The sequence below is a fragment of the Triturus cristatus genome, chromosome 8 (assembly GCF_964204655.1).
Source record: "Triturus cristatus chromosome 8, aTriCri1.1, whole genome shotgun sequence".
In the NCBI taxonomy this organism is placed as follows: domain Eukaryota; kingdom Metazoa; phylum Chordata; class Amphibia; order Caudata; family Salamandridae; genus Triturus; species Triturus cristatus.
Window position 1 is genome coordinate 661,052,523 of NC_140591.1, and position 144,179 is coordinate 661,196,701.

Here is a 144,179-nt window from a genome sequence, read left to right on the forward strand (position 1 = left end):
GTTTACATATCCCAATGCATTTCAGGAAGACCCTTCATCAGGGGAACACTTGAAGTACAAATAATTTCCTTAATCAAAAATACAATATGTGACATATCACATTATTTCACTCTGCAGGCTTGATAGAGATAGCCCCCTGTCCCACAGGTAAATAAAGTATTTACATTTTTAATGAATATGTTTCGCTATATTCAAGCTTATCACATGTAAAATTCAATGAAGGGATCATGAGTGATGTGTGACATGCAATGTAGGACTGTGCAGTGCACCGAAGACCCTGTATCAAACTGACATGTGGTGTGTAGAAATAAAACTGCACCATATAACCCAAAGTCTTCTACAAATGCCAAAAGTCACTTAATTCATCACCTATCCAGGTATGAAAATGACAAATGTTCAAAAGTGCTGAAAATGAGATCAAGAACACCTGAAAATCTGACACTGCCATAGACAAAATACCACCCAACATCCATCACAAACCAATGCTGCTCAATACTCTAGAAGAGTGTTACTTACATTAAAGAATGCCTGCAATTGCCAAGTATCCTAGTTGTATTCCCGCACATGAAAAACATTCGGATAGGTTGAAATGATGTGCATGTACATTCTTTCTTTTCATGAAGAAAACCATGGTTGATCTGTTCTTTCACTTGCTAGTATATTTCTTTCTGTTCAACATTTAGTTGTTCTTCCAAGATTCCCAAGTCCATCATATCTTCTTGAGCTTGATGTATTGCTTTTTCCACTTCACTCATGGTGATGGCTGCTTCATTTTCAAGAATTGGTTGTCCTAGAGGATCCTGACTCAGTGGAGCAGAACTTTGACTATCTTGAGAACTGTCTCTAGCAATCTCAGCTGCAATAGTAGCTTCTTGATCAATGTCTTCATTCAACATTTTGAGATAATTTGCAAAAACTGTGCATTCAATGTTATCTTTACATGCATTGAAAGAATCTTCATAGCACTCAAAATCTCCAAGTAATTCTAGCTCCGTTCGCCAAGGTTTGAAGAGTTGTAAAAGTGTCAAATAGTAAAATTCTCTTTTATCAGGAGTATCACCGGTCATTTTCCTATGATTAATCAAATTTCCTTTAGTATTTTTCACCAAACATCCTTCTGAACCAATCACTGCATATTTTTCTTCATTTATATTCTCTGTAGTATTTCTCTTAAAACTGTAATATTGCAGTACTTCATAGAGACATATGTTCTCAAGATGGGGACTTCTATTTGGATAGTATGTATCCAACATGTTTATTTTGACTATATCTGTGTTTTCCGGTTAATTTAATGCTAAATATTCAATTTCCTGGATAGTTTTAAGTACTCGATTTCACGTTGCAGCAAGACCTAGACTAACCCAAATAATTCCTCTTGACTTTGAATATAAACTTGCAGACGTCAACCGATCCGAACATTCGTACGATCCAATTTCTCGATGTGACAGCATTTTCAAACTAAAGCTGTACAATTTCTTACTGAGACTCTTCTCGTGGGAAATTTCTTCCCACATTTCTTTCAACTCCGTCTTTTCTGATTATGTTACGTATGATGTTACATACCGGGCCACAGCAATGGAATTATCCGCAACATACTGAATATCTATATTAGCATTCCACATTGACAGAATAATAGGATTATAATCATTTATATACTTCGATTCTTCACTTCTTCTCAAATTGTACGTATTTTTGGGAGATTTTCTAGTGATGGTATATCTCACAGCTGACATGAAACTATTCACTCTTCCTTTGGATATTACTGGACGTGGAAATCCAAAACGACATTTGGTATAAAACTTTTCCTTTGACTTGTATTTCCGTCGAGAGTATTTCCCACATCGATGACTTTGGAATCGTAACACTTGTTGCCTTAAGGTGTTTTCTTCTGTTCTTTTAGGTATAGCACATGTAACATAATCTTCAATCAAAGATAAAACAGTGTCATCCGAATCAGTTCCAAATTTGGGTGCATCCTTGATCCATAGAAGCATATGTATATGAGGAGCACCTCTAGCTTGATACTCCTTTCTCCCAAAATAATCAATAACTTCTCCAAGAGGAGGATTCTTTTTGTTGCAGATAAAATACATCATAGCTTCAAACCTATGATTGAAATATCTGCATACATTAACAGGATCCAAAGAACACAAGTCTCCAGGAGTCTTGAATTCAATGTTTTGAATGTTTGAATTTGCTTCTTGAAGAAATTGAAGTAAATCCTCCCATGTGTATTCAGCACAGCTTAGGGTAAGAAACCACGTTGGAGTTCCTAAATTTCTTAGCATGCATTTAAGTTCTCCATGACGACGATACCAATACTCGTTAGTACCACGCTGACATGCCATCAAATTAATCAGTTGAGATTCCAAATGATCATCTCTCTGATGTATTTATTCCATAAATTCCTTTGCAGAAACATTTCAAAGATGTACTCCTGTTTTTAATATATGGTTGACTGCATATGAAAGTCCAGACAAGTCACTCTCAAACAAAAGATTAAATATATATGGGATACATTGTAGAAATCTAGGATCCTCTGCATACAATCTTGATATCCGATATTCTTATGCAGGAATCTGTGTTGATCGTTCGTCATATCGTCCACCTTTTCCAGTTGGGAACAGCTGGGGAAAACAACGAGCTTCCAAAGTCTTTTCCCAAACACTTAAGAGATTCCCCTTCACTTTCTTAATTTGGAATAATTCAATGGTATTCCCCAACACTTCTTTAGAATGTAAAGGATGTACACTATAATGTTCATAAATTTCTTCCGTTTTTGACATGTCCACTTTCTCAATCTGACCACTTGACGTTTCGCTATCATCTCCTAAAAGAATTTCTTCTTCTTCAACATACACATTCTTCTACAAATCATTGTTTTTATAAGATACAATGTTGCCTTTTGCACTTTCCTCACATCCACTAATTCCTGCCAGATTTTCTTACTCTTAGTAGGAACACCATTCACTAGAATAATTAATGGTTCACTTTCTTCTTTCTCTACATCAATAGTTTCAATATTTTTCTTTAAATCTAGAGGTAAATATACAACTCTTCCTTTTAATACTCTCAGTAAATCTGTGGGAGTCAATTTACCTGTTTTAGGCTCCATACGAACAATAGCCTGAAACGGGTGCACAGATTGAATCAGAATACACTCATATGTGTTTAAATCCATCAGTTCTTGAGGAATATCTACCAACTCCAGATCATTATGCACAGCTCTTCCTGGCATTTTATTGTCCTCTAATTAGTTATAACAATATTTACAAATACGTTGATTAGAACCCAAATCAAAGCAATCCTCTACCAAAAAATAAGTTGCAAATTCCTTCCACTTATCATTATTTCCTTTTTCACTTTTTAAATACAGATCAACAGTCCTAGTCTGATTCTTATAGTGAGTTCGTCAACCAAAAATACATGTATAATTTGGCCTTTCACACGAAATTACCTTAAACTTTGAAATTTCTTCTTCAAATTTCTCTGTAGTAATCTTTTCCATGTTTTCTTCAATGCATACTTCTATCAATGTCTCACTTTGTCTACTCTCTTCTTCAGGACCAAAGTAACGAAACTCTATTTCATCACAAACTTTTTTTACATCTGATACTGACCCATGCACAAGTGCACTGTTTAATTAATTTAAAAATATTGCTGGACTTTTTGTGTAATACAATCTTCTGACTAACTTCCGCATTTGAGAATGATGCACTGCTAACATTCTAAAATGATGAAAAACACTTTGACATACTTTTCTAGAAAGACAAGCCAGAGAATGACCTTGCAAACCATTATTTTTTCTCACTCTGCAAGGATCTAGACCTTGCAACATCTTAATCTTTTGTTTAAGACTTTTTTTTACTATAAACTCTTAAGAAATTCCGAAAAATATCAATAGATTCCTGACGTATACTGCATATGCTACTACAATCCCAAGTATACACTGGGGCTTTAGTACGTCTCCCTAGAACTTCATCAGCTACCAGTTCCTCTAAATTACTAGGAACCATTTTTTCTTTATCAATTGGACAACCGTTTTTAACCTCATAAGCACGACCACTGGCATCGAGTGCATGCAACAATGTATTGGTTTGAAAATAACTCTCTTCATTAAAAAAAGGCTCGGAACTTGAACTGTGTTTCTAATCAACCAAAAAAAATCACAAAAGCTACTTCTGTTAATTAATCTCTTCCTTTTACTTTTGGCCTTAATAAAAGATATTGGCTTATCTAATGATCGAATTCTATTTAATACTAAAATGAATAATTTCCTTTTCATTTCAAAAGCCTTTTCAACAATAGTTTCAATCTGTTTTTTCTTTTTATAAAATGCTGATTTTTTTTTATATTTCCTCACATCTTTCAACAAATTAAACATTACTCTAATATAAAACATTATTTTTCTTATTTCAGTAAATTGATTCTTTCTCCTTGTACCATATATGTTTTCTTGAAAACTTAATTTCCCAATAATTTCTCCTTTTTTCTTGTTATTGTTCTTTCTTCTTGAGGCATTGTTTCTACTTTCCACATTGTGCACACTGTTTCTAGGCTGTGAAAGTCTTTTAATAAATTCTTTGAATCACTTGCCTCAAGATTTCTTTTTTTTCCCACATGTTGTTTTTCATCTAAATGTTGCTGTTGTGTTTTCTTCAAATAATACTCCTTTTTTTGTTGTTTCCTTCTTTCAGTTTTTTTAGTCAAGGTGACTTTTTTTGTAATGATGATGAACACTATGGGGCTGATTCACAGAACTAACTTAAGACAAAATCCTAAACTTACTACTTTTGGTATTCACAGAAGTTAGGATTTTGTCTTAACCCCTTCCATGCTGCGCAGATTCCGCCGCTGTGCTGACGGAATCTTGCGCGGGCGTGGTCATGACGGAACGGTTCCGTCATGAGCACAGCTCAACCGTGGCTCATGACGGAACCGTTCCGTCATGAGCACCGAAGGGGTTAAGTTTGTCTTAAGACAAACTGAAGACAGTCTTAAGACAGACTTAAGACAGTCTTAATACAGACTTAAGACAAACTTAAGACAGACTTAAGACAGACTTAAGACAGACTTAAGACAGACTTAAGACAAACTTAAGACAAAATCCAAACTTAAGTCTGTCTTAAGTCTGTCTTAAGTCTGTCTTAAGTCTGTCTTAAGTTTGTCTTAAGTCTGTCTTAAGTCCGTCTTAAATTTGTCTTAAGTCTGTCTTAAGACTGTCTTAAGTCTGTCTTTAGTTTGTCTTAAGACAAACTTAAGACAAAATCCTAACTTCTGTGAATACCAAAAGTAGTAAGTTTAGGATTCTGTTTTAAGTTAGTTCTGTGAATCGGGCTCTCAGTATCTAGTCATTGTGCATACACCAGTAGAATGCCTCAGGCATTAAGACTCATGGTGCTACAGTGAAATGTGCGCAATGTATGCAGGCCTGTAATAACTAGCAGACTACTGATTCACCCTTGCAATAAGCCCAGTAGTATTTATGCAGTGTCCCAATCAGCCTTTGTCCACAATTATCCTGATAGAAGTATGTCCTTATATAATCGCTGTGACAACACAGAAGCACCTATAAACTCTCCCTGCTGTCAACTACCACCATTTAAACTATCCACTCAGTATCCATGCACTTATAGAATGTCACAGGCATTAAGACACATAGTGGTACAGTGAAATGTGCTCAATGTATGCAGGCCTGTAACCCCCAGCAGAGTATTGATTTACCCTCGCAATAACCATGTAGTATTCATGCAGTGTCCCAATCAGCCTATCAGTCTCTGTCAATTCATGCAATCATCCTGACAGAACCATGTCCTTATCTAATCTCTGTGCCAACACAAAAGCACTTAAAAACTCACTCTTCTGTCAACTACCAGCACTCTCACTATCTAGTCATTGTCCATACACCTGTAGAATGCCTCAGGCATTAAGACACATAGTGCTACAGTTAAATGTGCGCAATGTATGCAGGCCTGTAATCCCCAGCACACTACTGGTTCATCCTTGCAATAAGCCAGGTAGTATTCATGCAGTGCCCTAATCAGCCTATCACTCTCTGTCTACTCCTGCAATCATCCTGACAGAAGCATGTCCTTGTTAAATTTATGTGCCAACACACAAGCACTTAAAAACTCACACTCCTGTCAACTACCACCACTTTCACTATCTAGTCACTGTCCATACACCGGTAGAATGTCTCAGGCATTAAGACACATAGTGGTACAGTGAAATGTGTACAATGTATACAGATCCGTAACCCCCAGCAGAGTACTGATTCACCCTTGCTATAAGCCAGGTAGTATTCTTGTAGTGCTTCAATCAGCCTATCAGTCTCTGTCCACTCCTGCAATTATCCTCATAGAAGCATGTGCTTATCTAATCGCGGTTTGAACACACAAGCACTTAAAAAGTCACCTTCCTGTCAACTTCCAGCACTCTCACTATCTAGTCAGTGTCTATACACCTGTAGAAAGACTGACTTATTATTTCTCTATCTTGGTTTTCTAATCCTCAGAATACTACTTCTAGGCAGCGCCGAGATACCCAGGGTGATTTGAGCGCTTTATAAAACACTTAACATAACATAACAATGCCTCAGGCATTAAGACACATAGTGGTACAGTGAAATGTGTGCAATGTATGCAGGCCTGTAACCCCCAGCATAATATTGATTCACCCTTGCAATAAGCTCAGTAGTATTTATGCAGTGCCCCAATCTGCCTATCAGTCTCTATCCACTCCTGAAATTATCCTCACAGAAGCATGTCATTATCTAATCGCTGTGCCAACACACAATCACTTAAAGACTCACTCTTCTGTCAACTACCAGAACTCTCACTATCTAGTCAGTGTCTATACACCTGTAGAATGCCTCAGGCATTAAGACACATAGTGGTACAGTGAAATGTGTGCAATGTATGCAGGCCCCTAACCCCCAGCAGAGTACTGATTCACCCTTGCAATAAGCCAGGTAGTAGTCATGCAGTGGCCCAATCAGACTGTCACTCTCTGTGCACTCCTGGAGTCATCCTGACAGAAGCATGTCCTTATCGATTCTCCGTGCCAACACACAAGCACTTATAAACTCTCCCTGCAGTCAATTACCAGCAGTGTAAATATCCAGTCACTATCCATGCACTTGTAGAGTGACTCAGGCATTAAGATAAGCAGTGCTACAGTGAAATGTACACAATCTATATAGGATTCTAACCACTAGCAGACTACTAAATCACCCTTGGAATAAGACAGGTAGTATTCATGTAGTGCCCCAATCAGCCTGTCATTCTCTGTCCACTCCTGCAATCATCTTAACAGAACCATGTCTTTATGTAATCACTGCACCAAAACCTAGGTATTTATAAATTCAGCATTCTCTTTTGTTGCAGTACTCTAATCATTCAGTCAGTATGTATGTACTTATGCAATGACCCTGGTAGTAATACATCAATATTATAAACACCTATCCAGTATTCATGCAGTCCTCTAAACACATAAACACTACTTATTTTGTCCTTCATTTTTCAAACTACTACCTCTGTATTGCAGAAAATGGGTTGTGATTTCTAAACAAAGCATATAAAGATGTTTTATGTTGAAGATATTTGTTTAATAATACAATACATTATTATATAGATTTATTTTAATAATATTATATATTTTTTTCAAAACAGATAGGGCCCGATTCACAGAACTAACTTAAGACAAAATCCTAAACTTACAACTTTTGGTATTCACAGAAGTTAGGATTTTGTCTTAAGTTTGTCTTAAGACAAACTTAAGACAGACTTAAGACAGACTTAAGGCAAACTTAAGACAGACTTAAGTTAGGATTTTGTCTTAAGTTTGTCTTAAGTCTGTCTTAAGTCTGTCTTAAGTTTGTCTTAAGACAAACTTAAGACAAAATCCTAACTTCTGTGAATACCAAAAGTAGTAAGTTTAGGATTTTGTCTTAAGTTAGTTCTGTGAATCGGCCCCTGCATGAATACTACGTGGCTTATTGCAAGGGTGAATCAGTAGTCTGCTAGTTATTACAGGTCTGCATACAATGCGCACATTTCACTGTAGCACCATGTGTCTTAATGCCTGAGGCATTCAAAAAGGTGTATGGACACTGACTAGATAGTGAGAGTGCTATGAGTTGACAGAATAGTGAGTTTTTAAGTGCTTGTGTGTTGGCACAGACAGTAAATAAAGACATGGTTCTGTAAGGATGATTGCAGTACTGGACAGAGACTGATAGGCTGATTGGGGCACTGCAAGAATACTACCTAGTTATTGCAAGGGTGAATCAGAAGTTTGCTGGAGGGTACAGGCCTGCATACATTACACACATTTCACTGTAGCACTATGTGTCTTAATGCCTGAGGCCTTCTACTGGTGTATGGACACTGACTACATAGTGAGAGTGCTGTGAGTTGACAGAAGGGTGAGTTTTTAAGTGCTTGTGTGTTGGCACAGACAGTAAATAAGGACATGGTTCTGTCAGAAAGATGGCAGGACTGGATAGAGAGTGACCGTCTAATTGGGGCACTACTTGAATACTACCTGGCTTATAGCAAAGGTGAATCAGTACTCTGCTGGGAGTTAGGGGCCTGCATACATTGCACACATTTAACTGTAGCACTATGTGTCTTAATGCCTGAGGCATTCTACAGGTGTATGGACAATGACTAGATAGTGAGAGTGCTGGTAGTTGACAGAAGAGTGAGTTTTTAAGTGCTTCTGTGTTGGCACAGCAATTAGATAAGGACATGCTTCTGTCAGGATAATTGCAGGACTGGACAGAGACTGATAGGCTGATTGGGGCACTGCAAGAATACTACCTAGTTATTGCAAGGGTGAATCAGAAGTCTACTGGGGATTACAGGCCTGCATACATTGCACACATTTCACTGTACCACCATGTTTGCTATGTGTGCACTGAAATCGTTTTAGCAGCAAACTTTAAAATATTTTAGGAAAACCAGCATTTCGCAAGTAAAGTAGCTCAGCCCTTCGCTTGTCACCGCTCCAGCCCTTCCGGTTTGCTCCCCAGTCCACCACGGGTCCCAATCCCGATTGAGTGGAGGGAGTCTACTTCCGGTTTTAAGGGTTGGCAGTCTAGTTCCCTCCTCTCCTCACCTCATAAAAGCTAATGCAGAGCGGAGCGCGCAGCGGACGCACGCAGCGGGCGTGCTGGCAGCGTGCCAAAGGCAAGCCCGTCTGCGCCCGTCCGCGCCAGACCAGGCACAGGGCTCAGGATCTCTGGGTCGCACCCTCCGGCCCCCTTACTATACTCCAGAAAAAAACTGCTTCACATTAGGGAATCCTCCAACGTAATCTTCATCCACCCCATCTCCCTGGAGACACTTAAAGAGGCACTTAAAGAGAACTGCCCACACTGTTTATACAAACTTCCCCCTATGCCAAGCTGCCCACCATCCACAGGGAAACAACTCAACATGGCTCTGTTGAATTGCAGATCTCTGCCGAAACATGCTGTAGAAATCTACATATTATTACATGACACAGGAATAGATGTTCTGTTCCTTACAGAGACCTGGTTGTCACCGAACTCAGACCCTGATGTGGTTCAAGCACCTCCCCCGGGCAACCTGATCCAACGCTTAGACAGAGCAGGCAGCAAGGGTGGAGGGATTGCTATTGTCTGCAAAGACCATCTAGTCTGCCGCATTCTAGATAGCCCCCTGTCAGATTGTGAAAACGCCAGTTTTTCTATTCAATTCACCCCCTCAATCACTTTTTCTGGCATCCTCCTATATCGTCCACCAGGAGCACATGGACAATTCTGCTGCTCAATACGCGAATCTGTTCTAAACTTAGCAAGCACATCGCCCAACTTTAATCTTCTTGGGGATTTTAATCTGCACTTTGGCAAGCCATCGGACAAAGTGTCAGCTGACCTTACCCAGGATCTTGCAGCCTACCAGATGCATCTTAAGAACCACCTCGCCACTCATATGAAGGGCCATCTTCTCGACCCTATCTTCTCAAACATAGCAGAATTAGAAGGAATGGAGCCCACACCCCTCCCTTGGTCAGACTAATTCCTAGTCCCTTTTTTATGGCATCCCCCCTCCACGCGCACTCATCTACTGTCATCCCACACCCTAGCTCGCCACTGGCCCAAGCTTAGCGTTGAGGATTGGACCCGTGAACTGGGACGGACCTTACCCACCCATGACCCCGATCCCGCAACTGCCAATAGAAAGCTCTGCAAATGGATTGAAAACTCACTAGATGTAGTACTCCCTCATAAAAACAGCCTACAAAAAGTCGGACCCAATAAACCCCCCTGGTTCACCCCTGACCTCCGCAAACTGAAACAGCAATGTAAAAAATTAGAACGAGCCTGGAGGAAAGACTTCTCAAGTGAAAAAAAACTAGCCTATAGAGCATCCATTATGTCCTACAAAGCAGCACTTAGAGCAACACAGGCCGCCTACTACGAGGAAAAAATTAAATCGTCCTCCAACTCCCCCAAAGAAATATTCCGGATCGCAAAAAAACTCTTACGAACTCCCGACCCCCCCCTGTCCCCGACCCGACCGGACGTCATTGTGAGGATCTGGCAGGATTCTTTTACACCAAAATTAAAAATAACCTTAACCTCCTTCCACCTTTTAAAACTGATCAAATCCCTGAGCTCCCCAAATTGGAACCTCAGAATAATACCATTCGCCTAGAAGCATATGCCCCTCTCTCTGAAGAACTCCTCCCCGACATCGTAGACTCAATAAAAAGTGGTTCCCCGAGCGGCCCTGTCCCTTTCAATATTTTGAAACTAGCAATGCCCACAATTACCACTCCTATTGCCAATTTAATCAATGCTTCAATAGCCTCAGGTATAGTCCCTCGGGACTGGAAAAATGCCATGGTGAGGGCACTTCTTAAAAAACCCACCTAGATCCCACGGAATTGGGCAACTATCGTCCCATTTCCCTACTCCCTGGTATCAGCAAGGTTGCAGAAAAATACGTCAACCACACACTTTCCGTGCACCTTGAAACCTTTAAACTGCTCCACTCCTCCCAGACCGGCTTTAGCCCCGGCCAGGGCGCTGAAACTGCACTAATAGCGGTGGTGGCGGAGTCACAAAAGATTCTCGATGCCTTTGACACGGTGAACCACCGTATTCTGATACACCGTCTCAAAAATGTGGGAGTGACAGGCAAAGCCCTGTCTTGGGTGGAATCATTCCTGGAAGAAAGATTCTTCCAGGTATTTGAAGGTAACACCCGGTCCCAACCAGTACCACTCCAATGCGGGGTACCTCATGGCTCCTCCTTGAGCCCCACTCTTTTTAATGTGTACATGTCCCCACTAGCACAGATAGTTGCCCCTTTTTGAATCCAACTGGTCACCTACACAGATGATACCCAGCTCATTGTGACCTTGAACCAGGAAGAGCAGTCTCCCACAAACCTCTGCTCATGTCTTAAAGAAGTCACTAGCTGGATGAGCTCCTCCCACCTTAAGCTTAACAGTGACAAGACCGAGCTCATGCTGCTGGGCAATCAAGCAACCTTTAACCCCAACAACTTGTGGCCACCGTGCATGGGGCCCGCACCATTACACAAACAGGAAATAAAGAGCCTGGGCATGTGGCTCGACCATGACCTCACCTTTAGAACTCAAGCAAGAAAAACGGCCGCCACCTGCTATGGTATGCTCCGTACTGTACAGAAAGTACTCCCTCTTCTGCCTTCCCACTCCAGAAAGCTTTTGGTTCAAGCGCTCATCCTCTCTAGGTTGGACTATGGCAATGCTCTTTATCTGGGCACGCCCAGCTCAGTTATCTCCAAACTACAGGTTGTCCAAAACTCGGCAGCCAGGCTCATCACATGCACTAATAACCGCTGCTCAGCTAAGCCTGCCTTGAAGACACTTCACTGCTCCTGATACAAGAAAGAATACACTTTAAGGCCCTCTGCATCGCACATAAAAACCTTCATAGCAAAGGCCCCCCTATCATCAAAAACCTAATCAAACCCTACAAAGCCACCAGAAGTCTCCGCTCAGACCAACTTCATCTAGCGGAAGTTCCCAGAGTCAGGAGGGCCCGGTCAGGGGGTCGCCTTCTTTCCTACAAAGCCTCTAGACTATGGAACGCCCTCCCTCTCTCCATCCGCAAGGAAGCCAATCATCTGTCATTTCGCAAACAACTGAAGACCTGGCTATTTCCATAACTCCGCCTTCTCCTCACGCCCATCCGCAGCGCTGGGATGCCTCCGGGTAGCCATGTGCTATATAAGAATATCTTCATTCATTCATTCATTCATTTATTCATTCATTCATGTGCCTTAATGCTTGTGACATTCTATCAGTGCATGGTTACTGAGTGGATAGTTTAAATGGTGGTAGTTGACAGCAGGGAGAGTTTATAAGTGCTTCTGTGTTGTCACAGCGATTACATAAGGACATGCTTCTATCAGGATAATTGCAGGAGTGAACAGAGACTGATAGGCTAATTGGGGCACTGCATAAATACTACTGAGCTTATTTCAAGGGTCAATCATTAGTATGTTGGGTGTTACAGGCCTCCATACATTGTGCACATGTCACTGTACCACTATGTGTCTTAATGCCTGAGACATTCTACCAGTGTATGCACAGTGACTAGATACTGAGAGTGCTGGCAGTTGACAGGAGGGTGAGTTTTTAACTGCTTCTGTGTTGACACAGAACTTAGATAAGGACATGCTTCTGTTAGGATGATTGCAGGAGTGGACAGAGACTGATACTCTGATTGGACACTGCATGAATAGTACGTGGCTTATTGCAAGGGTGAATCAGTAGTCTGCTGGGGATTACAGGCCTGCATACATTGCACACATTTCACTGTAGCACTATGTGTCTTAATGCCTGAGGCATTCAAAAAGGTGTATGGGCACTGACTAGATACTGAGAGTGCTATGAGTTGACAGGAGAGTGAGTTTTTATGTGCTTATGTGTTGGCACAGACAGTAAATAAGGACATGGTTCTGTCAGGATAATTGCAGGACTGGCTAGAGAGTGACTGTGTAATTGGAGCACTACTTGAATACTACCTGGCTTATAACAAGGGTGAATCAGTACTCTGTTGGGGGTTAGGGGCCTGCATACATTGCGCACATTTAACTGTAGCACTATGTGTCTTAATGCCTGAGGCATTCTACAGGTGTATGGACAGTGACTAGATAGTGAGAGTGCTGGTAGTTGACAGAAGAGTGAGTTTTTAAGTGCTTCTGTGTTGGCACAGCGATTAGATAAGGACATGCTTGTCAAACACTTATAAAATCACATTTTCACCACGTGCGCAATACTCTAATGTATCAGATACCTCTCATAAATTCATACAAATATAAATATAATGTAAACAAATACCTGACTCATGACATACCAACTACTACATACCAGAAAGAATAACATTTACTGACTTTCTTTGCAGCTACATATTGTCCTTTAAATCTACAAATATGCAACTTCATCAAACTGTACCTCTCAACAGACTTAATGAAGAAGCGTGATAAAGAACACTTTTTTATAAGGATTTTTTGAACTGCACAAACTGTACCAACTAATAACAGATTCATAATTATTAACAGCTTATATGATCATTTTACAAACAGCACAATTGTATCTCATTTTACCACACTATCTATAATAATGCAATATTTTTAAACTATACCTTTTTACACAGAAGAAATAATCATCCCTAATAAACTACACCTTATATGAATATTTTAGAATGTACACCTTCTTACTACATATTTATCAAATTAATAGTAAATAAGAGCCTTCCTTTAACTATATCTCCCAACACACTTAAATATATATTTTACTGTACATATTGATTTTAAGCAAATCTTAAGTACAATAAAAATAATCCCAATATACATCTCTGCATTTTATAATATATTTCAAACAACACCGTTTCATAAAAATGTCAAATCTTTTTTAAATTAACCTCAAAAATATGTAACTCATCTTAAAATAAATCTGTTTAATGAAAAATCTCACACACTCACTCAGGAATTTCTTTTTCACACAGAGAATGCAGATCAACGCACTCTGCAAGGGTGAACCAGTATTGAGAAACTCACCCTCTATTTTTTCATACATATAGACATAAACAACAAATGGCATTGCTTCCCAGTGTTTTTCAAATTGAAAAACTAATTTCCATTGGTCATAGAGAATAACGCTTTTCAACTGACATCTTCACCCCTTGTCCTTAATGTCAGTTTCCATAGCAACAGGTCATGCAACATTCAACTTAGCTGCCAGGTCACAAGTTCACCGCACAATGTTGCAAATGACAATAGCAGGTATGGTTGCCTTTGCAATGCTTGACCTTATCCTTTCTGCTGTAGCTTTCCAACATTTGTTAATAACCAATAAGAAACATGCTTTCTAAACAAAGTAAAATGCACCCTATATTTGAATGTAGAGTGTTGTTAAACAGCCAATCAAATCTCTACTTTCTTCAAAACAGCATCTTGTCAACCATTTTAGATAGATGTTATTCTTCCACCTGCCTTCCTCAGCTGCAGACATATTCTGATTACCTACAGAAATCCCTTCAATATGCTTTCTGTGTGGATTTTTGGACACAGCTATATTTTCTGGTGCAAAAGGTATGCTGAAAGAAGAAGTAGCTTTGCAAAATGTAGACATTAAATGGACTGGACAGAGAGGATTAAAGTGGCACCAATTGATGCCATTGGTTAAATCCTTTTTGCATCTCCAACCACCTGACCTCATGATTGTGCACTGTGGTGGCAATGACCAAGGCACATTGACTGGGTTAGCTCTGGAAATGCTAATGAAGGAAACCTTTGCAGATTTGATGTTGCTTTTCCCCAAACTGCCTTTGTGTACTCTAACATATGCCAAAGACAGAAATGGAACAGGTCCAATCAATTTTGTCCATAGATTGAGAAAGCTAGAAAAAATTTCAATAAAGCTGTTTCTGCTTATCTCAGAGACCATAGTATGGGGTCCATATACAACAACAATCTGCGTTTTAATATGGATGGCATATACAGAAGAGATGGTGTACATTTCACAGATGAGGGAAACAGAGTCTTTGTCAACAACTTAAGACTCTGCATTGGCATTTACATGTAGCTACAAAAATCTCCCAATAAACACTAGGGCTCTTTTTAGAGCCACCCAATATCCTAACATATTCCCTAGATTTTTATTACATTTAAAAAAAATATTTTTGCTTGGAGTTGCGCACCCAGCACGAATTGGAGTCACATACCCCTCGCGTGCACACTAGGGGCCGCGCTGAGCGCAGCGCTAGGTACGCGACTCCGTATTTTCCCGTAACAAAATAACGGCTTTTACCATTAATTTGTATTCGCCCTGGGGACCCCATCCCACGGAGCCCATATGACACGTTGAGGACCGTGGGGGGAGCCCCAATGCCCCCACGGTCCCGCCGGCTCCCCGTGTCCTAAGGGAGCTGGCATTGCTTTTCCACATGGGGAGCTGCTAACATGCAGCTCCCCATGACGAAAAGCAATCTGCTTTACTTCATTGAAGCGAGAGCAGGTTTCCCTGCTCTCGCTTCAATGAAGCAAAGCAGTTTGCAATTACAGGTAGGGAGCCGGGAGGCTCCCGACCTGTCATTGCAAACAAGTGTCCCGGGGGTTGGCAACCCGGGACACTGCAGGAGCCGGCCCTGGGGGGTGGCGGCCCCCAGGGCCATCAGAGGTTCCAGGAGGGGGGCCCCGCGGCCCCCCTCCAAATCTGTACAAAGCTCTGGGGAGGTGGTGGTCCCCTGGGCTCGGGGGTCCTTAAAGGACCCCCATATTTACATCTTAGTGCCCGGGGAGGTGGCGGTCCCCGGGGCATGTGGGGGTGCTAGATCCCCCCCACACATATTATTTTTTTTAACAAAAAAGAAGCCCCGGGGGTGGCGGTCCCCGGGCCTGCGGGGGTCCCCCTGGGCCCCCGCAAATACTATTTACACATGCCCCCGGGTCTTGTCCACCCAGGGGCTAATTAACAACGAAGCGCGGGAGTCCGCACTTCGTTTTTTTCATTTTTGCAGCTGGATCCATGCACCCAGCGTGTATTCGGCCAATTTATTTTAAAAAAAAGCTTTTTTTTGCCCTGGGCGTCCTTGTGGGACCTCCTAAGAACACTTAGGGGGTCAGGGTGTTTCTACTCTTCCCCTTTTTCCTGATTTCCACATTTGTTTTTCGGTTTTCTTCTGCCTCTGTTCTACCGAGGCACAAAATGGCTGCCAACACTTCCTTGTTTGGAGTGTTGACAGCCAATTAACAGGTAGCTTGTGATCGGGAGGGTGCGCGCAGGTGGCGCGCAGGGTGCGCGGATCCACCATGCCTCTAGATATCATTATCTTTATTTCTTAATTTCTCAAAAACTAGTGAACGGATTCACACCATTTTTCAAAAGTTCTCTTTCTGAGCCAAGCATTTCCTTTTTGCCAAATTTGGTGTAATTCCGTTCAGCAGTTTTTGCTATAACAGTGTCTAAAGTTTCCTGTGGGAAAATGATATTTTCACCACTATTTTTTGAATTTCTCAGGAACTACTGAACAGAGTTACACCATTTAAAACAAAGGGCACTTTCTGAACCAAGGGCTACCTTTTTGCAAAATTTTGTGTAATTCCATTCAGCAGTTTGGGCTCTAGCCATGTCTAAAATTTCCTATGGGAAATAACATGGGGAAAAAGCATTTTGAGACCCCTTTTTTTCTCGGCCCCCGATTGACAAATCACCCCCAAACTTTCAGGATCGGAGCTAACCGGAACAGGCCATTAGTTTCGAAAGATTTGCGAAGATTCGTCAACCGGCGCCAAAGTTATTGGGAATAGAATGTTACGGTTTTCCTATGGATAATAGGTCCTAACTATAACTACTTACTGGCGACTGCCAGTAGGTAATATATACACACACATATATATATATATATATATATATATATATATATATATATATATATATATATATATATTAATTGAAAAAAACATAGGTTTCAGGAACATTATAGTTAGTTGGACATTTCACTCGTGCAAAACCATTGAAATTCTGGCGTTATAGTTAGTTCAGCTAACTATAACTCGTGCCCCCGCAATGCACTGCTGATGACGTCACATATTACGTTACAACAAACAAATGATGGACGGAATGCTGACAATGCAGACATTCTCCCCCAGTCAAGAGATCTGGGTTAAATCCATCGTTCTTTTGCCCACTACACCACCCCAGTTTAGACTTGGCCATGTGCAAATCAGTCTTGACCCTGTGCCTCATGGGAACAGTCCAGCCCGAACTGCCAAGCCATGTCTTCCCTGGACCGGAATCAAGCATCCTAGGACCGGTTTCTGGCTATCAGCCGTCATCAGCCAGGATAGCTTGACTCCAGTGGCGTAGTGAGCACGGGTCCCACGTCTGGGAATACCCATCCCACTTAGGGCGAAAAGCGTTACAACAAACAAATGATGGACGGAATGCTGACAATGCAGACATTCTCCCCCAGTCAAGAGATCTGGGTTAAATCCATCGTTCTTTTGCCCACTACACCACCCCAGTTTAGACTTGGCCATGTGCAAATCAGTCTTGACCCTGTGCCTCATGGGAACAGTCCAGCCCGAACTGCCAAGCCATGTCTTCCCTGGACCGGAATCAAGCATCCTAGGACCGGTTTCTGGCTATCAGCCGTCATCAGCCAGGATAGCTTGACTCCAGTGGCGTAGTGAGCACGGGTCCCACGTCTGGGAATACCCATCCCACTTAGGGCGAAAAGCGTTACAACAAACAAATGATGGACGGAATGCTGACAATGCAGACATTCTCCCCCAGTCAAGAGATCTGGGTTAAATCCATCGTTCTTTTGCCCACTACACCACCCCAGTTTAGACTTGGCCATGTGCAAATCAGTCTTGACCCTGTGCCTCATGGGAACAGTCCAGCCCGAACTGCCAAGCCATGTCTTCCCTGGACCGGAATCAAGCATCCTAGGACCGGTTTCTGGCTATCAGCCGTCATCAGCCAGGATAGCTTGACTCCAGTGGCGTAGTGAGCACGGGTCCCACGTCTGGGAATACCCATCCCACTTAGGGCGAAAAGCGTTACAACAAACAGATGATGGACGGAATGCTGACAATGCAGACATTCTCCCCCAGTCAAGAGATCTGGGTTAAATCCATCGTTCTTTTGCCCACTACACCACCCCAGTTTAGACTTGGCCATGTGCAAATCAGTCTTGACCCTGTGCCTCATGGGAACAGTCCAGCCCGAACTGCCAAGCCATGTCTTCCCTGGACCGGAATCAAGCATCCTAGGACCGGTTTCTGGCTATCAGCCGTCATCAGCCAGGATAGCTTGACTCCAGTGGCGTAGTGAGCACGGGTCCCACGTCTGGGAATACCCATCCCACTTAGGGCGAAAAGCGTTACAACAAACAAATGATGGACGGAATGCTGACAATGCAGACATTCTCCCCCAGTCAAGAGATCTGGGTTAAATCCATCGTTCTTTTGCCCACTACACCACCCCAGTTTAGACTTGGCCATGTGCAAATCAGTCTTGACCCTGTGCCTCATGGGAACAGTCCAGCCCGAACTGCCAAGCCATGTCTTCCCTGGACCGGAATCAAGCATCCTAGGACCGGTTTCTGGCTATCAGCCGTCATCAGCCAGGATAGCTTGACTCCAGTGGCGTAGTGAGCACGGGTCCCACGTCTGGGAATACCCATCCCACTTAGGGCGAAAAGCGTTACAACAAACAAATGATGGGCGGAATGCTGACAATGCAGACATTCTCCCCCAGTCAAGAGATCTGGGTTAAATCCATCGTTCTTTTGCCCACTACACCACCCCAGTTTAGACTTGGCCATGTGCAAATCAGTCTTGACCCTGTGCCTCATGGGAACAGTCCAGCCCGAACTGCCAAGCCATGTCTTCCCTGGACCGGAATCAAGCATCCTAGGACCGGTTTCTGGCTATCAGCCGTCATCAGCCAGGATAGCTTGACTCCAGTGGCGTAGTGAGCACGGGTCCCACGTCTGGGAATACCCATCCCACTTAGGGCGAAAAGCGTTACAACAAACAAATGATGGACGGAATGCTGACAATGCAGACATTCTCCCCCAGTCAAGAGATCTGGGTTAAATCCATCGTTCTTTTGCCCACTACACCACCCCAGTTTAGACTTGGCCATGTGCAAATCAGTCTTGACCCTGTGCCTCATGGGAACAGTCCAGCCCGAACTGCCAAGCCATGTCTTCCCTGGACCGGAATCAAGCATCCTAGGACCGGTTTCTGGCTATCAGCCGTCATCAGCCAGGATAGCTTGACTCCAGTGGCGTAGTGAGCACGGGTCCCACGTCTGGGAATACCCATCCCACTTAGGGCGAAAAGCGTTACAACAAACAATGGATTTAAACCAGATCTCTTGACTGGGGGAGAATGTCTGCATTGTCAGCATTCCGTCCATCATTTGTTTGTTGTCACATATTACATCATTCATGACATGGTCAGTGACATCATTGATGACATCACTGATGACATGTCAAATTACATCACTGATGACATCACTGATGACATCATCCAGTGACTGTGTGTTTCTGTAAAGTTTAATTTTGTTTTATATAAATGCCAAGCTGTATTGAGGAATGAGTGGGTGTATAAGTGTCTGTATGGAGGATTTAGTAGGTACGTGACTGACTGTATAAGTGAATGATTAAATGTGTCTTACTGAATGCATGGATTAGTGACTAAACTGTGTGAAAGCCTGTATCAGTCTGTCTGTTGTTGTGTAAGCTGCTGCATGGGTTGTGAGTAGCTGCATGAGTGTCTATATAGGTTATTGATTGATTGCCCTGAGTATTTGTATGGCCGCCTGAGTGTGTGTGTGGGTGGGTGGGAGGTGTGTGACTCTGTGCATAGATGTGTGAGTGGTTGATTCACTGGGTGTATGGGTTCAAGAGTGTATGTGGAAACAGCTGTATGGGTGGGTGAGTGTGTGTATGGGTATGTTGGTGAGCGAATGGATGTCTCAGTGGTACGTGTGCAAGTAACTTCATATGTAAAAGGCAGTATATGTGAGTGATGGTGTATATTAATAACTATATGTGAGAGCCAGTAATGGTGAGAGTGGCTGCATAGATAAGTGTGTATTTGTATCAGTGATTCTATAAGAGAGTAATTATGTGTTAGTATCTGTATGAATAAGTGAGGTTGTGTCTGTATAACTGTATAGGTGAGTAAATGGAAATATGATTGATTCTTTGCATGACTGACTGACAGTGTGTGAGTAACTCTGGATATGTGGCAGTGTGTGAGTGTCTGTATAGGGGTATGAGTGCATATGATAGTGTTGTGTTGTATTTATGAGTGACTGCATGTATGAGGTTTGGGTGAATGAGTGAATGTGTGTGTAGGCCTGGGAATCAGTCAGTGCGTATTTAGTAACTGGTATTGATTTGTCTATTTTTTCACCAAAAATGGTAGTCTGTATTTTAGAGTGGGTGTATCAAAGGTTATATTCAGGTGTGAGGAGGAGGTGCATCAGATTTTCACGTGGATGATGTTATCAGTGATGTCATACAGACTTTCACACAGTTTAGTCACTAACCCATGCATTCAGTAAGACACATTTAATCACTCACTTATACAGTCAGGACATCGCAATTTTCTATGGCAGGGCAGCAGCAGTGATCCCGCCCTGTCATAGCAAACTTCTGCTTCGCTTCATGGAAACAAGAGCAATAAAACTGCTCTTGCTTCCATTGAGTGAAGCACATTTGCTTTTGGGCAAAGGGAGCTGCATGTAAGCAGCTCCTTTTGCCCAAAAGCAATGCTGGCTCCCGCAGGAGGCAGGGAGCCAGCAGGGACTGTAGGGGCATTGCGGCTCCCCTGCAGTCCCAAACACAGATGGCCCTGCAGGGAGGCCACTAGGGCCCTTCCTTTTTCAAAAATAAAAAAGGATTGGCAATGCCCCGAGGGATAGGGTCGCCGGCAAAACATTGGCGTCGGGAGGGGAGCAGCATGGTCCCCATCCAATTTCTTTTTTCAAAAAGTGCAGGGCCCCAGGTAATGGTGTCCCCGGGGCTGAAATCAGCCTTTGGAGGGGGGCCTCACACCCCTCTTCCTTTTTCATTTTTTTTCTTCTAAATAACAACTCAGGCCCTGGAGGATAGGGTCCCCTGGGCCCAGAATTTCTCTGGTTTTGTACACGAGAAATGTCAGCCTAACTATAGCGTTCCTGAAACATGTGGTTTTTACAGTGAATATATATATATAAAGAATGAAAATGAAAAGACATTGAACACACAAGAGCTAGTTGATATTATGTACGATTTACAAAATGACAATGATCCATCAAGTCAAACCTCGTCAACAAGTCAATCACAACAAACCGCAAAGGGGGCGGGCAAATGTCTAACCCCCTTCAAGCCACCATCAAAATTCTACCCTATTACAATCAAAGATACTATTGATAGCTTTCAGGAACAGGTTATAGCGGATCTAAAGAACCTCAACAAAATAACCAGCAAGGCTAGGCAAACAAGAAACAAAAACATCAAAGAATTACAATATCACCAGCTAATTACTAAAATAAAAAACAACAAGGAAATAGTAATTCGCAATGCAGACAAGGGTGGTAACGTGGTGTTATTAAAAAGAGAAAACTACCTGAAAGAAGCCATGAACCACCTTAATGACAAATCCTGTTATGCAACAAGCAATAGAGCCACGTGGAGTTCTATTAATTCAACATACCAAGTAAAACTAATGGCCTGGCGAGAAATGGGACTGTTAACATCTGAGGAGTATAAATATTTGTGGACCCAAAAACCAGTTATCCCTATTATATACTTCATTCCCAAAATCCATAAAGACAAAATTAACCCGCCAGGAAGACCGATAATTTCTGCTCGCAATGGTATCTTTGAAAAAACCTCCAGATACGTGGATTTTTTCCTACAGGACTTTGTTCAAAACCTGACATCGTATATTAAAGACACAGGTGACTTTTTAATGAAAATAAATGACTTTGAATGGCAAGACGATTACCTTTTGATTGCGCTAGATGTAACCTCACTATATACATCAATCAGACACAATGATGGATTAAGAGCTCTGAAATATTTTCTGGCAAGAAGAGGAACTTTCTACGCTGAGCACAATCAGATGTTGATGAACATGGTTGAACTGTGTCTGACTAACAACATTTTTATGTTTCAGGATGCACTATTCCAACAACCACGTGGGGTGGCGATGGGTGCAAGCTTCTCCCCCAGCTATGCATGTTTACACATGGGCTGGTGGGAGGAGCTTGTACTCATGACCAAATATCGTGACATTTTTGAATGTAATATTCAATGCTGGTACAGGTTCATTGATGACCTGTTTGTGGTGTGGAAGGGATCAGAACAGGGCGCTAGGGATTTCATTAACAAACTCAACATCAATGACCTAAACCTAGAATTTACCTCAACCATCAGTAAAAATGGTATAATATTTTTGGATGTGGAGGTATACATAGAGCAAGGGAAGATGCAAACGAAACTACACAGAAAACCAACAGCAGGTAATTCTATCCTGCATGCCAACAGCTCCCACCCCAAACACCTTATTCATAGCATTCCCTATGGGGAATTGCTACGGATAAAACGTATCTGTAGTGATGAAGGGTCCCTGAAGGCAGCACATCAGGAATGCATCAACCGTTTCAAAATGAGAGGTTACAGCATTAAATGCCTAAACACAGCCCTAACGAAATGCAACCAGGTCAACAGGGATACTCTGATTTGTCCCACAACCAAACTTGAAACCCCTGACACAGAAACACCTGATAACTTTAGATTCATCTTTCAATTTAACAGACAAGAAGGGGCAGTAAGGAAAATACTTAACAGGAACTGGTACCTCATTAAACAGGACCCAATAATTGGTAATAAAATCCCAAAAAGACCAACTATCACTTACAGACGAGGAGTGTCCATGAAAGATATGTTGGTAGACAATGATCCATGTGGGGTGGAAATCAAGGGCTCTTGGCTTTCCCAACGGCAGGGATTCCTCAAATGCAGGATCTGCAAGGCCTGTGAATTTGGAATCTCCACCACCAATTACACCACACCCTTCGGGGGACCCAACAGGGCAATTACCAAATCATTGAACTGCAAATCCGACCATGTAATTTATGTGTTGGAATGTACATGTAAACTAAGGTACATAGGGAGTACCATTCTCCCAGGTCACAAGAGAATATTACAACATATACGTGCCATTAAGAACCACGATCAGGCATACCCAGTGGCACGTCACTTCCAAGAATTCCATGATGGTAACCCTAAGGATTTAAGTTACATTCTCATTGACTCTGTGCCAAAAAATAAAAGAGGGGGTGACCGTGAAAAATCTCTTAGGTTGTTGGAAATGTATTACATTCTTAATCTTGACAGTAAATATCCACACGGATTGAATAGCTCGGAGGAGCTTCATGCTAGCCTGTAAACTTGTACATCCAGTTATGTTAAAATTCATATACACATATTTATACCTAAATTACGACAGTTCCTTGATGTTCCTTAATATATGATGAATCTATAGTAATTACAAGGTTTGAAAGAAGATCCCTTATAGACCTGTATTTCAATTCAATTTATTTTCTAACCATAATAACTAGTCACTTTATATTTATCTGTCACAAATTTAGTGACCATGATGTTACTTATATCTTTATAAGCTGCTTATTTCCTCTCTCAGGTCTCTGTTTTGTATATAAGATAATTTTATTATTAAATACACATGTTTTTTACATATTTTTACTTATATTCACTTTTCACTAGTCACTTTTTTAGAATTTTGCAAATTAAGCACTTTTTAGCACGTCAACATCAATATCTAAGTAGATACCAAAATAATAAAAAACCAAAAATAATTGTAAAATTAAATAAACAGTAATAAAAATTATTCCTATGTGATCAAACATTTTGGGGATAACTCTACAAGTGGCAATCTCATCGGTCCTTCCTTTTATTTACTTCTTTCAGTCTTTCGAGTTATGGACCATCTAACATAAATTACCGTGGCTCCCACTATGCTAACTCTATTAGTTAACAGGGGCATGTTAGACAAAATGAACTGCAATACTGAATTTTAAATTGAGATGTACATTTGGAATTCTCAATATTCACGTATTTATACTATATATTTATGCATATATTTATTCGTTTTTATGTGTCTGAATGTCTATGTATATTAGGTATTTATTTAAGATTTTATCGTTACATGTTTACATATTTATATATATTTATATATTTATTTAGAAGATTTTATCTTCTTTTTAAACATGATACGATGAACATCAGATTGCGGATTCCGATATTTAAAAAGGTTATTAAAATCGTTTTTTAACTCGAAAGAAATGAAATGTTAAGGACTTGGACATTGATGTATGTAACAGACAGTGAGTAAAGTTTCAATTGTTTTAAAATGAAAAAAATGGTGGAAACTCACGTAGCCCTACCCCCTTTAAAAGTGCAATTCTACTGGTGATACAGCGTCATGTGATCAAGTCCCCGAGCAGGGACGAAACGCGTAATGGCTGCTACCAGGATGTAACTTAAGGACATTAAAAATCTTCGATCTTCAAGAACTGTGGTCCGTGCTCTTTTTCCGTGGCTGGCGGCAGAATCGCGGAGTGTAAGAGTGCTTGTAAATATATATATATATATTCACTAAGCATTCAGCACAACCCCCAGAACTTCCTTTCGGCGAACTGTAAGTAAACGAACCACCAGGGCAATTAAATGGCAATGATGTCTTTATTTCTCACTCCTCATCTCCATGACGCGTTTCGGGCATCCAGTGACCTTGATCACATAAAGAGTGCAGTACTCCATGTTCCTATTGTATATGCTTGGTGAAAAAAAGACAGCCACGTGACTATGAATAGAGAAGAAACACTATCAATTCTTGTATATGCTCATTCACTGAAACAGGTTATTATAAAATATTGCCCTCATTTTGACACATATTACGAGTAAATTATGTTCCCTGCTCTCTCTTCCAAAAACCAAACAAGAGATTGCTATGACAAGGTGGGAGCCGCAAGGCTCCCGCCCTGCCATAGCAAACTGCAGTGTTCCGGGGAAGGAGGACCCCAGGACACTGCACGAGCCGGCCCTGGGGGTGGAGGTCCCCAGGGCCATAACTCGCTCCAAGAGGGGGGCCACGTGGCCCCCTCCCAACATTGCAAAGCCCCGGGGGGTTTGGTCCCCGGGGCTTATGTGTCTGTTGCGGACCCCCGCATTTAAATATTAGTGCCCTGGGGAGGTGGCGGTCCCCGGGGCGTATGTGGGGGTGAGCCCCCACAATGGTATATATATATTTTTTAAAAGAAGCCCAGGGCTGCGGGGGGGCAGTGTGCCCCCCGCGATTATAATTTATGAAAGCCCCGGGTGGTGGTCCCCCGGGGAACTTTAAAAAAAACAAGCCCTGTGGGTGGCGGTTCCTGGGGCTGCGGGGGGGCCGTGTGCCCCCGCAAATATTTATGCAAAGCCCTCGGGGCAGTGTGGGGGGATTGGGGCACCCCCACAAATTTGTTTCCTGGCCCACCCGGGGGCTTCAATTAAACGAAGCGCGGGAGCCCGCGCTTTGTTTTTTTTAATTTTCTCGGCCGGATTCGCACACCCAGCGCGAAATCGGCCGATTTAAAAGAAAAATGCTTTTTTGGGCGCTGGGGGTCCTTGTGGGACCCCCTGAGCAGGCCTAGGGTGTCAAGGTGTTTCTACCCTGTCCCCTTTTCTTCTTCTGCGCATTTGTTTTACTGTTGTCTTGTGCCTCGGTTCTACCAAGGCACAAGATGGCTGACAACACTTCCTGGTTTGAAGTGTTGACAGCCAATTAGAATGCAGCTCGTGATCGTCAGGGTGCGTGGATCCACAGTGGCCATAGATATCGAAACTTTTATTTTTTGATTTTCTCAGCAACTACTGAACAGATTTACACCATTTAAGAAAAAAGTGCTTTCTGAACCCAGCACTACCTTTTTGCCAAATTTGGTGTAATTCCGTTCAGCAGTTCAAGCTATAGCCGCGTCTAAAGTTTCCTATGGGAAATTGTTTTTTTCACCTCTTTTTCTTGAATTTCCAAGGAACTACTGAACGGATTTACACCATTTAACAAAAAGGTCTCTTTCTGATCCAAGGGCTACCGTTTTGCCAAATTTCCGTTCAGCAGTTCGGGCTGTAGTCATGTCTAAAGTTTCCCATGGGAAATAACATGGAGGAGAAAACACGTTTTGGGACCCCCCTTTTTTCTCGGCCCCCGCTTGGCAAATCACCCCGAAACATTCAGGATAGGAGCTGACCGGAACGGGCCAAAGGTTTTGAAAATTTTGCGAAGATTCGTCAACCGGTGCCAAAGTTATTGGGAAAACAAAAAACGAGTTTCCTATTGAAACTAGGTCCTAACTATAACTATCTACTGGCGACCGCCAGTAGATAATATATATATATGAATGAGGTATTGGCATACAGCATCCTTTTTCACTGTTTACCATTGAGTTTTATTTAAGTCCGATGACAACTGACCCTCACAGCTGCATATGATTAAGAACCAATGTGGGTTGAAACGCGTAATGCTATCATTTTCTTGGGCTGCCTGGTGAAAATAAAACCAAGTTCCTCTAGACTGGATTGGCTTGTTAATCATGCTGTTAAGAAAGCGTGATTTTCCTGTTGCTGTTTATGGGCGGTGTCGTCGCCAAACAAGCCCGACCCATCAGGAAGTGCATCCACTTCGTCACAAGCTCATATATATATCTTATTTCTATAGCACAAATTTAGCCAAAAGTAAGTGAATCGCTACACATGGTATATAATAGGAGTGTAAGTTGAGTTGTGGACAGACAGTGCATTGGGATGCAGTGCTGGTTAAAGGGTTGAGTCTCTAAATTGGAGTCGCATTGGGGAGGCCCTGATGGATACAGGATGATGTTCAAGGCTTGTTGTCTGTTTTTTTTTCTTTTTTACCCTTCTTAGTCTGGGTCTGGTGGTGTCCTGTCTGTGGATGTGCAGACAAACACCAGAGGTGTTGAGGTTATCTGCAAAGTAAGGAGATGTTACGCATGATGGGTTTGGTAAATGATGGATCTGATTTCGAAGTTGGTGTGGGCTAGGGGGGCAGCAAATAGAGTTCCATCCTTAATTCCTTTCTGATCAATAGAAGATGTTGGTTTCTTATTAGATGTTCGAGTAGCACAATCCAAAGTCTGGCCTGGTCAAAGAAATCATTATATCCTGCCTTGTCCTTTGCATTTTTACATTCTCCAGAATCACACTCCTGATGTTAGGATGTGCACCTGAGAGTGTATTCTTCAATTTTGCTGGTTCTGTAAGCTGACTTATTTATCAGTGCCATGGCCTTGAAATTCATTCTATTTTGGACTTGGAGCTAGCACAGGTCCTGCAGAATTGGGTTAAAACAACAAAATTGGGTGCATCTGTTACTATCCTTGTTGCTTTGTTTTATAGTATTAGAAGTATTAGCCTTTTGCACTGATAATATTTGTAGCAACTGTGGCAACATATTAGAGGTTGTGTCCTTCATACCAGGAGGGAAGAGATGACTGATGACAGTAGAAGTAACCAGATCTTAAATTGACATTCTCGAATCAAACATAACCCCTAGGGACATGACATTATTTTTTAATTATAAAAGTTCTTCCTTTCCTGTTTCGGGGATCCACCAGAGTTGATCAACAGAAAATCTGATTCATTCCTATTTAGTACTGTTAAAAAACAGTCAAATTAATATTTGATATAATTCAAGAGTGGATGGATTGACAAGCCAGTGTAAAGGTTTAATACAAATGTTGAAAATAGTCAGGTAGAGGCAATTTAGCCCTTCAAACATGATCTGCTCCAGGGTACATATACTCTGCCTTTGAGAGCTCTGGACTGTCTTCCTAATTATAACATGCATTAGTAAAGTACATGGGTGTGGATATTTGGGATGCCTGACATATGTTGCAACACCTGTTTGATAAAGAAGACACTAGAAAACCCCAGAATGAAGCAAAAGCTTCGGCGACAACAATAGGGATGCTGAGAGTAGTACCACTTTATTAAACAGACTTCATTAGCATTAGCTGTATTGCCAAGGAAGAGTGTTACCAAAAAGAGTCAACAGTCGAAGGGTCCGATTCAAAAAGGTCACCTGAGATGAAAGTCTAACTTTCTGACTTTTGGTATTCACAAAGGGCATTTACGAGAAGTAAAGATAGACTTTTGTCTCATTATAGCCTTATAGCCCGCCGTAGCGGGCTATACCGGCTGTTAAAGGCCCGCTGCAGCGTTAAAGGCCCGAGCCGAAGGCGAGGGACTTTAACAACAGCAGCGGGACTTTAAAAGCCGGTATAGCCCTGCTACGAAGGGCTATAAGGCTATTAGAACATTCTGCCACTAGAGGGCAGAATGTTCTAACAAAACGAAGCCTTCAGGGAGCGCGAGGGGATTCAAATCCCCTCCGGCTCCCTGAAGTCTTTGTTCACAGCCAGAGCTGTGAACAAAGACACATTGGAATGTTGGCGCTCCGGGCTTATACCAGCCATTATAAGCCCGGAGCACTCCATTGTTTTCAATGGAGATGCCAACATTCCAATGTTCTAATTAAACTTATGTTTTGGTCTTAAGTTTGACTGAGACTAAAACTGAGACAAAAGCCTAACTTTACTACTTGTAAATGCCTTTTGTGAATACCGAAAATCGTAAAGTTAGACTTTCATCTCAATTTACCTTTGTGAATCGGGCTCGAAGTTTGCATTATAAGTGATGAATTTAAAAGTCGTTCAGAGCAAACATTGCTTAGTAGATACATTTCACAAAGATCCTGCTCTTTCATTGCATCCATTAGAAGACCTATTCCCACAAATATTTACTTTGTGAACAAAAAAGCAGTTTATGAAAATATATCCTCAGGATAGCAAAGAAAAGAAATTAATGGACAAGGCCAATTAGCAAATAGCACTGTTAATTGATGGCATGCTAAGGACCAGGCGCAGCGCTTAGTAGTCAACAAATCCACAGGCCGTCAATTAAAATGCTGTCATATAAGGAGAGCAACAACATAAAAGAACACACTGCAGTTTGTAATTGCAAGCTGTATGTCATATCATATCTGCAGTATAACAAAAGGACCACTAGATGACCCATTACCGAACTCTAATGGGAACACAAACAAAACAAAGTAACTTCATCAAAATACAATGCCCTAGGCCAATCCAAGCAATGGAAAAAGATGAAAACCCCATAAAAGGCAATAGCAGAATGGCTCTCTCTCTATATATTCCTTCTCATCCTTCTTTTTATTCATTTCTTTTTGCTGTTTTACATAGCACAATCTTAGCCCAAAGGCATGAAAGCACTTTATAAGGGGGCATGAGGAAGAATAAGGATAACAAACAAACAAAACACAGGTAAGTAACAAGGAAAAAGCCCAGACGCAATAGTTTGAATCAGGGAGCGAGGTCAATCAGATCATATCTGAATAGATTGGATAAGCCAAAAGAGGGGACAAGGGAAGTGATCATAGCTGCAATCAAAGTTTTTTATCAAATAGGAAGATTTTGAGATCTTTTTTGAACAATGGCAGTATTCGAAGTTGAGCAAAGAGCTGGGAGGAGGGAGTTCCAGATCCTATTTGCACTGCCAGAGAATGCTCATTTCATAAAGCATTCTTGCCTGACTGTCGAAAGAATAGATGAAATAAGGTATTCCAAAGAGCTAAAACTTTCTGTCACCAGATCTAATGCCTTGAGGCATTTCTCAGCGGCCACTGAGACTTCACCAGCTTCCTTAATTTTCAAATCAAAATGTAGTAAAAGAATATTGAAGACAGTTAACAAGTACAGTTGCATCAGCAGTGTGGTGGCTTCACTAAACCTTAATAATGGCAGCTGTCACAAATATATTTAGCAAAAATGAATGTTTGCAAATGACAAATACTTTAGCAACATTTACTTATAGTGCAATTTCACAGTCACAAGTATATCGTGAACAGCCAACAATAATAGAGGAATGGTTGTGTCCTGCAAATCAACCCTACAAAGTCAGAAATGAAAGGAATATAAAAAGAAACAAAAGGCAAAGTTGGTGGGCCAACAAACAGGTAGCCATAAACCATCCAGGAATGGGGTACAGCGGTCGGTCAGGGTGCAGCACAAGGATAGAATAACAGGGTAGAGGGGCATGGGGGAGAGAGAAAGGGGGTGAGAGGGATGGGGAAGGGAGAGGGGAGAGTGTGACAAGGATACAGGCATACATACAGGTAGCAGAACGGGAAAATAGTAACATCTCTTATCCTCAATCGCAGAATGACTTTGCAGAAATGAAACATGAGAATATAACACAACTACAAAGAACCATAGAATCAGTTATAGGAACAACTAGGTAGAACAATTTCTTCATCTCCTAGTACCCTGGTCCATTCCCAGAATGTTGATTGAGTTACAATTGAACCTAGAGGACCTTGATGGGTGAGGGCTGGCATTTGATGAAGCTCAATCCTTACTTGACATATAAAACTACATTTTGACACCTTTTGAAAGAAAACGACAAAAATGCACAATTGATGCTCATTGACGTTGAAGCGTTTTGAGATATATTTTATAAAGAAACGTAGTTACTGCGTAGTAAAAGGATACAGAAAAGAGTAGAGTGATGTAAAATTGCTCTTTTAAATAACATAGGTGTGTGCTTACTAAGATGTAATGGTATTCATTTAACTTGGAATACAAATAGGAAAGTGATGACTGATGTGTGGAAGTATTATTAAATTGTTTTATGTAGATAATGATAAATGTGAAGAATTAACAGAACTAAATGCAAATTAGATGACATCATGAACGATTATTGAAGAGTTGCTTATTACTATATTTGCTCACGTTAAAGTGTGCACCAACCGAGAAGAAAAAAAGGTGTTGCACGTAAATGTAATCTCTGATTTCAATGAAACTTTCACTGAATATTCTTTATATATGTACTAATGTAATGTGCCTAAATGAAATTCATTTTTAAGAATTTGAGATAAACTTACAAGTTGGTACTTTTGAAATGCAGTAGTACGCTATGGTTACACATGTCATTCACAATGGGCAAACTTACTTTTAAGCACATTTTTACACTGCAAAACATTTCTAAATGTCTTAATTCATAATGAAAATGAAAATTTGAATATTTAAATTCTTGCTTTTATTAGCCTAAATTCAAATAGGCCTGTTTGCTTGTTTGTGCATATTTTTCCTTAACTCTTGCTGGACTCTATCTTCCGAGAGAATATCTCAATATTACAAATGTATTGCAATTGTTTCCTGTTTCAGGAGTTTCCATGGGCTTACAAGGACTATTGGATACAATTATTGTTACACCAGGAGCATTTGCCTTTGAAACTGTCGTTTCAAATTGTTCATGTGCCTTGTTAAAGGATCTTTGTTTAAAGGTCAATCTCTACCGGATGATCTGATCATTTATGTAACCTGAAATGTCTATATTCCCGTAAAATGTGTCTTCTTTATGTCTCATGCCAAGCATCCTATATGAACTGACCAATGCACTGAGTGGTCTGATCTGATGAGGTAACGTAGAAGGTGCCACCCCAGAAACTTTGAAAATATAATATCCAATGGATTGATGATTAGATCACTCACTCATTCTTTTTGCCTCCTTTCCCATTCACATTGCTTCGTATTGGACTAAGAGAAAACTATTGGTCTGGTAGACTCTCTTGGCTGGTGCATACGCTGTGTGCTCTTTTCCCGGATTTCTTTACAATTTAGAAATCCTGTTTCTGTCTCTCCATGGCTAGTCTCCAATAATTGATTGTACATTTACATAGTTTGAATGAGGGATGGGAATTCCAACAGAGGGGTCTCTAGTCAACAGGGCCTACTGTTATAATTTTGTATAGATTTAACTGAATTACTTGTTTGTATGATCCTAGCTAGTCTAAATTACTTCATGAGATTTGCTTTAGCAGTAACAATTCTGTACCTGTATAGTTTATTGTTGAGAGTCATATACATGAATATAATTACTAGCTTATAAGTTAGTTATCCAATTTCTGGTCCTCATTGGATGACTGGATTGGATCTCCTATATCCGACCCCTCTCAGCATGGTTCGAGATCCCCAGAGGACCAAGTTAAATGACAAGGCCACAGCACAGCCAATTAGGTCAGGCAAGAGTAGAGTAGTGGACTGTGGGGAGGGGTTGGGTCGGAGGACCATCAACCAGGAAAGGGCCTGGGGCCCTAGAGGGAAAACACCAGAGTGCAGGCATGAGTAATGGGCTGATCCTACATAATTCACTCACTGATGATGGTCAGAGGAAGGAGAGAATGCATGGAAGTGTCTATGGTTATGGGATCCCAGTCGACCAGTGTGTGAGAATCTCTGGGTCAGTAGGTCTGTAAACATGGGGGGAAGGGTAAATTCCAATAGCAGGGGTGAGAAGAAAAGGTTAGGAGGTGTGCAATGGGTCAGTAGCCTCCAACAGATAGGCTTCTCAGACCAACTCATCGGTTTCTAACTTTTCATTGAGTGGGTATGTAATCTGTTCATGAAGGGCCAATCTGTGAATTTATATGATCCATTCAGCTGAGGGGAGGCATGTGGGCTGGCACCAAAGGATACATATTTTATCTATTGCCTGTGCTGCAGCTAGCCAGCAAGGGAGGGTGTGGCCGTTTCAAGCGTGACCATACCACTGCCCAATATGGTTGAAAGGCTTGGGCAGCTCATTAGACATGGGAGATAACGCAGTTCTCCTCCGAGTATCTTCAGCAGTAACTGTGGGGCAGTAACCATGCTCGGTGTAGTTTCGGCTGGGTCCAATAAAGCTCATGGAGAATCTTGAAGAACAGACCTTTAGGACAGATTCCCAAACGATTCTATCATGAGACAGTAGCAGGTTTCTGGGGATGTAGTCTTTATGAGGACGGCTTGCCACTTGGTGAGGGCGAAAGTCGGCCTGAATGAGCTCTTTTAATAGGCACTCCATATAGGCATGAGACCATTACCCTGTATCGATTCCAAAGCTGAAGATACTTCAATATCTGAGAGCCTGAAAGCTTCACCTAGATGGGGCCCATGAAGTATTGAAAGTAGTATGAAGGCTGTCAGTGTTTCCAGTAGTCTGGCTGGGCAAGAGCAAACTCCCTCTTGAGGACTGGAAACAGTTTAATGGTCCCCTCACTGCATAGGTGTTCAATGTGGTGAACCCCCTTCTCATCCCCCCCAGCCCAGTAGAACAGTTTGCAGGTGATGCAAAGGGCCACGGTGTGCCCCACCGGCCCTTTGCTGTGCCCAATAATTTATGGGCTGTTTACCATAACGTTGCTGTGGAAGTAACAATAGGGTTGCCCTGCCAAGGGGTGGGATGTAACATGCTAGAGATTGGCACGAGGGCCTAGTAAGGATCACTCAATCTGCACCCACTTAAGGGCCTTGGAGGTAGGAGGCCAACTGAGAAAGATGAAAAGCCAGGCTGCAGAAGGACATATGTGGTAAACAGAGACTCCCCGTCATCATGTCTGCCCAAATTCAGGAGGCCTACAGTCTGGGACGTTGGCCATTCCAGATATAGGACCGAAAACCAAATCTGCCTCTATCCCCAATAGAAGGACTCAGTGACTCTCAGGGACAGCATGCTAAAGTCATAGTTAGATCTAGGTGTCGCTGTCATTTTTATTGTCTGCACCTTTCCCCATAGTGAGAGATTCAGTTGCTACCACCTAAGAAAGTCTTGCTTGAAACGCTCCAGAAGGGGAAGAAGGCTGTTATCTACCATTTGTATCAGGCTACTGTTCACCCTAATGCCAAGTTATCAGAGCCCTTTGTTCATCAAGCACATGTCAGGATCCCAGAGACATGTCTTTATGGTCCCCTTCGATAGCGGGAAGGCTTCACACTTAGTCCAATTAGGTTTGTAACTCAAAAGGTACAAAAAGTCATCTGTAATGGACATAACTTCTGCTATGGAGGAATCAAGGTGGGAGAGGAGAAGGAGGATGTTGTCCATGTAGAGCAATATTTTCACCTCTGCTCCTCCTACAGATATACCTCTGACTTCCATTGAGAGGCGCGTAGTGGTATACAGGGGCTCAAGAACCAGGAGGAATACAGGAGGGGAGAAGGGCAATATTCGAGAGTGCCTCTGAGGATCCTTAATGTGTTTGAGAGAAACCCCCCACAGTTGACCTCTGCTATAGGAAAGTATAGGAGACAGACTTTGGCAGAGAAGTCCTCCCCTGACACATTTTCATCATTACCCTAAATAGATATGACCAATCAACCTGACCAAATACCTTTTAGATGTCGAGGGAGAGATTAAGCCTTTCCTACAAGTGGCCTCTCAGATGCCGCCGGACATGATCAAAGGTCTGCAGGTGATAACAGGAGGTTCAGTGAGGTACAAATCCAACTTGGAATTTATGAATCAGTTGAAGGATGACCGTCCCCAGTCTACGCGCTAAAATATTAGTGAACGTTTTTAAGCTGATATTGAACAAGGAAATCGTTCAGTAGCTGGCTCACTCTAGCGGGTCTTTATGTTTAGGAATAGTGTAATCATCATCTTGTTGGAGACACTCCAGAGGAATCCATTTCTACTGCTTCTTTATAGGCCTAAGTCCTCTCTGGAAAACTTACATGTAGGCAGGGCTCATATGGTTTCTGCCACCTCCTCCTCTGTATTCTCTCCCTCCAAGAATGCCTGGCCCTTAGCCGTGACAGAGGGATAGCGAAATGGCATTAGAAAGCCATCAACTTGTTCCATGGTTGCAGAAGATTCCAATTTATAGAGCTTGGAATAGAATGCAGAAAACTGCCCTATAATCCCTAGCAGGTGTGTCAAAAGGACACCATCCTCACAATGGATTACAGGAATAGCCAACTGGGAATATTTCTTGCACAACTGTGTAGCAAGTAGTCAACCAGCTTTTTTCCTCTGGTCCTATGTGAGCCATTTAAACTTTATAACTGCCATTTCTGCAATGGCAGTGAGTAAAACAGTTCAGGCACATCTTAGCCAGCTCTAAGTCCCTGCGATTTGCATACATAGGGGAGGCTGTGTACTGGAGTTGAAGATCACTCACTTCCTGCTCTGTTTGCAAGCGGTCAGCACAGGTCTGATGCATCTCTATTGTACAGTTTTGCATTAGAGCCCCCCTTCCCAGCAGCCCACTTGTTATAGCACGAGGAGACAGAGCCTTTTTTCTGACAAATATGAGTAATTATGACTACAGAGGCCCTCCCTGCATTTGGGATGCTTATAAGCAAAAGCCCTCATTCATGGAAAGGGAGAATGGGACGGGACGTGCCAAAGGTCAAATCCAGACAGACCATACCATGATTCATAACAGGTGCCTCCTGGATGTCACAATAGTAAACAAAGGGAATAGCGGGCCCTTGAGCAGGAAATAGTCAATCTGGGATTGAGTGCCATGCAGGCAGAAAATTAAAGTGTATAGGCAGGAAATAAAAGTGTACTACCTGTTGGAGGGCTGGAGTGGACGACCCATGTCCACTATGGTATAGCCCGGCACAAGATTCCCAGGACGCCCTACCTTATTGGCTGGTCGGGTCAGACCTGTAACTTCAGTCTAGGAGAGGATCTGGGGCTGAATTCCAGTCACCACCCAAGAGCAGGGGGTTGTGCCGTAATTCCATGAATGTCTGCGAGAGGCAGGCAGGAAAACAGGTTGTATCAGTGCTAGGGGCATACATGGAGCCAAGTACCAAGATCCTGTAAGTAAAGCTTAATTTGCCAAAGACCCTGTGGTCTTTTACACCTGTAAGGCCTTAATGACCTTGCAAGAGAGATTATATTGGAGAAGGATGGCCAATCAACATTTCTTGGAGCAGCTATGGGAGGCCTCACCAGTTGGCTACTGCTAATTACAGCTCCTACCCAGTCCTGTTTAAGCTTTAAGGATTAGTCTGGAGTAAGGTGGGTTCCTTGAATGAGTGCAACATCAATGTGTTTTGTTTGCAAATAATATAAGAAGCCGAGCCGAAACATGCCTGGCGACATGTTTAATGTAGTGCAACACACCTTTGAAATTCAACATGGCTAGTGAAAGTAATGTAGGCATTGCCCTGCGAGTAGTGGGAGAGGGCTGACGGTGAACAGGGGCTTCCAGTCAAGAGTTAGGGGTATGGAGAGAAAGAGAGAACTTTTTAGCATTGAGGGAGGAAAATGTTAGAATGCACAGGGTGGGAGAGGAAGTAGGGGGCTAGATGAAAGATGGGGGGTTTGAATCCCGAAAAAGGAGGGGGACAGGGAGAAAAAACCCTTTATAATCTTGAGTTAAGACCTGCACCACTAGCTCCGACCGCCCACCAGGACCCATGATATAGGGGATAGGGGTGGCAGTAGAAAAGGGCATTGAGACTGCAATCAGCCCTCATCTAGGTGTAGTGGAACACACAGTAGTGTAGTATAGTGTGGGGGTCAGTACTATGCAGAAATGATCAGGTAGCAAGTGCTAAAACACAATGTGATGAGGGTCTATGGCCACTGGACGATGCAAGGGAAATCGAGGCAGAAGTTCTACTAAGGGGGGTGGTGACTCAATCCCGTTGAGCAGGTACCACATTGAAGCACAGAGAGATCGAAAGGAATCAGGCCTCTACTGCATGGTGTGTATAGGCCCCTTTGTTTTGTGCATGGTGGCCCCAGGGAGCACCAGAAGATAATGGCAGAAAGTTCTCATATATGAGAGAAAACAGGAAATTAATCAGCACAGTCAAGATACAAAGATATGATCAAAGAATGCTTCTGGGATAGTGTAGCAAGGAGGTTTACTGACAGGAGCATAGCAAGGAGGTCCAATGAGATAGCAATCATTACAAATCTCACATCCCATCTGTGCCTTTGTTCTGCGGCTATTTGAGAGGTGACCGTGACTTGTCACTGTCCCTGTCTCTGCTCGGGGCTTCCACAGCTGGATCCAGGCTAATGCAGCCTGGCTCCTGCTGCCATGGGGCAATATATGTTGGTATCACTGCTGTGAACAGGGCAATGACCAGATAGCCCCAGTGGCTGGTGCATTGTTGGATGAGCGTGGACGGGCTCTCGTGTACATAGATGAATCAACAAGGATGTCCAGAAGGAATTTCAAGTCGCTTGGGCCAATGAATTTTTAGGTCTTGTCGTCAGAAATGACAAGCATGTGTGCCACATCTGGTACACCATACTTGAGTTGACATGCCGAAGTTGGCGGTGCAGGGTAAGAATGTTTTTGTGCATGGTGTTGATGGCCAATGAGTAGTCTGCCAAGAGAGTTGTGGTGACCCTCAAAAAGCAGCCGAGCCGAAACATGCCTGGCTACATGTAAATTAGCTATGGTGTGCTAGTGATGGAGGATTTAGACTATGATCGGGCATTGTGTGGAGAAGCAGGACTAAACCTGGAGCACCTGTTGAAATTCCAGATGTTGAGGGAAGTGAAGATCCAGAAGCTTTGGGAGATAACTCCTGAGGAGCTTGAGCATGTCTTCCATTTGTGCACCATCCAGGACTCCAAAAATGCATATGTTATCCCACCGAGACCTGTCACCCAGGTCAGTGACCAAGAAAGTCAATATCCGTGCCCCAGTCTGTATGAGTCATGTAGTTCTCTTTCATTTACAACAAGCGACAATCAAATGTGTCATGGTAGGACTGAAAAAGAGTCACCTCCTGGAATAATGATTTGGCATTGGAAATGAGGTCAGTCATTTTGCCATCCATGGTGAGCAGGGTGACAGCTATGCCTATGACCTCCTTTAAAATGGCATCCTTCTCTGTGGCGGGAGATTGTGGCAATGCAGGAGTGGGGTGGGCTTACTCGCGAATTTGTTGCACACCACCACCTTTGAGGGAAGCAGTTGGCGAGCCGCTGGCTTGTGTGGCTGAATGCAATAAGTGGGGCAGCAACACAGGAGGGGTACAACTCCCAGACCGGTATGCAGAAGCACGATAAGCAGAGTGGTGAGAAGGTGGCTTTGAATACATCAGTGACTGATGAATAGGTAGTCTGTAGGAGCATAGGTAGGCACCCTGTGAGTAAGATGTGGGCAAAGTGATGAATGTCAGGGTGACCTCGCTGTGGCCAGTGTGGGGTCTCTCTAAGCACTATAAGGTTCGACAGCTCAATGGTCCATGTGGGGGGGGGCACAGGTATTATAGCATCTCAGGGCTATATCCATATATAGTCCATGTAGCACATTCTCTTATAGACCCCACCAAGAAGCAATGCCCCCAGTTCCCCCCATTGACACTGTGGCAGCTCAGTCAAAAGTTGAGTGTGGGGTCTCAGCAGAGCCGATGATTAGCTGCCACTCTGTAATTCCCACCTACTAGTTCTATGCCGCAGTTACCTCAAGCATCAGGTAAAATGATCATGAATGGGGCCAAGTAGGAGAAGCAGGCCTCTAAAGAGTGGTTAGAGCAGCCCAAGAATGCTGAGGAGGACAGGCCCGAGAGGTGAACCCATAGCAGAGAGCGCTGCAAGGTGCAATTCATGCCACAGTCTTAGGAAGACATGCAGTAGCAAGGGGAGAGGCTGTGTTCCATTTCTGCCAATTCTAGGTCCATAGGTATAGCGGAGATGTCTGTCAGGAAGGCAAGACCTTTAAATGATCAGCCATGGCTTAGATTGCAGATACATGCTGCACACCTGTCCAGGTCACAGTCACTGGGGAATCTTAGAGGCCGACCTCTGTAGTATGTAGAGCCAGCGGTTGTTGATGCATGAGGTGCCAGGCCAGCCATAGCATCTGATAAGAGCCAGGCGGGCACGTCTGCCAGACTCAGAATGAAGATGGAGGTGTCTCATAATCCATCTGGATTGGTGTCTTCCACCCCTGTAGCTAGGATCACCATGGGTTGAATTATTTTCTGAAGCAGCCCGGAGGGGCAAGGCAATCGAGCACATCACCTCCACGGTCTGCGGTGGTTGCTCAACCCCAATTGGGCTGTTCAGGAGTGGGTGAGTTAGCATCGAGCAGAAGCTCTAGCAGGGTGCAGCCATCATGGTTGGCACATCAGTCCGCCTCCCACATATACTTTTGGATAGCATCCATTACAACACAGTCATTACAATGACCTTCCTTTACAATGCAAATATTACAACGCAACTGCCTTTCCATTGCATGCCATTACAATGCATGTCATTACAATGCATGTCACTACAACGCATGCCATTACAATGCATACCATTAAAACACATGCCATTACAACGCATTATAAGGTAAGTAATGGAGATTGTTTTAGTATTAGGGTGGGTATGGGTTTTGGGGTACATGGGAATAGAAATTTTTACCCCTACACTATCCAACACTTTCCCTACTGTTGCACTAACTGGATTGGGAATAGTACTTTTTACCCTTACACTATCCAACACTTAGTAATTTTTACCCTAACACTATCCAACACTTACCCTACTATTGCCCTAAAAGTATTATGTGTTGCAATGGTATGCGTTGTAATGGAATGTGTAGTAATGGTAGTTTTTAAAAGTGTGTTGTAAAACCATGCAATGTAATGGTAGTTGCGATGTAAAGACTGTGTTTTAAAAGTATGCATTATAATTGCGTGCGTTGTAACGTCATAAATTCTCTTTATCCAGCAGTGTTTTTGATAAGAAGGATATACAGTCCTTTTTCAATCTTCTCAGGTATCAGGCTTGTTTCTTCCTTTTTCAATCCCTTTGGGTCGTCTCCTGACTAATTTATTGCATTTCAATCATTGGGGCTGCCTCTTTATTAAACTCTATGATACATTTGGAAGACCAATGAGTTGCAGGTAGCATTTCAGTATCTTACTGCTGATCTAAAACTAGGGGTGGGCGGAATTTGCGAAATTAACTTTCTCAAATTATCGCGAAAATGCTAAAAATCTCCGCAAACACGCTGGAAATATCGCGAAGATGCGGAAGTTTTTTTACCGCCTGTTCGCGGTATTTTTTGCGTGATCGCGGGTGGCCAACTTACCCATGCGGTTGCTCAAGGGCACGGCCATCTTGTTTTCACTTGTCCCGCCCTCTCGCGATGCTTACTTCCTGTTCCGGGTCGCGCAATGCATGTGCGCGCCCGTTCGCGGTCGAAATTTCCTGTTCGCGACTGCTTCTACTTGATCGCGTTGCTTTTTGCTTGCTCGGGGAGAAAATATCGCGCGAACTTGCGCACGTGGTCGCAATGGGCGCGGCAATCTTGTTTTTCACTCTATTGCATGGTTCTAGGGCCTGATTTTCAATCCTCCCAAAATCCTTTCAATCCTTTGTTTTTTTGGATCTTTATTACTTATTATTTGTCTAACTATTTTCCTGCTTCTATATTTTTGGTTTTTGTCTACTTTTTTTTTGTTTTTTAGCTACTTTTTCTCTTTCTATTGCCTGCTATTTATTTCCTTTACTCCTTTATTTTTTTTACCTTTTCTTTCCCACCCCGTCCCCAGAACCATGTCCAAGGGTAGGGCTGTTCGCCGGCGCAGCCAGAGCCGCGACCGACTTCCTTGCGGAAGGCGGCGGCCACAAGGGGTGCAGGCACGGGCCTTATTTGGGGAGGAGTTGGCTGCACTAATTTTCTTTGTGCAGCGCCACCTCCCCTCATCCCTGGCAGCAGGTGGCAGGCCTGGGTCCGGGTACGGCCTCTGGGAGCGTCGGCAGTGGTGGGGGAAGGTGCGCCGGGCAGTGTCGCGCATCTCTGGGGTCCGGCGCACCCAGGCACAGCTGACGCACCGGTGGTCCGACATCCTGGACCGTGAGCAGGACCTGCTGGACCTGCTAGGAGTGGAGGTCCCGGGGCTTGGTGAGTACATATTTAATTACTACAACTTTGTGTCTGTTCTTCTGCTCTGTGTTATATAGTGCAGATATTTTTTTCCTTCCAACCAGCTAGAATGTTGCTGCTTACAAATCAATACATTCCAGGTTAATAACGTTTAAAAGTCTTCTGTGATTATGGTGCTCTTCTGCGCTACTACTAATCTTACTTGTTTGCAGCTTTGCGTTTGCGCTTGCTTAGCGTGATTCTTTACGAGTTTATTTTAGAGAAATTAAGTTACGTAATGCTACAGTGACTCTAGTCCACCGTGACCGTCACTAATAGATAGGGGTGGATTGATGTTTAGGTTCACTACTTTGTATGAGCTTCTAATTTGTTAGTGCTGCTAGTACGGCAGTCTTTAGAACCTTTTCTAGTTTGTTCAATGAGTGGTGGTAGGCTTAGCAGTTACTTAGCAGTAGCAAATCAGTATCAATCAAACCAATATTTGGTGTATACAAAAAATGTAGTCATGTTCATGTGTCCTCCATGATTTGACGCATTGTTGAGGAATACAGTGGAAATGCATACTTAATGTACAATTGGCATGCCTGGAATAGGTGGGCTAGGTTGGGTGGTACGTTGTACTTAGGCTTAGTTGTAACTTAGTTTTCTGGAATCAGAATGGAAGACTGGATTACTGTTGATAAATAGTAACTTAAGTAGTCGAACTGTGAATCCCCCGATATTACATGTTGACCAGATGAGATCGGTCAATGTAGTTATTGCAATTGTTGTTTACATAAGTGTTTTTTGACCGTTGTTGAAAAATATTGTATTTGTTTGACACCATCCATCAATGTTTGTCTCTTTCTTATATCTTTCCTGTTCATCAGCACCCATGGGGCAGACCGACAGGGACTGGGCAGTCGGCGGGACAGGAACAACACCACCAGGAGGACACCGCTGAGGGCTCCTTTGCTGGCCCCAGTAAGTCTTCTTGTTTTTAATAATGTTTCTTATTCCATAACTTTTACTGCCCCATATTTTTCCTGAACTATTGTTGGTTTCCAAATGCTATTTTTTTACCACCAATTATCCTTCGATCTGTACGGTTTCAAAAATCTTATCCCTGCCTCCGCTATGACGACTCTGAGTACTACTACTACTACATACTATCAGTCTGTCTGTACTGTAGTAGCTAGTCTTGCCCAGTTGGCTAGTGCCACTCTTTGTGAAAGGTTGTAATATAAAACTCATATTCACCAGTAGCTCGAGCCATTGAGTCCAATCCGTTGGGTCGTCGTCTTGTACTACTTTTACTCTTATTGATCTTGAGGCTTTGAAAATTCACAGCAACAACAGCCCTACCAAATTTATTACTATTTTGATATGATACCCTATAGGACATACTACTGTTGTAGGGATCTTGCACATACATTTGCACCAGAAAATAGGATGTTGGTGATGGTAGGTTGGACCTTCCTTGCACACCTCAATCAGAAATTCCGCACCCACCACAATTCCACTGCTTGACTATAGTACTGTCTTGTCATAACTATTAGGTCTCGGAACCCTCTCCCCAAGATACCCAACAAGTAGACAACCCAGAACATAACACACCCAACCTCTCAGTCGTGGAAGCAATTCACATGCACACCCTTACTTTAATTTGCTCACTCGTGTAAGTTAGTCCACACCAAAATACCACCAAGTCTATGTAAGTTCAAAATGTTTATTTCAATTTGAGAAGGTCTGTACACTGTTTTCTTAGCAGCACCAACCGGAAAATTAATAACATTAAAACAATATACATTGTTGTTACACTTATACAGTTGGGAATTAAATCATGATAACTGAACAGTGGTGGAAGGCAGCACCACCATCCCATAGCAATTTAGTTTATATAAATTTATAAAAGAAGATGTGAGTGAAGGGACCCCTCACCTTAGAAGAACCTAGTACTGGTAGTTGTTGCATCATTCAGAAGCTCTGGTTCGTAGAAGGGAATCTTGCGTCTGTAATGCGAAAAAAGAAATGGTGTGCGTTAGTATATTGCAACTTGCAAGCATTTCTCAGCCGTGCCAAAAAGTGTAGCATCTATGGATAAGCAATATGGACTAACAGTAACAGTAGTACACCAGTACTTCCTAAAAAAGTGGCTTGTTAATGTTTGTGGACCGCTTGTACGCAGCGCGTAGACTAGACAGTAGCAGTGTGAGGCAGGTCATGTGGGCTCAAAGGTGTCTTAAGAAGCTGCAAGGTAAAGGTAACGTCACATGTGCAAAAATAAAAGCCACAAAGGTAAAATGGTAGCATGGCTAGGGCTAATTAAGCAAAGGCTACAATGATCAGATATAACTATTAGTGTCTACTCTACTACTACCTGATTTGTACTAGTGATGTATGTTAGTATTAACTCATTTTTCAACCTTGCAACTGATCAATAGGGGGGAGGTGTATATGACGCCTAATAAATGTGTAATGTTTTCTAGGCGCACTACCGACCACCAGTGCCGGGGCCTGTGAACAAGGCGACGCGGAGGGAGAGGATGCGGCAGTTGCTGCCGATACCGACGATGGAGCGGTAGGGGGAGTGGCAGCACCAGTGGCAGGCGGTGGTAAGTTAGATTCATAATCCTTAACTATTGTTGAACTTGACAGCACACTCACTGCAAGGGTGTACTGTATGTATATGTATACTGTACAGTTGTGAATTATGGCCCCATTAGGATGGTGGGTGTATTGCCCCCGCCGGGCCAGCTGGAATTCACTGCCGACACCGCAGGGGCAAACCTCCCGCCATCCCTGTGGAAAATATTCAGACATGTCGACCAGGCGGAAAAGGGTTCAATATGGCGGTGGTGTCTCTCTCACCACACCGCCAGCCATATAATCTGCATTTTGGAATGCCTTTGCGTGGCGGCATTGCCGTCCGCCATGGAAAGGCATGCAGACATTGCAGAGTATGCTTGGGGGCCCCCATGGAGGGTACCTACCTATGCTATGGTACCCCCCAGCCTTTCAAAGCAAAACGTGACAGGCTCCGTGCGGGGCCCGTCATGTTGTGCTTGGAAAAGCAGCACAACATTTTAGCATTGCTTTCAGCAAAGCCAACCAGAATGTAAAAAAAAACAACAGGGTGTGCCCGCCACTGTGCCGGGCGCATCATCCTAATTAATTGTCCCCACGGGACCCCCACCCTTTTTAGCAGTCGGATGGCGGGCGGACAAAGTCCGCCCGCTATCCGATGTCGTAAGTAAGTATGAGTTGTTGGGGACGTTTGAAGAGTGAACTAGAAGAATAGAATTCCCTTTAATCGGTATAGGACTAGGAGCCGGAGTATTGAGTAACCAATGGCCTCATCTATCTGATTTCAACTCTGCTTTGAAAGTTTTATGGAGAAGAGCACCTGGTGCACTGTTCAACTAAAAAGTGTAAGACAGGTGGAAGGAAGAAGGACGGGCGACATTTAAAATGTTATGTACTACTGTGCTTTATTTTATAGTGCTACTCTACCATGCCACTATGTGTATAAATAATTACCTTGTCCTACTGTTTTATTAAGACTATATTTTACAATTGTCTTGTTTTTTCTTTTTGATACACAGCTACTCCGAAACTCAACCGGAAGGAGTTGGCCGCCAAGGCACGGCGCCGGAAGCTGGAGGCAATCCAGCGGGAATACCGGCGGCTGGTGGTCCTAGCCGAGGAGGAGGAGGAGACTGCAGCAGCAATTCAAGCCTCCTCCAGTGCCCCGGGCCCCAGCCACCGCCCTCCAGCGGTACGACACCACCGTCTGGTGGCTGCCCGCCGCCACCGTGCCATCTCCGGTGCCCCCCCCCACTGTGGCTGCAACTGCCGCGGCCTTAGACGCTGCATCACCCGTTTAGAGGACGAGATGCGCCAGATGCGTGTCCTCCTCCAGTCCCGCCCCACCAGTTAGTCCCTGTCACTGCCCCTTTTTTAATTCTTGTTCTTAACTCGTTTGGGCGTTACAGACTTTTTTCTACTATGGACAGTGGTTGGGGTTAGGGAGGGGGGTGGGTCAGCTTTTGTGGGTTTAGTTTATTTTTGTTAGGGTAAATTAAATATATTTTTCTATGTTACATGCAATGTTGTTAATGTTTAGTAGGTGGGGTAACTGTTTTACATCACACTGTTTCCTTGCTGGTGCATGGCCGCCCATAGCCTGGGTTTGATTTCAATAATTTGCTGACTGTATAAGACACAAACAGATAGATGCGACACACCTCACTCATTGACTGGTCCTTCTAGTACTTTCAGTCTGTCCTCTAGTCTATGCATTCTTTGGAGTGGTGTGCGAAAATGAAATCATTGACAACATGTCCATTATTAATTCTGCCTCCCCCAAACTTCTGTCTTACCGGTGCTTGATGTTTATGTCCAACTGTGGCACAGCACTGGCTGCATGGTGAAGATGGTTTCCTTTTTCATACATGCCATGATTGGGGTGGTGGTGGTGGTGGTGGTAGTATAGTAGTAGTAGTAGACACTGGCAGGGCGGCAGCATTTCCAAAAAAAAGAAAAGGAGACAATCAATCGCCGTTGAGAGACTGTTAGAGGAGTAGTTGAATGAAGTACAGTACAGAACTTACCGAGCAACAATAATATGCTCAAATATTTGACAAAAAAACTGAATGGTGGTTAGGAGGATAGCCTACTAGACAGAGTTACAAACTATAGTTGTGTCGAGTCACTTGACTATGCCTAAAGTCTAACAGTTAGTGCTGTATATGAGGAATGACAACAAACAAATCCAATCAATGACGGCAATTCATGCTGAGGTTTATGTTCCTTTGTTAAATAAAATAACCTCTGAAATATCCTACTCATGGGTGGCCAAGCAGAAGAAGATCATCGCTCTGCCTTCAAATTGAAGTAGTGTTGCTTTCACCACATCCGCCCCAGCAAGTGTGTGATTAAGTATTGGTGTACATTTAATTTAGTTACACCTCGACAATAAATCACACAGCCTGGGGGAAGAGGGTTAGGGTTTGTTGAATGGATGGGAAGGGGGTTTTTGGGAAAGGTTTGACATAGAAAAACAGTATGCATACATAGACAAACAAACGACAATCATTGAAGACTACCATATCCATATGTTAAGGGAGAAAAAGGCAATGCATGCATGATGATGAGAGACCCGGATTACATACACTTCTAGTTCTTGTTCTGTTGTTCCGGCCTTAATACTTTAACAGATAGCAAATAGAAATTTTAAATATTGGTAGGGAAGAATCGTAAACACAGAGCAAACATAATGATGATTGATAATAACAACTCTAAGAACACACTGTTGTAAAGATTGTATACAAGATATTAATCAAATTATTTAAAAGAAGTTAAAAGTGGATACTGTTACTGTCTTATCCTGGTCAAAAATGTGGACTGGATTTTTGCTTCTCGGCAGTCCTCTTGCTCCTCTCGTCTCGTCCATCAATCTTGGGTGTGTCGCCTCGCCACTCGCCACTGCCCGGCTGAAAAAAAAAAGGTGATTGATTGGTAAGGTAATTAATATGCATTGTAATGTTTTACAAAGTTTTGGGCAAGGCCCGGCCTGTAATTTTAGATGGAAAAGCAAAGGGTATATTGAGAAAGAAAGTGAAAACAAATGCACAAGTGATGGTGTAGTGCAACAAGAACACTTTCCAAGGTGGCATGTATGCATATGCATCATCTCTACTCTAGTTTTTTTCAAAGCATTGACCTTCAACAGTAACAGGAGAGAGCAGGGCCACAGTGCTTAGCATTAGCACATCCTACGTTAACACTTTAGAGTCCTTTTTTTTCTCTCAAAGAGTTCGACAAACGCAAAGCACATTATCCATTCAAAACATAGCATTTTACAGTTTAAGTTAGTAAAATCAATGCACTGCAGTCATCCCACCGCTACACTCTATTCAACTTCTACACAGACATTTGGGTCTGCTGTGGTTGTTGTTGACGTTTTTACCTTTAGGCTTTTCCGTTTTATGCCACTCCTGAAACATCCTCCTGACTTCATCATCATCTCTGATACTTTTACTGACTGACTGAAGATCGGCCTGCAGTATAAGTATAATTTTTATGACACAACAAGAGTAGAAATATAAATATTACTGACTTGAGTCATTCTTTATTGTGTACAGAAATATAGATTACTACTAGTACACTTTGACATCACTTTGTGCACAACAAACAACGCAAACACAAAGACCAATAGCTCAGAGTCAGGTGTCCAATGCATGCCATTAATTGTCATCATTCATTACCTGTTCCTTCTCATCTTAAGTTAACGGGCCATCTGTTTCGCCATCATCATGATGGACGGTGCTGTTGTGTCACAGTCATTTGCATTGCGCAGATTGAGTGAGTCCCCTTCCTGTATTGAATTAAAAGCAATTTATCACCAAGATGCAGGAGAAGTACACATTTCTTGTTTGCAAGAAGGGGAAAATTAGTGTGTCCTGTAGAAATTTGATTAGTGGCAGTGCACAATTACATAAATTCATGCGCAACAAACACAACAAAATCTAAATCATTCAGTCTGCGACTCTGCGGCCAATGCATGGCATCAATCATTACCTGTTCCATCTCATCTTGTTAACGGGCCGTCTATTTCGCCATCATCATCATGGACGGTGCTGTTGTGTCACAGTCATTTGCATTGCGCAGATTGAGTGAGTCCCCTTCCTGTATTGAATTAAAAGCAATGTATCACCAAGATGCAGGAGAAGTACACATTTCTTATTTGAAAGAAGGGGAAAATTAGTGTGTCCTGTAGAAAGTTGATTAGTGGCAGTGCACAATTACATAAATTCATGCGCAACAAACACAACAAAATCTAAATCATTCAGTCTGCGACTCTGCGGCCAATGCATGGCATCAATCATTATTACCTGTTCCATCTTATTTTCAGTTCATGGCCAGTCTCTCTCGGCTCTGAAAGGAGGATAGCTATAGTAGTCATCTGATTCATGGTCCACTTGTTTTGGAAGGACGAGGAAAGTTTGAATTTGTTGTTACCATCATCCAATCATCATTCATGAGGGAAATGGAATTGAGCAGGAGATTCAGTATGATCGAGCGGAGGAGCTGGATTCGGAGGACTGTACTGTCAAATGGCAGACACCTGAAACTTGTATATTAAATTAGAAGAGTAGAAGACGGTGATAATGGATTTGTGGCGATTCACAAGTTTATAACCGGAACGACAGACACATAAACAAAGGGGGAAAAAAGGGAGAAAGACAGTAAGTACGAGCCTAATTGTCAGGGAAGTATAGCTCGTCCTCAAACTCTGGGGGTTCTTCCAGTAGTAGGTAATCATCTGACAGAATACTTCCGTCACCTGGGCCGCTGTCCTCATCTTCCTCTGTTGATTCATGCATTGTGTAATTCGGTGGTATGAAGTGCTGATTCATTTTGATCATTGTTAACCTCTCCACGTTTTTTGGAGATAGACTGGTCCTTCTCAATGTTACAATGGAACCAGCAGCACTGAAAACACGTTCGGAAGAGACACTTGCGACAGGGCAAGCCAGATAGTTTATCGCCAGCCTGCTGAGCTGTGGCCATTCAGACCTTTTCCTATACCAATACTGCAATGGGTTTTGATCAACGTACACCTCTGTTGGGTCGTCCAGATAGGCCTGGACCATCCGCTCAATGTTCAGGGTTGCTGATGGTAAGCTTTTGTGCTGTTTTTTCTGTGCATCAGCACTGTGCTTACAATAGCCCATCTTTGCATACCAATCCTGTAATGATGATGATTGTACTCGGCCTAATGATCCAGTTTTTGTTTCTGTATAGTCGATAGTGATGGTGAGTGTTGTGATTGTGAGCCAACCGCACTGCCCTCAAATCTCCGCGAAACGGTAAAAAATCTCCGCGAACACGCAGAAATTCCGCGAACACGCGGAATTGCTTGTTTGCGATGCTTTTCCTGTTCGCAATCGCTGTTTGCGTGCTCGGGGGAAATATTTCGCGAACACGCATTTTGAGAACGCGAACAAGCAAAAAATTCGAAGTCGCGGAACGCAGATTTTTGGGCAATTTCGCGTTCTCCGCGGAACGCGAAATTACCCAAATTCCGCAAATTCCGCGAGCGGAACGGAATTTACCGCCCAGGCCTAATCACGATCATCAGAAGCGGGGCTTGAAGAAGAAGATGATGGACTAAGCCTCCTTTTCCTTGCTGGTGGTCTGGAAGACAATAGATCTTCTGAAACAGTGGTTTGACTTTGCTCCACTTTGTCTGCAGGAAGCTCGATTTCCTGAAATGCCCCTACGTCAGGAGCACCAACTACTATGGTGGGCTGTTGCGGCGGCTGCTGCTGCTGTTCTTGTTGCGGCGGCTGCTGCTGCTGTTCTTGTTGCGGCGGCTGCTGCTGCTGTTCTTGTTGCGGCGGCTGCTGCTGTTCTTGTTGCGGCGGCTGCACACTGATCTGCTGAGTTTGCGCCTGCGTTGAACTTGATTGTGTACTACTTTGCGGTAATGACATTTCTTCAACATCGCTGCTCATTAGTAGACTGGCTACCTCTGCGACACTAAAGCCCTTGGGCCTAGGTTGGTGGGGTTGGACCGCTGTGCTGCTCCCAGCTTGGTTCCCGGACAACGCTTTGGTGCCAAAAAAAACATTGGCCGGCACACCACCAGTCGTGGTTAATGACACTTGCTTTTTCTGTTCCTTCTTCTCACCGACAACTTTCTTGGTACTGGACCTGGTACCTTTCTTTGGGGCCATCTTCTTCAGATGTCAGGCAGGATGCAGATGCACAACAAGTTCTGGTCTCACGTGGACGTGATGCACAGCAGGACTTCTGTCTGGCTGGCAGTACAACGGGTAGCCGGGTGATGCTGATGACACCTCCTACTCTGTCTTTTGTGAACCTAAAAGCAAATAAGACAGGAGAAGAACATCAGTGAAATGTTGCATTTGTTGTTGTTGTTCAGTTACTTAGTACTGTACTAGTGCAAACAAAAGATAGTCTAGCCATTTATGACTTTTTTTTTTAACTAGAGCTATGTTATACTACTAGTACTGTGTACAGCCACACACTGCACTCTCAGGAAGGATAGGAAAGTTAATAATAAACAACAAAATAAAAATTTAATGGAAGTGGGGTGGACCATTGCATTATTTGAGCATCTCAGCATCCATGGAGCTGCTGCTGGCAAAGGGGGTGGATGGATGGAAGCAGTAAGCCAAAGAGCCAATAGGAAAACCATGCAGGCCTATGGCAAAAGCAGGACACTAATAACTCACAGTCCAAACACCAAAAAAGGCCACCACCCACATGGACACACACAAATCACAAACAAGCCGGGGGCCTGGGAAACACCAGGAGCTGACAAAAGGCCTATAAAAGCCAGGTAAAGGATGCCTGCTAAAGCACACTGCTCTGCCTTTTTATTGCAACAAAATCTAAATAAGAACATTCACAGGCCCCAAAAATCTCTGCAGGGTGCATGCATTGCAAACCAACACACCAGACACATACAACAAAAGCATGTCTTTAAGACACCAACATCAGAAAGGCCACCCCAAAAAACACACTTCCCCAACTCAATCCAATGCCATCCATGCCCTAAATGATGTCTAAATTCAACAGATCACACAGAAAACACTTGATTAATAAAGCTGTGGCTACCTGCTCTGATCCTAGTGGATGAAAAAGCAGGCCTGTTGGCAGACAAGGCCAGGCAAGCTTGCAGGCCTAGGCCTCAAAATGGCCACCAGCCACATGGCCAGGCCCAACAACATCACAAAGGCCACCCCCAAAAAACACACTTCCCCAACTCAATCCAATGCCATCCATGCCCTAAATGATGTCTAAATTCAACAGATCACATATAAAACACTTGATCAATAAAGCTGTGGCTACCTGCTCTGATCCTAGTGGATGAAAAAGCAGGCCTGTTGGCAGACAAGGCCAGGCAAGCTTGCAGGCCTAGGCCTCAAAATGGCCACCAGCCACATGGCCAGGCCCAACAACATCACAAAGGACACCCCCAAAAAACACACTTCCCCAACTCAATCCAATGCCATCCATGCCCTAAATGATGTCTAAATTCAACAGATCACATAGAAAACACTTGATCAATAAAGCTGTGGCTACCTGCTCTGATCCTAGTGGATGAAAAAGCAGGCCTGTTGGCAGACAAGGCCAGGCAAGCTTACAGGCCTAGGCCTCAAAATGGCCACCAGCCACATGGCCAGGCCCAACAACATCACAAAGGCCACCCCCAAAAAACACACTTCCCCAACTCAATCCAACGCCATCCATGCCCTAAATGATGTCTAAATTCAACAGATCACATAGAAAACACTTGATCAATAAAGCTGTGGCTACCTGTTCTGATCCTAGTGGATGAAAAAGCAGGCCTGTTGGCAGACAAGGCCAGGCAAGCTTGCAGGCCTAGGCCTCAAAATGGCCACCAGCCACATGGCCAGGCCCAACAACATCACAAAGGCCACCCCAAAAAACACACTTCCCCAACTCAATCCAATGCCATCCATGCCCTAAATGATGTCTAAATTCAACAAATCACACAGAAAACACTTGATTAATAAAGCTGTGGCTACCTGGTCTGATCGTAGTGGATGAAAAAGCAGGCCTGTTGGCAGACAAGGCCAGGCAAGCTTGCAGGCCTAGGCCTCAAAATGGCCACCAGCCACATGGCCAGGCCCAACAACATCAGCAAGGCCACCCCAAAAAACACACTTCCCCAACTCAATCCAATGCCATCCATGCCCTAAATGATGTCTAAATTCAGCAGATCACACAGAAAACAGTAGATTAATAAAGCTGTGCCTACCTGCTCTGATCCTAGTGGATGAAAAAGCAGGCCTGTTGGCAGACAAGGCCAGGCAAGCTTGCAGGCCTAGGCCTCAACATGGCCACCAGCCACATGGCCAGGCCCAACAACATCACAAAGGCCAACCCAAAAAACACACTTCCCCAACTCAATCCAATGCCATCCATGCCCTAAATGATGTCTAAATTCAGCAGATCACACAGAAAACACTTGATTAATAAAGCTGTGGCTACCTGCTCTGATCCTAGTGGATGAAAAAGCAGGCCTGTTGACAGACAAGGCCAGGCAAGCTTGCAGGCCTAGGCCTCAAAATGGCCACCAGCCACAAGGCCAGGCCCAACAACATCACAAAGGCCACCCTTAAAAACACACTTCCCCAACTCAATCCAATGCCATCCATGCCCTAAATGATGGCTAAATTCAGCAGATCACACAGAAAACACTTGGATTGTATGTTATATTGTCTATCTTTTATGCAAATACTATCATCTAGATTATTCCAACTGAAATAAATTCTGATTTGTTATATCTTCTTTTCTAGTCTGTCTTGGCCCAGTGTTCTTTCTTATAAATTCGACCCATCTGTGGGCGTATTGTAAATCAATTCAGTGTAGACAGTGGGTTTTGTTTTCTCCGTTTGACTTTGTTGTTCCCTACTTCCCCTGTCTACCCAGCCTGCCTTTAGGGACCCCCCTTCTTTTGAATAGAGTCTTCCAATTACCAGTGCTCTACGGCATAGGCTGGGTCATCTCTAGAACCGTACCACCAGTTGTTAAGCATTTGGATGTGCAAGGTTGCATTACAGGATTAAATATGAGCAGTGGCGATGCTGACCCAGCATAGCATTTATCTGGCAAAACCATGACTGTGGGACCGAATAGGTGTGTTTCTGTAGTTGATAGAGTAATTGTGGGAGAGAAACCATCTTTAATATAGCAGAATTCCTGTGTAGAAACAGTAGCCTTCCTGTCCAAGATCTAATTTCCATCTTTACCCTTTCAGTCGCAATGCTTAGTTTATGGTCTCAGGACATCTTTTGGTTGCTTGTCTGACTGAAAGACCCCTAGGTGTTGCAGACACTTCATGGCCTGCGACAGGTCTGCAGCCCATCAGCCGTTCCTGGGCATCCCCCGCAATGGCTTTATGGTCGATTTATGAATGTTCATATAGAGGCGTGACGCTGTCCAAAGATTCAAATAATCAGCAAGATTCTGGGGCCCTATTTATGCAGGTTTGTGAGAAAGAACAAAATGTAATCTACATATAAAGCAATACGTTCAGAAATTTCCATTGTCTATTCAAAGCCCCGGACCAGGGCATCCCTACAGACCCAGACAGCCAGTGGTTCGATGGCCAGCACAAACAACAGGGGAGCTAGGGGACATCTATATCGAGTGCCACGTCTAACTGGGAAAGGGGGAGAAGCACGTCTCTCCACCTGTACAGATGCAGTTCCATTTCAACTATTTCAGGAGTGCAAAAAGATATGTCCAACTAACTGAGTCAAATTCCTTGTCTATGTCCGCTAGTAACAGGGCAGTTGGACGATCCTAGCAATCAACTGCAGCTATTGTGGGCCCTCCTGATATTATGTCGGGACATGAAACCCACCTGATCTGGGTGGACCAAGACTGACATATGTGGCATTAATCTGTTCACCAGGATTTTGGCCACTAGTTTCACCTCTGTGTTTAGAAGAGATATCGGGTGAAATGAGGCATGATGTTTGGAGGGTCGGCCCAGTTTTAGAAAGACCACAATCTCTGCATGCATCAAGTCTGGGGCATGCAAGCTATCTCTATTGCCTTCTGGATGACAGTCAGGTAGTGTGGGCCTAGTTGGGACACATATGCATTGTAAAATTTGAATGGGTACCCGTTAGGGCCAGGCGCCTTGCCGGAGCCCATCTCCGATAATGCAGCTGTCAGATCTTCCAATGTGAAGGGGTCCTCCATGGATTTCCGCACTTCCATTGACAGGGCCTTCGGGGGGTATATACTCTAAAAATCTCCAATGGAGCAAGGCACTGATTACCTCTTTTGGCGTGTACAGGGCCTCATAGAAATTAGCAAAGCTACTCGCTATTGATGCTGGATCTGTGAGCACCACCCCATTGGTGTCACAGATCCTGAGATGTTGGATCGGTGTCGAGCTTCCCTGACTTGTCCCCTCCGTGGTAGATCCCCCCACTGGTAGATTCTACTTTGAGAAGCCAACCTCATGCAGTGCGCTTCCTCCATCAGTTCTGCCTGACATTGCTGCTGAGCAAAACAGAGTTGTCTACGTTCCGCACATGCACCGATTCCCTGCTCCTGCCGGTCTAGCATTGTAATGCAGGCTTACAATTGTAATGGGATGTGTTTATGGCACTTGCACTCTGCTGCACAATAACTGATATCCACACCTCGGAAGATGTGTTTCCTCTCCTCCCATAGCAGTGCTGAGGAAGAGGCAGACTCAACATTAAGGGTAAAGTACTCCATTAGAGCCATATGAATATGGTTCCGATAAGATTGATCCTTTAGTTGCCGTGGGGAAAGTCTTCACTGAAATGGGGTTCAACTCAGGCCAATTAAGAGACCGACAGCTATCGGGTTGTGGTCTACCAGCCCACGGGGCACTACTGTGGCTTCCGGTACTCTATGTATGTAGCTGCACAGATTTTGTTTATCAATCCTAGAGAAGGATTCATAAACTGGGGAGAAGTAACTATATCCTGTGTCACTTGTATGATGGAACCTCTATGTATCCTCCTAACCCACCAAATCTACTAGGGATTTCAATTGATACCCTCACAGACCCCCATGACCCCAGATATTCGCCATCAGTCTCGGGAAGAGCACAGCACATCATTCCAATCACCTCCCTTGATCACAAGCCCTTCAGGTAGAAGCCCCCAGACATCAACTAAGCAGTCCATGAAGCCTTCACTGAGAGAAGGGGGGCGTACACACTGCTGATCAACACATGTTCCCCGGAAATGGTCCCATGAACCAGGATGTATCTACCCCATGGATTGGACAAATATGAATGGAATTTTGCTGTGTATCATGACATCAACGCTCCTAGAGCCCCTCGTGAATAGAGCATGGAATGTGTGTATATACCCATATCAGGCCAAACAGTGGGGTTTTTGTGCCCATGAGGTGTGTTTCTTGAAGTAGCAAGATGTTTGCCTTAATGCAAGTATTGCACCACGCTTAACTTTATCACGCATGCCTCTAACGTTCCAGCTTACCACCTATAGCTGGCCTGGGGAGGTTTAATCAACCTTTGTCAACATCTGTACTGAGGGACGATAAGTTAAATCTCAAAGAGATTTGGGGACACCACCCTGGACAACATAGATTCTGCAGCAAGGTTTAACAACAAATCAAACCTCCTAACAACGTTCTGCCTACCGCCGCCCCACCCCAATACCTCAAAACAGCTGAAGTATCTGTCACAGATGGTGTCTCATGATGACCCCAACAGGAGGTCAACATAATAACATTCCACAGGATCCCCAAGCACCCCATCATCACTGTGTCCACAGACAGGGTCGAGGTGGACCACCATATCTTACAGCCCACTAGAAACACCAAGATAATACATCAGTTACGATACAGGAAGACCCTGGAGTCTTTGCACAGAGCTTCCATAAACAGTAATTTGTGAGAGTTAATGGCACCCTTTTCCGGAGCCTCTGCCTGCTCCCCATTGCGGGCCCTGGAGCGCCATGTTGATCTGGACCATGGCCTGCATTTGTCTTTCTTGTTATTTTGCAATCTTCGTGGTTCCCCAATGAAGAATCTGAGTCCCGACACAATGGGGTATGCGGTTTCAGGTGTATTTTATTTTGTCAGTCCAGGTAAAAACATCATCTGGTGTGTCAAAGAACAAGGTGCTGGAGTTATATACTACTCACAATCGGGCTGGGAACAGGAGCATGTAGGAGAGTTTCAGATCCCAGAGCAGAGCCCTGGCTGCTTGAAAAGACTGGGGTTGCTGCTGTACCATCCTAGTATAGTTGGGGAAGACCAAGATCTGATGGGATTCAAATAGGAGCTCACCCTGTGCCCTAGCTTGTTTTAGAATGATGACATAGTCATTATAATTTAAGATTCTAGCAATAATGTGCCTTTGTTTAGCCACCAGGGGGGGGAGACATCGATTACAACCAATGCGCTACAACACATTCCATTACAACGCGGTGGTTACAACGACCGCGTTGTTACCATGTGAACCATTACATTGCAAGTTGTTACAACGACTCGCTGTAGGGGGCAGAAGGTGTTGCACTTTGTTAGACCTGGCACCTTGGCGTGAGTTTCCCTTCCACTTTTTGATGGTGTTCCTCGATTGTTTTGCTGGTGTTGTCCGCTCAGGGCACTGCGCCACGGCTAATCCGTGCCGCAGTGCAAGTGCTCCCCAGGTAAAGTGTACCTGTAATTGATGTCCATGATTGGTTTATTGGATTCACTGTCAGTCCCCAGTAAAGTGCACCAGGGGTGCCAATGCTGCTGGTGGGCTTGCAGCGCTGGTTGCGCCACCCACGGAAGCGGCCTTGTAAAATGTGTCTAGGGTCTGCCACCGCAGACCCTGTGCACGGTCTGGGACCGTCGCGCTGACTGCGCAAGTGCCCCCACTTGCCAGTCCCTAAACCTTCCCTTACCTACATATTAGCCACCCCTCTGGTAGGCCCAAGGGCAGGGTGCATTGTAGGCATAAGGTAGGACATTCCCTGGTGTGTGTGGCATGTCTTAGTAGTGAATTACAGCCATTTTCGTTCTTCACTATTGAAGGCTACCTGCTCTCCATAGGCCAGAATGGGCTGCCGGGATCACGCCGACGCTGTGACCCCAGTGGACTCAGAGAGCATGGTAGAAGTGTCAAGTTTAGTATGCCTGAACTCAGGATGATAAAATACGTCTTGTCGTCAAGTCTATTTTAATATCCTGGGTTTGTAAATACTACTTTTAGAAAGTTAGTATTTACTGACCTGACCATTCCAGTCCGCCTCTGCTGTGTGTGTGTTCTGCCTAGCAACAGTAAGGAGCAGGGTTGGGGAATCCCCAGAGACAGGTTGGCTGCCAGGTGGTGGGTAGAGAGGTGACACCAGGATGGGTGGGAGGAGTACACCTTGATTCTTGAATAGACCTGTGCTCTGCCACCACAAAGCCGGCGCCGCCCCCTGTGGAGCGGCTGATGTCTCTGCCCTGCTGCTGAAAGGAAAGAGCAGAGTCACCATAACAAAGTGCTCCAGAACTGGACTGAGCCAGGCCTAGGCCCCCTGGCGCTAAAGAACAAAAGAATCATGGTATAAAAGTAGGAGCCTGGCTCCTAAGAAATCAGAATCCTGTTTACCACAAAGAACCTCTGCCCGACTAGAAGGAGAAGGAGACGCTGGAGGAGCTGGCCTGCTGCCTGCCTTGCTGAGAAAGGAGAGGAAGAGACTTACTGAAAAGACTTTGCTACTTTGTGCTTGAACATTCTCCAAGGGCTTGATCTGAGCTTGCCCCCTGAACTGAACCCCAGGAACAGTGGGTTCTCTGTGCTTCTTGCTCATCCTCCAATTCGAGCCGTGTGGGCATCCCGCTGGAAAAGAGACTGCGCCCCTCATCGCCCCTCCTAGGGCCGTGACACTCAGGAGCTCGCCTGCCGCAATCCCGTGAGAGCCCCGCTCCGTCCGGAGCCGCTCTCTGTCCCCGGGCCAGGCCGCCTGCACCCCTGTCACCGCCTGCCATTGGAGTGCGCTGAACGCGCTATCACCCCTCCTGCCGGAAGCCGTCCGACGACGGTGATCCACGCCGGGTCATCCAGCTGCACTGACCGTGCCCTGTGACCCCGCTTCGCTATCCCCGGACATCTCAGGCCGCGCCGCCCCCGCTGTGGAGACCCTCCTGCACCGCCGTGCTAAAGGGTCGCTGGCCGCGCCTGCCTACGTGCCCACACCTGCTGATTGAGGACCCAAGAACACTTCCCAAGCTGAGAGTCGCCCCGACCTGTGCCGACTCTCCACATCACGAAAGAAGTTCCAGTATCGGGCTCGGGGCCCGCAACGCCTTATTTCCCCGTTCGCAGGAACCGATCTCTGTGAGTACTGGAACTACAAGTAAAGAGACTACGAACTATCCATTTGAAACTACGAACAACGAACATTTGCCCGCTGTACAACCTGGTGGCATAGCGAAAACGTTATTGGTCTAGTGATAAGTCTGCTGAGATATATATACCTTATTTTTACATAAAGAATCGTATTTTTATATATATCCAAGCCTGGTGTCCGTTTCTGGGGGGATTGATGTATTTACTGTGTGTACGATTGTAAGTGCTTAACCAACAACGCCTGAGGAATCGCCTTGGCTGCTCACGCCACGCACCTAGAGGGTGAGCAAGGGTCATTCGCGAGGGGTTATCCTGCGCCCTGACGTGGAGGAGAGGGTTCCTGCTTGACACAAGGGCAACCTTGCGCCAACCAGAGATCCCCGACTCTAACATTGTTGGCAGCGGTTGGGATTTCGGATTTGCACTTGTAATTTGCATACAGTGAATTATTAATCACCAGATAGTGAGAGCAGACCAAATAACGCAGCCACAGGTTTTCATTTTTGAACTTTGTTGAGACATCTGCCATTACTGCAACCATGCCTGGCTCACTCTCTGCTGGAAGAGCGCTCTCTGTGATTTCTGGAATAGATGAGGTGGATTGGGAGAGACTGGAAGGCTACACGATGGAGCAATTGAAAGGCTACAGTGTAAAATTCCGAGTTCCCCATGCTGGATTCAAGAGGAAGAACCAGTACACCAACGCGTTGAGAGCCTGGAAGGAGTCACGAGACCCATGGAATGCGGGGGACATCGTTCCACCCGACAACCTTGAGGAGCCCAGCAGAGTCCGGTCGCCAGAGGAGCTGGCAGACAGGGCAGCCGACAGGGCGCATGCAATGGAGATGGCAAAGTTGGCAGGACAAATGGAAATGGAAAAGCAGAAGTTGGCCCTGGAGGCACAACAACGCCAAATGGATCATGATATCAGATTGAAGGAGTTGGAGCTGAAGGCGAAAAGTTTGGACACCGCTCCTTCTGGTGGCAGCACTCCACCAGTGCAGGTAGAGTCCAAGGTGTACATCCCCAAAGATGTAGTAAAGGAGTATTTCAGAAAGGATGACATAGGGCAGTGGTTTAGGGCCTACGAGGTGGCCATGTCCTCACACCGGGTCCCTGAGAAAGACTGGGGAGCGGGGTTGTGGGGAAGGTTCCTTGCTGAAGGGCGTGACACACTGTTAGATTTACCCTTAGATCTCCAAACCTCATACCCCCATATGAAGGAAGCTTTAATGACCAGGTATGGGTTAACTCCGGAGCTATATAGACAGCGGTTCAGGGAGACGAAGAAGATCCCTGAGAGTACGTATGTGGAGTATGTGACCTTTTTCTGCAGAGCGCTGGATGGTTGGGTGAAGGGTAGCAAAGTGAATGATTATCAAGGGCTACTTGATTTAATTGCATGGGAGCACTTGTCCAGTCAATGTTTTCCTGAGCTACGCCAGCACCTGATAGATAGCAAGCTGTCCAACCCGAGGAAGCTTGCTGAGGAGGCGGACCGCTGGCTCAGCACCAGGGTCCACAAGGGTCAAGTGGGAGACTCCGCCAAAGGTGGGCAGGGTCCCCAGCAGAAGAGTGGGGGGGACAAGGGTAAACAGAAGGGGTTCCAAAAAGGCCCCCAAAGTAATTCCCAAGGGAACCAGCAGAAGGGTTCTCAGCCTCCCCCACCCCCGCAGCAGAACGGGGCCCCGACAGGTAGACCTGTTCCAAAGGGGCCCTTCAATTGTTATAAGTGTGGTGACCCGGGTCACATTGCCTCTGATCCTAAGTGTCGCCTGTTCGGTAAGACCGCACCCACTGGTGCTCCCCCCCGGCAAGTAGCTAGTGTTAACTTTGGGGAGGAAGTAGCAGTCCAGGAGGGTGGGGGTCCCGGGCAGATGACCCTAGTCTCGCTAGGAGACAGTGAGATGGTCCCTGTAACCTACCTGCCCTCTAACACTAAGAAATATGGGCAAGTGGTGACCATCAATGGAAAGACGGTTGAGGCTCTTAGAGATACAGGAGCCAGCGTGACCTCGGTGAGGCAACACCTGGTGTCTCAAGAGCAAATTGTACCCAATGCCTACTGTAGGGTTGTCAATGCTGACAACGTAGAGAGTCGTTGTCCAATGGCTCAAGTTCCCTTTGAGTGGGGGGAGGTCTCTGGTACTCTACAAGTCGCTGTGAGAACTGACATGCCTGTAGACTGTCTGCTAGGGAACGACCTGGAGAGTTCCCCTTGGGAAAAGGTGGAGAAGACCACGCATCTGAGGATGGTGGGTCTACCCGACTGGGCGTGCGTGACCACCCGGTCCATGGCAGCCAGTAGGGGTGTTGAGAGGGTCCTGGAGCCTGAGGGAGAGGTCCAGGAACCGGCCTTAGGGAGAAGGCGCAGGAGGCGCGGGAAACCGGCCCCCGAAGTTCCCACGGCCCAGGAGGAAGTAGACCCTGAGGGGGGTGCTCTGGAGCCTACCGGGGAACAGATTGCCGAACTGGGAGATCTGCCTGAGCTGACCCATTGGCAGCAAGAAGGAGGTCCCTCCAGGGAGGAATTCTGCAGGGAGCAGAAAGAATGCCCTTCTCTCGTGGGTATGCGGCAACAGGCTGCAGACCAGGCCAACGGTGTTCAGGCCAAAACACACTACGTGTACTGGGAGAGTGACCTCCTGTATTCCGAGCCTAAGGCTGCTGAACCTGGGTCAGCCCGTGTGCTGGTGGTACCCCAGAAGTTCAGAACCTTCCTACTGGGGCTGGCTCACGATGTGCCGTTAGCAGGACATTTGGGGATGGACAAGACCTATGACAGGCTTGTCACCCACTTTTACTGGCCCCAAATGCATAAGAATTCAGATTCCTACTGCAGAACCTGTCAGACTTGCCAGGCAAGTGGTAAGAGCGGAGGGAAGCACAAGGCTCCTCTGCAACCTTTTCCTGTGGTCGGTACGCCATTCCAACGAGTGGGTATCGATATTGTGGGGCCTCTGGATCCCAAGACAGCCCTGGGCAACAGGTTCATCCTGGTCTTGGTGGACCATGCCACCCGGTACCCTGAAGCCATCCCTCTGAGGACAGTGACGGCCCCCGTGGTGGGACGGGCACTGATGGGAATTTTCTCCCGAGTGGGATTCCCTCTAGAGGTGGTGAGCGACAGGGGGACCAATTTCATATCCACATATATGAAATCCCTGTGGAAGGAGTGTGGGGTAACTAACAAGTTCACCACTCCTTACCATCCCCAAGGAAATGGGTTGGTTGAGAGATTCAACCGAACCCTCAAAGGCATGATCATGGGCCTGGACGGTCCAATGAGGCGTAAGTGGGACGTCCTCTTGCCATGCCTGCTCTTCGCTTACCGCGAGGTGCCACAGAAGTCTCTAGGGTTCAGCCCCTTTGAGCTTCTGTATGGTCACCCGGTAAGAGGACCTCTGAGTTTGGTAAAGGAAGGCTGGGAGCAATCTCCCAGGAAACCTCCCCAGAATGTATATAGTTACATGCTGGCCTTCCGAAACCAGACTCGGCGTTTCAGGCAACTTGCTGAGGCAAATCTGGAAGCCAGCCAGGAGGAGATGAAGCGGTGGTACGACCGGAATGCCACTCTGGTAGAGCTTCAACCTGGACAAAAGGTGTGGGTCTTGGCCCCAGTGGAGCCGTGTGCACTTCAGGATAAGTGGACAGGTCCATTTGAGGTTGTGGAGCGCAAAAGTCCTATCACCTACTTGGTGGACATGCAGACTCCCAGGAACCCTTTGAGGGTCCTACATGTTAACCGCCTTAAGCCCCACTTAGAGAGGACCGAAGTGGGCATGCTGCTGGCCACTGATGATGGAATGGAAGAGGAGACCGAGCCTCTTCCTGACCTCTTAGTGGCCTCTGAGAAAGATGGGTCAGTGGATGGGGTTAACCTCTCACCCACCCTGACGCTCGAACAACAGGAAGACTGCCGCCACTTGCTGGGACAGTTTTCCGACCGATTCTCCCTGGTTCCTGGTGTCACAGATTGGTGCGTCCATGATGTGGACACAGGAGACAGCTTACCTGTAAAGCACAAGGCTTACAGGGTAACTGACCGGGTCAGAGCTTGCATCAAGGAGGAGGTCTCCAAAATGCTTGCGCTAGGGGTGGTTGAGTCCTCCAGCAGTCCTTGGTCCAGCCCCGTGGTCTTGGTCCCAAAGGCTGCTGCGCCGGGAGCCACACCTGAACTCCGGTTCTGTGTGGACTACAGAGGACTCAATTCAGTCACGAAGACTGACGCGCACCCCATCCCCAGAGCTGATGAGCTCATTGATCGGCTGGGGGCTGCCCGGTTCCTCAGTACGTTTGATTTAACGTCTGGGTACTGGCAGATCGCCTTGACCGATGGGGCCAAAGAGAGGTCCGCATTCTCTACACCAGATGGGCACTTCCAGTTCCGAGTCATGCCATTTGGGATGAAGAATGCCCCTGCCACCTTTCAGAGGTTGGTCAACCAGGTACTGGTTGGGCTGGATGCGTTCAGTGCCGCCTACCTGGATGACATCGCAGTGTTCAGTGCCACCTGGCCTGAACACCTGCGCCACCTCTGGGAAGTGTTGATGGCGCTGCGCCGAGCAGGCCTCACAATCAAGGCAAGCAAGTGCCAGATCGGGCAGGGTTCCGTGGTGTACTTGGGACACCAAGTGGGGAGTGGCAAGGTGGCACCCTTGCAACCCAAAATTGAAACCATCCTGGCTTGGGAACCCCCCAAGATGCAGACCGCAGTGAGGGCCTTCCTGGGGCTCACTGGGTACTACAGGAGGTTTGTCAAGGGCTATGGAACGATCGTTGCCCCCTTGACAGAGCTGACTTCGAAGAAGCAGCCCAGGAACGTGATTTGGACTGACACCTGTCAGAAAGCTTTCGACACCCTGAAGACTGCCATGTGCACGGCGCCCGTGCTCTTGGCCCCTGACTTCTCCAGGGAATTCCTAGTGCAGACAGACGCTTCAGAGCATGGTGTAGGGGCTGTTCTTTCACAGATGACTGAGGAGGGCTGGGACCAACCCGTAGCCTTCATCAGTAGGAGGTTACTTCCACGGGAAAGTAGGGGGAGTGCAATTGAGCGAGAAGCATTTGCTGTGGTCTGGGCGCTGAAGAAGCTAAGACCCTACTTGTTTGGGTCTCACTTCCGGGTTCAGACGGACCACAGGCCCCTCAGATGGTTGATGCAAATGAGGGGTGAAAACCCGAAGCTGTTGAGGTGGTCCATCTCCCTACAGGGTATGGACTTTACGGTGGAACACCGTCCTGGTACAGATCACGCCAACGCTGACGGTCTGTCCAGGTATTTCCGCCTTAGTGACGAGGAACCCCCTGGGCAAGGGTAGTTCTCCCCACATTTCAGCTGGAGGGGACACGTGTTAGACCTGGCACCTTGGCGTGAGTTTCCCTTCCACTTTTTGATGGTGTGCCTCGATTGTTTTGCTGGTGTTGTCCGCTCAGGGCACTGCGCCACGGCTAATCCGTGCCGCAGTGCAAGTGCTCCCCAGGTAAAGTGTACCTGTAATTGATGTCCATGATTGGTTTATTGGATTCACTGTCAGTCCCCAGTAAAGTGCACCAGGGGTGCCAGGGCTGGTGAATGCCAATGCTGCTGGTGGGCTTGCAGCGCTGGTTGCGCCACCCACGGAAGCGGCCTTGTAAAATGTGTCTAGGGTCTGCCACCGCAGACCCTGTGCACGGTCCGGGACCGTCGCGCTGACTGCGCAAGTGCCCCCACTTGCCAGTCCCTAAACCTTCCCTTACCTACATATTAGCCACCCCTCTGGTAGGCCCAAGGGCAGGGTGCATTGTAGGCATAAGGTAGGACATTCCCTGGTGTGTGTGGCATGTCTTAGTAGTGAATTACAGCCATTTTCGTTCTTCACTATTGAAGGCTACCTGCTCTCCATAGGCCAGAATGGGCTGCCGGGATCACGCCGACGCTGTGACCCCAGTGGACTCAGAGAGCATGGTAGAAGTGTCAAGTTTAGTATGCCTGAACTCAGGATGATAAAATACGTCTTGTCGTCAAGTCTATTTTAATATCCTGGGTTTGTAAATACTACTTTTAGAAAGTTAGTATTTACTGACCTGACCATTCCAGTCCGCCTCTGCTGTGTGTGTGTTCTGCCTAGCAACAGTAAGGAGCAGGGTTGGGGAATCCCCAGAGACAGGTTGGCTGCCAGGTGGTGGGTAGAGAGGTGACACCAGGATGGGTGGGAGGAGTACACCTTGACTCTTGAATAGACCTGTGCTCTGCCACCACAAAGCCGGCGCCGCCCCCTGTGGAGCGGCTGATGTCTCTACCCTGCTGCTGAAAGGAAAGAGCAGAGTCATCATAACAAAGTGCTCCAGAACTGGACTGAGCCAGGCCTAGGCCCCCTGGCGCTAAAGAACAAAAGAATCATGGTATAAAAGTAGGAGCCTGGCTCCTAAGAAATCAGAATCCTGTTTACCACAAAGAACCTCTGCCCGACTAGAAGGAGAAGGAGACGCTGGAGGAGCTGGCCTGCTGCCTGCCTTGCTGAGAAAGGAGAGGAAGAGACTTACTGAAAAGACTTTGCTACTTTGTGCTTGAACATTCTCCAAGGGCTTGATCTGAGCTTGCCCCCTGAACTGAACCCCAGGAACAGTGGGTTCTCTGTGCTTCTTGCTCATCCTCCAATTCGAGCCGTGTGGGCATCCCGCTGGAAAAGAGACTGCGCCCCTCATCGCCCCTCCTAGGGCCGTGACACTCAGGAGCTCGCCTGCCGCAATCCCGTGAGAGCCCCGCTCCGTCCGGAGCCGCTCTCTGTCCCCGGGCCAGGCCGCCTGCACCCCTGTCACCGCCTGCCATTGGAGTGCGCTGAACGCGCTATCACCCCTCCTGCCGGAAGCCGTCCGACGACGGTGATCCACGCCGGGTCATCCAGCTGCACTGACCGTGCCCTGTGACCCCGCTTCGCTATCCCCGGACATCTCAGGCCGCGCCGCCCCCGCTGTGGAGACCCTCCTGCACCGCCGTGCTAAAGGGTCGCTGGCCGCGCCTGCCTACGTGCCCACACCTGCTGATTGAGGACCCAAGAACACTTCCCAAGCTGAGAGTCGCCCCGACCTGTGCCGACTCTCCACATCACGAAAGAAGTTCCAGTATCGGGCTCGGGGCCCGCAACGCCTTATTTCCCCGTTCGCAGGAACCGATCTCTGTGAGTACTGGAACTACAAGTAAAGAGACTACGAACTATCCATTTGAAACTACGAACAACGAACATTTGCCCGCTGTACAACCTGGTGGCATAGCGAAAACGTTATTGGTCTTGTGATAAGTCTGCTGAGATATATATACCTTATTTTTACATAAAGAATCGTATTTTTATATATATCCAAGCCTGGTGTCCGTTTCTGGGGGGATTGATGTATTTACTGTGTGTACGATTGTAAGTGCTTAACCAACAACGCCTGAGGAATCGCCTTGGCTGCTCACGCCACGCACCTAGAGGGTGAGCAAGGGTCATTCGCGAGGGGTTATCCTGCGCCCTGACGTGGAGGAGAGGGTTCCTGCTTGACACAAGGGCAACCTTGCGCCAACCAGAGATCCCCGACTCTAACACACTTACAATCCAACACCTTCCCTGCTGTTGCACAAACTGGAGTAGGGAGTCCAGCGCACCCCCTACAGAAAGTTGTTGTAACGACTTGCGATGTAAGGGTTTGTTTTGTAACAATGCGACGTTGTAACGACTGCCTTGTAATGGAATGCATTGTAGTGCATTCGCTGTAAATAGATATATTACCCTAGAGGTGGCCGCTGGAGCAGGGCCCTGTGTGCGTGTTCTATTATGAAGTATGAAGATAGGGAATCTGCCGGGATCCAAAAGGTGAGCCATTCGGTCAGGAATTTATCCTTGTCATTCCCTTTGCAGTTTTCAGGAAAGCCCACGAAGCAGAGATTGTTTCTGAAGGCAAGTCCCTCCGTGTCTTCCACCCGTGTTGCGTGTCCCCTTGGCTATTAATTCAAGGGAGGACACGCTGGAGTGTAGTGACCATATCCTCCACACCAGAGACCCTGGACTCCATCTCAGTAAGGTGCTCAGCCGCCCCTACTAAGGTCCTGGTGCAGTAATGTCACTTCCGAGACCCATGGACTGATTTTAGCTTCCAGCATGTCTCTTGATTGTGTGATTGTGGCCAATAATGCGGCAATATCTGGAGATGCACTGGCACCACCTCCCGCATTTGCCCCAGTGATCCCTGTCCCAGTGAACCAGTCCATCGTACTTTGCGGAGCTACACTGCCAGTGGACCTATTTTTGGTCATGGTTGCAGGCAAAACCCGGTAGGGAGCCCTCCTGCCACAAGCTGCACTGGGACCTAGCCCGGCTGCCTCCGCAGTCGGGAGAGACACCCCCCCTTCCCTAGCAGAAGCCTCACCTCCTGTACCACCACTGTCTTGTCTCAGCCTCACCAGTGGGCAGATGGTAATCTTGGGGCCCAGGGCCTTGATGCATGCCACTGTGGACCAGTGAGCAGAGCGGGACCCACCCACGACCAGGCAGACCTCAGGCAGGTAATGCTGTGGTCCTGGACTCCGTCTTCAGGCCCGGCAATGGTGAGCCAGTGCCCAGCCACGTGCCTCTTCATCCTCCCAGCCGGCCTGGCAAACACCTCAGCCGCCGCCTCAGCCACAGGAGACACATGGTCCGCCTCCAACTCTGGCCGCGAAGCTGACAGGTTACTCTCGCCGCGGGATCTCTGGCTCAGTCTGACACTCAGCAGCAGCCCAGGAACACCAGCACCAGGACTTCCCAGTCAATCACCTTCCACTCAACATTGTCACAGGACAGGCCCCAGGGCCCCAGCATACACGGCTTCAACGGCACAGCAGCTGCAGAGCGCTAGTATACACCGCACGGCAGGCCAGTTGATCAGGCCCCATCTGGGCATCCCCACAACATTCCGACAGTCCAACCGGTGCTAGGATCAGCTTTGGAAGCTAGTATCTATCAGCTAGGGCTGGTGGAGCGTGCCTAGAGCACATCCGCCATGATGAACTGCTAGGCCACGACCCGCTTGCGTTATTATTTGGGTCCTCTAGTAACCAGGCACTCCAATAAGCCGGGCTGAGGTTTGTCCCTCTGTAATGTGGTGGATTGGTTTATCTCATCTCATTTCCTTTCAATTGAACTTTGGTACTTAAAATATTGTTTTACAGATAGTGACCACAACTCCATATGCACCGAAACAGGGCTGGCGGGATTAAACATGTGCAGAGTAATCTCACTAATGTGGAAATTCTGTCAGTATTCTTGTTTCTTCTGTGTTTGCAGATTTACCATTAGGCGTAGGTTTGTAGTTGTCTCATGGTGGATATACTTGCAAAATGAGTTGAACATCTGTACATTATTAAGATGTGGACAATCATGTACCCATTGTGTGAAACACATGCAACTACATTGCAGTTAATTAGAAACACCTCATATTTATGCAGAGTGTAATAGTATGAATTCTTCCACAAGGAAACATATTTCCCCATGTGGAAACAAGATAAAAATTGAGTATGCCAAAGCCTGTACCACATTTTCTCAAGCATGAAAGTCTGACTGGCAGTAATTCAGCATTTATAAGAGCACTCAGAAATATAAGAAATAATTGCTGGTTTCCTCCAAGAAATCTATGAAAGCACTGATTTCCCAGAACACAATATGAATGAAGCCAACCTCGAAATCTGGTTTAAAGTCTGTTTGTCTTTTAATTGTATTCAACCACTACATGTTTATAATTGAGAGAGGGAGCATTGCAGTATTTGAGATGTGAAGATTAAGAGGCTCGACCATTTACTATATTGGAAATATACACACATGTTTTTAAGAGCCCCGTCAGAAACAGTTTATGTTTGCCCACTTCTATCAATCTTGCTGTGTCAAGAGATTTAAGAATCATACAATTCGGAGAGCTTGAATTTTTTACAGAATATGCTTATCTGGGGACAACAGATTGTTGTGTCTGTTCCTTTTCTAATTTCTTTAAAATGTTACTAGTTTTAATAAACAGGGTAAGTAAACAGCATTTGAAGCCAAACCTACTATAAACATCCAGATTTGTCCTGAAGGATTAAGCAATAATGAGAAAATAGAATGTTTTGTTCTCTTGGATCGCCATTAAACAGTTAAATAATAGTCCTTCTAAAGACAGAGAAAAGATAACAAAAAGGACTGAAGGAGAAAAGACGCAATAAGATCAGATGTAACAAGGCATACAAAATCAGAATCATCAACAACCACTTACTTAAAATTATAAGATTAGGAATCATGGGCCTTTGTTTTTTTGGGATAAACATCCATTTTTTTCTACGTAGGTCAAGTGATGCTTTTCCAAGGAGATTGTCGAAGTGAGATATTTACCGCTCCTCGTGTAAATATAAATTGATTTCTAGCTTGAAAGGGTATTTTGATCGAGTTTTCCAAGTGCTTAAAATTATCTTACAATCATTGGTAAGTATGAGGTCCAAGAGTTGTCTTTCATTCACATTCTGCATATACATATCATGTGGAACAGATATCTGATAGGAGAAACAAAAGGTTGTTTTAATTTGTAAAAATGAAAATGTGATAAGTCACCACTCACAATGTTATAATTCCAGAAGAAAGGGCTAACCTTTGGGTTCATTTCATACATGCAATGCAGAGTTTGTTGTGTTCTGTGTAAAAGGTGAAGTTTAGTTTGGGATCGGAATGGTGTGAATTTGTACTTGAAACTATACAATCATAGCTATATGAGATTTATATCTGATTTGATTCATATTCCCATTTTGATAGAGTATGTAACAACAATTTCAGAAAAAAAAGGGAGAAGACTTTAGAGATGAAGTGTCTACAGTTATATAATGTTATAAGATCCGGAATAGTAAGGTGTGAATATGTTGGTTTAGATTTGGCTATAGCAGATTTTAGCTAGAGGAAACAGTGAAATATCCAAATTATGAAGAAGATAGGAGTGTTGTAAGTTAGCAAATTTCAATCGAGAATGTGGGGAGCCCAGCTAGTCAAAGTGTATATACCTGCATCCATCCAAGAGGTCCGGTTAAGAGGAGATCCATCTAGTTTAATTGAACTACTATTCCAAATCAATACTAATTAGAATTTTTTGAGTTTTGTGGTAGAGTATGAATCTCTTTCAAAGATTAATGTTTTTGATTGGTTGAAAATATCTGCAGATGGGGTAGGTTTTTAATAGACAATGTGAAGCAGATTAAGTTGGAGTGTAATAGAATATGTTTCTAAACCTGCAACCATATGTGTTGGTATTGTTGCAACTAAGAGAGCCAATGAGAACATTGTGTAAAGCGGAAAGCCTTGTGGTAAAGAGAAAAATCAGCCAATCTAACTCCTACCATGTTTTTAGGAGGCGTTTCTAGTCTACAAAAGAAATAAAAGGACAATGAAATCAATACCATAGAAATTACGTAGTTTATCATGTATTTATTTATTTATTTTTTTTAGAGGTTTTATATAGCGCTGGCTGGACCCGGCGGTATCAGAGCGCTTTACATGAAAGAGCTAGTTACGGTCAGACACAAAATTATAGCATCATGGAATAACAAAATATCAGAGCACTTATACGACCGAGCTAGTAACAGTAACACAAAATAACAACACCATGTAATAACTGCAGGTAAAAAAACTGAAGAAAGAGCAACTTGAGATTATACAAATCATGTAACTAGCTAGATAAAGTAAAGAGTTAAGTACCTCGAGTTTAAGGTGCAGGTGAGCATCCCCAATATTTGTTGAGGAGGTGCATTTTGAGGTCTTTTTTAAAGCTGGAGTAGAAGGGGTTACATCGTAGTTCTTTGGGGAGGGCGTTCCAGATGTAGGGGACATTTCCGGAGAAGGAGCGGGATTGTGTAGACTTCTTTTTTAGTAGGGGTGGGACAAGGAGGAGAACGTTAGTGCTTCTCAGAGGTTGTGTGCTGCCCGCTTTGCAGAGTTTATTGGCAAGGTATGAGGGAGCATTTTGGTGGAGGACTTTGTGTATGATGCATGCTTTTTTGTAGGCGGATCTGCCTTCGATGGGGAGCCATTGGAGAGTTTTGAGGGCTGGGGAAATGTGGTTGAACCGTTTACAGTCGGTGATGGGCCTGGCAGCATGATTAAGTACAGATTGGAGTGGAGCTAGGTGGACCTTGGGGATTCCGGTGAGGATGGCATTGCCCTAATCAATTCGCGAAAGTACCAGGGATTGAACTAATCATTTAAAGTCTTCAGTAGGGAGAAAAGGTTTGATTTTCTTGAGATGACAGAGAGTGAGGAGGGCTTCTTTTGCAGAATTTTTGATGTGGACATTGAGGTTGAGACTGTTGGCGATGGAGATACGAAGAGATTTTACTGAGTTGGACAAGGAGAGAGAGCAGTTGAGGGCATTGAGATCAGAGATCCAGGTTTGAATGTGGAGAGGGTTGTTTTTAGGGGAGAAGAGAATGATTTCAGTTTTTGGGGGGTTTAGTTTGAGATGATTAAGGTGGAATCAGGATTGGATTTTAGTGAGGGTGTTATTAAGGTGAATGATGTCAGCATGGGTTTTGATCATATAGTAGAGTTGGGTGTCATCGGCACAAAGGGGGTAGTTGATACGAGCTTGTTTAAGAATGAGGTTGAGGAGTTCCATAAAGAGGTTAAAGAGAGAGGGAGAGAGAACAGAACCCTGGGGCACTCCTAGGGAGACCGGAGTGGGGTTAGGTAGACAGTCTTGAATTTTAATTTGCTGGGTTCGATGTTGAAGATAGGAGACAAACCATTTGTGGGTAGTACCATTGAGGTCGAAACGATCTTTGAGAACATTAAGTAGGACAAAGTGGTTAACAGTGTCAAAAGCAGCGGAGAGATCAAGGAGGATAAGTAGGCAGGTCTAACCATTATTAAGGGAGTGGTGGATATCGTCAACAATGTTAAGCATGGCAGTTTCAGTGCTGCAGCCTTTTCTGATGCCTGATTGTAAGGGGTCCAGAAGATTGAATTTTTCGATGTGTTTGTCTAATTGAAGCAAGACACATTTTTCGAGGACTTTAGAAAGAAGGGGGAGGTTAGTGATGGGGCAGAGATTGTTTAAGTTATTAGGATCAGCATTAGTGTTTTTGATAATGGGGGAGATTTGACCCAGTTGAAGGGATCTAGGGACATTTTCAGTAGCTAGGGAGGTGTTGATGATTGTGGTCCAGGATGGGACAATGATGTGCTTTAGGTCTTGGACAAGGTTAGAAGGGAGGGGGTCTTTGGTATGGGAGGATGGTTTTAGTTCAGCAATGATGCTGTGGACTTCACGCTCAGTCACAGGGAGGAAATTTTGCTAGGAGGCATTGTTTTTTGGTCGGGATTTTTGGTGCATGGGTACGAGAGGAGTAGTGGTGGAAGGGTGTGAGGGGTGGTTTAGGGTGGTAATAGGAGAAGGAATGTGAGAGGAGGGGTTAGGTTGAGGTGAGGAAGCGGGAGAGTGAGAGGGGGTATCAGGGGGTCAGGAGTGTGGGGTGTGATTTAAAAGAGATGTCAGGAGTGAGTAGGGGGTTGGCTGGGATCAGCGTTGCGCAGAAAGATTGATCTATTTTGGCGATTTTTTCAGAGAAGAAGAGGGCAATATCCTCACATCTAGCGGTAGAGGCCGTCTGGTTAGGCGGAGCTGAGGATTTTTGGTGACAGATAATGTTGAACAGTTCTCTAGGTCTGTTTTTGGCCCGATCGAGTTGCCTGCGGAAGAAGGATGACTTTTTATATTAAAAATGTGTTTTTTATATGTAGATCTAGCTGATCTGAGGAGTGTCAGGTTAGAGTGGGAGGGATGCTGTCCCCGGGTTCTTTCCATCAGTCTTAATGAGCGTCTTTCGTTGTTAAGTTCTAGGTTAAACCATGATTTTCAAGGGACGTTTCTTAGAGTTTTAAGTTTAGGAGGGGCCAATTGGTCTAGAACATCCGTGACAGCTTGATTAAAGTACTCAGTAAGCTCATTTGCGTTTTGTGAGGGAGGAATGAGAAGCAGTTGCGCTTGAAGTTTGGACTCAAGCTCATCAGGAGGGATAGATTTTTGATTTCTGGTCCATTTCATGGTTTTAGTTTTTTTGGTGGGGAGGGGAGGGGGCATGATAGCAATGGTGAACAATATGAGGTGGTGGTCGGACCAGTCAATGGGGGTGATGTTGGTCAGGAAGGCCAAGTCATTGTTGGATATGATGGCATCCAGGATGGCTCCTTTGGTGTGGGTGGTTGACTGACATATTTGTTTGAGGTCTTTGATCTCGAGAAGGTTGGTGAAGAGGGTGTTCGTGGGATCATTGGAGTCATTCAAGTGGAGGTTAAGGTCTCCAAGGAAGAGATTTTTTGATTTGGATGTTGAAGCTTGTGTCATCAAGTCAGAAAGTTCATCCATAAAGTGGTGAGGATCACCAGGAGGGTGATAGATAGTATGTAAGCGAATAGGGTGGGTATCTTGTACTTTAAGTTCAACTGCAAGGTATTCGAAGGTGGAGTGGCAAGAGTGGTTAACAAGGGAGAGCTGAAGTTCACTTTTGAAGATTATGGCCAGGCCCCCCCCCTATTCTATCAGGTCTGTCGTTTCTGAGGATAGTGTATCCGGGGGGGAAAGTAGATCAAGCATGCTCATTGAATGATCATTGAGCCAGGTTTCCGTGAGGAACACAATGTCAATTGATTCTCTAAGGATAGATTTGGAGAATTCAGTGGCGTGAGGAATGGCAGAACTACAGTTAACAAGCATGCAAGTGAGTGGTTTGGGGTTGTTTTGGGGGGAGGGCAGGAGTGGATGGAGGTGAGTTGTGAAGGGGGTCTAGGGGAGCCGGGCGAGGAGGGAATTCTGTTAGTACCTAGAATGATGGGGATGTTGGAGTAGGAAGGAGGTGGGTTGTTGACTAGGGGAGTAGGATGGTAAGAAGTGCATAGGCCGCAGAGGTCTGATGGGGAGCGGTGGTTCGGGGTGCGGCGATGTATAGACATCCGGTCGTGGAGTTGGGAAGTATTCCAATGATGACGATTGATGTTGGCGGGGATTTTGCAGTTGGGGTGGGGTGAGTTTGCACGTGTGAGTCGTGTTCCAGAGCTAAGGGATTTAACATCATCTTTAAGTCGAGAGAGTTCATTCGTCAGTGAAGAGAGCTTGCGTTCAATGTTGTGTAGGGTCAGGGTTATAGGGGAGAGGGGGATCTTAGAAGGGGAGGATGAGGGTGAGAAGGAAGGGGCAGTGTTTGTTGCAGATGGGGGGGCAATTGTGTGTGGGGTCAATGGAGGCGGAATGACTAGAGATAGGGCTATTAGGCATAGGTGATGGCATGATGGAGGACAAGAGATTAGAAAATTCAGGTGATGTGGGTAGTGATAATATGAGGGCACAAAGAGTATGAAGAAGGACTGCATCAGGGATTAATGGTGGTGAGAAATTCGGTGGTAGAGATGGAGGATTAGGCGAGGGTGAAAGTAGGGCCAGAAGTGGGACGGTGGGAGAGCCAGGGTGGAGGGGTAGGGAGGTAAAGGAGGGAGAATAAGGGTTAGGTATTTTAGAAGTGGTAGAGGGGGACAGGTCATTGGAGGATGTGAGTGGTTGGAGGCGGGGGTGTGCAGTGGGGATGTCAGAAAGAGGGAGGGTCCTTCGATGGGGACAATATATGGGTGACTGTGATTGGGAGATGGAGTTAGTTGTAAAGATGACAGGGGAGGGGGAGTGGGAAGTAGGTGTTTGGGCTATGCTGTTGGTAGGAGAGAAGAGAGGGGAGGGAGAGAGTTGGGTACGGGGGAGGGGAGAGAGCAGGGGGGTGTTGATCAGTTGGGTATACAGAGGAATAGGGATCAATTTGTTTAGGTGGAGAGACAAGGTGCTGAAGTGGTGCTCAAAGATGGAGAGGTGTGATTCGGCAGCTTGTATGAGGATGTTACCCATTTTGAAGATAGAGATGTCGATTTCACCAGGGAAAATTGGGGAGGGAGTAGTGGATAATTTAAATCCATAGGGAATTTTGATTGAGTGTGTGACTGGGAACTGACATAGGAAAGTGCTTTTCAATTTGGAGGGGCGTCTGGAATAAAAGATGTAGTTGGTTTTTATGGCAGAAGAGAGGCTGAGGTAGTTATCGACGATAAGTGTTTCAGGGTTACAAGTGAGTAGTTTATGTTTGAAGTTTTTCTTAGCATTTTTAGAAAGGTTGGGGGTAAAGGATGGTCCAGGAGTTTGGGCCATGTTTGGAGAGAGTGTAGTCATGGGGGATGTGTGAGTGATTGAAGGGGGGCATGTTAGGTCAGGGGTGGGAAGTAGAGAGTTAGAGAAGGTCATGAGGGCAAGTAGTGGTAAGGTAAAGGGGGATGTATCAGTATGTTGAAGGACGTGAGGGCAAGTAGGGGTAAGGTAAAGGGGGATGTATCAGGGGGAGGAGAGTGGGAGGGACACCGAAAAGCAGAGATCTGCAGCCTGTGCGCTACTACCAAGTGTTCCTACTCAGCTGCAATTATATGGACCAACAAGATAAAAAGAGGGTAAAAGTAGTAGTATGGCCTCCACAGGAGTGCAAGATAAAGTAGTCTAGACGGTCTGGGACAGAACAATAAACATTTGCAGATCAGGAATGGAAAGAATAGTGCAACGTCATTTTAAAGGTGAAGGTAGGTTACTAGGTTGTCAACAGGAGATGAAAAACTGTAGAGACAATATCAGCATGCTATTCTAGTATTTCTACAGACCAACAGATAAATGTTGATAGCTTATCTTAAATGAAGTCAAAAAAGCATATAGGAAGGTCCAGACAGAGGGTTAGAGGAAATAAGTTATATAAAGTGTGGGACGATGTACATAGTTAGTCCACAAGGTGGAGCTCCAGACTAAGGCAAGATAAGAGAGATCTATTAGTTAGCTGTAAAAGATAGATCCAATCTGGTGTAGATTGTTTCCTAAAGGAAATAGGAAATTGAAGAGAAAAACGGGAGAGATTACAACAATGGGAAGATAGTAAGGAGGGAAAACAAAACACAGTGAGGGTGAGCGACCTAAAATTCAGTTGGGCTCCAACAAAAGTCCCTGAGGGAGCACGTAGAGGTTAGCAATGTGGAACGATCATCATCGTCATTTGCATGCCTTAAACATTTCCATCAACGGACCAAGAGTGCGAAAAAGTTGCAGAGGTCCCACTTTTCAGACAAAGGGTTACCAAAACAAAACAAATCAGGACTTTGAGGAAACCAGGAGACTGATTACGTCTCAGTTTTTAACATTTGAGCATCGATGGGAGTTGCTCGCATAAATCACATCTCAGGCGATGGAGTGCACACTGAGAAATAGTCCACTCAGGCAGCAGGGATATCGCAAGATGGCGGATTGGGGATGTGAGCAAGTGATCTAAAGAGGAGATCCCAAGATGGCCACAGTGATGACCAGGACGACGGGAGCCATCAATCAGCCCCCGATGAGAACTCCGTGTTTATGGAGTCAAAGGAGAGTTGGGACTGGAGGGAGCAGGTGAGCCTTAAGCACATTCGCTGTAAATAGATATATTACCCTAGAGGTGGCCGCTGGAGCAGGGCCCTGTGTGCGTGTTCTATTATGAAGTATGAAGATAGGGAATCTGCCGGGATCCAAAAGGTGAGCCATTCGGTCAGGAATTTATCCTTGTCATTCCCTTTGCAGTTTTCAGGAAAGCCCACGAAGCAGAGATTGTTTCTGAAGGCAAGTCCCTCCGTGTCTTCCACCCGTGTTGCGTGTCCCCTTGGCTATTAATTCAAGGGAGGACACGCTGGAGTGTAGTGACCATATCCTCCACACCGGAGACCCTGGACTCCGTCTCAGTAAGGTGCTCAGCCGCCCCTACTAAGGTCCTGGTGCAGTAATGTCACTTCCGAGACCCATGGACTGATTTTAGCTTCCAGCATGTCTCTTGATTGTGTGATTGTGGCCAATAATGCGGCAATATCTGGAGATGCACTGGCACCACCTCCCGCATTTGCCCCAGTGATCCCTGTCCCAGTGAACCAGTCCATCGTACTTTGCGGAGCTACACTGCCAGTGGACCTATTTTTGGTCATGGTTGCAGGCAAAACCCGGTAGGGAGCCCTCCTGCCACAAGCTGCACTGGGACCTAGCCCGGCTGCCTCCGCAGTCGGGAGAGACACCCCCCCTTCCCTAGCAGAAGCCTCACCTCCTGTACCACCACTGTCTTGTCTCAGCCTCACCAGTGGGCAGATGGTAATCTTGGGGCCCAGGGCCTTGATGCATGCCACTGTGGACCAGTGAGCAGAGCGGGACCCACCCACGACCAGGCAGACCTCAGGCAGGTAATGCTGTGGTCCTGGACTCCGTCTTCAGGCCCGGCAATGGTGAGCCAGTGCCCAGCCACGTGCCTCTTCATCCTCCCAGCCGGCCTGGCAAACACCTCAGCCGCCGCCTCAGCCACAGGAGACACATGGTCCGCCTCCAACTCTGGCCGCGAAGCTGACAGGTTACTCTCGCCGCGGGATCTCTGGCTCAGTCTGACACTCAGCAGCAGCCCAGGAACACCAGCACCAGGACTTCCCAGTCAATCACCTTCCACTCAACATTGTCACAGGACAGGCCCCAGGGCCCCAGCATACACGGCTTCAACGGCACAGCAGCTGCAGAGCGCTAGTATACACCGCACGGCAGGCCAGTTGATCAGGCCCCATCTGGGCATCCCCACAACATTCCGACAGTCCAACCGGTGCTAGGATCAGCTTTGGAAGCTAGTATCTATCAGCTAGGGCTGGTGGAGCGTGCCTAGAGCACATCCGCCATGATGAACTGCTAGGCCACGACCCGCTTGCGTTATTATTTGGGTCCTCTAGTAACCAGGCACTCCAATAAGCCGGGCTGAGGTTTGTCCCTCTGTAATGTGGTGGATTGGTTTATCTCATCTCATTTCCTTTCAATTGAACTTTGGTACTTAAAATATTGTTTTACAGATAGTGACCACAACTCCATATGCACCGAAACAGGGCTGGCGGGATTAAACATGTGCAGAGTAATCTCACTAATGTGGAAATTCTGTCAGTATTCTTGTTTCTTCTGTGTTTGCAGATTTACCATTAGGCGTAGGTTTGTAGTTGTCTCATGGTGGATATACTTGCAAAATGAGTTGAACATCTGTACATTATTAAGATGTGGACAATCATGTACCCATTGTGTGAAACACATGCAACTACATTGCAGTTAATTAGAAACACCTCATATTTATGCAGAGTGTAATAGTATGAATTCTTCCACAAGGAAACATATTTCCCCATGTGGAAACAAGATAAAAATTGAGTATGCCAAAGCCTGTACCACATTTTCTCAAGCATGAAAGTCTGACTGGCAGTAATTCAGCATTTATAAGAGCACTCAGAAATATAAGAAATAATTGCTGGTTTCCTCCAAGAAATCTATGAAAGCACTGATTTCCCAGAACACAATATGAATGAAGCCAACCTCGAAATCTGGTTTAAAGTCTGTTTGTCTTTTAATTGTATTCAACCACTACATGTTTATAATTGAGAGAGGGAGCATTGCAGTATTTGAGATGTGAAGATTAAGAGGCTCGACCATTTACTATATTGGAAATATACACACATGTTTTTAAGAGCCCCGTCAGAAACAGTTTATGTTTGCCCACTTCTATCAATCTTGCTGTGCCAAGAGATTTAAGAATCATACAATTCGGAGAGCTTGAATTTTTTACAGAATATGCTTATCTGGGGACAACAGATTGTTGTGTCTGTTCCTTTTCTAATTTCTTTAAAATGTTACTAGTTTTAATAAACAGGGTAAGTAAACAGCATTTGAAGCCAAACCTACTATAAACATCCAGATTTGTCCTGAAGGATTAAGCAATAATGAGAAAATAGAATGTTTTGTTCTCTTGGATCGCCATTAAACAGTTAAATAATAGTCCTTCTAAAGACAGAGAAAAGATAACAAAAAGGACTGAAGGAGAAAAGACGCAATAAGATCAGATGTAACAAGGCATACAAAATCAGAATCATCAACAACCACTTACTTAAAATTATAAGATTAGGAATCATGGGCCTTTGTTTTTTTGGGATAAACATCCATTTTTTTCTACGTAGGTCAAGTGATGCTTTTCCAAGGAGATTGTCGAAGTGAGATATTTACCGCTCCTCGTGTAAATATAAATTGATTTCTAGCTTGAAAGGGTATTTTGATCGAGTTTTCCAAGTGCTTAAAATTATCTTACAATCATTGGTAAGTATGAGGTCCAAGAGTTGTCTTTCATTCACATTCTGCATATACATATCATGTGGAACAGATATCTGATAGGAGAAACAAAAGGTTGTTTTAATTTGTAAAAATGAAAATGTGATAAGTCACCACTCACAATGTTATAATTCCAGAAGAAAGGGCTAACCTTTGGGTTCATTTCATACATGCAATGCAGAGTTTGTTGTGTTCTGTGTAAAAGGTGAAGTTTAGTTTGGGATCGGAATGGTGTGAATTTGTACTTGAAACTGGACAATCATAGCTATATGAGATTTATATCTGATTTGATTCATATTCCCATTTTGATTGAGTATGTAACAACAATTTCAGAAGAAAAAGGGAGAAGACTTTAGAGATGAAGTGTCTACTACAGTTATATAATGTTATAAGATCCGGAATAGTAAGGTGTGAATATGTTGGTTTAGATTTGGCTATAGCAGATTTTAGCTTGAGGAAACAGTGAAATATCCAAATTATGAAGAAGATAGGAGTGTTGTAAGTTAGCAAATTTCAATCGAGAATGTGGGGAGCCCAGCTAGTCAAAGTGTATATACCTGCATCCATCCAAGAGGTCCGGTTAAGAGGAGATCCATCTAGTTTAATTGAACTACTATTCCAAATCAATACTAATTAGAATTTTTTGAGTTTTGTGGTAGAGTATGAATCTCTTTCAAAGATTAATGTTTTTGATTGGTTGAAAATATCTGCAGATGGGGTAGGTTTTTAATAGACAATGTGAAGCAGATTAAGTTGGAGTGTAATAGAATATGTTTCTAAACCTGCAACCATATGTGTTGGTATTGTTGCAACTAAGAGAGCCAATGAGAACATTGTGTAAAGCGGAAAGCCTTGTGGTAAAGAGAAAAATCAGCCAATCTAACTCCTACCATGTTTTTAGGAGGCGTTTCTAGTCTACAAAAGAAATAAAAGGACAATGAAATCAATACCATAGAAATTACGTAGTTTATCATGTATTTATTTATTTATTTTTTTTAGAGGTTTTATATAGCGCTGGCTGGACCCGGCGGTATCAGAGCGCTTTACATGAAAGAGCTAGTTACGGTCAGACACAAAATTATAGCATCATGGAATAACAAAATATCAGAGCACTTATACGACCGAGCTAGTAACAGTAACACAAAATAACAACACCATGTAATAACTGCAGGTAAAAAAACTGAAGAAAGAGCAACTTGAGATTATACAAATCATGTAACTAGCTAGATAAAGTAAAGAGTTAAGTACCTCGAGTTTAAGGTGCAGGTGAGCATCCCCAATATTTGTTGAGGAGGTGCATTTTGAGGTCTTTTTTAAAGCTGGAGTAGAAGGGGTTACATCGTAGTTCTTTGGGGAGGGCGTTCCAGATGTAGGGGACATTTCCGGAGAAGGAGCGGGATTGTGTAGACTTCTTTTTTAGTAGGGGTGGGACAAGGAGGAGAACGTTAGTGCTTCTCAGAGGTTGTGTGCTGCCCGCTTTGCAGAGTTTATTGGCAAGGTATGAGGGAGCATTTTGGTGGAGGACTTTGTGTGTGATGCATGCTTTTTTGTAGGCGGATCTGCCTTCGATGGGGAGCCATTGGAGAGTTTTGAGGGCTGGGGAAATGTGGTTGAACCGTTTACAGTCGGTGATGGGCCTGGCAGCATGATTAAGTACAGATTGGAGTGGAGCTAGGTGGACCTTGGGGATTCCGGTGAGGATGGCATTGCCCTAATCAATTCGCGAAAGTACCAGGGATTGAACTAATCATTTAAAGTCTTCAGTAGGGAGAAAAGGTTTGATTTTCTTGAGATGACAGAGAGTGAGGAGGGCTTCTTTTGCCGAATTTTTGATGTGGACATTGAGGTTGAGACTGTTGGCGATGGAGATACGAAGAGATTTTACTGAGTTGGACAAGGAGAGAGAGCAGTTGAGGGCATTGAGATCAGAGATCCAGGTTTGAATGTGGAGAGGGTTGTTTTTAGGGGAGAAGAGAATGATTTCAGTTTTTGGGGGGTTTAGTTTGAGATGATTAAGGTGGAATCAGGATTGGATTTTAGTGAGGGTGTTATTAAGGTGGATGATGTCAGCATGGGTTTTGATCATATAGTAGAGTTGGGTGTCATCGGCACAAAGGGGGTAGTTGATACGAGCTTGTTTAAGAATGAGGTTGAGGAGTTCCATAAAGAGGTTAAAGAGAGAGGGAGAGAGAACAGAACCCTGGGGCACTCCTAGGGAGACCGGAGTGGGGTTAGGTAGACAGTCTTGAATTTTAATTTGCTGGGTTCGATGTTGAAGATAGGAGACAAACCATTTGTGGGTAGTACCATTGAGGTCGAAACGATCTTTGAGAACATTAAGTAGGACAAAGTGGTTAACAGTGTCAAAAGCAGCGGAGAGATCAAGGAGGATAAGTAGGCAGGTCTAACCATTATTAAGGGAGTGGTGGATATCGTCAACAATGTTAAGCATGGCAGTTTCAGTGCTGCAGCCTTTTCTGATGCCTGATTGTAAGGGGTCCAGAAGATTGAATTTTTCGATGTGTTTGTCTAATTGAAGCAAGACACATTTTTCGAGGACTTTAGAAAGAAGGGGGAGGTTAGTGATGGGGCAGAGATTGTTTAAGTTATTAGGATCAGCATTAGTGTTTTTGATAATGGGGGAGATTTGACCCAGTTGAAGGGATCTAGGGACATTTTCAGTAGCTAGGGAGGTGTTGATGATTGTGGTCCAGGATGGGACAATGATGTGCTTTAGGTCTTGGACAAGGTTAGAAGGGAGGGGGTCTTTGGTATGGGAGGATGGTTTTAGTTCAGCAATGATGCTGTGGACTTCACGCTCAGTCACAGGGAGGAAATTTTGCTAGGAGGCATTGTTTTTTGGTCGGGATTTTTGGTGCATGGGTACGAGAGGAGTAGTGGTGGAAGGGTGTGAGGGGTGGTTTAGGGTGGTAATAGGAGAAGGAATGTGAGAGGAGGGGTTAGGTTGAGGTGAGGAAGCGGGAGAGTGAGAGGGGGTATCAGGGGGTCAGGAGTGTGGGGTGTGATTTAAAAGAGATGTCAGGAGTGAGTAGGGGGTTGGCTGGGATCAGCGTTGCGCAGAAAGATTGATCTATTTTGGCGATTTTTTCAGAGAAGAAGAGGGCAATATCCTCACATCTAGCGGTAGAGGCCGTCTGGTTAGGCGGAGCTGAGGATTTTTGGTGACAGATAATGTTGAACAGTTCTCTAGGTCTGTTTTTGGCCCGATCGAGTTGCCTGCGGAAGAAGGATGACTTTTTATATTAAAAATGTGTTTTTTATATGTAGATCTAGCTGATCTGAGGAGTGTCAGGTTAGAGTGGGAGGGATGCTGTCCCCGGGTTCTTTCCATCAGTCTTAATGAGCGTCTTTCGTTGTTAGGTTCTAGGTTAAACCATGATTTTCAAGGGACGTTTCTTAGAGTTTTAAGTTTAGGAGGGGCCAATTGGTCTAGAACATCCGTGACAGCTTGATTAAAGTACTCAGTAAGCTCATTTGCGTTTTGTGAGGGAGGAATGAGAAGCAGTTGCGCTTGAAGTTTGGACTCAAGCTCATCAGGAGGGATAGATTTTTGATTTCTGGTCCATTTCATGGTTTTAGTTTTTTTGGTGGGGAGGGGAGGGGGCATGATAGCAATGGTGAACAATATGAGGTGGTGGTCGGACCAGTCAATGGGGGTGATGTTGGTCAGGAAGGCCAAGTCATTGTTGGATATGATGGCATCCAGGATGGCTCCTTTGGTGTGGGTGGTTGACTGACATATTTGTTTGAGGTCTTTGATCTCGAGAAGGTTGGTGAAGAGGGTGGTCGTGGGATCATTGGAGTCATTCAAGTGGAGGTTAAGGTCTCCAAGTAAGAGATTTTTTGATTTGGATGTTGAAGCTTGTGTCATCAAGTCAGAAAGTTCATCCATAAAGTGGTGAGGATCACCAGGAGGGTGATAGATAGTATGTAAGCGAATAGGGTGGGTATCTTGTACTTTAAGTTCAACTGCAAGGTATTCGAAGGTGGAGTGGCAAGAGTGGTTAACAAGGGAGAGCTGAAGTTCACTTTTGAAGATTATGGCCAGGCCCCCCCCCTATTCTATCAGGTCTGTCGTTTCTGAGGATAGTGTATCCGGGGGGGAAAGTAGATCAAGCATGCTCATTGAATGATCATTGAGCCAGGTTTCCGTGAGGAACACAATGTCAATTGATTCTCTAAGGATAGATTTGGAGAATTCAGTGGCGTGAGGAATGGCAGAACTACAGTTAACAAGCATGCAAGTGAGTGGTTTGGGGTTGTTTTGGGGGGAGGGCAGGAGTGGATGGAGGTGAGTTGTGAAGGGGGTCTAGGGGAGCCGGGAGAGGAGGGAATTCTGTTAGTACCTAGAATGATGGGGATGTTGGAGTAGGAAGGAGGTGGGTTGTTGACTAGGGGAGTAGGATGGTAAGAAGTGCATAGGCCGCAGAGGTCTGATGGGGAGCGGTGGTTCGGGGTGCGGCGATGTATAGACATCCGGTCGTGGAGTGGGGAAGTATTCCAATGATGACGATTGATGTTGGCGGGGATTTTGCAGTTGGGGTGGGGTGAGTTTGCACGTGTGAGTCGTGTTCCAGAGCTAAGGGATTTAACATCATCTTTAAGTCGAGAGAGTTCATTCGTCAGTGAGGAGAGCTTGCGTTCAATGTTGTGTAGGGTCAGGGTTATAGGGGAGAGGGGGATCTTAGAAGGGGAGGATGAGGGTGAGAAGGAAGGGGCAGTGTTTGTTGCAGATGGGGGGGCAATTGTGTGTGGGGTCAATGGAGGCGGAATGACTAGAGATAGGGCTATTAGGCATAGGTGATGGCATGATGGAGGACAAGAGATTAGAAAATTCAGGTGATGTGGGTAGTGATAATATGAGGGCACAAAGAGTATGAAGAAGGACTGCATCAGGGATTAATGGTGGTGAGAAATTCGGTGGTAGAGATGGAGGATTAGGCGAGGGTGAAAGTAGGGCCAGAAGTGGGACGGTGGGAGAGCCAGGGTGGAGGGGTAGGGAGGTAAAGGAGGGAGAATAAGGGTTAGGTATTTTAGAAGTGGTAGAGGGGGACAGGTCATTGGAGGATGTGAGTGGTTGGAGGCGGGGGTGTGCAGTGGGGATGTCAGAAAGAGGGAGGGTCCTTCGATGGGGACAATATATGGGTGACTGTGATTGGGAGATGGAGTTAGTTGTAAAGATGACAGGGGAGGGGGAGTGGGAAGTAGGTGTTTGGGCTATGCTGTTGGTAGGAGAGAAGAGAGGGGAGGGAGAGAGTTGGGTACGGGGGAGGGGAGAGAGCAGGGGGGTGTTGATCAGTTGGGTATACAGAGGAATAGGGATCAATTTGTTTAGGTGGAGAGACAAGGTGCTGAAGTGGTGCTCAAAGATGGAGAGGTGTGATTCGGCAGCTTGTATGAGGATGTTACCCATTTTGAAGATAGAGATGTCGATTTCACCAGGGAAAATTGGGGAGGGAGTAGTGGATAATTTAAATCCATAGGGAATTTTGATTGAGTGTGTGACTGGGAACTGACGTAGGAAAGTGCTTTTCAATTTGGAGGGGCGTCTGGAATAAAATATGTAGTTGGTTTTTATGGCAGAAGAGAGGCTGAGGTAGTTATCGACGATAAGTGTTTCAGGGTTACAAGTGAGTAGTTTATGTTTGAAGTTTTTCTTAGCATTTTTAGAAAGGTTGGGGGTAAAGGATGGTCCAGGAGTTTGGTCCATGTTTGGAGAGAGTGTAGTCATGGGGGATGTGTGAGTGATTGAAGGGGGGCATGTTAGGTCAGGGGTGGGAAGTAGAGAGTTAGAGAAGGTCATGAGGGCAAGTAGTGGTAAGGTAAAGGGGGATGTATCAGTATGTTGAAGGACGTGAGGGCAAGTAGGGGTAAGGTAAAGGGGGATGTATCAGGGGGAGGAGAGTGGGAGGGACACCGAAAAGCAGAGATCTGCAGCCTGTGCGCTACTACCAAGTGTTCCTACTCAGCTGCAATTATATGGACCAACAAGATAAAAAGAGGGTAAAAGTAGTAGTATGGCCTCCACAGGAGTGCAAGATAAAGTAGTCTAGATGGTCTGGGACAGAACAATAAACATTTGCAGATCAGGAATGGAAAGAATAGTGCAACGTCATTTTAAAGGTGAAGGTACGTTACTAGGTTGTCAACAGGAGATGAAAAACTGTAGAGACAATATCAGCATGCTATTCTAGTATTTCTACAGACCAACAGATAAATGTTGATAGCTTATCTTAAATGAAGTCAAAAAAGCATATAGGAAGGTCCAGACAGAGGGTTAGAGGAAATAAGTTATATAAAGTGTGGGACGATGTACATAGTTAGTCCACAAGGTGGAGCTCCAGACTAAGGCAAGATAAGAGAGATCGATTAGTTAGCTGTAAAAGATAGATCCAATCTGGTGTAGATTGTTTCCTAAAGGAAATAGGAAATTGAAGAGAAAAACGGGAGAGATTACAACAATGGGAAGATAGTAAGGAGGGAAAACAAAACACAGTGAGGGTGAGCGACCTAAAATTCAGTTGGGCTCCAACAAAAGTCCCTGAGGGAGCACGTAGAGGTTAGCAATGTGGAACGATCATCATCGTCATTTGCATGCCTTAAACATTTCCATCAACGGACCAAGAGTGCGAAAAAGTTGCAGAGGTCCCACTTTTCAGACAAAGGGTTACCAAAACAAAACAAATCAGGACTTTGAGGAAACCAGGAGACTGATTACGTCTCAGTTTTTAACATTTGAGCATCGATGGGAGTTGCTCGCATAAATCACATCTCAGACGATGGAGTGCACACTGAGAAATAGTCCACTCAGGCAGCAGGGATATCGCAAGATGGCGGATTGGGGATGTGAGCAAGTGATCTAAAGAGGAGATCCCAAGATGGCCACAGTGATGACCAGGACGACGGGAGCCATCAATCAGCCCCCGATGAGAACTCCGTGTTTATGGAGTCAAAGGAGAGTTGGGACTGGAGGGAGCAGGTGAGCCTTAAGCACATTCGCTGTAAATAGATATATTACCCTAGAGGTGGCCGCTGGAGCAGGGCCCTGTGTGCGTGTTCTATTATGAAGTATGAAGATAGGGAATCTGCCGGGATCCAAAAGGTGAGCCATTCGGTCAGGAATTTATCCTTGTCATTCCCTTTGCAGTTTTCAGGAAAGCCCACGAAGCAGAGATTGTTTCTGAAGGCAAGTCCCTCCGTGTCTTCCACCCGTGTTGCGTGTCCCCTTGGCTATTAATTCAAGGGAGGACACGCTGGAGTGTAGTGACCATATCCTCCACACCGGAGACCCTGGACTCCGTCTCAGTAAGGTGCTCAGCCGCCCCTACTAAGGTCCTGGTGCAGTAATGTCACTTCCGAGACCCATGGACTGATTTTAGCTTCCAGCATGTCTCTTGATTGTGTGATTGTGGCCAATAATGCGGCAATATCTGGAGATGCACTGGCACCACCTCCCGCATTTGCCCCAGTGATCCCTGTCCCAGTGAACCAGTCCATCGTACTTTGCGGAGCTACACTGCCAGTGGACCTATTTTTGGTCATGGTTGCAGGCAAAACCCGGTAGGGAGCCCTCCTGCCACAAGCTGCACTGGGACCTAGCCCGGCTGCCTCCGCAGTCGGGAGAGACACCCCCCCTTCCCTAGCAGAAGCCTCACCTCCTGTACCACCACTGTCTTGTCTCAGCCTCACCAGTGGGCAGATGGTAATCTTGGGGCCCAGGGCCTTGATGCATGCCACTGTGGACCAGTGAGCAGAGCGGGACCCACCCACGACCAGGCAGACCTCAGGCAGGTAATGCTGTGGTCCTGGACTCCGTCTTCAGGCCCGGCAATGGTGAGCCAGTGCCCAGCCACGTGCCTCTTCATCCTCCCAGCCGGCCTGGCAAACACCTCAGCCGCCGCCTCAGCCACAGGAGACACATGGTCCACCTCCAACTCTGGCCGCGAAGCTGACAGGTTACTCTCGCCGCGGGATCTCTGGCTCAGTCTGACACTCAGCAGCAGCCCAGGAACACCAGCACCAGGACTTCCCAGTCAATCACCTTCCACTCAACATTGTCACAGGACAGGCCCCAGGGCCCCAGCATACACGGCTTCAACGGCACAGCAGCTGCAGAGCGCTAGTATACACCGCACGGCAGGCCAGTTGATCAGGCCCCATCTGGGCATCCCCACAACATTCCGACAGTCCAACCGGTGCTAGGATCAGCTTTGGAAGCTAGTATCTATCAGCTAGGGCTGGTGGAGCGTGCCTAGAGCACATCCGCCATGATGAACTGCTAGGCCACGACCCGCTTGCGTTATTATTTGGGTCCTCTAGTAACCAGGCACTCCAATAAGCCGGGCTGAGGTTTGTCCCTCTGTAATGTGGTGGATTGGTTTATCTCATCTCATTTCCTTTCAATTGAACTTTGGTACTTAAAATATTGTTTTACAGATAGTGACCACAACTCCATATGCACCGAAACAGGGCTGGCGGGATTAAACATGTGCAGAGTAATCTCACTAATGTGGAAATTCTGTCAGTATTCTTGTTTCTTCTGTGTTTGCAGATTTACCATTAGGCGTAGGTTTGTAGTTGTCTCATGGTGGATATACTTGCAAAATGAGTTGAACATCTGTACATTATTAAGATGTGGACAATCATGTACCCATTGTGTGAAACACATGCAACTACATTGCAGTTAATTAGAAACACCTCATATTTATGCAGAGTGTAATAGTATGAATTCTTCCACAAGGAAACATATTTCCCCATGTGGAAACAAGATAAAAATTGAGTATGCCAAAGCCTGTACCACATTTTCTCAAGCATGAAAGTCTGACTGGCAGTAATTCAGCATTTATAAGAGCACTCAGAAATATAAGAAATAATTGCTGGTTTCCTCCAAGAAATCTATGAAAGCACTGATTTCCCAGAACACAATATGAATGAAGCCAACCTCGAAATCTGGTTTAAAGTCTGTTTGTCTTTTAATTGTATTCAACCACTACATGTTTATAATTGAGAGAGGGAGCATTGCAGTATTTGAGATGTGAAGATTAAGAGGCTCGACCATTTACTATATTGGAAATATACACACATGTTTTTAAGAGCCCCGTCAGAAACAGTTTATGTTTGCCCACTTCTATCAATCTTGCTGTGCCAAGAGATTTAAGAATCACACAATTCGGAGAGCTTGAATTTTTTACAGAATATGCTTATCTGGGGACAACAGATTGTTGTGTCTGTTCCTTTTCTAATTTCTTTAAAATGTTACTAGTTTTAATAAACAGGGTAAGTAAACAGCATTTGAAGCCAAACCTACTATAAACATCCAGATTTGTCCTGAAGGATTAAGCAATAATGAGAAAATAGAATGTTTTGTTCTCTTGGATCGCCATTAAACAGTTAAATAATAGTCCTTCTAAAGACAGAGAAAAGATAACAAAAAGGACTGAAGGAGAAAAGACGCAATAAGATCAGATGTAACAAGGCATACAAAATCAGAATCATCAACAACCACTTACTTAAGATTATAAGATTAGGAATCATGGGCCTTTGTTTTTTTGGGATAAACATCCATTTTTTTCTACGTAGGTCAAGTGATGCTTTTCCAAGGAGATTGTCGAAGTGAGATATTTACCGCTCCTCGTGTAAATATAAATTGATTTCTAGCTTGAAAGGGTATTTTGATGGAGTTTTCCAAGTGCTTAAAATTATCTTACAATCATTGGTAAGTATGAGGTCCAAGAGTTGTCTTTCATTCACATTCTGCATATACATATCATGTGGAACAGATATCTGATAGGAGAAACAAAAGGTTGTTTTAATTTGTAAAAATGAAAATGTGATAAGTCACCACTCACAATGTTATAATTCCAGAAGAAAGGGCTAACCTTTGGGTTCATTTCATACATGCAATGCAGAGTTTGTTGTGTTCTGTGTAAAAGGTGAAGTTTAGTTTGGGATCGGAATGGTGTGAATTTGTACTTGAAACTGGACAATCATAGCTATATGAGATTTATATCTGATTTGATTCATATTCCCATTTTGATTGAGTATGTAACAACAATTTCAGAAGAAAAAGGGAGAAGACTTTAGAGATGAAGTGTCTACTACAGTTATATAATGTTATAAGATCCAGAATAGTAAGGTGTGAATATGTTGGTTTAGATTTGGCTATAGCAGATTTTAGCTTGAGGAAACAGTGAAATATCCAAATTATGAAGAAGATAGGAGTGTTGTAAGTTAGCAAATTTCAATCGAGAATGTGGGGAGCCCAGCTAGTCAAAGTGTATATACCTGCATCCATCCAAGAGGTCCGGTTAAGAGGAGATCCATCTAGTTTAATTGAACTACTATTCCAAATCAATACTAATTAGAATTTTTTGAGTTTTGTGGTAGAGTATGAATCTCTTTCAAAGATTAATGTTTTTGATTGGTTGAAAATATCTGCAGATGGGGTAGGTTTTTAATAGACAATGTGAAGCAGATTAAGTTGGAGTGTAATAGAATATGTTTCTAAACCTGCAACCATATGTGTTGGTATTGTTGCAACTAAGAGAGCCAATGAGAACATTGTGTAAAGCGGAAAGCCTTGTGGTAAAGAGAAAAATCAGCCAATCTAACTCCTACCATGTTTTTAGGAGGCGTTTCTAGTCTACAAAAGAAATAAAAGGACAATGAAATCAATACCATAGAAATTACGTAGTTTATCATGTATTTATTTATTTATTTTTTTTAGAGGTTTTATATAGCGCTGGCTGGACCCGGCGGTATCAGAGCGCTTTACATGAAAGAGCTAGTTACGGTCAGACACAAAATTATAGCATCATGGAATAACAAAATATCAGAGCACTTATACGACCGAGCTAGTAACAGTAACACAAAATAACAACACCATGTAATAACTGCAGGTAAAAAAACTGAAGAAAGAGCAACTTGAGATTATACAAATCATGTAACTAGCTAGATAAAGTAAAGAGTTAAGTACCTCGAGTTTAAGGTGCAGGTGAGCATCCCCAATATTTGTTGAGGAGGTGCATTTTGAGGTCTTTTTTAAAGCTGGAGTAGAAGGGGTTACATCGTAGTTCTTTGGGGAGGGCGTTCCAGATGTAGGGGACATTTCCGGAGAAGGAGCGGGATTGTGTAGACTTCTTTTTTAGTAGGGGTGGGACAAGGAGGAGAACGTTAGTGCTTCTCAGAGGTTGTGTGCTGCCCGCTTTGCAGAGTTTATTGGCAAGGTATGAGGGAGCATTTTGGTGGAGGACTTTGTGTGTGATGCATGCTTTTTTGTAGGCGGATCTGCCTTCGATGGGGAGCCATTGGAGAGTTTTGAGGTCTGGGGAAATGTGGTTGAACCGTTTACAGTCGGTGATGGGCCTGGCAGCATGATTAAGTACAGATTGGAGTGGAGCTAGGTGGACCTTGGGGATTCCGGTGAGGATGGCATTGCCCTAATCAATTCGCGAAAGTACCAGGGATTGAACTAATCATTTAAAGTCTTCAGTAGGGAGAAACGGTTTGATTTTCTTGAGATGACAGAGAGTGAGGAGGGCTTCTTTTGCCGAATTTTTGATGTGGACATTGAGGTTGAGACTGTTGGCGATGGAGATACGAAGAGATTTTACTGAGTTGGACAAGGAGAGAGAGCAGTTGAGGGCATTGAGATCAGAGATCCAGGTTTGAATGTGGAGAGGGTTGTTTTTAGGGGAGAAGAGAATGATTTCAGTTTTTGGGGGGTTTAGTTTGAGATGATTAAGGTGGAATCAGGATTGGATTTTAGTGAGGGTGTTATTAAGGTGGATGATGTCAGCATGGGTTTTGATCATATAGTAGAGTTGGGTGTCATCGGCACAAAGGGGGTAGTTGATACGAGCTTGTTTAAGAATGAGGTTGAGGAGTTCCATAAAGAGGTTAAAGAGAGAGGGAGAGAGAACAGAACCCTGGGGCACTCCTAGGGAGACCGGAGTGGGGTTAGGTAGACAGTCTTGAATTTTAATTTGCTGGGTTCGATGTTGAAGATAGTAGACAAACCATTTGTGGGTAGTACCATTGAGGTCGAAACGATCTTTGAGAACATTAAGTAGGACAAAGTGGTTAACAGTGTCAAAAGCAGCGGAGAGATCAAGGAGGATAAGTAGGCAGGTCTAACCATTATTAAGGGAGTGGTGGATATCGTCAACAATGTTAAGCATGGCAGTTTCAGTGCTGCAGCCTTTTCTGATGCCTGATTGTAAGGGGTCCAGAAGATTGAATTTTTCGATGTGTTTGTCTAATTGAAGCAAGACACATTTTTCGAGGACTTTAGAAAGAAGGGGGAGGTTAGTGATGGGGCAGAGATTGTTTAAGTTATTAGGATCAGCATTAGTGTTTTTGATAATGGGGGAGATTTGACCCAGTTGAAGGGATCTAGGGACATTTTCAGTAGCTAGGGAGGTGTTGATGATTGTGGTCCAGGATGGGACAATGATGTGCTTTAGGTCTTGGACAAGGTTAGAAGGGAGGGGGTCTTTGGTATGGGAGGATGGTTTTAGTTCAGCAATGATGCTGTGGACTTCACGCTCAGTCACAGGGAGGACATTTTGCTAGGAGGCATTGTTTTTTGGTCGGGATTTTTGGTGCATGGGTACGAGAGGAGTAGTGGTGGAAGGGTGTGAGGGGTGGTTTAGGGTGGTAATAGGAGAAGGAATGTGAGAGGAGGGGTTAGGTTGAGGTGAGGAAGCGGGAGAGTGAGAGGGGGTATCAGGGGGTCAGGAGTGTGGGGTGTGATTTAAAAGAGATGTCAGGAGTGAGTAGGGGGTTGGCTGGGATCAGCGTTGCGCAGAAAGATTGATCTATTTTGGCGATTTTTTCAGAGAAGAAGAGGGCAATATCCTCACATCTAGCGGTAGAGGCCGTCTGGTTAGGCGGAGCTGAGGATTTTTGGTGACAGATAATGTTGAACAGTTCTCTAGGTCTGTTTTTGGCCCGATCGAGTTGCCTGCGGAAGAAGGATGACTTTTTATATTAAAAATGTGTTTTTTATATGTAGATCTAGCTGATCTGAGGAGTGTCAGGTTAGAGTGGGAGGGATGCTGTCCCCGGGTTCTTTCCATCAGTCTTAATGAGCGTCTTTCGTTGTTAAGTTCTAGGTTAAACCATGATTTTCAAGGGACGTTTCTTAGAGTTTTAAGTTTAGGAGGGGCCAATTGGTCTAGAACATCCGTGACAGCTTGATTAAAGTACTCAGTAAGCTCATTTGCGTTTTGTGAGGGAGGAATGAGAAGCAGTTGCGCTTGAAGTTTGGACTCAAGCTCATCAGGAGGGATAGATTTTTGATTTCTGGTCCATTTCATGGTTTTAGTTTGTTTGGTGGGGAGGGGAGGGGGCATGATAGCAATGGTGAACAATATGAGGTGGTGGTCGGACCAGTCAATGGGGGTGATGTTGGTCAGGAAGGCCAAGTCATTGTTGGATATGATGGCATCCAGGATGGCTCCTTTGGTGTGGGTGGTTGACTGACATATTTGTTTGAGGTCTTTGATCTCGAGAAGGTTGGTGAAGAGGGTGGTCGTGGGATCATTGGAGTCATTCAAGTGGAGGTTAAGGTCTCCAAGGAAGAGATTTTTTGATTTGGATGTTGAAGCTTGTGTCATCAAGTCAGAAAGTTCATCCATAAAGTGGTGAGGATCACCAGGAGGGTGATAGATAGTATGTAAGCGAATAGGGTGGGTATCTTGTACTTTAAGTTCAACTGCAAGGTATTCGAAGGTGGAGTGGCAAGAGTGGTTAACAAGGGAGAGCTGAAGTTCACTTTTGAAGATTATGGCCAGGCCCCCCCCCTATTCTATCAGGTCTGTCGTTTCTGAGGATAGTGTATCCGGGGGGGAAAGTAGATCAAGCATGCTCATTGAATGATCATTGAGCCAGGTTTCCGTGAGGAACACAATGTCAATTGATTCTCTAAGGATAGATTTGGAGAATTCAGTGGCGTGAGGAATGGCAGAACTACAGTTAACAAGCATGCAAGTGAGTGGTTTGGGGTTGTTTTGGGGGGAGGGCAGGAGTGGATGGAGGTGAGTTGTGAAGGGGGTCTAGGGGAGCCGGGAGAGGAGGGAATTCTGTTAGTACCTAGAATGATGGGGATGTTGGAGTAGGAAGGAGGTGGGTTGTTGACTAGGGGAGTAGGATGGTAAGAAGTGCATAGGCCGCAGAGGTCTGATGGGGAGCGGTGGTTCGGGGTGCGGCGATGTATAGACATCCGGTCGTGGAGTGGGGAAGTATTCCAATGATGACGATTGATGTTGGCGGGGATTTTGCAGTTGGGGTGGGGTGAGTTTGCACGTGTGAGTCGTGTTCCAGAGCTAAGGGATTTAACATCATCTTTAAGTCGAGAGAGTTCATTCGTCAGTGAGGAGAGCTTGCGTTCAATGTTGTGTAGGGTCAGGGTTATAGGGGAGAGGGGGATCTTAGAAGGGGAGGATGAGGGTGAGAAGGAAGGGGCAGTGTTTGTTGCAGATGGGGGGCAATTGTGTGTGGGGTCAATGGAGGCGGAATGACTAGAGATAGGGCTATTAGGCATAGGTGATGGCATGATGGAGGACAAGAGATTAGAAAATTCAGGTGATGTGGGTAGTGATAATATGAGGGCACACAGAGTATGAAGAAGGACTGCATCAGGGATTAATGGTGGTGAGAAATTCGGTGGTAGAGATGGAGGATTAGGCGAGGGTGAAAGTAGGGCCAGAAGTGGGACGGTGGGAGAGCCAGGGTGGAGGGGTAGGGAGGTAAAGGAGGGAGAATAAGGGTTAGGTATTTTAGAAGTGGTAGAGGGGGACAGGTCATTGGAGGATGTGAGTGGTTGGAGGCGGGGGTGTGCAGTGGGGATGTCAGAAAGAGGGAGGGTCCTTCGATGGGGACAATATATGGGTGACTGTGATTGGGAGATGGAGTTAGTTGTAAAGATGACAGGGGAGGGGGAGTGGGAAGTAGGTGTTTGGGCTATGCTGTTGGTAGGAGAGAAGAGAGGGGAGGGAGAGAGTTGGGTACGGGGGAGGGGAGAGAGCAGGGGGGTGTTGATCAGTTGGGTATACAGAGGAATAGGGATCAATTTGTTTAGGTGGAGAGACAAGGTGCTGAAGTGGTGCTCAAAGATGGAGAGGTGTGATTCGGCAGCTTGTATGAGGATGTTACCCATTTTGAAGATAGAGATGTCGATTTCACCAGGGAAAATTGGGGAGGGAGTAGTGGATAATTTAAATCCATAGGGAATTTTGATTGAGTGTGTGACTGGGAACTGACGTAGGAAAGTGCTTTTCAATTTGGAGGGGCGTCTGGAATAAAAGATGTAGTTGGTTTTTATGGCGGAAGAGAGGCTGAGGTAGTTATCGACGATAAGTGTTTCAGGGTTACAAGTGAGTAGTTTATGTTTGAAGTTTTTCTTAGCATTTTTAGAAAGGTTGGGGGTAAAGGATGGTCCAGGAGTTTGGGCCATGTTTGGAGAGAGTGTAGTCATGGGGGATGTGTGAGTGATTGAAGGGGGGCATGTTAGGTCAGGGGTGGGAAGTAGAGAGTTAGAGAAGGTCATGAGGGCAAGTAGTGGTAAGGTAAAGGGGGATGTATCAGTATGTTGAAGGACGTGAGGGCAAGTAGGGGTAAGGTAAAGGGGGATGTATCAGGGGGAGGAGAGTGGGAGGGACACCGAAAAGCAGAGATCTGCAGCCTGTGCGCTACTACCAAGTGTTCCTACTCAGCTGCAATTATATGGACCAACAAGATAAAAAGAGGGTAAAAGTAGTAGTATGGCCTCCACAGGAGTGCAAGATAAAGTAGTCTAGACGGTCTGGGACAGAACAATAAACATTTGCAGATCAGGAATGGAAAGAATAGTGCAACGTCATTTTAAAGGTGAAGGTAGGTTACTAGGTTGTCAACAGGAGATGAAAAACTGTAGAGAAAATATCAGCATGCTATTCTAGTATTTCTACAGACCAACAGATAAATGTTGATAGCTTATCTTAAATGAAGTCAAAAAAGCATATAGGAAGGTCCAGACAGAGGGTTAGAGGAAATAAGTTATATAAAGTGTGGGACGATGTACATAGTTAGTCCACAAGGTGGAGCTCCAGACTAAGGCAAGATAAGAGAGATCTATTAGTTAGCTGTAAAAGATAGATCCAATCTGGTGTAGATTGTTTCCTAAAGGAAATAGGAAATTGAAGAGAAAAACGGGAGAGATTACAACAATGGGAAGATAGTAAGGAGGGAAAACAAAACACAGTGAGGGTGAGCGACCTAAAATTCAGTTGGGCTCCAACAAAAGTCCCTGAGGGAGCACGTAGAGGTTAGCAATGTGGAACGATCATCATCGTCATTTGCATGCCTTAAACATTTCCATCAACGGACCAAGAGTGCGAAAAAGTTGCAGAGGTCCCACTTTTCAGACAAAGGGTTACCAAAACAAAACAAATCAGGACTTTGAGGAAACCAGGAGACTGATTACGTCTCAGTTTTTAACATTTGAGCATCGATGGGAGTTGCTCGCATAAATCACATCTCAGACGATGGAGTGCACACTGAGAAATAGTCCACTCAGGCAGCAGGGATATCGCAAGATGGCGGATTGGGGATGTGAGCAAGTGATCTAAAGAGGAGATCCCAAGATGGCCACAGTGATGACCAGGACGACGGGAGCCATCAATCAGCCCCCGATGAGAACTCCGTGTTTATGGAGTCAAAGGAGAGTTGGGACTGGAGGGAGCAGGTGAGCCTTAAGCACATTCGCTGTAAATAGATATATTACCCTAGAGGTGGCCGCTGGAGCAGGGCCCTGTGTGCGTGTTCTATTATGAAGTATGAAGATAGGGAATCTGCCGGGATCCAAAAGGTGAGCCATTCGGTCAGGAATTTATCCTTGTCATTCCCTTTGCAGTTTTCAGGAAAGCCCACGAAGCAGAGATTGTTTCTGAAGGCAAGTCCCTCCGTGTCTTCCACCCGTGTTGCGTGTCCCCTTGGCTATTAATTCAAGGGAGGACACCCTGGAGTGTAGTGACCATATCCTCCACACCGGAGACCCTGGACTCCGTCTCAGTAAGGTGCTCAGCCGCCCCTACTAAGGTCCTGGTGCAGTAATGTCACTTCCGAGACCCATGGACTGATTTTAGCTTCCAGCATGTCTCTTGATTGTGTGATTGTGGCCAATAATGCGGCAATATCTGGAGATGCACTGGCACCACCTCCCGCATTTGCCCCAGTGATCCCTGTCCCAGTGAACCAGTCCATCGTACTTTGCGGAGCTACACTGCCAGTGGACCTATTTTTGGTCATGGTTGCAGGCAAAACCCGGTAGGGAGCCCTCCTGCCACAAGCTGCACTGGGACCTAGCCCGGCTGCCTCCGCAGTCGGGAGAGACACCCCCCCTTCCCTAGCAGAAGCCTCACCTCCTGTACCACCACTGTCTTGTCTCAGCCTCACCAGTGGGCAGATGGTAATCTTGGGGCCCAGGGCCTTGATGCATGCCACTGTGGACCAGTGAGCAGAGCGGGACCCACCCACGACCAGGCAGACCTCAGGCAGGTAATGCTGTGGTCCTGGACTCCGTCTTCAGGCCCGGCAATGGTGAGCCAGTGCCCAGCCACGTGCCTCTTCATCCTCCCAGCCGGCCTGGCAAACACCTCAGCCGCCGCCTCAGCCACAGGAGACACATGGTCCGCCTCCAACTCTGGCCGCGAAGCTGACAGGTTACTCTCGCCGCGGGATCTCTGGCTCAGTCTGACACTCAGCAGCAGCCCAGGAACACCAGCACCAGGACTTCCCAGTCAATCACCTTCCACTCAACATTGTCACAGGACAGGCCCCAGGGCCCCAGCATACACGGCTTCAACGGCACAGCAGCTGCAGAGCGCTAGTATACACCGCACGGCAGGCCAGTTGATCAGGCCCCATCTGGGCATCCCCACAACATTCCGACAGTCCAACCGGTGCTAGGATCAGCTTTGGAAGCTAGTATCTATCAGCTAGGGCTGGTGGAGCGTGCCTAGAGCACATCCGCCATGATGAACTGCTAGGCCACGACCCGCTTGCGTTATTATTTGGGTCCTCTAGTAACCAGGCACTCCAATAAGCCGGGCTGAGGTTTGTCCCTCTGTAATGTGGTGGATTGGTTTATCTCATCTCATTTCCTTTCAATTGAACTTTGGTACTTAAAATATTGTTTTACAGATAGTGACCACAACTCCATATGCACCGAAACAGGGCTGGCGGGATTAAACATGTGCAGAGTAATCTCACTAATGTGGAAATTCTGTCAGTATTCTTGTTTCTTCTGTGTTTGCAGATTTACCATTAGGCGTAGGTTTGTAGTTGTCTCATGGTGGATATACTTGCAAAATGAGTTGAACATCTGTACATTATTAAGATGTGGACAATCATGTACCCATTGTGTGAAACACATGCAACTACATTGCAGTTAATTAGAAACACCTCATATTTATGCAGAGTGTAATAGTATGAATTCTTCCACAAGGAAACATATTTCCCCATGTGGAAACAAGATAAAAATTGAGTATGCCAAAGCCTGTACCACATTTTCTCAAGCATGAAAGTCTGACTGGCAGTAATTCAGCATTTATAAGAGCACTCAGAAATATAAGAAATAATTGCTGGTTTCCTCCAAGAAATCTATGAAAGCACTGATTTCCCAGAACACAATATGAATGAAGCCAACCTCGAAATCTGGTTTAAAGTCTGTTTGTCTTTTAATTGTATTCAACCACTACATGTTTATAATTGAGAGAGGGAGCATTGCAGTATTTGAGATGTGAAGATTAAGAGGCTCGACCATTTACTATATTGGAAATATACACACATGTTTTTAAGAGCCCCGTCAGAAACAGTTTATGTTTGCCCACTTCTATCAATCTTGCTGTGCCAAGAGATTTAAGAATCATACAATTCGGAGAGCTTGAATTTTTTACAGAATATGCTTATCTGGGGACAACAGATTGTTGTGTCTGTTCCTTTTCTAATTTCTTTAAAATGTTACTAGTTTTAATAAACAGGGTAAGTAAACAGCATTTGAAGCCAAACCTACTATAAACATCCAGATTTGTCCTGAAGGATTAAGCAATAATGAGAAAATAGAATGTTTTGTTCTCTTGGATCGCCATTAAACAGTTAAATAATAGTCCTTCTAAAGACAGAGAAAAGATAACAAAAAGGACTGAAGGAGAAAAGACGCAATAAGATCAGATGTAACAAGGCATACAAAACCAGAATCATCAACAACCACTTACTTAAAATTATAAGATTAGGAATCATGGGCCTTTGTTTTTTTGGGATAAACATCCATTTTTTTCTACGTAGGTCAAGTGATGCTTTTCCAAGGAGATTGTCGAAGTGAGATATTTACCGCTCCTCGTGTAAATATAAATTGATTTCTAGCTTGAAAGGGTATTTTGATCGAGTTTTCCAAGTGCTTAAAATTATCTTACAATCATTGGTAAGTATGAGGTCCAAGAGTTGTCTTTCATTCACATTCTGCATATACATATCATGTGGAACAGATATCTGATAGGAGAAACAAAAGGTTGTTTTAATTTGTAAAAATGAAAATGTGATAAGTCACCACTCACAATGTTATAATTCCAGAAGAAAGGGCTAACCTTTGGGTTCATTTCATACATGCAATGCAGAGTTTGTTGTGTTCTGTGTAAAAGGTGAAGTTTAGTTTGGGATCGGAATGGTGTGAATTTGTACTTGAAACTGGACAATCATAGCTATATGAGATTTATATCTGATTTGATTCATATTCCCATTTTGATTGAGTATGTAACAACAATTTCAGAAGAAAAAGGGAGAAGACTTTAGAGATGAAGTGTCTACTACAGTTATATAATGTTATAAGATCCGGAATAGTAAGGTGTGAATATGTTGGTTTAGATTTGGCTATAGCAGATTTTAGCTTGAGGAAACAGTGAAATATCCAAATTATGAAGAAGATAGGAGTGTTGTAAGTTAGCAAATTTCAATCGAGAATGTGGGGAGCCCAGCTAGTCAAAGTGTATATACCTGCATCCATCCAAGAGGTCCGGTTAAGAGGAGATCCATCTAGTTTAATTGAACTACTATTCCAAATCAATACTAATTAGAATTTTTTGAGTTTTGTGGTAGAGTATGAATCTCTTTCAAAGATTAATGTTTTTGATTGGTTGAAAATATCTGCAGATGGGGTAGGTTTTTAATAGACAATGTGAAGCAGATTAAGTTGGAGTGTAATAGAATATGTTTCTAAACCTGCAACCATATGTGTTGGTATTGTTGCAACTAAGAGAGCCAATGAGAACATTGTGTAAAGCGGAAAGCCTTGTGGTAAAGAGAAAAATCAGCCAATCTAACTCCTACCATGTTTTTAGGAGGCGTTTCTAGTCTACAAAAGAAATAAAAGGACAATGAAATCAATACCATAGAAATTACGTAGTTTATCATGTATTTATTTATTTATTTTTTTTAGAGGTTTTATATAGCGCTGGCTGGACCCGGCGGTATCAGAGCGCTTTACATGAAAGAGCTAGTTACGGTCAGACACAAAATTATAGCATCATGGAATAACAAAATATCAGAGCACTTATACGACCGAGCTAGTAACAGTAACACAAAATAACAACACCATGTAATAACTGCAGGTAAAAAAACTGAAGAAAGAGCAACTTGAGATTATACAAATCATGTAACTAGCTAGATAAAGTAAAGAGTTAAGTACCTCGAGTTTAAGGTGCAGGTGAGCATCCCCAATATTTGTTGAGGAGGTGCATTTTGAGGTCTTTTTTAAAGCTGGAGTAGAAGGGGTTACATCGTAGTTCTTTGGGGAGGGCGTTCCAGATGTAGGGGACATTTCCGGAGAAGGAGCGGGATTGTGTAGACTTCTTTTTTAGTAGGGGTGGGACAAGGAGGAGAACGTTAGTGCTTCTCAGAGGTTGTGTGCTGCCCGCTTTGCAGAGTTTATTGGCAAGGTATGAGGGAGCATTTTGGTGGAGGACTTTGTGTGTGATGCATGCTTTTTTGTAGGCGGATCTGCCTTCGATGGGGAGCCATTGGAGAGTTTTGAGGGCTGGGGAAATGTGGTTGAACCGTTTACAGTCGGTGATGGGCCTGGCAGCATGATTAAGTACAGATTGGAGTGGAGCTAGGTGGACCTTGGGGATTCCGGTGACGATGGCATTGCCCTAATCAATTCGCGAAAGTACCAGGGATTGAACTAATCATTTAAAGTCTTCAGTAGGGAGAAAAGGTTTGATTTTCTTGAGATGACAGAGAGTGAGGAGGGCTTCTTTTGCCGAATTTTTGATGTGGACATTGAGGTTGAGACTGTTGGCGATGGAGATACGAAGAGATTTTACTGAGTTGGACAAGGAGAGAGAGCAGTTGAGGGCATTGAGATCAGAGATCCAGGTTTGAATGTGGAGAGGGTTGTTTTTAGGGGAGAAGAGAATGATTTCAGTTTTTGGGGGGTTTAGTTTGAGATGATTAAGGTGGAATCAGGATTGGATTTTAGTGAGGGTGTTATTAAGGTGAATGATGTCAGCATGGGTTTTGATCATATAGTAGAGTTGGGTGTCATCGGCACAAAGGGGGTAGTTGATACGAGCTTGTTTAAGAATGAGGTTGAGGAGTTCCATAAAGAGGTTAAAGAGAGAGGGAGAGAGAACAGAACCCTGGGGCACTCCTAGGGAGACCGGAGTGGGGTTAGGTAGACAGTCTTGAATTTTAATTTGCTGGGTTCGATGTTGAAGATAGGAGACAAACCATTTGTGGGTAGTACCATTGAGGTCGAAACGATCTTTGAGAACATTAAGTAGGACAAAGTGGTTAACAGTGTCAAAAGCAGCGGAGAGATCAAGGAGGATAAGTAGGCAGGTCTAACCATTATTAAGGGAGTGGTGGATATCGTCAACAATGTTAAGCATGGCAGTTTCAGTGCTGCAGCCTTTTCTGATGCCTGATTGTAAGGGGTCCAGAAGATTGAATTTTTCGATGTGTTTGTCTAATTGAAGCAAGACACATTTTTCGAGGACTTTAGAAAGAAGGGGGAGGTTAGTGATGGGGCAGAGATTGTTTAAGTTATTAGGATCAGCATTAGTGTTTTTGATAATGGGGGAGATTTGACCCAGTTGAAGGGATCTAGGGACATTTTCAGTAGCTAGGGAGGTGTTGATGATTGTGGTCCAGGATGGGACAATGATGTGCTTTAGGTCTTGGACAAGGTTAGAAGGGAGGGGGTCTTTGGTATGGGAGGATGGTTTTAGTTCAGCAATGATGCTGTGGACTTCACGCTCAGTCACAGGGAGGAAATTTTGCTAGGAGGCATTGTTTTTTGGTCGGGATTTTTGGTGCATGGGTACGAGAGGAGTAGTGGTGGAAGGGTGTGAGGGGTGGTTAAGGGTGGTAATAGGAGAAGGAATGTGAGAGGAGGGGTTAGGTTGAGGTGAGGAAGCGGGAGAGTGAGAGGGGGTATCAGGGGGTCAGGAGTGTGGGGTGTGATTTAAAAGAGATGTCAGGAGTGAGTAGGGGGTTGGCTGGGATCAGCGTTGCGCAGAAAGATTGATCTATTTTGGCGATTTTTTCAGAGAAGAAGAGGGCAATATCCTCACATCTAGCGGTAGAGGCCGTCTGGTTAGGCGGAGCTGAGGATTTTTGGTGACAGATAATGTTGAACAGTTCTCTAGGTCTGTTTTTGGCCCGATCGAGTTGCCTGCGGAAGAAGGATGACTTTTTATATTAAAAATGTGTTTTTTATATGTAGATCTAGCTGATCTGAGGAGTGTCAGGTTAGAGTGGGAGGGATGCTGTCCCCGGGTTCTTTCCATCAGTCTTAATGAGCGTCTTTCGTTGTTAAGTTCTAGGTTAAACCATGATTTTCAAGGGACGTTTCTTAGAGTTTTAAGTTTAGGAGGGTCCAATTGGTCTAGAACATCCGTGACAGCTTGATTAAAGTACTCAGTAATCTCATTTGCGTTTTGTGAGGGAGGAATGAGAAGCAGTTGCGCTTGAAGTTTGGACTCAAGCTCATCAGGAGGGATAGATTTTTGATTTCTGGTCCATTTCATGGTTTTAGTTTGTTTGGTGGGGAGGGGAGGGGGCATGATAGCAATGGTGAACAATATGAGGTGGTGGTCGGACCAGTCAATGGGGGTGATGTTGGTCAGGAAGGCCAAGTCATTGTTGGATATGATGGCATCCAGGATGGCTCCTTTGGTGTGGGTGGTTGACTGACATATTTGTTTGAGGTCTTTGATCTCGAGAAGGTTGGTGAAGAGGGTGGTCGTGGGATCATTGGAGTCATTCAAGTGGAGGTTAAGGTCTCCAAGGAAGAGATTTTTTGATTTGGATGTTGAAGCTTGTGTCATCAAGTCAGAAAGTTCATCCATAAAGTGGTGAGGATCACCAGGAGGGTGATAGATAGTATGTAAGCTAATAGGGTGGGTATCTTGTACTTTAAGTTCAACTGCAAGGTATTCGAAGGTGGAGTGGCAAGAGTGGTTAACAAGGGAGAGCTGAAGTTCACTTTTGAAGATTATGGCCAGGCCCCCCCCCTATTCTATCAGGTCTGTCGTTTATGAGGATAGTGTATCCGGGGGGGAAAGTAGATCAAGCATGCTCATTGAATGATCATTGAGCCAGGTTTCCGTGAGGAACACAATGTCAATTGATTCTCTAAGGATAGATTTGGAGAATTCAGTGGCGTGAGGAATGGCAGAACTACAGTTAACAAGCATGCAAGTGAGTGGTTTGGGGTTGTTTTGGGGGGAGGGCAGGAGTGGATGGAGGTGAGTTGTGAAGGGGGTCTAGGGGAGCCGGGAGAGGAGGGAATTCTGTTAGTACCTAGAATGATGGGGATGTTGGAGTAGGAAGGAGGTGGGTTGTTGACTAGGGGAGTAGGATGGTAAGAAGTGCATAGGCCGCAGAGGTCTGATGGGGAGCGGTGGTTCGGGGTGCGGCGATGTATAGACATCCGGTCGTGGAGTGGGGAAGTATTCCAATGATGACGATTGATGTTGGCGGGGATTTTGCAGTTGGGGTGGGGTGAGTTTGCACGTGTGAGTCGTGTTCCAGAGCTAAGGGATTTAACATCATCTTTAAGTCGAGAGAGTTCATTCGTCAGTGAGGAGAGCTTGCGTTCAATGTTGTGTAGGGTCAGGGTTATAGGGGAGAGGGGGATCTTAGAAGGGGAGGATGAGGGTGAGAAGGAAGGGGCAGTGTTTGTTGCAGATGGGGGGGCAATTGTGTGTGGGGTCAATGGAGGCGGAATGACTAGAGATAGGGCTATTAGGCATAGGTGATGGCATGATGGAGGACAAGAGATTAGAAAATTCAGGTGATGTGGGTAGTGATAATATGAGGGCACAAAGAGTATGAAGAAGGACTGCATCAGGGATTAATGGTGGTGAGAAATTCGGTGGTAGAGATGGAGGATTAGGCGAGGGTGAAAGTAGGGCCAGAAGTGGGACGGTGGGAGAGCCAGGGTGGAGGGGTAGGGAGGTAAAGGAGGGAGAATAAGGGTTAGGTATTTTAGAAGTGGTAGAGGGGGACAGGTCATTGGAGGATGTGAGTGGTTGGAGGCGGGGGTGTGCAGTGGGGATGTCAGAAAGAGGGAGGGTCCTTCGATGGGGACAATATATGGGTGACTGTGATTGGGAGATGGAGTTAGTTGTAAAGATGACAGGGGAGGGGGAGTGGGAAGTAGGTGTTTGGGCTATGCTGTTGGTAGGAGAGAAGAGAGGGGAGGGAGAGAGTTGGGTACGGGGGAGGGGAGAGAGCAGGGGGGTGTTGATCAGTTGGGTATACAGAGGAATAGGGATCAATTTGTTTAGGTGGAGAGACAAGGTGCTGAAGTGGTGCTCAAAGATGGAGAGGTGTGATTCGGCAGCTTGTATGAGGATGTTACCCATTTTGAAGATAGAGATGTCGATTTCACCAGGGAAAATTGGGGAGGGAGTAGTGGATAATTTAAATCCATAGGGAATTTTGATTGAGTGTGTGACTGGGAACTGACGTAGGAAAGTGCTTTTCAATTTGGAGGGGCGTCTGGAATAAAAGATGTAGTTGGTTTTTATGGCGGAAGAGAGGCTGAGGTAGTTATCGACGATAAGTGTTTCAGGGTTACAAGTGAGTAGTTTATGTTTGAAGTTTTTCTTAGCATTTTTAGAAAGGTTGGGGGTAAAGGATGGTCCAGGAGTTTGGGCCATGTTTGGAGAGAGTGTAGTCATGGGGGATGTGTGAGTGATTGAAGGGGGGCATGTTAGGTCAGGGGTGGGAAGTAGAGAGTTAGAGAAGGTCATGAGGGCAAGTAGTGGTAAGGTAAAGGGGGATGTATCAGTATGTTGAAGGACGTGAGGGCAAGTAGGGGTAAGGTAAAGGGGGATGTATCAGGGGGAGGAGAGTGGGAGGGACACCAAAAAGCAGAGATCTGCAGCCTGTGCGCTACTACCAAGTGTTCCTACTCAGCTGCAATTATATGGACCAACAAGATAAAAAGAGGGTAAAAGTAGTAGTATGGCCTCCACAGGAGTGCAAGATAAAGTAGTCTAGACGGTCTGGGACAGAACAATAAACATTTGCAGATCAGGAATGGAAAGAATAGTGCAACGTCATTTTAAAGGTGAAGGTAGGTTACTAGGTTGTCAACAGGAGATGAAAAACTGTAGAGACAATATCAGCATGCTATTCTAGTATTTCTACAGACCAACAGATAAATGTTGATAGCTTATCTTAAATGAAGTCAAAAAAGCATATAGGAAGGTCCAGACAGAGGGTTAGAGGAAATAAGTTATATAAAGTGTGGGACGATGTACATAGTTAGTCCACAAGGTGGAGCTCCAGACTAAGGCAAGATAAGAGAGATCTATTAGTTAGCTGTAAAAGATAGATCCAATCTGGTGTAGATTGTTTCCTAAAGGAAATAGGAAATTGAAGAGAAAAACGGGAGAGATTACAACAATGGGAAGATAGTAAGGAGGGAAAACAAAACACAGTGAGGGTGAGCGACCTAAAATTCAGTTGGGCTCCAACAAAAGTCCCTGAGGGAGCACGTAGAGGTTAGCAATGTGGAACGATCATCATCGTCATTTGCATGCCTTAAACATTTCCATCAACGGACCAAGAGTGCGAAAAAGTTGCAGAGGTCCCACTTTTCAGACAAAGGGTTACCAAAACAAAACAAATCAGGACTTTGAGGAAACCAGGAGACTGATTACGTCTCAGTTTTTAACATTTGAGCATCGATGGGAGTTGCTCGCATAAATCACATCTCAGACGATGGAGTGCACACTGAGAAATAGTCCACTCAGGCAGCAGGGATATCGCAAGATGGCGGATTGGGGATGTGAGCAAGTGATCTAAAGAGGAGATCCCAAGATGGCCACAGTGATGACCAGGACGACGGGAGCCATCAATCAGCCCCCGATGAGAACTCCGTGTTTATGGAGTCAAAGGAGAGTTGGGACTGGAGGGAGCAGGTGAGCCTTAAGCACATTCGCTGTAAATAGATATATTACCCTAGAGGTGGCCGCTGGAGCAGGGCCCTGTGTGCGTGTTCTATTATGAAGTATGAAGATAGGGAATCTGCCGGGATCCAAAAGGTGAGCCATTCGGTCAGGAATTTATCCTTGTCATTCCCTTTGCAGTTTTCAGGAAAGCCCACGAAGCAGAGATTGTTTCTGAAGGCAAGTCCCTCCGTGTCTTCCACCCGTGTTGCGTGTCCCCTTGGCTATTAATTCAAGGGAGGACACGCCGGAGTGTAGTGACCATATCCTCCACACCGGAGACCCTGGACTCCGTCTCAGTAAGGTGCTCAGCCGCCCCTACTAAGGTCCTGGTGCAGTAATGTCACTTCCGAGACCCATGGACTGATTTTAGCTTCCAGCATGTCTCTTGATTGTGTGATTGTGGCCAATAATGCGGCAATATCTGGAGATGCACTGGCACCACCTCCCGCATTTGCCCCAGTGATCCCTGTCCCAGTGAACCAGTCCATCGTACTTTGCGGAGCTACACTGCCAGTGGACCTATTTTTGGTCATGGTTGCAGGCAAAACCCGGTAGGGAGCCCTCCTGCCACAAGCTGCACTGGGACCTAGCCCGGCTGCCTCCGCAGTCGGGAGAGACACCCCCCCTTCCCTAGCAGAAGCCTCACCTCCTGTACCACCACTGTCTTGTCTCAGCCTCACCAGTGGGCAGATGGTAATCTTGGGGCCCAGGGCCTTGATGCATGCCACTGTGGACCAGTGAGCAGAGCGGGACCCACCCACGACCAGGCAGACCTCAGGCAGGTAATGCTGTGGTCCTGGACTCCGTCTTCAGGCCCGGCAATGGTGAGCCAGTGCCCAGCCACGTGCCTCTTCATCCTCCCAGCCGGCCTGGCAAACACCTCAGCCGCCGCCTCAGCCACAGGAGACACATGGTCCGCCTCCAACTCTGGCCGCGAAGCTGACAGGTTACTCTCGCCGCGGGATCTCTGGCTCAGTCTGACACTCAGCAGCAGCCCAGGAACACCAGCACCAGGACTTCCCAGTCAATCACCTTCCACTCAACATTGTCACAGGACAGGCCCCAGGGCCCCAGCATACACGGCTTCAACGGCACAGCAGCTGCAGAGCGCTAGTATACACCGCACGGCAGGCCAGTTGATCAGGCCCCATCTGGGCATCCCCACAACATTCCGACAGTCCAACCGGTGCTAGGATCAGCTTTGGAAGCTAGTATCTATCAGCTAGGGCTGGTGGAGCGTGCCTAGAGCACATCCGCCATGATGAACTGCTAGGCCACGACCCGCTTGCGTTATTATTTGGGTCCTCTAGTAACCAGGCACTCCAATAAGCCGGGCTGAGGTTTGTCCCTCTGTAATGTGGTGGATTGGTTTATCTCATCTCATTTCCTTTCAATTGAACTTTGGTACTTAAAATATTGTTTTACAGATAGTGACCACAACTCCATATGCACCGAAACAGGGCTGGCGGGATTAAACATGTGCAGAGTAATCTCACTAATGTGGAAATTCTGTCAGTATTCTTGTTTCTTCTGTGTTTGCAGATTTACCATTAGGCGTAGGTTTGTAGTTGTCTCATGGTGGATATACTTGCAAAATGAGTTGAACATCTGTACATTATTAAGATGTGGACAATCATGTACCCATTGTGTGAAACACATGCAACTACATTGCAGTTAATTAGAAACACCTCATATTTATGCAGAGTGTAATAGTATGAATTCTTCCACAAGGAAACATATTTCCCCATGTGGAAACAAGATAAAAATTGAGTATGCCAAAGCCTGTACCACATTTTCTCAAGCATGAAAGTCTGACTGGCAGTAATTCAGCATTTATAAGAGCACTCAGAAATATAAGAAATAATTGCTGGTTTCCTCCAAGAAATCTATGAAAGCACTGATTTCCCAGAACACAATATGAATGAAGCCAACCTCGAAATCTGGTTTAAAGTCTGTTTGTCTTTTAATTGTATTCAACCACTACATGTTTATAATTGAGAGAGGGAGCATTGCAGTATTTGAGATGTGAAGATTAAGAGGCTCGACCATTTACTATATTGGAAATATACACACATGTTTTTAAGAGCCCCGTCAGAAACAGTTTATGTTTGCCCACTTCTATCAATCTTGCTGTGCCAAGAGATTTAAGAATCATACAATTCGGAGAGCTTGAATTTTTTACAGAATATGCTTATCTGGGGACAACAGATTGTTGTGTCTGTTCCTTTTCTAATTTCTTTAAAATGTTACTAGTTTTAATAAACAGGGTAAGTAAACAGCATTTGAAGCCAAACCTACTATAAACATCCAGATTTGTCCTGAAGGATTAAGCAATAATGAGAAAATAGAATGTTTTGTTCTCTTGGATCGCCATTAAACAGTTAAATAATAGTCCTTCTAAAGACAGAGAAAAGATAACAAAAAGGACTGAAGGAGAAAAGACGCAATAAGATCAGATGTAACAAGGCATACAAAATCAGAATCATCAACAACCACTTACTTAAAATTATAAGATTAGGAATCATGGGCCTTTGTTTTTTTGGGATAAACATCCATTTTTTTCTACGTAGGTCAAGTGATGCTTTTCCAAGGAGATTGTCGAAGTGAGATATTTACCGCTCCTCGTGTAAATATAAATTGATTTCTAGCTTGAAAGGGTATTTTGATCGAGTTTTCCAAGTGCTTAAAATTATCTTACAATCATTGGTAAGTATGAGGTCCAAGAGTTGTCTTTCATTCACATTCTGCATATACATATCATGTGGAACAGATATCTGATAGGAGAAACAAAAGGTTGTTTTAATTTGTAAAAATGAAAATGTGATAAGTCACCACTCACAATGTTATAATTCCAGAAGAAAGGGCTAACCTTTGGGTTCATTTCATACATGCAATGCAGAGTTTGTTGTGTTCTGTGTAAAAGGTGAAGTTTAGTTTGGGATCGGAATGGTGTGAATTTGTACTTGAAACTGGACAATCATAGCTATATGAGATTTATATCTGATTTGATTCATATTCCCATTTTGATTGAGTATGTAACAACAATTTCAGAAGAAAAAGGGAGAAGACTTTAGAGATGAAGTGTCTACTACAGTTATATAATGTTATAAGATCCGGAATAGTAAGGTGTGAATATGTTGGTTTAGATTTGGCTATAGCAGATTTTAGCTTGAGGAAACAGTGAAATATCCAAATTATGAAGAAGATAGGAGTGTTGTAAGTTAGCAAATTTCAATCGAGAATGTGGGGAGCCCAGCTAGTCAAAGTGTATATACCTGCATCCATCCAAGAGGTCCGGTTAAGAGGAGATCCATCTAGTTTAATTGAACTACTATTCCAAATCAATACTAATTAGAATTTTTTGAGTTTTGTGGTAGAGTATGAATCTCTTTCAAAGATTAATGTTTTTGATTGGTTGAAAATATCTGCAGATGGGGTAGGTTTTTAATAGACAATGTGAAGCAGATTAAGTTGGAGTGTAATAGAATATGTTTCTAAACCTGCAACCATATGTGTTGGTATTGTTGCAACTAAGAGAGCCAATGAGAACATTGTGTAAAGCGGAAAGCCTTGTGGTAAAGAGAAAAATCTGCCAATCTAACTCCTACCATGTTTTTAGGAGGCGTTTCTAGTCTACAAAAGAAATAAAAGGCCAATGAAATCAATACCATAGAAATTACGTAGTTTATCATGTATTTATTTATTTATTTATTTTAGAGGTTTTATATAGCGCTGGCTGGACCCGGCGGTATCAGAGCGCTTTACATGAAAGAGCTAGTTACGGTCAGACACAAAATTATAGCATCATGGAATAACAAAATATCAGAGCACTTATACGACCGAGCTAGTAACAGTAACACAAAATAACAACACCATGTAATAACTGCAGGTAAAAAAACTGAAGAAAGAGCAACTTGAGATTATACAAATCATGTAACTAGCTAGATAAAGTAAAGAGTTAAGTACCTCGAGTTTAAGGTGCAGGTGAGCATCCCCAATATTTGTTGAGGAGGTGCATTTTGAGGTCTTTTTTAAAGCTGGAGTAGAAGGGGTTACATCGTAGGTCTTTGGGGAGGGCGTTCCAGATGTAGGGGACATTTCCGGAGAAGGAGCGGGATTGTGTAGACTTCTTTTTTAGTAGGGGTGGGACAAGGAGGAGAACGTTAGTGCTTCTCAGAGGTTGTGTGCTGCCCGCTTTGCAGAGTTTATTGGCAAGGTATGAGGGAGCATTTTGGTGGAGGACTTTGTGTGTGATGCATGCTTTTTTGTAGGCGGATCTGCCTTCGATGGGGAGCCATTGGAGAGTTTTGAGGGCTGGGGAAATGTGGTTGAACCGTTTACAGTCGGTGATGGGCCTGGCAGCATGATTAAGTACAGATTGGAGTGGAGCTAGGTGGACCTTGGGGATTCCGGTGAGGATGGCATTGCCCTAATCAATTCGCGAAAGTACCAGGGATTGAACTAATCATTTAAAGTCTTCAGTAGGGAGAAAAGGTTTGATTTTCTTGAGATGACAGAGAGTGAGGAGGGCTTCTTTTGCCGAATTTTTGATGTGGACATTGAGGTTGAGACTGTTGGCGATGGAGATACCAAGAGATTTTACTGAGTTGGACAAGGAGAGAGAGCAGTTGAGGGCATTGAGATCAGAGATCCAGGTTTGAATGTGGAGAGGGTTGTTTTTAGGGGAGAAGAGAATGATTTCAGTTTTTGGGGGGTTTAGTTGGAGATGATTAAGGTGGAATCAGGATTGGATTTTAGTGAGGGTGTTATTAAGGTGAATGATGTCAGCATGGGTTTTGATCTTATAGTAGAGTTGGGTGTCATCGGCACAAAGGGGGTAGTTGATACGAGCTTGTTTAAGAATGAGGTTGAGGAGTTCCATAAAGAGGTTAAAGAGAGAGGGAGAGAGAACAGAACACTGGGGCACTCCTAGGGAGACCGGAGTGGGGTTAGGTAGACAGTCTTGAATTTTAATTTGCTGGGTTCGATGTTGAAGATAGGAGACAAACCATTTGTGGGTAGTACCATTGAGGTCGAAACGATCTTTGAGAACATTAAGTAGGACAAAGTGGTTAACAGTGTCAAAAGCAGCGGAGAGATCAAGGAGGATAAGTAGGCAGGTCTAACCATTATTAAGGGAGTGGTGGATATCGTCAACAATGTTAAGCATGGCAGTTTCAGTGCTGCAGCCTTTTCTGATGCCTGATTGTAAGGGGTCCAGAAGATTGAATTTTTCGATGTGTTTGTCTAATTGAAGCAAGACACATTTTTCGAGGACTTTAGAAAGAAGGGGGAGGTTAGTGATGGGGCAGAGATTGTTTAAGTTATTAGGATCAGCATTAGTGTTTTTGATAATGGGGGAGATTTGACCCAGTTGAAGGGATCTAGGGACATTTTCAGTAGCTAGGGAGGTGTTGATGATTGTGGTCCAGGATGGGACAATGATGTGCTTTAGGTCTTGGACAAGGTTAGAAGGGAGGGGGTCTTTGGTATGGGAGGATGGTTTTAGTTCAGCAATGATGCTGTGGACTTCACGCTCAGTCACAGGGAGGAAATTTTGCTAGGAGGCATTGTTTTTTGGTCGTGATTTTTGGTGCATGGGTACGAGAGGAGTAGTGGTGGAAGGGTGTGAGGGGTGGTTTAGGGTGGTAATAGGAGAAGGAATGTGAGAGGAGGGGTTAGGTTGAGGTGAGGAAGCGGGAGAGTGATAGGGGGTATCAGGGGGTCAGGAGTGTGGGGTGTGATTTAAAAGAGATGTCAGGAGTGAGTAGGGGGTTGGCTGGGATCAGCGTTGCGCAGAAAGATTGATCTATTTTGGCGATTTTTTCAGAGAAGAAGAGGGCAATATCCTCACATCTAGCGGTAGAGGCCGTCTGGTTAGGCGGAGCTGAGGATTTTTGGTGACGGATAATGTTGAACAGTTCTCTAGGTCTGTTTTTGGCCCGATCGAGTTGCCTGCGGAAGAAGGATGACTTTTTATATTAAAAATGTGTTTTTTATATGTAGATCTAGCTGATCTGAGGAGTGTCAGGTTAGAGTGGGAGGGATGCTGTCCCCAGGTTCTTTCCATCAGTCTTAATGAGCGTCTTTCGTTGTTAAGTTCTAGGCTAAACCATGATTTTCAAGGGACGTTTCTTAGAGTTTTAAGTTTAGGAGGGGCCAATTGGTCTAGAACATCCGTGACAGCTTGATTAAAGTGCTCAGTAAGCTCATTTGCGTTTTGTGAGGGAGGAATGAGAAGCAGTTGCGCTTGAAGTTTGGACTCAAGCTCATCAGGAGGGATCGATTTTTGATTTCTGGTCCATTTCATGGTTTTAGTTTGTTTGGTGGGGAGGGGAGGGGGCATGATAGCAATGGTGAACAATATGAGGTGGTGGCCGGACCAGTCAATGGGGGTGATGTTGGTCAGGAAGGCCAAGTCATTGTTGGATATGATGGCATCCAGGATGGCTCCTTTGGTGTGGGTGGGGGACTGACATATTTGTTTGAGGTCTTTGATCTCGAGAAGGTTGGTGAAGAGGGTGGTCGTGGGATCATTGGAGTCATTCAAGTGGAGGTTAAGGTCTCCAAGGAAGAGATTTTTTGATTTGGATGTTGAAGCTTGTGTCATCAAGTCAGAAAGTTCATCCATAAAGTGGTGAGGATCACCAGGAGGGTGATAGATAGTATGTAAGCGAATAGGGTGGGTATCTTGTACTTTAAGTTCAACTGCAAGGTATTCGAAGGTGGAGTGGCAAGAGTGGTTAACAAGGGAGAGCTGAAGTTCACTTTTGAAGATTATGGCCAGGCCCCCCCCCCTATTCTATCAGGTCTGTCGTTTCTGAGGATAGTGTATCCGGGGGGGAAAGTAGATCAAGCATGCTCATTGAATGATCATTGAGCCAGGTTTCCGTGAGGAACACAATGTCAATTGATTCTCTAAGGATAGATTTGGAGAATTCAGTGGCGTGACGAATGGCAGAACTACAGTTAACAAGCATGCAAGTGAGTGGTTTGGGGTTGTTTTGGGGGGAGGGCAGGAGTGGATGGAGGTGAGTTGTGAAGGGGGTCTAGGGGAGCCGGGAGAGGAGGGAATTCTGTTAGTACCTAGAATGATGGGGATGTTGGAGTAGGAGGGAGGTGGGTTGTTGACTAGGGGAGTAGGATGGTAAGAAGTGCATAGGCCGCAGAGGTCTGATGGGGAGCGGTGGTTCGGGGTGCGGCGATGTATAGACATCCGGTCGTGGAGTGGGGAAGTATTCCAATGATGACGATTGATGTTGGCGGGGATTTTGCAGTTGGGGTGGGTTGAGTTTGCACGTGTGAGTCGTGTTCCAGAGCTAAGGGATTTAACATCATCTTTAAGTCGAGAGAGTTCATTCGTCAGTGAGGAGAGCTTGCGTTCAATGTTGTGTAGGGTCAGGGTTATAGGGGAGAGGGGGATCTTAGAAGGGGAGGATGAGGGTGAGAAGGAAGGGGCAGTGTTTGTTGCAGATGGGGGGGCAATTGTGTGTGGGGTCAATGGAGGTGGAATGACTAGAGATAGGGCTATTAGGCATAGGTGATGGCATGATGGAGGACAAGAGATTAGAAAATTCAGGTGATGTGGGTAGTGATAATATGAGGGCACAAAGAGTATGAAGAAGGACTGCATCAGGGATTAATGGTGGTGAGAAATTCGGTGGTAGAGATGGAGGATTAGGCGAGGGTGAGGGTAGGGCCAGAAGTGGGACGGTGGGAGAGCCAGGGTGGAGGGGTAGGGAGGTAACGGAGGGAGAATAAGGGTTAGGTATTTTAGAAGTGGTAGAGGGGGACAGGTCATTGGAGGATGTGAGTGGTTGGAGGCGGGGGTGTGCAGTGGGGATGTCAGAAAGAGGGAGGGTCCTTCGATGGGGACAATATATGGGTGACTGTGATTGGGAGATGGAGTTAGTTGTAAAGATGACAGGGGAGGGGGAGTGGGAAGTAGGTGTTTGGGCTATGCTGTTGGTAGGAGAGAAGAGAGGGGAGGGAGAGAGTTGGGTACGGGGGAGGGGAGAGAGCAGGGGGGTGTTGATCAGTTGGGTATACAGAGGAATAGGGATCAATTTGTTTAGGTGGAGAGACAAGGTGCTGAAGTGGTGCTCAAAGATGGAGAGGTGTGATTCGGCAGCTTGTATGAGGATGTTACCCATTTTGAAGATAGAGATGTCGATTTCACCAGGGAAAATTGGGGAGGGAGTAGTGGATAATTTAAATCCATAGGGAATTTTGATTGAGTGTGTGACTGGGAACTGACGTAGGAAAGTGCTTTTCAATTTGGAGGGGCGTCTGGAATAAAAGATGTAGTTGGTTTTTATGGCGGAAGAGAGGCTGAGGTAGTTATCGACAATAAGTGTTTCAGGGTTACAAGTGAGTAGTTTATGTTTGAAGTTTTTCTTAGCATTTTTAGAAAGGTTGGGGGTAAAGGATGGTCCAGGAGTTTGGGCCATGTTTGGAGAGAGTGTAGTCATGGGGGATGTGTGAGTGATTGAAGGGGGGCATGTTAGGTCAGGGGTGGGAAGTAGAGAGTTAGAGAAGGTCATGAGGGCAAGTAGTGGTAAGGTAAAGGGGGATGTATCAGTATGTTGAAGGACGTGAGGGCAAGTAGGGGTAAGGTAAAGGGGGATGTATCAGGGGGAGGAGAGTGGGAGGGACACCGAAAAGCAGAGATCTGCAGCCTGTGCGCTACTACCAAGTGTTCCTACTCAGCTGCAATTATATGGACCAACAAGATAAAAGGAGGGTAAAAGTAGTAGTATGGCCTCCACAGGAGTGCAAGATAAAGTAGTCTAGACGGTCTGGGACAGAACAATAAACATTTGCAGATCAGGAATGGAAAGAATAGTGCAACGTCATTTTAAAGGTGAAGGTAGGTTACTAGGTTGTCAACAGGAGATGAAAAACTGTAGAGACAATATCAGCATGCTATTCTAGTATTTCTACAGACCAACAGATAAATGTTGATAGCTTATCTTAAATGAAGTCAAAAAAGCATATAGGAAGGTCCAGACAGAGGGTTAGAGGAAATAAGTTATATAAAGTGTGGGACGATGTACATAGTTAGGCCACAAGGTGGAGCTCCAGACTAAGGCAAGATAAGAGAGATCTATTAGTTAGCTGTAAAAGATAGATCCAATCTGGTGTAGATTGTTTCCTAAAGGAAATAGGAAATTGAAGAGAAAAACGGGAGAGATTACAACAATGGGAAGATAGTAAGGAGGGAAAACAAAACACAGTGAGGGTGAGCGACCTAAAATTCAGTTGGGCTCCAACAAAAGTCCCTGAGGGAGCACGTAGAGGTTAGCAATGTGGAACGATCATCATCGTCATTTGCATGCCTTAAACATTTCCATCAACGGACCAAGAGTGCGAAAAAGTTGCAGAGGTCCCACTTTTCAGACAAAGGGTTACCAAAACAAAACAAATCAGGACTTTGAGGAAACCAGGAGACTGATTACGTCTCAGTTTTTAACATTTGAGCATCGATGGGAGTTGCTCGCATAAATCACATCTCAGACGATGGAGTGCACACTGAGAAATAGTCCACTCAGGCAGCAGGGATATCGCAAGATGGCGGATTGGGGATGTGAGCAAGTGATCTAAAGAGGAGATCCCAAGATGGCCACAGTGATGACCAGGACGACGGGAGCCATCAATCAGCCCCCGATGAGAACTCCGTGTTTATGGAGTCAAAGGAGAGTTGGGACTGGAGGGAGCAGGTGAGCCTTAAGCAGATATGGAGCAATGTAGTACCAGACAGACATCACCGGTTCAGTGGCATCACAGACGCTCCATCCCAACAGACACCAATATGGCACAACGGCATCACAAAGGCCGGTGCCCCAAAGCCTCGATGGGCTGCAGAGCACAACTGGAGCCGATCCGTTGTCCCTGCAGATCAGCCCATGGAATTTTCAAAACTGAAGAGCTCATGCGGATGATCATGATTTTAAGTGTCTCTATTCTGCTCCACCAATCCAAATATCTTGGAGACTAACCTTTTGAAATATATTTTTTGAAGGGTAATATGTTCATTATGTCTAAGAGATTCTTGAAGATTATAGTCAAAATTGATACCAAGAAATTTACTTTGCCAGTGCAAAGTTACCTAAAACTTCTTTCTCCCCCAACCTATTCAAGGCCGGCACTTTGCATTTGTTTCTATTTAGGAACTGACAGGAAAATGGGGGGTAGGCATCATTAGTGTTTGATAGTGTTTGAATAGATGACTCCACATTTTATCATACTGTAATGTTTACAAAGGTGATACCCGCAATGTCTTTATCGTCTCCTATAGATTGTAAGGGCCTGGTGACCTCCTTGACAATAGTAAAGAGTTCTTTGCTGTGTGCATTGGAGTTGATTCTGTTTTGGAAGGCTGTTTTCCTGGTGTTTTTCAGGAGGAGGTGATGTGAGTTGGCGGTGGATTTGAAGTTTGCGTGAGTTTCTGGGGTTTTGTTGCTCCTTCATTTCTTCTTGAGGCGTCTGCAGGTGCATTTGGACTTGTGGGGAGCAGGCATGAACCAGCTGGCCACCGTGGAGCCTTGTTTGCCTGGTCTTCTCTTGAGGGGTTCCAGTGTGTCGGCGCAGTTGGAGAACCATTGGTGGAAGTTGCCTGCTGTGGTGTTCACGTCTGTGGGCAATGGTGGAGTGGTTGTGCTGAGGAAGTTGATGAGTATTTTTTTGTTTGCCTCGGTCCAGCTGGGGGGTTGATGATGATGATGGTGTATGGTGGGTGTGTTGAAGGTGAAGTGCATGCAGTGGTGGTCAGTCCAAGAGAGCTCGGTGGTGTGGCTGTAGCTCATGTTCCTGCTGACGGAGAAGAGGGAGTAGAGCATGTGTCCGGCTGTGTGGGTTGGTGCAGTGACTAGCTGCTTGAGTCCAATGATGGCAAGTTTCTGCAGGAGGGAGGTGGTGTTCTGGTTGCTGGGGTTGTCCAGGTAGAAGTTGAGGTCTCCGAGTAGGATGTAGCCGGTGGATGTGAGGACCTGGGGGTACAATGAGGTTTATGATGGCATCTGTGAAGGGGGTTCAGGGGCCCTGTAGAGGAGGGTGCTGCAGAGTGTGATATTGGGGTTGGTTCAGAATTGGAAGTGGAGGTGTTCCATGGTCTGTGTTGGGTCGTTGGAGTGTGTGGTCAGTTGGAGCATGCATTTGTGGATGTTGGCGATGCCTCATCCTGGGTGGTCGGGGCGATCATTATGGGTGATCTTGTAGCCGTCAGCGGAGCTCCCGGATTTCTGTGGCCTGTTTTTGTTAGGGACTGTAAATTGAGGAGGACGCAGTTGAGGTAGACAGGTGTGCTGTTGGTCGCCTGGGGAGCTAGTGTGATGGTGTGGCTGGAGTTGCAGTTGCAGTTCTGGCAGGCAAGGGGGTCATGGGTCAGCTTCAGTGATGCTAGGTGGCAGTCAGTGTGTTGTCCCAGTTGAGGGTGAGGAGAGTGCTGGCATCATAGCAGTGCGGAATCTGAGCGGCAGGGTCACTGGCACTGAGTGTGGTCCAGGAGTGGATAGGTGCAGGCGTGCTTGCCTTGTGGCACGCCAGCAGTGCGGCTGCATAGCGACCACCATTAAGTAGGGCTGGGGGAGTGGATGACTAAGAGGGGGAAACTCAGGAGCAGGAAAAGGACAGTGGAGGGGGGCAGGGCTGCGGGGGATTGCAGCTGCAATACAGGAGAGGGCAGCAAAAGTTGGAAGAAAACAAGAGAAAGGCACAAAAAAGCAAAATAAGCAAAAGAAAGCAAGAGGAAAGCAAAACCAAGGGCAGAGGCAGGAAAAGAAAAGAAACAGAGAGAGAGATAAAACAGCAAAAATGAGGACGGTCAGCAGTAGAGCAGTGACTCCCTACCACTGAACAACCAGGGATGAGGCGCAGGCAGGAGCATGCGGGTGGAGGTGGGCCTCGAGCTCCTGACCTCCGGATCAGAGGTCCGCAGCAACAGCTACAAGACGGTGCTGCGCTGTGGAAGGAACAACTCCGATAAGGATAGTGGGTATGGGGGCTTTGATTGAGAACTCGGAGGTTGAAGCCAAAGCAAACTGCCTGTTAGTGGGTTGGCCTCTCTGCACAGCACACAGAACAATGGTCATGTATGTCAAATTCTGTAGAAATGTGTGTGAAGGGGGTACCAGATGTCAAAATATTTTCAAGGGAAAAGCAAAAGGATAACATTTGCTGAAATGTGAGTGAGTGCAGTCTATGTTTGGAGGTGGTGAAGTGAGGGATATGCGTGGGAGTGCATTTGGGGAAGAGTGGAAAAAGGGTGCTTAAGAGGAAAGAGACAATTGAAGATATTGCAGATGGACGAGATATGCAGAGAAACCCAGCTGATCACTATGATGGCTGCCTCCTGCGGATCGGGGACCCGACACAGGACCTAAACAACTACTCCCTGGCCCTTCGCCCAGCTGGCTCTACTAAACTGCGGGTGGACGCAGCCAGACGCTCCTGTCCACCCGCTCTTCAAGCCTACCAACAGTGGACCGGGGCTCTGCCCCTATTTACACTCACTTTGCCCCCCAGGCCCACTCCTCCTGATTAATTATTTGGCAGTCCCTGCTCCGGCTTCCTTTGGTCCCGGGCTTACAGTTCTTCCACTGGTTGGACAGCCCAACCTTGCACCGTCAACTAGCAGAAACCTTCTGCCTAGGCGTCATTCATACGTACTTCACCATCGGGCATCCTCTCCTTGATTGACATCCCTTCCAGCTGGACTAGCCTCGCTGCCCCATCCGCCTCCCGGACATCGCACCACCCACTTCCCTTAGCACCTTCAAATGGTAACCTGGTCCTGATGATGATCTCAAGTAACTAGGATCGAAACGCCGTTGACATACCAGCGCGACTTCCGGCACCTCTCTTACCATGGTTCACTAAAAAATTCTGAAATATATGATAAATCTATGTAAATAATCCTTTTTGAACCATAAGTCACTTTGTATATATAAGTCACTTTTTCACTTTGCACCCTCGCTGTTTTTTTGACTTATCACCTGTGCCGTTCGCCTTTGAGTGTCACAAGCCGTTGCGTGCGCAAAGTCTTCGGGTTGCCTATGCAATAATTGCTTACAGTGCTGATAAAACTCTTCACAATTGTCTTCTACAACCATTGTTCTTTCTTATACTCATTAAAATATACGTTGCCTTGAGCACATTTAAACCAAATTATGAGTCTCCCTATTTTCTTTTCTTGGAATGTTGTGTAAATACTTGATAATTAGTTCTCTTAATAATACCGGTTGAGACGTTGTTGTCTTTCTATACCTCCTTACCCAGATCTCAACCTGGTCTATGGGTTTACTCCTATTGTTTGTTTCTATATCTGGTGGTGCGTAGTGGCACTGACGAGCATATTTCGAGTTGCCTCACCAAGCACCATTTTCAGTGTGTTGAGCCCACCATGAAAAGGGTGGTGGTGAGGCAACTAAGGGGGCCCTAATAGGCCCCTCAGGGCCCATGGGGTGCATGTGGGGGGGCACATGCAGTGTCCCCCTGTATTTCACCCCACTTTCTTGACAGTGTGGCATGTATGCTCCACCATGCAGGAAGGAGCGGTCGGTAGTCTGACTGTGGCGGTATGCATTACAGGCTCTTCAACGAGCCTTGCAGACTGCTGCAGTCAGACAGCCACAACACCATCCGCCATACCAGGTACAAGTGTGCCTACGTTGGCGCTAGGCAGTATGCACCAGGGCAAGGGAAAAGGACAAGAATGCACAGTATTTCAGAAATATGGTGCATTCCTGCTATTTCACTTTAGTGTAAGGCAGCATTACAGGAAGACGTGCGTCACTGCACTTCGCCAATAATTGCTCATAAATTAAGCCCTGAGTGATTAAGTTTGTTTCCTGTAAATGTTGATGCATGGTTGATGCATGCTAGCAAACAAATAGGTTCCACCATTGATGCATATCATTTTACAGATATTTAGCTTATAAGTTACTGAAATTGGATTCATGTTTTGTAGAAAATAAATGTATGACGACAATGACATTGACAGAAAATAGGCTTATCTGAGCTAGAAACGGCATTTGCATAACAAGACCAAAAAAAGATGGACCAGGAATGCAAAACTATGTTTATCAGGAAAATAATTGACACGTTTTAATTATATATTAATGTTAAAGCTGACAATTGTCTATAATTTATATCCCATCTGCGCACTCTTATTTCATCTTCGTGGGCAAATAGATCGCCCAAATTACCGAAATTCCCAATTGAGTTATGAAGTCCTTTTTTATCCTGATTATAACTTCTCCCTGCTTTGCAATTTATGTTTAAAATTATGTAGAACTTTAGTAGTGTAAATTAATTTGCAATTTGTTAAAGGTATGAATAAACAAAAAACAAACATTTGCTATATGTTATCTGGTCAGGTCTAATTACTGAGAGTAAAATCGACCTAGCAGAGGGATTATATAACAACCTCTTTGTGTTTGTTTATATCATCCTTACTTCTTTCATATCTTATTTATCAAAATTGATGAGATGCAGAAGTTAAGATCAGAAATTCCCAGACTTGTATGACTGATAGTGGCTGCCGGGATATTTCCTGATGCCATCATTGTTAATGTTCAGAACATTGACACAAGGGACAGTTGTATGACAGAAGACGACAAGAGAGAGCCAAATAACTGATACATGTAAGTGATATTTAGGTGGCTTAAAGACTAATTTTGAAGTCAACAAAGGTTTCTCTTTTGTAAGTTAGGACAAGAGCTAACATATTTCGTACAAAGTCTAAGGAAAATTTTATCAGACAATATATATGTTTGTCAACAATTGCATTACATGTTCACCAAGGTTCAAACAGAGATGTGCGCCAAGAGACATACAGATACCCTTTCAGCAATAGAGATGTTGGAATTAAACCCAAAAGACCAAACATTTCACTCACAGTCTCTACCACCTGTGCTGGTTCGCGTAGAAGTCAATGTTGTAGCACGTGATGGCTAGGACAACAATATGAGACCTTAAAAGAGAAAAAATAAACTGTAGGAGTAAATAATAGTATAGCGATATAATAGTGTGGCAATATAAATGTCATGGTCAAATTTGACTGCAGTTGTAAAGCATTATAATACACATTGTAAAATATACGGGCAATTTACAAGGGTAACTTGCACTTGTGAGTCATTTACACATGTAATTTACTTATACACTAGTGACTAACTTTACTACTTTTGGAAATTCACAAAATCTGAGTGTACATCTGCTCAAAAGTGTAGACTTATACACCTCCACCCAGTAAATGAGGGTATGAAGCCAAATATACCAGTGTAATTTACTACTACCTAAAAGAAACAGCAGTAAATTCAGCACCACACTCAGGTGACCAATAATACTGTAATCCCCCCCCCATAGAAAATAATGGAGACACGGATGTTAAAACGAAACCCCATATGAAATATTGTTAAATTGAATTAAATTATTTAAAATAGTTTAAAATATGAATACATATAATTTAATGTTAAAAATAAATAACAAAAAACAAATAATTTTTTTAATTATGAACTATATTAGCAAACCTTTAACTTATAAGTTAATGCAACATTAGTTTGAATGAAAATATACATAAACTGCTTTTAATTAGCTATATACATCACTTTTACTAAATTTTAATGCATATTTGTATTTTAAGTGGGAATTTATTTTTAATTCAAACCTCAAAAAATATTTTTTATTCCATGTAATATATTTAATTATTAAAGGTTCAATTCAAACTTACATTAATAGTGCTGTAGCATTTTACCTTTGCTCTTCATTTACAATAAATATGTCAAATTAATTTACTGTAATATATAACAGTGGTTGGCCTTGTGTAGTGCTGTGCTTACTTCATCTGGATTTACTTCATCTCTGAGCTGGATTAGATTATGATATAAAGACGTACCACACTACGAGGTGAGCGTTAAGTTCTTTATTCCTCGCTCCTCTCTCCATCAATACCCTCTCAGTCACCAACATTCTAATGTCCCCTTCAGGGACTTGGAACAAACCATAAACTGTGGGGGTGGTTCGGAATGTACCAACTAACGGTACAGGTGATAACATGGCGTTACCTGGCATGTCTTATAAATACATCGTAACACATCTTCCCCCTTAATGCAAATGAAAAATAACTAACATAACTGGCTAGACATTCTATTTATACCTAATAAAATCTTTGTGCCACCCTGGAGCCCTGCATGTTCTTCGTGTAACAGGTAACCCCTCGATGTCAAGGTTATGTGGCCCCTCTGCTTGGTCATCAGGTTGATTGTGTGTGCTTTGCGTGTTCACCAACCTGTCCATGCTCCACATTTGGTCATTCTCTAATATGGCTGGGTTGTTACTTACACCCTTGATGCGCATAGGTTCTGAAAACATTGTTTCCCCCTCGCACCTCCTCGGCATCCTAACACGTACCCAGTCCCCCACTTTCCACAATGGAGCCTTGGTCCCATGTTTGGTGTCATATTTTGTTTTGTATCTACTTTGATGTGCATCGATTTTGTCCCTGAAAGCGTGCTTGTCCCTTGTGACATGGGACCCCCCTCCTAGCCAATACGGGAAGAATTTGGTACCTGGTTTCCTCCCTCTCAGAGCTGAAAAAGGAGAGACTCCTGTGACCGAATTAGGAGTGGTGTGATACGCCCACAACATTTCCTGTAACGCTTGTTCAGTGGGTATTCTGTTAACCACCGCCAGTTGTATGCACCCTTTAACCATGCGGTTCATCCTTTCCACCAAACCATTTGCCCTGGGACAGTATAGTGCGGTTCTCAAGTGTGTTATGTTAAGTTTACACAAAAAGTCTGTCATGGCATGGGACGTGAATTGGACCCCGTTATCCGTTATCATTGAGGACGGTATGCCTTCTTGTGCAAATGTGTCCTTCAGAAACTGAATTACCGATATGGTCGTTATCTGATGGACCATTTTGACCACCGTCCAGTGGGAGTGGAAGTCGACCAGCACCAGTGCAAATAGTTTGCCCACCCCTTTGAAGTTGAGGGGACCAATGATGTCTAACGCAACCTTCTCCCATGGTTTGTCCGGTACAGATACGGGGGACAAGGGTGGCTTCCTGGTCGTTCTAGTCTTGTCACTGTTAGAACATGTGATACCATTTTTAACTTTAGCCTCCACTAGTGAGTCCATCTTGGGGAACCAATATCTTTCCCTCAACCTTGCCTTCGTTAAGCTCCTGCCCAAGTGGCCCTCATGTACTAGGTCAATTATTCTGTCCCTCATAGTTTCTGGTGGAATTATTTTGTCGTTTCTGAACAGGATACCATGGTCCACGCTTAGCTCCATACGTACCTCCCAGAATGGTTTCAACTCTACCTTCACCTGGTCGGAGGAATTGGGCCAGCCCTTTATTGTGAGGTCAATGATCTGTGTCATGTTGGTGTCTGCGCTCATGCACTCTATCCATTCCTGTGTGGTGATAGTGTCTAAACTGAGCTGTAAGACCGGGTACTCAAGAGTCTCAAACTGCTCCTCCTTGTCAATGGGGCTTCTCGATAAGAAGTCAGCTGCCGAATTTTGGACCCCCGGGACATACCTAATCGTGAAACAGAAACCCTCTAAACCCAGCAGCCACCTAGCAATGCGGGGAGTATTACAACAGCTATTCTTCGGGTTGAACATGAAAACCAGGGGCTTGTGATCGGTGCGTAACCCAAATTGAATGCCCCACAGAAAAAACTTGAAGTGTTTCACTCCCCAAAAACAAGCCAATGCTTCCCTTTCCACCACCGAATAGTTCTTTTCAGCCTTAGTGAGGGACCTTGAAGCAAATGCAACGATTCTCTCCTTTCCCTCTATAATTTGTGAGAGCGTTGCTCCTAGTCCTTTCCCACTAGCGTCCGTTGTAAGAAATGTTCTACGGTTGTGTTCAAAGTTACACAAAAACGGAGCTGATAGTATGCCCTTCTTCACTCTTTGGAATGACGTTTCATGTTCCTCTGCCCATTTGAATTGCATGTTGTTTTTTGTGAGATCCCTCAGGGTGGCAGTTATATCCTCAAAGTTCACAATGTGGCGGGGTTGGATGGGGATGAAGGAAGGTGGCGCTCAAGCGTGTGCACTGTGAGTTTCCTACAACCTGGAATCAGAGGATCATTCACCCACGATCCACACACGCACCCAAGTGCACGTCCTAAATTCGGAGGATCCACTACCCGCAATCCTTATACGCACCCGAGTGCTCAGCTGATTACCCAAGCTGTTGATACACTTCGCCGTTTACCTTACCTACGTGGATTTACGATGTTTCATACCGCACCCTCATCTTGCCATACTCACTACGAATCTGAAGCCTAACTGTTTTAACAACAGCAGCCCTGAAGAGTCATAGCTTTACACAATGTGACGAAACACGTGTCGGCTGAAAAATCTTGTGCTATGTATTGGTCAGACACTATCGTACATAAAGAATACCTCTCTCAAAAATTCTGCTGATGTCGACCTTCTTCTTTGAAAAAAGTCACAGTCTCTGATTATTGTTCATTTTGCTTTTGGATGCTATTGATAGCATTATCCTAATTGTGTGCGTAGGACTTTGTCTTTTATATCCTCAAAGTGGTTCACATATTTTGCCATGTACTCAGCCAACCCTAAAAATGATTTAAGTTCCACTTTGTTCGTGGACGCAGGTGCATCTCTTACTGCCTCCACTAGGCAATGTTTAGGTTTGAACCCATCCTTAGAAATGCAATGTCCCAAGTATTCCACCGACTCCACGCCAAATTGACATTTCTCCCTCTTCAGTGTAAGTCCTGCATCACTGAACCTGTACAGGACTTGTCTCAAGATATTGTCATGCTCTTCCACACTGGCCCCGTACACTAGGACATCGTCTTGGAAACAAAGCGTTTTCGGCACCCCTTTAAAATATGCTGCATGATCTTTTGAAAGACCCCTGCCGCAGAGGCCAACCCGAATGGCATGCGACAGAACATGAAGGTGCCCATGGGTGTGGTGAAAGCCGTGAGATTCTTGGAGTCTGGATGCAACTCCACTTGATGGTATGCCATGGAGAGATCCAGAACACTAAAGCATGTAGCCTCACCCATGGTGCTCAGCATCTCGTGGATGCGGGGTAAGGGGTGTCTTTCCACTAATATGTTGTTATTCAGATCTCGTAGGTCAATGCACACACGAATGTCCTGACTATGACCCTTCTTGGCAATGACAATCGGTGCAACCCATTCAGAGCCAGCCGCCGGCTGGATGATGTTAAGTTTCTGTAGCCTGTCTAGCTCCTTCGTCAGTGGTTCCCACTTCAGATGTTGAATTGGTCTGGTCTTGTGAACCACTGGTGTGGCGTTCAGTTTCAATTGAATTTTGTGTTGGAAGTTCTTGAGTAATACTAAAGTCTCTGAAAATACTTCCGGAAACACATTTGGAACGTTTTCCCCCTGACTTGAAGGATTTACCACCAGAACTTGTTCCGGATTGTTCGGGTCTAATTTGATTCCTAGTTCTCTTTGATGTTGCCATCCCAGTAGGTTTGACCCATTCTCCACCACATACATTTTTCCTACTGTGCGACGGCCTTTAAAAGAAATCAGCGCTTTAAACATTCCTCTCATAGGTATAGGATCCCTATTATAGCCACTAGGAGCAATATCCGCTTCATCCAGCTTGTCTTGCACTTTTCCTAACACCGCTTGGAAATCCGCAAAGTTCACCAGGGTGAATGGCGAGCACGAATCAGCAAACATTTTAACATTCTTCCCATCGACAGACACCTCACATACCGGGTACCCCTGGTGCACTTGAGTGTTCTCCTCTTGAACCTGTAACACAATTTTCTTGACCTGTGTTGGCGTTGAGGTGGCTTGGCTCGTCCCCACTTTCTTAGGAAAGCACCCACATACTCTTGCAAGATGCCCCTTCTTGTTGCATTTCCTACACCAAGCATGTCTGGCTTGACAGTTGAGATCATTTGCCAAGTGATTGCTGCTGCCGCAATGATAGCATTTCAATTTCCCACTCTCCGCATCCACTGCCTGGCTTCGTCAATTGTCATTTCTCTTTAGCGGTTCATTTTTGACCTTGTACACCTCAGATTCCTCCTCCAGATTGGCTATTTCTGATACTCTCTCGTTATTCTCCGTTGAATTTATTTCCTTCATACAGACCGCCGTGTGTTCAATGGATTTCGCAATTTTAACTGCTTCTAAAAGATCCGGTTGTTTCTCCAATAACTTCCTTTGTATTTCTTTGTTGTTTGTACAGCGTACTAATTGATCTCTGATCAGTGAGTCATTGAGATCATTGACGCACAAAGTCTGCTCAAACCTCTGAGAACTGCAATGTAGGTGGAAACATTTTCTTGCTTGCCCTGCGTACGACTGAAGAATTTGTGTCTTTCCAAGACTATATTAATTTTGTCCCCAAAGTGACTTCGCAATTTAGACAACGTTGTTTCATTAACATCTTCATCCTCATCTTCTACCTCAGGTTCCGGTAGTGACTCAAAGATTTTCCTTCCACTTGAACCCAAGTTGTGTAGCAATATATGCTGTTTCCTGAAAGCACTGAACTATTCCCCTCCTATTGCCACTAGATAAGATTCAAACACTTTCTCCCAATCTTCCCACGGAATGGTTGGTTCCCCCATTTCGTTCAAGAATGGCGTTGGTTGTAGCATGCTGGCCGCCGCCATTGTGGGGAAATTCGTGACGACACCTAATACTGTGAAAAGACACTGATGTTGCGCAAATGTAAGGTTTACATGGGCTATCATTGGGCAAGTGACTAGTAAACAACAACCCCGAGGAACCCTCAAGATTACATATGTGCAAGCCTAATATTATACACAACGAACCCAAATTCAATTTACATGAAACATATTGTGCATCACATTGCAGCTAGAGTACATTGGAACATCCCCAACAGGTTCAATAGGTTGTACGCATTTCCTAATTGAAGGCGACAGTGTCAGTGCGTTGTCAATACTCGTCACTTTTGCATGACAAAGATTATAGAGGTATAATGCACGCTATGCGCGATTCGTAGTTCTAAACTGCTTTAGACTGACTGGATTTAAAACTGCCTTCCTCTACTTGTGTGCGTGTTACTGACACTGCCTCGACACGCAATGGAGTGCGTGTCTCCGCAGAATACCCTCCAGCTAGTGTGAAGATTAGTCCTGGACGTAACTTGCGCTAACTTGGTGAATATATAGTCATTAGAATAAATATCCCTTGCCGCTGCACTGGTGTGCGTGTCACCGAAAGGCTGCCTCGACACGCAATGGAGTGCGTGTCTCCGCAGAACACTACTCACTGAAATTATATGGTGGCGCTAATCTTTCTCGTAGTCAATGGTGTGCGTGTCACCGAAAAGTTACTGAGATACGCCAAGAAGTGCGTGTCTCCGAAGTTCACCTTACCGGCACCCAGGGCTGCACGTCGGCGTCCCGGAAAGCTTCCTGAAGTAACCAGGCAACCGGGTCAGGCGGAGACTAGTGTCTCGCAGTTGCTGGTGCGTAGACAGACTCGCTCACTCAGTTCCCCGGCAAGAAGAGTCAGCGCGTCACTGGCTGACTGGAACAGGACACGGTGCGCCACAGCAATGAGAGTCAGCGCGTCTCTGGGTGATTGGAACTGACCACAGTGTGCCCAGCAGGAGTCTCACCAGTCACCAACGACCACCTCGAAGTTCCTGATAAGAACCTGCCTCTCAGGACGACGACACGCTCCGCAGCAGAGATGAGGTCACTCCGGCCGCTTCAGCGATACAGCGATACAGCAACACGGCCCCACAGAAGATGAAATCACCTTGACCAGCTCCTCGGTGGCAGGCACACGGCAGGACCAATAATCGTCGCTCGTGAATATGTGCTTCCCGCTAGGCGCCGCAAACCAAGTTTGTTTAGTATTACTGTTCATAGGCAAAGGCCACAGGTCACTGCGCAGGATCATCAACCAGTCCTTTTAGTCACAGGATACGATGTCCAGAAATGCTCACAGGAACAGCTGATGGAGTACACTCAGAAGGGGAGGAGCAAGGCACATCTGTCCCCTCACACAGATCGTCGCCAGTGATATAAAGACGTACCACACTACGAGGTGAGTGTTAAGTTCTTTATTCCTTGCTCCTCTCTCCATCAATACCCTCTCAGTCACTGTGGGGGTGGTTCGGAATGTACCAACTAATATTACAGGTGATAACATGGCGTTACCTGGCATGTCTTATAAATACATCGTAACAGATTACTTCTGTTTGGTGGTAGTAACTTTAGAAGTGTAGTGCAGTGTGAAGAGCGATGGGATTACTCTTTTGTGAGTGGGTGCATGTTCCTTTCTCAACCTCTCTCACCCTCCCTAAAGCCCCCCTTACTGTGAGAAATGTGGTTGTTGCTTGAAGGGGGTGTGAGCCCTCCTCAAGCAACAGCCACAATACTTGTCAGGTTTATCTTAGAGGCACTGTGTAAACTATTTATGTAGCAAATATCAGCACCTTAATACCTCTTGATTTAGAGCTCTATATAAATATTTTTTTCATTTTATTTCACAAACTGTAATCAAGTGAAGACACAACCCAAGAAAAATACCAAACGAAATTAGAAAAGTAGAGAAAATGGTAATACATTACTTGACATTAAAATGAAAAAATCCACTCTGTAGATCCAGAGTTGTGAATTTTAAAACGTTTTAAGTGGAAAATGGTGCCTAAACAATCAAAGCTCCAACTGTGGATGTTTATTCCCACAAGACCTTCTCAGAGTCAAAACTTTTGGCCAACCGTGATGGTGTGCAGTTCGGTTATACAAAGTGATTTGGGCCCAGTCTCTGCTTACCTCCATACTTGGAAGATTTTTTTTTTAAATGGTCTAAGAAGCACAATTTCAGTGTGGCAAGGCAGCTGGCAGTGTCCGGGTATGAGATGTCATCATCAGGGAGGTGCTGGTTGAAGTCACAGTGAAGAAAAATGTGTTCAGACTTAGGGCCTGATTACAAGTTTGGTGGTCTGATTGCCAGAGACTGCGTCAGTTTTGTCAAAGCCAGTGATCCACTCCCTGCTTTATTATGAGCTCCATTGCCAGAAATGCCATCAGCTGCCATGGCTGTGCATTTGGCAAGTGCCGCAACTACCAAGGCTGCAGTCCACCCCCGAGCGTATTACGACTGCCGCGGTACATGCCAAAACAAACAACATAACTGTGACCACTGGATGGATTAAAAACTATACACCTGGTATGTTTTGTTAATTGAACACGCCTGCAAGTCACACTATTACACACACACTATCCCTGACAACAATCCTTTGCTCCTAAACTGCAGCCCAGAACACAGCCACCAGCGTCTACAGCAGTTTTTTGTTAAGTCACCACTTTTTTCAACTTACCAGTCAGCACTCTCTACCACCTATAGTTTTATTTTTGCTAATTTGTGCCCCTATCCCTCATTTATATTCTATACGTAAGCCCACTTATACTTTTATTTCACCATGCCTCCCAAAAAATCCCAACCTCACTGAACAAGAGTTGTTAGTTATGGTGGATGAAATCATTAGAGGATAGCCCCACATTTTTGGAGTGGAAATGAGACAGGACAGTCAACAGAGTGAAAGCTGTTGGTACCACCTTGCGCACACAGTGTGCCATTATGAAGGAGTGGAATGACCTCTGGATGAGGGTACGTTCCAAGTGCAGCAGCCACTACCTGGAGACCCAGAGGACTGGTGGTGGCACTTCCAGTGCATCATTACAGTTCTTACCCTGGGAGGAGAAGGACTTGGCCAACCTTCCTACTGAGGGCTTGACATTAATAGAGGGGGGAGTGGACTCTGGTAAGTTACAATACAAGTACTGCCTTAGTATCTCATTGTCCTGTTTGTTCTCAACTCTTCTTTGGCTAATTTGTTTTCCTACTACTTTCTTAACATGCAATACTCAAAGTATCTGAGATGGTGGTTTGTCTGTGGCAGTGTGCATCGCTGCATATAAGAGCACATTTATCCAAATCAGTTATCTGCCACATATTCACATATAGCGACCCTTGACCCTGCCAGGCAGGTCACTCCCCTCACCGCCACACAGCCACCCTGTGTGCCCACTGCTGCTGCCATTAACAATTAGGTTTGTGCCACCGTTTTGATTTGTGACTGCTCTGTATATTTCTTACTTCTGCTGCCTTGCCCCCTTTTTGCTTGTCTCCTCTGTGCCCCATTTTTCTCCTGTCCCCTGTTTTGCCTGTGTCCCATTGCCTTCTGTGACCCCCACCTGCTCCCCCCTCCGTGGTTCCCGCCACTGCGTCCCCTGCGGCCCGCCCACCTGCACTCCCATTCGCCACCCCGCTCATGCCTCCCAGCTGCTCCTCCCTCCCACACCCCTTATATGGAGGCCACGTGCAGTGGCTGTGCCGCTGGCATGCCGAAGGCGTGTCTAAATTTCAAACAAACAATGGTCCTCAAATAGTTTAAGGAATAAAGGGAATAAATATAGTACAGAATCAAAACTATATTAAGAATGTCCAGCCGGACACCCAGTTTAATTCTTCAATGAAACACAAACAATAATCAACAGCAAAACATATGTGGGACACAGTCCTGTATCCGTTGGGAAAAAAAGACATATACAAAACAAACAGACATTTCAGGCAAGACAAAGGAGCTTATTTACAAAATCCAGTGTTTTAAGCTTATTCCATACAGACAATGCACTTATTTACGTAATGGTTTAATGTGCACGCTGTTTAGATTGGGGTCGAAGACGTTTCGATCCTATTACAGAGATACAAGGATCATCATCAGGATGGAAGAATGTACAAGCCTGGTATTTAAAGAAATTGCCTGTAGGGAAATGAGAGGGGAAATAAGAGTGAAAGAGGGCAAAAAAGGATAATTAGAACTAGGATAAGACAGCTGCGGTAATTTTAGCCATAATTGTGCGCAGTGCACATGCCGCTTGTGAGTGCATGCATATTTAGAAATTGTGGCGGTCGTTAAGAAGCCAACGGGTGAACTGGTGAAGGAACCGGATGGTTTCTAATTCAAGAAGGAATGAGGGGGTGGGAAGGCAAGCATTAGAATGGCACCGAAAAGAGAGTGCTACGAATGGCTGTAAAAAACGGGTTCCGATGGGTGGCGAGATTTGAGCCGCATAGAGTGTGGACGCAGTCTTGCAAGCATTGGGTAGTGACTGCCGGTCATAAAACGGGGTGTGGAGTAGCCAATTGGCCCGCTTACCGTAGTGAGGAAAACCGGATTACAGACGTGTTCAATGTCGGAATAATGGAACTCGCGTCTTATAGTAGAATAAGGGTCTGACAGGCTGCTCGTGAGTACGGTGTAACCGCAACGATAGCTGGGGAAGAAGGAAGGCACGTAAGGCAGTGAGCAAGTGAACGGATAGGGGCGCCGGGGCGGAAAGGGCGAACAGGGAGAGGTACCTGTTTCTGGTCGGAAACTGGCAATTCGGATAAGTTGCTCCGATAAGTAATCCAAGAACTGGAAAATTTTGGTGCAAAGGGAGGTACCTGGCATCCAGAAATACCGGGCAATTTCGATTAATTTGCTCCGATGAATGATCCGTGAGATTGCACTGGAAGGGGGAAAGTGCAAGTTAGTGAATTGGTCAATGGTGGGTGGACCCGTAAGGGGCGGAGGTTAGAGCGCTTACCGAGATCAAGTGGCATCCTCAGTTAACGATGAACAAGTGACGAGGAAAGCCAGGGAAGCGTGCTGGTATACATGCAGCGTGGGCGTGTGGGGCACTAGAACGTAAAACCGTGCCGCCATGATGGGAGAGGAGAGTAAGGATGGAAAAAAGACTCACCAAAAGGGAAGTCTTTGAAATCTTAAAACAGTACATCAATGAACGGAACATTTTACATGTTGGCAATCTGGAGTGAAATCCACAAAATTAATTATTATGCGCCAGAGTATGAGAATAAAAACATCACATAATACAATTCCTTCATATCAGTGAGAGAATGGCGTGTGGGGCACTACGGCGTGTTACCGCGCCACCATGCTGGGGGAAGCAAAGGGATGGAAAAAGGCATAGAAAGGGATTCAGCAAAGGGAAAAACATCAAAATTACGACGAGCATGGGAAAATTACATCAGTAAGACAAACACATTTCCGTTATTAAAAGTCATGAGGAGAATAGGAATTTCTTATTAAGCGCCACAGTATGAAAGAGGGAAGAAACTAATGCCATGTAAAGACAGGATATTTCATCACAATGAGAGAGTGTTTGAGAAGAGTCAATCTCAATCAGACATAAGAAATTTCAATGACAACAAGGTGTGGATTTTAGACAACCTCTTAAGAACTGTGAAAGAAATTGTAATTGGGGGGAAAAAAAGTCAATGGGGGGAAAAAAGGCAGAACCATTCCAGTGAGAATTAAATGAGATTGGTCCAGTCCTCATTGCGGTTCAAACCATCTTTGATGCTGTTGGTACGAATGATCATTCTAAGTTCTTCTTTATTTAGGATTTTTGCAATGTCCCCGCCCCTTGGGGGTTGCTTGATGGTCTTGATAATTGTCCACTTGATGTCATCCTCTGTATGCCCCATTTCAGAAAAATGTTCGACGAGAGGGGAGTTGAGGGTTTTGCAGCGCACTCTACTTCTGTGCTGACCAATGCGTAGTTTGACTTTTTGTGCAGTTTGGCCAATGTACACTTTGTTACAGGGACAGGAAATCAAATAAATGACATTGCTGGTGTTACAATTGGAAAACGAAGTCAAAGGGATAGAAACATTGTTAAATACAAAACTCTTTCCTTCTATAGTCATGCTGCATACATTACAATTACCACATTTAGCATGACCAATGAGGGGTGCAAGACCCCAGTGAGCGTCCAAGGTCGCCATGGGAATAGTGGAAGGTAGGGCGGCCCTTACTAAATGATCCTTGAGGTTATGGCTCTTTTGGAAGGCAAACAAGGGTCGCTCTATTGAAAGATTACCCGCATTTAACACTGGCCAGTGTTGCAAAATAGATTTGCGAATTTGAGGCAAGCCCGTCTGCGCCCGTCCGTGCCTGGACCGCACCCAGGCCCTGGACCCCTGGCCCCCGCGAACCCCACGACGCCCACCTCCGCTATAGCTCCAGCACCCTCCATGCACTCAACCCCGGACGTTCACGCACCTGCTGGCTGCCCGCCCCGAAACGCACCCAAGGACCCTTCTCCTGCTGGAACTGCAGCTTCACCAGCATCCGGCCCTCCAACCCACCCACTGAAGAACCCAACTTCCTCAGATGCATCCTGCTCAACACCCGCTCCGCCCGCAAACACGCTGTCGAACTCTGGGACCTACTCGACACCAAAGCCCCAGACGTCACCTTCCTGACGGAGACCTGGCTGAACCCCTCCTCAGCACCCGACATCGCCATAGCCATCCCGGGAGGCTACAAGATCACCCGCAAGGACCGCACCAACGGACTTGGAGGAGGAATTGCCATTGTCCACAGAAACACTCTCAAAATCTTGACAGACTCGGACGACACCCTCAGCACCGCTGAACACCTGCACTTCCAGATCCACACTGACCCCAACACCACCCTCAGAGGCACCCTCATCTACAGACTCCCCTGACCCTGACCGCACTTCAGCGACTCCATCGTCGACTTCATCAGCACAAACGTCCTCGCCTCCACAGACTACATCCTCCTCGGGGACCTGAACTTCCACCTCGAGAATAACAACGACTCCAACTCTGCCACCTTGATCAACAACCTCGCTAACCTCGGACTCAGACAACTCGCCACAACACCCACCCACTCCGCCAGCCACGCGCTGGACCCCATCTTCCTCAGCAAGCACCCACGTCTCCTTCAACCGCACCACCGAACTCCACTGGACCGATCACCGCTGCATCCACTTCACCTTCCGGAAACCCACCACACACCACTGTACCCAGCAGATGCCTCGCTGCAGCTGGAGCAAGGTAACAGAGGACCAGCTAACCATCGCCCTTGCCCAGAGCCCACCCGCAGACCCGACAAACCCCGACACCGCAGCCCCCAACCTCAGACAATGAATCGACGACTGCGCCAATACCCTCGCCCCGCTCAAGAAACCCCCTAACACCCACACCAGCAAGAGAGCCAGCTGGTTCACTGAAGACCTCCAGGCCTCCAAGCGAACTTGCCGAAAACTCGGAAAAACCTGGATCCGTGAACAAACACTGGAAAGCTACACAGCCCACAAGAACGCCACCCGCAGACACCACCACTTCATCAGATCCGCCAAAAGGACCTCCTTCAAAGACCGCCTAGACAACAACGCACACAACAGCAAAGAGCTCTTCAGCATTGTGAAGGAACTCTCCAACGCCAGCTCCAACACCAACGACATCCCACCATCACAAGACCTGTGTAACTCGCTGGCCACCTTCTTCCATCGCAAGATCGCAGACATCCACGACAGCTTCGATGCCGGTCCCCTCCTGTAACCGCCAAGACTCCTGCTCCCACGACGACCACCACCCGCACCAACCGCCTGCTCGCCTGGACTAACATCAACGACAACAACACCATCAAGATCATGAACACCATCCACTCCGGATCCCCGGAAGACCCCTGCCCACACCACATCTTCAATAAAGTCAGCAGCACCATTGCACCCCATCTCCGGAAAACCATCAACATCTCCTTCGAGACAGCGACCTTCCCGGAGAGCTGGAAGCACGCAGAGATCAACGCCTTACTCAAGAAACCCAAGGCGGAGCCCAAGGACCTCAAGAACTTCTAACCCATCTCCCTGTTCCCTTTCCCGGCGAAGGTCGTCAAAAAGGCCATCAACAAACAACTGACCAGCTTCCTCGCAGAGAACAACATCCTGGACCCGTCCCAGTCCGGGTTCCGCAGCAACCACAGCACCGAAACTGCCCTCATCGCCGCCGCCGATGACATCAGGACCCTGCTTGACAATGGAGAAACCACGGCCCTCATCCTCCTGGACCTGTCAGCCACCTTCGACACGGTCTGCCACCGCACACTAAGAACACGCCTCCATGACGCCGGAATCCAAGAGAAGGCCTTGAACTGGACCACCTCTTTTCTCTCCGGCAGAACTCAGAGCGTCCGCCTCCCCCTCTTCCGCTCCAAAGCCACCGAGATCATCTGCAGCGTACCCCAAGGCTCATCCCTCAGCCCAATGTTGTTCAACGTCTACATGGCACCGCTTGCCCACGTCGCACGACGGCATGACCTCAACATCATCTCATATGCTGACGACACCCAGTTGATCCTCTCCCTCACCAAAGACACCCACATCACCAAAACCAACCTCCACGAAGGAATGAAGGCCGTCGCAAACTGGATGAGAAACAGCCGACTGAAGCTGAACTCAGACAAGACGGAGGTCCTCATCCTCAGACCCACCCCCTCGGCCTGGGACGACTCCTGGTGGCCGCCCGCACTAGGAGCACCCCCTACACCCACCGACCACGCACGCAACCTAGGGGTCATCCTCGACTCCACCCTCTCCAAGACGAAGCAGGTCAACGCCGTCTCCTCCTCCTGCTTCAATACCCTTCGCATGCTTCGCAGGATCTTCAAGTGGATCCCCACCAAAACCCGAAGGACGGTCACCCAAGCCCTCGTCAGCAGCAAACTGGACTACGGCAACACACAGGAGCCCCAGCCAAACTCCTAAACCGCTCCAATGCATCCAGAACGCCTCCGCACGCCTGATCCTCGACATCCCTCACCGCAGCCACATCACACCCAACCTAAGAGAACTGCACTGGCTCCCCATCAACAAGAGGATAACCTTCAAGATCCTCACCCACGCACACAAGGCACTCCACAACACCGGACCAGGGTATCTCAACAGGCGACTCAGCCTCTACACCCCTACCCGCCAGCTCCGATCCGCAGACCGCGCCCTCGCCAACATCCCCCGCATCCGAAGAGTGACCGCCGGCGGCAGATCATTCTCCCACCTCGCCGCCAAGACATGGAACACCCTCCCCATCCGCCTACGGCGGACCGAAGACCTTCTGACCTTCAGAAAACAGACCTAGCTCTTCGAACAGTAGCAGCCCCCCCTCCCCCCAGCGCCTTGAGACCCTCATGGGTATGTAGTGCGCTATATGAATGCTATGATTGATTGATTGATTGATTGATATTGCAATAGTGTCTGTAAGTGCATTACCATAAAAAGAACAATCCAGGACCCATGATATGTGTCAGTATGTAAATGGAGGGTCCATTTCAAATGCATGTTGTCAGCAGCTAAGGTACACTAACTGTGCTTCAAGTGATGCTAAAGTGACAACTACTACGAAAAGGTCTTGTCACTCCAACTCCAACCAAGACACTAGACTCCTTTTGCCCCTTTTCACTAGTCAGCCATCTTACTACTGACATACACAATTCATGCAGCTTACCTTTTCTCAAGTGTAGGAATGTAGATATTGAAAAGTTACCAATAATGCCATAAACCCTTGTCACTCCAACTCTAACCAAGATGCTACACTGCTTTTGCCCCTTCTCACTTGTCAGCCATCTTACAACTGAGCTACACAAGTCGTACAGCTTACCTTTTCTCAAGTGTTGGTAAGTAGAGATTGAAAAGCTACCACTACTATCTTGAGGCCTTACCATACCAACTCAAACCAAGATGCTAGACTGCTTTTGCCCCCACCTCACTTGTCGGCCATCTTACTACTGAGTTACACTAGTCATGAAATATAAAATGTACAGTAAATGCTCCACTCAAATATATGTCTAAATATTTTGCTTGATTGTGTCCTGGAGCCCAAAACCACTCCACGGCTCACTGTGTTCTTCCAAGGGTCTCATTGAAGCGCATTCCCATGGCGTTGTAGGATTCCTCAGCGGTGCAAACAACCATGGCCAGTTGGGATACGCTGAGTCTCCTAGACGGAAGCTGGACAGAAGGGCTACATTTAGTTACACACTTTCAGATCATACTACCTGACATTTCCCACACAAAAGTAGGACCGATCACACTTACCTACAAGCCAGTCCATCTCCGGTAGTAGTTGTGACTTCAGCTGGATATGGTGTAGTTCCGCAGTATGAAGGAATCATGTGCAGATCCTGAGAAATAAGCACAGACGTTTCAGATGTACAAATCTGGTAAGCAGACAACTTACACATTAATAGAATGAAAGGGCTTCATGTTCTGGTAGATTTTATCCCTGTTGTGTGGCAATATGGGTGCCATCTACTGAACTTGGAGTTGGGTAAGCCATGGGTCTAGCACACCCTTTCTCCAACTCAAGAGAGTTTAGTCTCCACTAGAGGTAGGTGCCTACACCACATAACACTAGCATGTCCTCTAGAGGAGAAGCCAGTGGCTCTCTGCTAACTAGGTACAATGGCCTCTCATTTCAAGAATTGAAAGCTATACGTGTGTCTAGAAAGTTGAGGACAGGGAGAAGTGCAAACACCCAAAGTTTTATTGAGATTTTGCTCTTAGATGACCTTAGGAAGACCCCAGTGTCTGATGAGGTAGATAGAGTGTTTGGGGCAGGGAAAGAGGAAAGACCAGGAAGTGAAACCTTCTTTGATCTGGACTCAAACCCTGAACAGGAGAATCAAGATGAATCTAACCTGGGAAACATAGATCTTCCTTTAGGTGGGGAAAAAGGCCCCAGTGGCCCTCTCTTTACTCCACCAAAGAAAATAATGTCCCTATTGTTTTGATATCAAAAGGGGAATTATCTCACCATGGACCAAGTGTCTGATTTTCTTTTTTTTTTTTTTTTTTTGAAAACCTTTATTGAGACATAGGAAATATACATAGCAGACTGCCGTAGGCTCCCAAAAGTGTCTGATTTTCTATTTAATCCAAAAAGTGTCATGACCTGATTTTGGGTAAGGGCAAAGTAAGCGATAACAAATAATATGTAAAAGTATCACAATACAATTTAATAATAATAAACATATATTAAAAATATGCGATCTATGCTACTTCTAGCTTTGATGATCTCCATTGCATTCCTCTAATTTCAGGTTACAATCTAAATAACATTTCACAAAAATAAATTAAAAACATTTGTTAAAAGACAGTCAATACATTTGTTAAAAAACAGTCGATACAGCTTTTTGGCGACTTCTTGATGCTTTCACCATCTTCAGGACTGACAAAGTTTAAAAAAAAACATCTGTATGGCAAAAGAATACTTAAATTTAGATACGATGTTCATCAAGGATTTGATCATTCTTATAATGCAATTATTGCTTCTGGCTCACACTTATTTAAATACAGACACTTTCTCTAAATGGGCATTATTCATGGCTAATTATTTTACTGACATCATATTTTATGACACTTTGTCCCCATAATCCCAAAAGAAAAACTATGGCTATTATTTTACACCACAGTTTTCCTCGAAATTTTTCACTAGATGGTTAGTACATCATCTATAGTGTTTTGATTTATACAGAGTTATTTAACGCGTTTATTCGCATCTTTCAATGATTATTTACTCTTCTTCTATTAAATCCTCATTCTGAATATCTGTGTTTTCATTTTTTGGATATGCATTTCACCACTTAAATCGGTAAAAGAAGAGGGACACATTTATTAACTAGCTGTGTTCCTAGCTTGGCTTCCATTCACAATCTATAAAAATGTACAATACCTTATAATATATGGACGTTCTGATGTCAAAATCTATGGATTTTTGTATTTTCCCCAAGGCCACCAGTATCTCAGCCTGTTGATAATAAAACATACGGTTCCTCTTTATTTATATTCGCCTTAGATATTGCACTTCGTATTTATTGTTTTAATTTATTGCGTACCTTTCAACACCGGTTATACGTTCTTTTATCCGTTAGAACCACTGTGTCATCCTGATATGAGGATAATCATAAAAATTGTTTTTTTAAAATACATTTTCTAAAAGAAAGCAGAACATAGAGGATATGATGTCATTTAATTTCTCCTGCTTCTTTCTTTGTTTTCTATGCTGTTTTAATTGCATAGGGTACAGTTCTTATTATAAAAAGATGTTGTTGATGCTTACCCTTTTCAAAGCAGAATGTGATTATTTTGTATGGATCACAACGTTTAAACTTGGCCTATGTAGCAATGCTTTTCAATTTGCGCCTTGGTGCTCTCGGTCTGGGGTGTTTGACAACGAACGCTACGATTTAGGCTGCTTTTTGTAACCCGATCTCCCATGCCATTACAGACTACAGCTATTACAAACTACAGCACACCTCTGGAATTCATTGTAACCAATTTACCATCTCCTGATACGCTTAACCTTTTTTTAATGCATTGCATTGTTTTGATTAGTTTTGATTATTTGTGAAACATTTAGCCATGTTTATTGTTGTTGAAATTTTTGATGTTTCATGAATATACACGTTGTTTTTACACTCCCATCGCTCACATGAGCACTTTCTTCTTCTTTAACTTAACACACTGTAGGTGAACTACTAGTCTTTTTTCTGTGTCTATCCACGTAGTCCACGAGAACTTACTTCCTCTTAGTCAACACGCTTCCGCATCACAAGATCGCGACCCGCGAGTTTCACTCTCACCGAAGCACCCTTGAGCGTTTTCCCGCTACGTGATGATTCCGTTATTCTACAACTCTACCGTAAGTCTATTTTTGACAACCACCCGCTCCGTTACTTTAGGATCTCACTCCTTTACCCTCTTAGTTTAAATCCATGGGTATTTGAATACCATTGTATGCTATTTGTTACGTATGGGTTATCACATACACGCCTGGTTTCTAGTGTGTTCGTTTTTCACCACTGACCTTCCTCGTAATCATGAGTTCACTCACCCGTTATTAGTATCTTCACCGGCATATCGACGTTTTTACTCACGAATGACCCTGAGCACATCACGTACGGTGCCCCCTTGGTAACTTTGCCGGCACTTGCTTCATTTTCACAAGTGTCTTGTAAACTCTACCGTTACCACCACCCTTCCGCATTTAACCCGTTTTTTACCTGTAATATGTATATTTACTTGTCTACGAACTGACACTGAGTCCTGCTCCCTTGTTCTCTCTACAGTGCCGCCCCTGATGAAGGGCTTGAACAGCCCAAAATGCATTGGGCATTTGAATAATGAGTTGACTTTATAAGAATGATGACAATTCTTCATAAATATCATTTGATGAACGTTACCAATAAAACCAATTGATCTTGGATTACCTCCTTGTTATTTGAAACTAGATTCATGGACAAAGAGAACCCCTGTTCTCTCACTGAGTGCCACACGAGTGACACCTTCCTTCCCCAGGAACGTGCTTACTTGATTTCTACTGAATTCCCTACTCAGGGGGATATACTCGTCGGCACCTATTACCTGGTTAAATTACCTACAATTTTTTTTAAACGGAGTGCGCCCATTCTGCCTTCCTTCTTTCGTGTTTGACATGTACCCAGTCTGTGAAAGGATAAATCATCAAATTCAAGTACCATATTTTATTTTCTCCTTATTACTGAATCCTATCGCAGAGCCACATGTTACATCTACAATTATCTATCTTTTTGGGCCATTACCTTAAACTCCGATATACCTTTTTCTTAGCTTAAGCCGTATCAACTTTACTCATTTATTTATTCAATATTTTATATATATGGCCAATCACATACCGATATTGCACTAGTCATTATTGCATGTTTTACTAACTAATGTGGCAATAACGCCGCGATATTTTCAATAATTTCTTAAAACAGCGCTCAGTGTATATGGTAAGGTTATCGTTTTTCTTATTGGCGGTAGTCCTAATCGGACTACACTTAGCAGCGCTCTTATTTAAAAAAAATCATTAAAACTTCTGTGTTGCAAGGCATAAACTAAATCTGTACATCAAATTAAAAAATGGCACAAGCAGTCGTATTTAACGGTTAATGCATTCTTCTGAGTCTTCAGGATTATTTTGATGGACTTCTGCTACTACATGATTTTATCCGAATCAGGTGCATCAAGCTTCCTATCAAAAACCAGTACCGATTGTTTGCTAAGTCGCTTTAAAGATGTAATCATAGAATTCTATTTTCAAAGTTCTGCTTTCAGCTTACCGATTCGTTGTTTCGCGGCCTCCCTAACGGATTTCTGGGTTCATACGTATAATGAACTTCCGGATTTTCGGTCTATTTATATTATTCTGCACCACCTATCTGGGTGGGACCTTGTTTTCCGATTTACTATTGCTGAATTAGTTATAAATAATTTATACTTTTGAGCTGATGTTGCTTACATTATAAAATCTACTGGAGATGTGCGTTAAAACGGATTTTATGCGTCCATTATTATTATTAAAATACGTTTGTGCTAATGCTAGTTGAATGCGTTCTTTATTTGTTTACCAGCACGGCAGCCATCTTTAAGTATTTACCATATACACATTGCTATGGCTAATGCCACGAAGTTCATGTTGAATGGACTTTTAAGCGTACTTTTTATTTATCAAAGTATGTTTATTACTTTTATTTATGATTCAGGCATAACCTATTACGGTGAAATAAATAAAACAATCTTTTCGAAATATAACCTCGTTTCTACTGCATAGTTCTCGATGAGCCGCATTAGTAAGGATACACGATTATTTTTAGAATTCCTCAAGTTATATTAGACGACTTAAATAGTACATCTATTATCCAGTCACATTAAAAGTATTGGCATTCCTAATGCTAATAAATTCGTCAGTCGGATTGGGATTATTAGAGGTTCATAATACTAGCCTATTCAGCTCATATTTATCATCATCATTTTGAATATACATTTTTAGTTAGGCATGGATCGGCCTAGGGTCACATTCTTCTCCGAGTAACTACAGTTCAACAATTTTGTTTAAAAAAAAATTCTGATGATTGAATCAATCTCTCCCATTCCTCCTTATTATTAAGACCACTTTAATTTGTATTAAAACGGGACATATAAAATTGTTCTTGTTTTTTCTCTTAATTGCATGATCGCCACCGCGTGCATTGACTTGAACAACCTCTATTCTGCACCATTTAAGCTCTTCAATCTTATGGTTTTGTTCGATCCAGTGCTCAACTAAAGGTGCCTCTCTTTACTCCACCATGAAGAGTACAGAGTTTACCTAGGAGATCCAGGTCTCCCTCTGTAGAATCTCGACACTCAGCAACTTCTGTAGGGACATCCATATCAAATAAAAGGGAATCCTCCTATGATAGATAGTGCTAACTTATGAAGCTTGAGAAAATCAAGCTTAGGCTCAAGAAGGAGCAGTTGGCCCTAGACAGGGAATCCCTAGATCTCCAGAGTTCTACAAAGAGATTGGGACTAGAGTCCCATGGTGGCAGCAACAGTGTCCCTAGGGTTAAGGAGTATACTCATGATCAAAGGAACCTGAATAAGATAGACCCTCCCTATCAGAGTGGGTATGACATCCACAAATGGATAACTGCACTAGAGAGGGTAAGCTACAGAGGGTAACTCAAGAGCAGTGGGCAGCTATCTTGTGGCTCTCCTTTGCTGACAAAGGTAGAGACAAGCTGCTCACTGTTAGAGAAGGGGATGCTGACAATTATTCAGTCCTGAAGAGTGTTCTCATTGATGGGTTTGGCTTAACCACTGAACAGTACAGGATTAAGTTCAGAGACACCCAGAAGACACAGACTCAGGACTAGGTAGATTTTATAGATTGTTCTACTAAGGCTCTGGAAAGCTAGTTACTTGATAGTAAAGTGAATGGTTTTAAATGATTGTACAATTTAATTATGAGGGAGCAGATCCTTAATAATTGCCAAACCAGCTGTTGCATTAGTACTTGGTTGATTCTGATCTGACCTCTCCCCAAGAATTGGGAAAGAAGGCAGACAAATGGGTCAGAACCAGGGTGAAGCAGAAAACTCAGAATCAAGGTGGTGACCAAAGGAAGCAAGATGCTAAAACTTCAGATATTGGTGGGAAAAAGGGTAAAGACCAGAAGTCTTCACAAGGGCCCCACAAACCGGCATCTGGAGGGGAATCACAATCTAACAAGGGAAAAGGCAAAACGAAACTGTGGTGTCATATCTGTAGACAAAGGATGAAATTGTCCAAGGGCCAAGGATTCTACTCCTACCACCAATGCCCCTAAGGCAACTGTCCCCCCTAGTACAGTTTCAAGTGGTGGTACACAGAACAAGGGAATAGTGGGGTTAACCTTGGGATCTGAGATGGATTCTGGCCTTGTCAGAATTCCAACTCGGGCCCATTTGGTCTGTTATGGAGGCATGGATATTGCCTCCTTATTTGTCGTTCCCAGTAATCTGGACAAGTACAGACAACAGTCTTTAACCAATGGCAAGGAAGCCATGGCATACAGGGACACAGGTGCAAGTTTCACAATGGTGACAGAATATCTTGTGGACCCTGAACAGATCATACTTGGTGAGATGTACCAAGTGACCAATGCAAGCAATGTCAGGACAGACCATTCCTTGGCAGTTGTGAATTTCTCCTGGGGAGGGATAACTGGCCCTAAGAAGGTTGTGGTTAACTCAGACCTCCCTGTAGTTTGCTTGTTGGGCAATGATTTAGAGACTTCAGCCTGGGCTGAAGTGGAACTCAGGCCACATGCAGAAATGTTGGGCATCCATGCAGATGTGTTTGCCATGACTAGGTCACAGGCAAACATGTCTTTCAATGAACAGGCTCTTGATCCTGAAAGGATGGGCCAGGTGCCTTCCAAGAGAAGGAGCAGATGGGGTAAGGCACTGTCTTCTCCCCTGCCTCGGAGTGAGGATCAGTCTCCTGAGGGAGATGATCTCAGTCCCTGTGAAGGAGCTGTCTCAGAAGAACTTGAACCTGACCAGGTTGAGGTCTTGGGGACAGGGGGCCATTCCAGGGCAGATCTGAGCCAGAAGCAGCTGAGCGGCCCCTCTCTTGAACCCCTCAGACTGCAAGCTGCTGCTTAGGCTGCTGGGAGTGGATGTATGACGTTACAACGCACACTTTTACAACGCATGCACTTACAACGCATTTTTTACAACGCATAATCCATTACAACGCATGACATTACAACGCATGACACTACAACGCATTTTAAAAAAATACCTTTACAACGCACTACCATTGCAACGCATACTACCTTTACAACGCATACCATTACAACGCATAATATTAAATTACATTTAAGGTAAGTATTAGATAGTATAGGGGTAAAAATTACTATTCTAACTCCAGGGGGTGCAACAGTAGGGTAAGTGTTGGATAGTATAGGGGTAAAAATTACTATTCTAACTCCAGGGGGTGCAACAGTAGGGTAAGTGTTGGATAGTATAGGGGTAAAAATTACTATTCTAACTCCAGGGGGTGCAACAGTAGGGTAAGTGTTGGATAGTATAGGGGTAAAAATTACTATTCTAACTCCAGGGGGTGCAACAGTAGGGTAAGTGTTGGATAGTATAGGGGTAAAAATTACTATTCTAACTCCAGGGGGTGCATCAGTAGGGTAAGTGTTGGATAGTATAGGGGTAAAAATTACTATTCTAACTCCAGGGGGTGCATCAGTAGGGTAAGTGTTGGATAGTATAGGGGTAAAAATTACTATTCTAACTCCAGGGGGTGCATCAGTAGGGTAAGTGTTGGATAGTATAGGGGTAAAAATTACTATTCTAACTCCAGGGGGTGCATCAGTAGGGTAAGTGTTGGATAGTATAGGGGTAAAAATTACTATTCTAACTCCAGGGGGTGCATCAGTAGGGTAAGTGTTGGATAGTATAGGGGTAAAAATTACTATTCTAACTCCAGGGGGTGCATCAGTAGGGTAAGTGTTGGATAGTATAGTGTAATATTATGCGTTGTAATGGTATGCGTTGTAATGGTAGTATGCGTTGTAATGGAATGCGTTGTAAAGGTAGTTTTTAAAAATGCGTTGTAGTGTCATGCGTTGTAATGTCATGCGTTGTAATGGATTATGCGTTGTAAAAAATGCGTTGTAATGGTAGTGCGTTGTAAAAGTTGCGTTGTAAAGGTTGTTCCCCGCTGGGAGTACCAGTGGGTCCCACAGGATCTACTGGGATGGTGGATTTCTATATTCAGAGGGAAGAGACCCTAAGCCTGGTGCTACCAGTAGGTTGGTTATACCTCTGAAGTTTAGTAGTTTCATATTAACACTGGCACATGACATCCCATTAGCAGGACACTTAGGCCAAAGCAAAACCTGGGACAGGCTTGTCCCTCATTTTCACTGGCCTTACATGTCAGAAGACATAAAGGAGTTTTGTCGCTCCTGTATCACTTGCCAAGCCAGTGGTAAGGCAGGTGATACTACAAAGGCCCCCCTGATGCCACGACCTGTGGTGAAGGTTCCATTTGAGAGGGTTGGGATTGACATTGTTGGTCCCATGAATCTTCCAACTGCATCTGGGCACAGGTTTATACTAGTGGCGGTGGACCATGCCACTAGGTATCCAGGGGCAATACCCCTTAGGACTACCACAGCTCCTGCTGTGGCTAGAGCCCTCCTGGGAATCTTTACCAGAGTGGGTTTCCCTAACGAGGTAGTATCAGACAGAGGTGCCAACTTTAAGTCTGGTTACCTTACTGCTATGTGGAAGGAGTGTGGAGTGAATTACACATTCACCAAACCCTATCACCCACAATGCAATGGGTTGGTTGAGAGATTCAACAAAACCCTCAGGGGCATGATAAAAGGTCTCTCTGACAAGCTTAGGCATAGATGGGATATCATTTTGCCCTGCCTGCCTTCTCTTTGCCTACAGAGAGGTTCCTCAGAAGGGTGTTGGCTACAGCCCTTTTGAACATCTGCTTGGACATCCAGTTAGGGGTCCCCTATTTTTGGTTAAGGAGGGATGGGAGTTACCTCTCAAACCACC